Below are 144,179 nucleotides of genomic sequence, written 5' to 3' on the forward strand. Positions count from 1 at the left end.
AATTTAATTTACAAAAATCTTCATTCAAATGGACACTGGTAGGAAAGAACGGAGCAAGAAAACCTCTAGTCTTGTCCAGGATTGAAGTCCTATAATATATAGTTTAAAAGGGGCATACCCAATTTTTAATTACTACAAAATATGATGAAGTAAGAAATAAGATATATACATCCTTTGAGAAGGGAACATAAAACTTGATTCTACCATTGAGATTACTCTCCTTTCATTATTTGTCTTGTCTAATGGCAACTTCTTATACCTTTTACAATAATGCTTCTATTAGCTTGCAAAACAAAGATGTCTTTCTTTCTACAAATATTAGTAGCATTAGACCATGTTGAGTAAATGAAGCAATTCAACAAGATTTGTAATAGCCTTTTCTAATACATAATTATCTCTTTTTCCTCCTTAACTATATGAAAATTATTATGCATTGGTAGCCTTAGTTTTTGATTTATCAATTTTTACTATTCTAATCCTTTAAATGATTATACATTTTTATAATATCCAAAATAGTGATATAGACTTATCCAAGCATGTTAAGCTATATTAGAGGTGGAATACCATTATTGATAAGTTCTTTTATTGCCTTTTTCTATTTCTAACCATAATTGATAGATTTGAATCTTTATTTGTTTCTTTCACATTTTGGTCTTAATGAATTGCAATGAATGTATTAAAGCTTGCAGTATAATTACTAAGGATAATATCACAATTATGATATAATTGATACATGTAACTTGGAATAAAAGCTTAAAATCATCTTACATGTTTTGCAAATACGCACTAACCCATATTGAAACTAATTATAATTCTATTTCAAAAATAGATAAACTTAGGTTACTATGATAATAATAGCCCATGGCTAACTAAACCTAATAGACTAACATATTGCCAAAAAGGCAAATATAGAGGAACCCATCCCAAAACCAAAACCTCCAAGGCTAGAAGGAGGAGACAACAAACCCTAAACTGTAACTATCCATATTACATTTATGCCGCATACATGAAAGGAGAAACATGCAGAGAAAATCTCGATCTAACATTTGATATTAACATAATTTGTCATTGGAAACAAAACCAACAAGCAGGGGGCACCAATAAACATCGGACCCTATTTCCAGTAAACCATGATGATTTCATAAATGTCCTTCAAGTTCTCAATTTGATAGTTTGGCAGGAATTCAACGGCGTGTTTTTCCCTACTAGATTTTTCCATATTCAGAATACATAAATCTAGATTCTTAAGCTCTACTCCTGGTTGTATATAGGAGTTAAAGATGCATAGATAATTCTTGAGCCATACCTTATTATGGTCTTCTAAAATCCCTCTCCACCTAAGAATAAAATGTATACTCACTTCTATTTTCGACCAAACTTGAAAAAATAGAGCATTCTCTCGAATAACTAGAGAGGGGCACCTAGGTGCAATGGCCAACTCAAAGCTACTAGGGGGATGAGCCATGTGCATCTCTAGGAGAGGGATCCTACATTTCTCATGAATACTCATAACTGCTTCTTTAAGACCTACACACCAAATTGGGTTGAAAACATTGAAGCAAATCTTGATCATAGCCCACTTCTCTGTTTTGGCTCTGGCAAGACAGCCTATGAAAGACCCTATAATGTCACTATTGGTTCTCAATGAGAAATCATAATTGAACATACCTTCCCCTAAGAAATGACTCACAACAATCCTCATCATGTCATCCATAGGGTTTATTAGTCGATTCCATATTTTAAGTTTCACATTTCCTCTAAATGTCATGGTTCGCACCTCTGAGGCATGAAAGAAACTAATATTGGTATCTATCCTAAACTTATAACTAAAATAGGCTAAAATAGAGTAGGGAATAAGAAGCATCCAATAACAATTAAACTATAAATAGAGAACTTTCTATTTGAAACGAATGATCTAGAAGAGCCTCGAGATCTATACGTCATCTACCAATGCCACCTACATGCAACTGAAACATATTTTAATATGATGATGCCTACTGTCATGGAATGATGGAGGGAATGGGAAAATTAATGAGGAAACATAGTTTTAAAATTAAATTATAAAACTCCACCCAAAGAGCTATTAGACATAGGGATAAAGAATTTTTAAAAAAGTATCCAAAATAATGTTCCTATATATATTGACTGAATTCCTTTCAAATTTGAAAGTATTATTATCTTAACTTTTATTTTTTGAATTCAAATTTATTATTTTAATTTAATTTTTTAGATCTATCAGTATCTTGAAGAAACTTTTTTCAATTTTCTATCTTTCCCTTTAATTACTACATGGAGTCAATGCTTTCACTTTTGTCCATGACAATATACATGTTTATCTATATAATTTTTATATCTTTATTTGCTCTGATAAGTATGCATTTATATTGATAGTTAGTTTGATGTACTATATAAGTTAATACGACTAAAATTTACATTATCCTAAATTTTTAATATTGTTTTTTACTTTTCAATTAGTTTATTTACAATTAAATATTAAGAAAGTTTCACCATCAGCTCCCTTATTTACTAACTGATCTGCTACTTTATTTCCTTCTCAAAAAATATGCATAATTTAAATATCTTTGATACAATCCTAGAGATTTAGAACTTCTTCCAATTCAGAGTTGAGAGCCTAGTTAGTTGCCTCCCTTTTCTTGATAGCATTTAGGATGATCTGCGAATGTCCTTCAATAATAAGTTTTGAAATGCTTAGCTCTAGGTAGATTTGGAGACCTTCTTGAAGGGCTTCTAATTCAGCAAGGTTATTTATGGTTGATCCTATAAATTTATCCCTTTTAGCAATCCAAATGCCTAATTTTTTGTTAATGATGCATCCAATTCTAGTAGTACTAGGATTTCCTCTCGAGGCTCCATCAAAATTTAGTTTGGTCCATCCTATCGGGGGTGGATTCTAGTTACATTTGTTCCTAGCCTCTTTATTCTTTTTTTTAATATTTCAATGGGGGATAAACTAAGTTTTTTCAGGTTTTTTTCATAAGACCATCACATTCAAAGAATGATCCTTTGTCTTTTGGAGTATTTCTAAGGTGAGAGTTTAATGTTTCAACTATACATGCTTCGATTTTATTAGTTATCTCAGCAGCCATTATCTCTTGATTGAGGAATATTCTTCTATTCATTTCTTTCCATATTTCCCAAACAAGGATAGAAGGGAAAATATTCTAGAGGTTACCATAGATACCACTACTATTGTCTATGGGCCAACCCTTAAGAAGATTGTTTAGAGTTTCAGGCAATGGCATGGTCCAACTCAACATATATGTCAGAGCCATTTCCAACACTTTTGAGTATATGGACACTTACATAAAAGATGGTTAGTTTCTTCATTGTCATTGTTACATAGCACACATCTAGAAGGCCCCTCAATGCCCAACTTTCTAAGTTTGTCAACAGTTAGAATCCTATCTTGCGAGGTGGTCCACAAAAGAAACCTGCCTTTGTTAGACATGAAGAATCCCAACAAATTTTAAGGGGAGTATATGCTTCTTCCCATCTTTGTGATTGAATGATTTCTTTATAACCATTTTTCACGTTATACCTTCTATCTATTGATGCTACCCATATGAGTTTGTCATTTCTCACTAATTGTTTTATTTTCCTCTTATTAATGATGTCTTCATACACCTTTTTTACTTTTGGTTCTAAGTCAATATTATCTAAATTTTTCCATTGCCAACTTATGTTGCCATTAATATCTTTTTTGATTTTATAATTGCTAACTTTACACCCCTAGACTTTGACTAATTATTCTTTAAGGTCAGCCAGAATATTCATTTTTCCTAATGGGGGATGCCCATTCGAAGAGTCCTCCCAAAAGAGAGCTTCCTCCCCAGTACCAACATCCCAAGTAAGATATTTACTAATTAGATCTCTGCTTTTAACTATAAAATTCTAGCTTTCAGATCCTTTAGGAAGGTTCCTCATTCTAAACAAGGAGTAAGGGTTAGTTGCATTTAAGTATTTTTTATACATAATTTTTGCCCATTTTTTATTTCTTTCTATGAATAATCTCCATGTCAGTTTGGTCCCTAATGCTTCATTTTGCCAGCTTAAATTTTTGATACCAAGGCCTCCTAATTCCTTTGGTTTACATAATTTTTTCCATTTAATAAGAGCCAATTTTCTTTGATCTTCAGTGTCATTCTAGAAGAAGCTTCTGAGTTTTGCCTCCATCTTCTTATTTAGACTTTTAGAAAGAGGTAAGCAAGAAAGTGGGTAAGTTGGGAGGGCAGATAAGACTGCTTTGATCTTTATAACTCTACTTATTTTTGTTAGCCATTTATCTTTTGAGCCTCCTATCTTCTTATCCATTTTGTCTACTATATTATGCCATCCCTTATTAACCTTACTACATTTTTCTAGCTCCATTCCCAAGTATTTACATGGAAATGTTCATTTTTTATACCCCAACATATTACAAATCTGGATTTCTCTTTCACGCTTAGTATTAATGAAAAAAATTCTAATTTCTTTGCATTCACTCTTTGCCCTATACTATTGAATGATTGATTTGAAGTTTCATGCCTCTGTTAATGTACTTTCTCTTAGTAGAATGGTATCATCTGCATATTGTTGATGGGTTATATTAGGAACATTCTTAGTTATTGAAATACCATTAAATTTACCATTCGAGTGGGCTTTGGAAATTGCTCTACCAAATGTTTCTGCCATTATGATGTATAGGAACGAAGATAAGGGATCTCCTTGTCTAATACCTCTTGATGACTCAAAGAAACCTTTAGGTGTTCCATTAATAAGAACTAAAATTTTACTTGTTGAGATGCATTGATATATAAGATTAATCCATTGGTGTGAGAATCTGAAGGCTTCTAGTGTTTTGTATAAGAACCTCCAATCAACCATGTCATATGCTTTCTGAGTATCCAATTTCATGAACATGCTTGCCATTTTATTCTTATTGGTTGTGTGTAAAGTTTCTTGAATAATGAGTATCCCCTCTAGAATTGATCTTCTTGGTACAAAACCTATTTGTTCTTATGAAATTATCTTATGTAAGATTGGTTTCGTTCTATTTGATTCAAACTTGATGAATGCATTTAAAAATATGTTAACACACTTTTTATTAGTATTAGGGCAAAATAATGAAAGATTAAAAAGTACTTTGTACTTTGAGATGATTAAAGATAGATACTTATCTTGTCTGATGCCATAATGTGAGAATATCATGAATATCCCTATGATAGAAGTTAGTTTTCCCATCTGATTATATTAATGATATTCTTCATGAAGAAGGGAAAAATATTTAAATGCTATCATAGAAATTTGAAAATTCAAAATCGTCATTTTGCAAAGAAATTACATACCTGGGGATGTTTTAGTATTGGTACATACCTAAATTATTTTTAATCTTGAATACTTGATCATAGTTGTAAAGAGAAATCCTTCCTTTTATCATGAATTTGGAACTCTAAATTTGCAAACATTTAGGGTTCCAATAGGCCCAAATTTTGGATCTACCATAACTTTTTAATTATAGCTTTGATTGACTATGAGAACCACTTTTCAAAAATAACACCTCCTAAATTATAAAGCCTTGATCGCAAAGCACTGTTAGTTGGGGTTTGACCTTGCTTTGGAGCCTCTAAGGCCTTCAAAATTGAGTTCAAATATTAAATATACCAAAAATTCTCAATAACCTCACCAATAGAGATGATCTTGTAATAAAACTCAACTGGCAAGTTGATATATGTTAGATAAACCCCCACTTGCAAAATTAAAACATTTTGAGCTCAAATGACTAACTTAGTAAAAATAGTAAGTTTCCATAAATAACAACTATGCACTTAAACACCCTTATTGAAAAAAGAAAAAATTAGAAATATTTTTGAATGATGAAAAATTGCCCTTACATATAGGATGCTCCTATATCTTAAATATTTGATTAATACATGATTTATCAAGCCATATGCCAAAGTTCTTTGATAAGATATATAAGAAATATCCTTTAGTCATTGTCAAAAATTTTACTTCTTCCAAATCAAAGTATACAAATTTGAATTATATAGGAAAAAGTAGAAGACAAAAAAATAAATGAGAAACCCTTAGCACAACTAATTATACTAGAAAATCGATTTCCATATTAGCTCTACTCTGCTACAATGACGAAAAAGACAAAATTTCAAACTAAACTCAGTCACCCTATTTTGAGATTCGCCTCTTTCAAGTAGAAGCCCTATCCGTAGCATCCCTTGGAGACCAAAAACAAATTCGCAGCCCTTTCACAACGAAATTTGGATCAAAGAGTAACTCACTATTCCAATCAAAATAAATTCGATTCGACTATCAAGCAAAACATTTGGCAAAATTGGGAAACTCGCAATATCCAAACCCTAAAAAAAGAAGATGGATGGGATTCGGTGCGTAGGAGATGAAAGAGATCCCAAATCAGGCAAGATCAAAACGAACTGGGAGAAAGAATTCAAAAGCAAAAATCCTTTTATTCTCAAACCAAATATGCATTAGAACCAGCAAATAATCATAAAGCCAAGTTAGAAAAAAATCAAATCCAAAAGAGCAACCAGAAAGGCCACAATGGATCTCAGAAGTCAATGCCATCCCTCTAGGGCAAGGCATGGAAAAGTTTTCTAAAAAAATGAAGGCACCACCTAGGCATGCATTGGATAGAAAACCACGAATTAACAATCCTTCTTAAGAGAAATTACTGTATATCCCGCCGCACCGAAAATCAAGTCATATAGAACTCCAAGAAAGAACATTAGAAAGGTCTCAGCAAAGTTTTCCAGAAAAAAACACAAAATGGGATGAAGTAATCATTAGCAATTCACACAGTGAAAAAAGATGGACAGATTGCAAGGATAAGGGCATCTACATGTATTGGAATGGACCGTCAAGGAAAAGTTCCAGGCTGGTAGGTATGCTATCTAAGATCTGGGGCAATAAGGTAAGTACTCTTAACCCATTTGTAGATAAATTTTGATTTATTTTATTTCAAAATGCATAGGACAAAAAGGATATTCTGGAAAATAATCTTCTATTTTATAGAGGGCACCATATTAAATTTCTAGAGTGGAAACCAAACTTTAACAAAAACCACATTAAAAATATTCAAACTATCAAATGGATGGAGAGCAAAGAAATCCCCTCAGAATTAATGGAGGAAAACACTATTAAAAGAATCTGTAATTCATTAGGTACTGTAATTGGATTTGAAGAAAATCAAAATAAAACCAATAAAATTAGGGTGTTGGTAAAACTTATCAAAATAACTCGGTTAGCAAGAAGATCATCACAAACAGATCCATATACAATTTAATCTTCAATGAATACTCAGGAGAAATACTAAAAATTGTAGATGCAGACTTCACAAAATATGGTATCAAAAATAATATCAAAAACCTAATTACCATCAAAAGGAGACAAGGCAAAAGTGAAGAAAGAAAGGATGAGGATATTAAAAATTCCCCAAAACTAAAAGAAGCTCAGAAAGAAGAAACAAAAGCAAAATCTCTTGAGAAAAGGGATGCAAATTTCAGAGCAGAACCAATAAATAATGAAAAGGAATTGGAAGAAATAAAGGAAATAGGAGGGAAGGAGAATATAAGCTACTAGCATTCACTTAACAAATTTAAGAGATGTAAGGATTGCCAGTTGGAAAAAGAAGTCATTAAAGAAATGGACTTGAATATCTTCAAATTAAATAAGCTCCTACATGAAACACTCTTGATTCAAAACGATTTAATTGATCAAAGTATATTAGTAGAAGAAATGCATAAGGAACATAAAGGGAAAAGAATACTAAACATAGAAACAGGGGAGACATCAGGAACTTGTGTAAATCAAAATAAGGAACAGAATCAGGTGGCTGACATAAATCACATTTGGAATAACAAAACAATACAAACAGAGCAAAGATCAAATAGAAGCAACGAACAAGAATTAGAAAATCTGCACGAAAAGGCTGCCTATGAAGAAGTAACAAAGCAGGCAGTCATGATCCCACCAGCAGACTCTGCCCATTAGGGAAACATCACCATCAGGAAGAAAGGGAAAAAGAAGAGTTATAAGTTTTGGCAAACACCTAATGATGGGAAAGACATGTTTGCTATAGAAACAGAGAACAAAGGAACAACACTAAAAGAATCTGTATTTTCAGCAGAACTAGATCAAAATTTGGAGAGCGGGTTAATAGAGAGTCCAAACAAACAAGATTTCTATAAAAGGATTGAGTCATTAGAGGACAAGGAACATCAAGTCAACAAAAAGTTAATCAAAGAGATTATTATGGAAGAGAGTCAGGAGTATGAGGTTTCTAATATTGCAGAAAAGGTATTATAAGAGAAAAATCTTGAAAAAATTGGTATAGCTATGAATCAGGAAGGAATGAAGACTCCAATTTGTGGGAAACTAAAACAAAAATAGGGCAGGAAATCATTAAAAGAACTCAGAGAGGCTGCAGGGCAAGTAAAGGATCAAACTAAGATTATTGATGTTCTTCACATTAGGAAGGGGAGGTTCCTTCCCAAGGAGCAATGAAGATCACAACCTGGAATGCTAGGGGCCCTAATGCCCCTAGCAAAAAATGCTTATTAAAGCATAATCTTACCTTATTTGATTCAGATATTACATTATTACAAGAGACTAAATTAAATAAACAAGAAGGAAGAAAGTTGAACCAGAAACTATGAAAATGGAAATCAGAATTTTAGCAGGCACAGGGGGCCTCAGGAGGTATGGGTATAATATGGAATCCCAAATCAATCAATATCAAAATATTCCCACCACAAACAAATTGGATGGGAGCTAGAGTAGTCAGTACAAAATCTAACTTACAAATAGTTATAATCAATTTTTATGGACCGACACCTACAGAAGAGAAACTTGCAGTTTGGAATGTGATCGACTCCTTCATCAATTCTTTACCCCTTGAAATAGTCATAATAGGAGGAGACTTCAATGCAGTATCAAGTAAGGAGGAAAAATAGGGAGGTAGTAACCAAAAAAACAAAGCAATGGAAGATTTTAAAGATTGGATCTAGAAAGACTCTCTTATGGACATAAATACAAAGAATGGCATATATACAGTTTGGAATAACAGAAGAAAAGGATACTATTATATAGTAGAAAGATTGGACAGATTTCTTCTAAGAGGAGATCTTAGCACAAATAATTTGATTAATGCAAAAATTCTACCTATGGCTAGTTCAGACCATTTCCCAGTGCAAATGGAAATCAAAGAGCAGTTTAAACCTAGCAGAAACCCCTTTAAATGTGAAAAGATGTGGTTCATGGATAAAACCTTTGTGGATCATATTAGAGATTGGTGGCAAGAGGAACAGTTTGAAGGTTCTAAAATGTTTTGCCTGGTCTCCAAACTTAAAAATATAAAACAAATTTTTTTAAAATGGAATAATCTACATTTCAAAAACATATTTAAAGAGAAACTTGAATTAGAGGAAAAAATGAGTAAATTAAATGAAGAGATTCTAACAAAAGGTATGAATAATGAATCATATCAACTGGAAAAAGAATACTTCATTAAACATGAAGAAATTCTAGCTAAAGAAGAAATATTTTGGAGGCAGAAATCCAGAGAAAAATGGCTCCTGGAAGGAGATCGGAACACAAAATTCTTCCATAATAGCACTATAAATAATAGAAACTATAAAACCATTTCTAAAATCAGGAATCCAGAGGGGAAGAAAACCGAAAACCTAGAAGAAATTGTTGAAATATTCACCAAGTATTTCTATGATACTCTCAACAATTTTGAATCATCAAATAAAGCTGCTCAAGAAGAGTTGTTAAGATATATCCCTAAGATAATATCAGAAGAAGATAACAAATTTCTTAACAAGCCCTTTACCCTTCAAGAGGTGAAATCGACACTTTTCAGTATGAAACCGGATAAATCTTCGGGTCCAGATGGCTTCCAAGCCTTCTTTTTCCAACAGTGCTGGGATATTCTAGGAGAAGAGTTGTGGAAAGCTTTAGAAGCTACATGCAAGGGGGGAGCAATTTTAACATAAATTAATCATACATTTTTAACTCTCATTCCCAAAAAAAAATGGAAGTGTAGTGCCAGGGGATTTCAAACCTATCGCGTTATGCAACACTATATATAAAGTATTTTCAAAAATCCTAGCTATTTGTCTCAAAAGCTTCCTTCCTAAACTCATTTTAGAAGAACAAACTGGATTTGTCCCTGGCAGATCCATTTTAGATGGCATATCAATTATACACAAAACTATCCATTCAATAATTAAAAATAAGGAACCTTGCATGTTGCTTAAACTAGATATCCAAAAAGCATATGATAAGGTAGATTGGAGATTTCTCTGTAAAACCTTAGAGGCTTTCGGCTTTTCCAAACAATGGATTAACATGATTTTTCAATGTATATCAACTCCTAAAATTTTGATTCTCATTAATGGAACTCCGGAAGGATTTTTTAATATCTCTAGGGGTATCAGACAAGGAGACCCAATATCTCCATTCATGTTTATCATAATGGCAGAAGCATTTAGAAGGGCAATCAAGGCAGCACAAGATGAAAATAAAATCAAAGGAGTGAAAGTCACAAAGGATGTCGATAATACTACACATCAAAAATTTGCTGACGACACTGTACTTACTGGAACTAGCACTTTACAAGAGATAGAGCAAATAAAAAAATCTCTGAAACATACACCAAAGCATCAGGGCAAATGGTTAATGCTAAGAAATCAGAATTTTTTTTCCTAAATACAAAGATAGAAGTGGAAAATCAAATTTGTAAGAAATTAGGATTCAAAAAAGGAAGTTTACCTTTCAAATATCTAGGGATCTACCTTGATAAGAGTATGTTTTCAAATTAGGGATGGGAACACATTCTTAAGAAAATTGACAACCGTACTGAATCCTGGAAAGGAAGATGGTTAACTAAGGCAGGAAGGATTACAAAGATTAAAGTAGTCTTAGCAGCTACCTCATCATACCAACTCTCGTGTTCACATCTGCTGAAAAATATCAACGCTAAACTAGAAAGTAAACTATGAAATTTCTTTTGGAAAGGATTAGAGGACAAGCAAAAAGCAGCTTTAGTTAGCCGAAATAAAATATGCAAACCAAAAGAATTTAGTGGATTAGGAATAAAAATTTTGGAGTGGCAGAACAAAGCACTAGGAGCCAAACAAGTTTGGAGACTCTACCAAGAAAGGGAAAGGAAATGGGCTAGAATAATTTATAACAAATATCTTGATCCCCTAGATAAAACATCATTATTTAGAATCAAAGCCCCCCTCAAGGGTTCAATAAGATAGAATTTTATTACACACAATCGTAGTTTGATCTCCAAATATCTCACCTGGGATATAGGGAATGGGGACGAAGCTTTGTTTTGGAAAGATTCATGGGATGGTAACCCCCCTCTGATAGGGGCAAAAATATCTCAAGAAGCAATATCTACCCTTAAAACTCTATGGGGAACAAAAGTGAAAGACTATTCAGAGGAAATTGACTTAGATATGGGTAATAGATGGAAATGGAAACAGTTATCAAATTGTGATATTAACCAAGCAGACAAAGAGAAACTAGAAAACATAATAAAAAATAGAACCATTATACCTAAGAATAGGGATGACAAGCTAATATGGGCAGCCTCAAAAGATGGGACATATAAAGTAAAAGAAGGATACAAAATGATCACAAATTCACAGAAATGGGAAATAAGCACCCTCCCCCTAAACCTATGTTGGGACACAGCCGGTCTTCCTAAAGCAAGCACGTTTCTATGGGAAGCCATGCAAAAGAGGATACTAACAACTGATAGAATTCAAAAAATGGGATTTGAAGGGCCATCTAGATGTATTCTTTGTAAAGAGGATGAAGAAACTGCAGAACACCTCTTATATACATGCAAATTTTCTCAAGAATGCTGGCGGTGGCTTCAAAGTAAATTTAACTAGTCCTCCCCATTAGCAAGAACATGGATAGATCACTTACTGGTGTGGCCTAAAGACAACCCAATGAAAATTTATGGCAAACTTTGGAATATCTCTCCGGCCATTATTCTCTGGGAAATTTGGAAAGAATGTAACTGTCAAATTTTCCAAGATCAATGTCTATCAAAACAAGCCCTATTTACAAAAATAGAAGTAGCTATTTCGGAAGTAATGAACAGTGACCTCAGAAAGAGACCAAGAGAAGAAGGGTCTTTTTCTGAATGGGACACAGAAATCAAAAAAAGATGGCCTTTACTAATCAATCCTCCCCTCTATTACAAAAAAAAGAATGATTTAGCTAGACGCGAATGTAAATGGGAACCTCCCCCACCAGGGTGGATAAAGCTGAATTTTGATGGGGCTTCTAGAGGAAACCCTGGGAAAGCAGGAATTGGATGTATTATTAGGGATGAATCAAATAATTGGATTGTCAAAAGATCCAAGTCTCTAAACATGGTATCAAATAATATTGCTAAACTTGAAGCAGTAGAAGAAGGAATTAACCTATGAATTAAACTTAAAATTAAAAAACTAATCATAGAAGGAGACTCCCAAATCATTATAAATGCTCTCAGGAAAGGAAGTACCCCAAACTAGGTATTAAACTCCAAACTAGAAGCTATTAACAAAGCCCTTTTAACATTTGAAGAAATAAGATATGTACACATTTATAGAGAAGGCAACAAGGAGGCAGATACATTAGCCAACTTAGGCACAGATGGCTTTAATCCACTAAAATTTAATCATAACTTTAAACCGCTTTCGATTAGGATATGATCATTTCCCTTCAAGTTATTGTGAAGGTAGTAATTTCACACGTTTTGGGGCAAAGTACCAAGATCGCAAAATCTCTCACTTAAGTATTTACATCCTTTCTAAATGATAATTAGCAAGGAAATGCTTTATTCATTCGGATGCTATCACCATTATGATATTTCTAGAAATTTTGACCTCACCTATTTATTTAAGGAACAGGGGTTACTTTGTCGTTCCCCTTAGTTTGTATTTAGTCCTTTTCAATTGACAGATAGCAGTTTGGTCTAGGTATCCTGGATACTAATATAAGTCTTTTTCATGCTTTTGAAAAACGCACAATGGCCTTCTATGGGCCGGTCACACAAGAGTGCTGGAATCGTTTGTTAAGGCCCATAGATGATATGAGTCGTGTAGCAGTCAGTCGTGTCTTAGGAGAGGGGGTTTTTAGTTACCAATACTCATGGAGGACTAATAGCAACATCATTGGGCTTTGGGTAAGATGTTTGGCTAGAGCTGGGGTAGAAAAATGGGATATCATCAGGATTACCCATAATATTTTCGAACCCTATTGGTTAGTTGGGTTGGAAATTTTTGTTGCAAATATTGATGCCCGGCTTCGTATCCCTCTTCCTGAAGTTTACATGGAATTTGATGTGAACAGTCCTGAAATTGGAAGAAGCCCTAGACGCCCTTGCTTGGTAGTCAAAGACAATGTCTAATTTTTTAGAGAATGGTCGTGAATGGAGGCAAGTATCAACTTTCTGTTAAGATGGAGGGGAATTGTTGAAGATTATGAAAGAAATTGGTTAACGAATTACCTACGGATGTATGATGCCTATATCAATCCAGATGTTAACTTTAATAATCTGGAAACTATGGAATTCTGATTGCCAAACTATGATAGGACTAGTAGAGGCAGATCAACATTCAAGTTTCTGCCAGGATCCAAAGCCACCAACCTGCATGAAGCTACAGAAATCATTATGGTTTTTATGATAGAATAATATTAAGATGATATTGGGTCTTTTGTATAATACTCTGACCCAAATTTTGGAGTCATGCGATATTTAGTTATGGGTGTTCAGTAGATAGTAGATCTAGCGGTTATTTGGTCTACATTGGTTGCAGGGCATATTTTCAAAAATGTCCATATCAAACTTTTCGGATACGCTTATGTTACTATATATATTAATCTATAGTAATGAAACGACTGTTAGATATAATTTGGCTTTGATATCTGGATTGATTTGATTGCGATATTTTGTTATCCTTTTGGATCTGTTGATTGAGCTTTCAATCTAATTTTGTTTAAATTCAGTCTTCTATTTCCTGGTCTCTCATACATGCATAAATTTTGAGGCACACATTTCAAAGATTGGGTGTCCTTCAACAATCTTTAGATCATTATGGCTTGCCCCTCTAGATTCGGTTGGAACTATCTGACCTAGCATTAACAAATTATCCTTGGTTAAAACCTCCATAAACTTAAATCATGTTAAGTTTAGAGAATTTATTAAAATCTAAACTTTAATCATTAATCATTACAATTCTATATTAATTAACTAAAGTTAGAAGTAAAACATTACAAAAACATAACATGAAATTTATTATCTAAATTTAATTAGTTTCCTGTTAAAGCTTAATTTTCAAGTTATATTTATAATGGGCCCTTCTGGTTGCAAAATGAGATAATAATTATGTTGGTTTTATTAACCCTTAATGTTTGATGATTATGATGTCTGAAGATAGATATTGTTAACATCTTCACCAATGTGGAGCTTCGACGGAAAGGCAGATTTAATATATGGATATTATAATGAAGCTTACACTGGGGTATGCCCCTTTTATTAATGTATAATAAAGGATTAAAGTCCCGGGCAAGACTGGAGGTTTTCTTTACCCGTTCTTTCCTACCAATGCCCGTCAAAACGGGGGATCTATTTGTAAATTATAATTTTAAATTAATAAAGATAATCATGGCTATGGCCGTTTACCAATAAAATAAAATAAACTAATTATACTAGAAAATTGAGAGACAATCATGTCATAAAAAGAAAATAAAAGAATAAAATGCACTACTTACTCTCTTTTTTTTTGAAGATTTTAGCAAGCCACAAATGTGTAATGAGTTAAAAAATAAAGTGAAGTACCCATAAATTCCATTGTCAAGAGAATCATGTAAATTACTTGAATGCCTTTGCAAAATACAATAATTTTACAATGCAAAATATCACCCATCCAAAAAAATCTTCCAAACTTAATGCATTTGCATTAGCACTATGCTTATACATCCTACATGTACCAATGTAATTTTGGAAACCACAAGCCTCTATTCTCAAGTTTGAGCTAGGTACCTAGTAATATTGTGTATTTCCAACACCAAGACAAAACTTATCAAAATTGTAGAGCAAGAGATACATAACCTCTCTTATAATTCCTACACATTTGATGTGTGCGCACTAGATTTTTACACTTCCAAGTACTTGGATTACGTGAAATTATGCTACTTCCTATTAGTCCTTTGATTTTATTATTTTTGGCTAGTTAAAGTATATATGTGGCAATTTGCATTGAACACATGGAAGAGTATAGTTGCCTACATAAATTACAAAGGCTCTCCAAGCTTTTCATTTGAAACTTTTATTTTCATTCAAACATCACATCATTGGATTTGTGTATATTCAATGAAAAATGAGAAAAATGAGGCCTTTAGTTGATTACATAAACAATAAAATGTTAGAACTTACCTTCAAAAGGTAAATGAGTACTAAAGTCAAATCTGCAAACTATCTACTATTTAAACCAAGATTCTCAAGTGCATGGAAAAAAATTAGAAGAAGCTACAACAAATTATACATTCATTTGAATACAAAATTTTTTATTTCATACTTTTTTTTTGGTAGAAATAACTTATATGGAGAATACCTGTAATCACTCAAAAATGGTCATCTAGACTATGAGCCCACTTTCTAGCATGTTTTCTTAATTTACATATTGCTTATTCTTGATCAAATCCTCACTTTGCTATTTGTTCGATTATAACCTATGGTTTGACCACTTTATCTTAAGTCTCTTATTTAATTGAAAGAACTTGCTCCCTTTTAATTAAATAAAATTCCCTAAGTCCCACTTATCCTAAGTGTGCACATGAAAATACATATTCCTATTTTAAAATAAAAGAAAACACATTTTTGTCTCACATGAGGGGCACACTTTTCTATGTGAAACGAATCTTTATTTTTAAAATAAATTTAATTCTCCTCCACACATATTTTGCCTCTTAAACATCATTGTTGATCTTTCTTAGGTGAGATTCTTGTGCACAAAAGTCAACATGGGATTCACTCTCCATCGTGGGATTTTGCCTCTTAAACACAACCATCAATTTTTCTTTAAAAGGGGGCTCTCTCCTCATTCTCTCATTTGATGCTTGTTTACTAATGATTGTTGTAGGTTTTCATATAGCTTTCAAAGCACTTGGAGCAATCACCACTCACTTGGCATTCTTGCATTGTTGGAGCATCTTGCATCTCCTCATAGCATAGCGCTTACATTATTAGCTTAGATATTTACTTTCTTGCAAGTAGATTAGGCTTTACTTTTCTTGCATTGCATCTCTCATTATAGACTAGTCTGCATCTCATTTAGCTTGCATCTTCATTTGAATCTTCCATTCTATGGTGCACCTTGCAAGTGTTTATTTAGCTAGCTTCATCTGAGAGCCACCATATCATAGCTCTTTCATGCCATAGATAGAAAGCTATAAGTTGCCTCTTGAGGTACTCTTCATCATGGGTATTCTCAAGTATAATGGTTTATAGAAGCATGTCCATATTTTTGACATACAATATCGACTTCTAAAATCTCTACAAACATAAATATATATTAGTCAATTCCAATATAGATATATAATTAATGCAATATCATTATGCATAAAGTAGATTTAAAAGGACACTAATCTATAGATAACAAAATAATCATAAGAAATGAGAAAAAAATACTCTAATATGGAACTACCCATCTAAGTAATAATTGTAGACATAGGCATCCTTGTTATGTCTAGATTTACGAAACTTTTACCCACTTGTAGTGATGATAATGTTCAAACATTGTATTACATTACATTAAACACACAAGGATTTTGAGCAACATTTTGCTTACTTTCTAGTATGATTGCTCCTCAAAACAAACACAGAGTTTTCAAAGATCCACACTTAAAGAATACTGAGGAAATTGGAAACTTAGAATAATAGACAACTATGGTTGATGAGGTTATATGCCTTAGGCTATTGGATATTCAACATGAATTTACCAACTCCTTCATTGATACTACCCTTCAAGCCATAACTGCTTATTACCATCTAGACATTTCAACAATGAAAATACATAACAAATGGACAAACCATCATTAAATGTAAGTTAACAAATAAAATAAAGTGCCAAGATCATTGTTGAAAGTACCTAAATACCTTTACACAAGATAATAATTTAATAGTGCAAATTTATAAGCCATTTTTAATGTAAAAATGCAAACAATGCACAATGAAAATAAAACTAATCAAAGGAAACTACAAAATGCATAAAGATAGATAAGGATATATACAATACAATAAGATTGCAAAATAATATGCATTCATCATAGTTACTTCTCATTGTGATGGGTTGAAGATAATTGCAAGCAACCAAGTTTTTATACACATTTTACATGTAATTATGAAACCCTAGCCAAACTAGATATACAAAATAAATGGATAAACTATAGGTGAACTAGACAATAACAAAATAAAAAAATGTTGGACCCTAGGCCAAATGCAGTAATCTTGGGTAAACTAATTGGAAGAAAAATACAATACAAATGCACAAATTGTCATATAATACAAGTCCAAATGACAAAACAATAAATCCACTAATTTTACATAATTTTTTAGGCTAATATCACAAAAGTGTAAATATTAACAACTAAAATGAAGCACCTAAAAATCTCAATGCCTTGATACCATCATGTAAATTACCTACAAATGCCTTTAGACTAAAAGAAATGTCAAACCCTACACCAAATGTAGAAACCTTGGGTAAACTATTCAAAAGGAAAATGCACAACAAACGAAGAAATGGTCATTTAATACAAGTTCACAAGAAACAAAAAAATAAAACTAACTAATTCTATGCCATTATTTGAGAATGACAAAAGGTCACAAATATGTAAGTAACCAACAAATTGCAATGCCAATATCATTGTATAAATTACTTGAATTTCATTAGACAAGACAATAGTTTAACAATTCAACTATAGACCTACATTGCAATAATAAAAAAATTAGAGCAAATGGACAAACCATCATATAATGCAACCTTGTACACAAAATGAGGTACTCAAAATATACAATTCTAAGAACATCATGTAAATAACCTAAATGACTTACACAACATAATAATTTAATAAATCAAACCAAAGCCTGCCTTAGTTTTCAAGGCTACTTTGGAACCACACCCAATCAATTATGTGTTAAAATGAGACATCACAACCTAACACTTCTCTTTGGTATTAGATTTTCAATGACATTTTGTTATAAATCTTAAACAAAAAATATTATACCTTTCCCATCTAAAAAAATCCTTTAACCTACACACTTATATTAGTCGAATGCTCCCGCATCCTTACAAAAATTTGATTTTGGGAGTCACAAGCCTTTATCCTCAAATTTGAGCCAAGTAGATGACGTTATTGTGTATTTTCACCACAAAGACATTTAATTCATCCATACAAGATTTTTGATAAATGATAATAAGCTAAATTTTATTGTCGTTCTAAACGTTTTTTTAATTTTTTGTCAATTAAATTATATTCAATTTTTCTACTTACTCTTTGCACTCAGAGCCAATAATTACCTAGTTAACTAGTTTTTTTAAAAGAAATTTATAATATGCACAAATTTATAATTATAGCACATACATATATATTTGAAAAATTCTTCAACACTATTGGTCAAAATAAATGCCACATTACATGGAAAGGATGCAACAATATACTTAAAGAGAACTAATTTTTCTCCACAATAAGATATGCTAGTCTAGAATAAGCCTTGTTACACTTCATTGATTTAATCCAAAAAGATAATATTCATTAACAAGATCGGTACTCTAGTAGATTATTTTAGTTCACTGAACAATATTTTATCAGAGAACTAATGTTCCTAGTGGTGGTTACAATTAAATTTTTCAATTGTTCTTAGTGAATTTCTAAAGTTTAGAAATCATTTTATTTTTAAATTAATTTCTAAAAAATAATTTCTAATTTTTGTTTGGTTAGTTACAATTTAGCTAGTGGTAAAAAAAAAAATTGAAACAAAAATTAGGAAAAAATCAGTTTATGGAATGTTCTAAAATTGTCCAAAATAAAGAGCTAAAAATCCCAACTTTTTTGTCACATCTACAACCATCTACAACCTTCCAATACTTTAGTAGAAGCATTTTGAAGCGCACACAATGCACCAGAATAGATTCTGATCCCACCGCTTCATTCTCCCAGCCATCTTTACAATGGATGCCTTACGCCTTTACACTCAAAATCCCCAGTTCTCCAGCTTTGCGGGTCAAGCCTGCATACATGAGAAAATGATGAAAATAAATCTTTTCGGTAATGGCTAATATAGGAAGAATATTCCTTCCGCCCTCCTTCTGAGCGACATTTCTTTTTAAAGCATTTGTAAGATGTAAAAATCATGTTTGACGGATGGATGCATAAAATAACAATACTAAAGGCACTTTCCACATCCACGTCGTAAATCAACAAACACCCCGTTAGATTTGAACACTTGACCTCGTACAAGCGAGGCTTGTGATGATACCATCACATGGCAGGGTCATCTCTAACTTTAACTCTATGTTATTCAAATACAAAGTAAATAATTCTAAAGATTTACTTTCAAGAGTTTACATAACGTTGATTTTTCATATATATATTATTCTTTTAACAATTTATTAAAATATTATTACACACTTCAGCTCATGATACTATTTCTATATTATCTTTTAAATAAATATAATGTGCAATAAACACATTTTATAGATTGAATATTTTTAATAAAAAATTTAAAATTATAACTTTTCTATATATGTATATAATTTTTATAATTTTTACAACAATAACCTTTTCTTTTTAAACGTGTAGATTTTTTCAATTCCATTTCATCATGAGTAAATTTGAGACGACCAAAGTGAAATCTAGGATGCTACCAAATGGTTTCTTTTAGTATTGAATTGGTAGACATGATGATCATCTTTTTCTTCTAGGCAGGTCTATTTTTACTTATATTTGTATCTTATTTATGTCACAAAATGAATGTAAAATATATCATATTGCTAATAATTTTGACTTCTTATTTAGAATTAGTATTTATGAAACATTTTTTAGAAGACATTAACAATCATTTTAATATTCATATAATGATAATAATATAATTAAGTATATTCAAATTAAAAATATTTTCCCATTATATTGTTAACATAATAATTAAATCAATGAAACAAATTTATATCCAATAACTTAACATTATGAAATTTATTCAATACTATAAATTAAATCTAAAAGATAGGTTCATATCAATCACTTAAATTTCTACATACAATCTTTTTACAAGCATACTTACTACCTATGATAAAAATACATTTTTCTAATATAAAAATACATTTTTCTAATATAAAAATACATTATCCTAATTTAATCTTTCTTAAAAAATTTGCATTATCTACTTCCTAGAACACTTGTGTTTTTTTAAAACAGAAAAGGGCAAACTTAAATCAAAATTCATTATTCTAGCATCCTATTCTATAAAATGCATAATATTTTAAGAAGTCCCGTTCAAATCTTTCTTTCATTCAAGCATTCAGTAACACGGATCCATCCATCTACTGCGCGCACATGTGCGTGGGCTCTTTGCCAGCGAATCTTAAATTGAACAGCAACAACATATAATTTCATTCAGGCCACCGTCATGTAAGAAATATTTTATAATTATTTTCTGCAATCGCACGCAGAGCTCTGTCGAGTTCTACAAATACCTAGACAGAAACAGAAGGCTTTTTCAAGGTTGAAGCCATTAACAACCGCAGCCACCTTTCCTGAGGTGAAATAATCATATGTAACCCTGTTGTTACAAATTCAATCTCTCGGGAAGCTGGTCAATACTTTTGGCGGTAAGCTGTCCGTCATGGTCGAATGATATTCAAAGTATAGATAATTGACATCCCAGTTTTGAATTTTCGTAAAACTGTAATCTTTTTACTTGAAGTGTTTGTGTTAATAGTGAAGTACTGTCTTTCTTACATTTTATACCTTAAACGTAAGGTTAAAGAAAACTTAAGCCCTCTATTAGGCTAGGGCCTGCATTATGCTTTCTGGGTCACTGAGATGGAGGCTTTCGCATGGTTTGGAAGACGGTCTTCGTTTCAGGAGGATGAACCAAATATGGCTTCCAAGTCAAATTCTGGGTTGGTGGGAGATACTGCAGAACTGTGGATATGTTTATGCAAATTAATAATGACGAACCTGGTTTTTTATGAGTATACATAACATGCAGCTGGACAAGATCGACTTCAGGTGAACATTCCTTACGCTACAGGTCATTTGATGGTTCAAGATTCTCCATCTCTATGACAGTAGTCCTTAGAGGTTGTTGCTCTCAGAGATGTTGATTACACATTTCCCATGTTCTGGTTTAATGTTAATAGAAAATAATCTACTATTCTTTATGGTTGTTTGGTTTTTCCGCTTTTAATAAGTTACAATTGCTCCAAGAATATTTCTTCCTCAAATTTTTGTAGCCTATGTAATATATGGATTGTGGAAATCTGATTGCATTAATATGTAATATATGTTTGGCATTTTTTTATTAAATTTCAAAAAATTCATTTTGTATTTCCCGAGCCCTTTGGAACATATATATGGAACCCTAACATCCTACTATGAAGAAAATTGACCCAGAAAATCACCTGGATCCCATATCAACCCCGGGAACACTGCTTCACCAATCTGCTGCACTACTCTGATTAAACATCACCATGTTCGTGAGTTGTGGAGCAGCTTATTATGGTCCACAAAAAGCAGGGCACCAATTATGTGAGTTCTCAGATCCCAAATCATCCCACATGCATACTTAGTTAGGTCAACCTGTGATGTGCGGTTATCAGAATCGAAAACATCCTCTATCCAACTGAGAACCTCACTCCAGCTGAAGCCACAAGTTCCTCTAATGTCAAATGATGATGGGAGGTCATCATTATACCAACCTCTGTCAGAAAATGGATAAAACGAATTTCTCCAACTCCTCAAACCAACTCCTTGAAACATAATTACCAACGGGAATGCTCCACCTGGATCCCACAAGAAGAAATGCTATCCACCTTTCACACTATCTGTAATATGTTGTTGTTCTAAACTGATTACAAATGGAACACCCAATTGCCACAATAAGACCTCTATAACCTGTATCCCAAAATGGTGACCATACTGGAGAAGCAAATGCCACAAAAAAGACACCTCATACTAATCATCCACCCCAGTTTCATGTGACATTCGGAGCATCAAGTCATCAGTAGGTGGGCTGAATATCTCACAATGTAATTACAGTGAAATGCAATATCATGCACAATCTACCTACTAAGTGCAGATGAACTGTTCTCATCCTACTCTACCCTTGTGTCATCATCATGCTTATCCTTAGTGATAATGGAACCATTACCACCCTTAGTTATTTCATTATTTCCAACATCATATACTCCATCATTAATTTGTTCAATCTTTTCTGCCCTTGAAGTAATCTTTTGTACCTTTCTCCTTGCAAATGCTCTATATAGCTAAAAGCAATTGCAGCTAATCTGTTTTTATCACTCCAAATGCTTGTCTAACTGGTTTCAGGTTTGATGCCGAAACTCCATCCCTAGGCCCATTTTGCCCCTCATCAAAATGAACAATCCAGATTAGGAATTCAATGTATTTATCTATGACATCAAAACAAGCTAATCTTGTGCAACTTCCTCGTTGAGAGCACTCCCTCAACAGCTACTCCAAGAGGTTTAATTTGCTGAAAATTAAATGCATTCCCTGTCAATGTTTCCTCATGGCTGCAGGCTGCATGCCCTTGTGAATCCTTCTCCCCCTCTTTCAAGAATACAAACTCTTGATATGTTTTCCCATCATTACTACTTATGAGATATGAAGTTTCCTCCCTAGCTGAGTTACAATTAGCATCACTCACTTATCACACTAGCTAAGGCAACAATCTCATGGCTGCAATCAGAACATTCCTAAAGTTCATGAGATACTCATGTTGCCTGTTGGTCCCCCACATTTGTTATATCTGAATGTTGCATCTTAGTTGATGATTCCATAGAAGGTGGGTTCTCTGATTGAGCTTAAGGAGAATGTGACAAAATCAAATTTTGACAAACATAGAAGGTGGGTTTTCTGATTGAGCTCAAGGAGAATGTGACAAAATCAAATTTTGACAAAGCTCATCTACATGGTTGTTCAATAGCTCAGAGGTAAGGGTGTCTACTTATTTCTTCTTTCTGAATGCCTCTGAATAAATCTTTGCAAGATCAAGGAGATGATCTCGATTTGAAAGAAGATGGAGATAATCTGATTTTATTGTTATCATCTCGTAATCACTTATAAGTGTTAAGGAGGTAACTGATTGTTCTTCGTTATGTTAAGTTTTTGCCCAGAAATAAAGATAAAACAACAGTAAAGAGATAAACAATACAAAAGACTTAATACATTTATCTTGGGAAAACCCTTCTACTTGAAGGGAAAAACCCAGCCACATCAGCAAAATATCTCTTTTTTTGATAAAGAAAAATGTTCCAGTTCAAGGCATTCACCTGATTGCTCACAATACACTGAGCAATCACATAAATAGATTGAAATTGGACTCTTCATATTACACACGAAGGTCTCTTCAAATTTCAAATACAAGACCTTTCATATTTCCAAATATTCAACACTTCATATTTCCATATGCAGGCCTCTTCACATGACATATGGCACATGTCCTTTTCTATAATATTAACTTAAATATTCTCACAAATGTCTTTCAGTTGAAGGTGATGATAACAGTCATAAAAACATATTTTTATTTTATAAGAGCAAAGATAAAGATCTCTATCACAGCTACAATCTTCAACACTCCCTCTTAGCAAGAGAGAGATCTTTAGTATGACAAGCACATATAGCTACAACCAAAGATGTCAATGAAATTCGCATGAAACATATTATCTCAGCATAACATAATTCATCTTAGTTACTTCATAAGCGCACAAATGGAGTCACACACGACTTTCAGAGAAGAATTCACTTCCACCATGCCTACTCGCAGAGGGTGGAACAAAGGTTTTCACCTCAGACTTCTCCTAGTGAAGAATACTTTTCCACCATGCCTACTTGCGGAGGGTGGTCCACTATACCTACTCGCAAAGGGTGGAATGAAGGCTTCCACTTTAGACTTCTCCGAGACAAGAATGCGTTTCCATCATATAAGAATGGCTGAGATTTTCTCTCTACAGAGACTCCCTTTTAATAGGGACAACTTATTACGATAATAGATAGTTTCTATTATTGTCTATTATTATTTAATGGTTATCTATATGCAATCTATTGTAAATATTAGAATGTTTCTAATATTTAGTTAGTTGTTAGTTAGCTGTTAGCTATAATAGAAAATTCCTATTCTTTACGATTGTTTCCTAAGGAAACATCGTTTATTCATTTGTATTTATTGATCTATTGATTGCTGTTAATAGCAAGGAAGTATTTTACCAATTACTTTGCAATATGGTATTAGAGAAAATACTCAAAAAATCTTTCATGTTTTTTGAAAAAAAATCGAATGAAAATTTTCCTATTTTTTTGAAAAACAAATTATTTTCTGTGCATCCTTTTTGGGGCTGTGATTTGAAAAACCTGAATAGGTTTTTTTTGGGCATCATTCTCTGCATTGCTGGCCCATGATCTCTAATCTTTTGGGTGAGTGTTTGCTAAACCTGTTTTTTAAAAACGTAGCTGTTTATTTTCTGATTTTCGACCCTCTACATGGCCGTGTTTTGCTATTTTGCAGGCGTCTAGGGTTTTTTTACCAATCTCTGTTGTTAATCCGTGCCCAACAATTGCAATATTTTCTTGCAAAATCTGTGCCATTTTTGAAGCTTTTTTCAGCCCATGCCTTTTTTTTACAACCCTATTTTTTGTACAAGATCAATTTTTTTTAATAGATTCTTGGTGGGTTTTTTGAGAGCTCAATTGGGTTGCCATTCACTTTTTCTAGGTGCCTTGATTTTCATACTTCAATTTTCGAGCCAGTGCTTCCAAAATCAAACAATAAAGTTTTTTTCGAGCTCTCGTTTGAGTACCTCTTCATTTTTTTGGGTCTTTTGAAATTTTGTCTCAAAGTGCATGCCTTCATATATTTTCGTGCTTTTTCACTAAAACATGTGCTATGGCATCTGTAACTAATATTCTACTTGAGGGAAATCATAAGTTCAATGGTTGGAAGTATGGTCACATGAAGGTTGAATGTCGGAAACGCTTAGCTGCCCGAGATAACCAATCTGGTTTACAGCCCAAAGCGAAAACGTAGAGTACAGTGAGCATACTTAATCTACCATTTACGCCTTCATAAAAGACCTACAGATCACGTGAAGTTGTGCCTGGTACATTGATTCAGGTGCCTCTTGTCATTTCCCCACTGCAGAGACTGGTTTACTGACTACCAGCCTTTCTCATATTCAATTAGTTTTGGTGGAGGGAAAGAGTACATTGTTGTTGACAAAGGCAACATTTAGATTCGATTTGCTGGGAGGAATCTTATTTTCGTTGATGTGAACTATGTTATAGGGATGGAACTTAATTTGCTGTTAGTTAGTCAGATGTTGAGACACTCTCCACTGTTGGATATCACCTTCAGTTCACATCTGTGCACCATTACTAATAGGGATACTCAGTCTGTTGTTGTAGTTGGCCTTGAGTATCACGGTCTTTTCAAACTTGTTTATTTTGGTGATTCTCAAGACTTAGCTATGGCTTCTCGACGGTCTTTTGTCAACTCACTTTAGCATCAACGGTATTGACGCTTAAATGTATATTATCTCTCTCAGCTTGCTTGGGAAGAGCTTGTCCTCGGTTTACCAAAGATTCAAACTCAACTTGGAGTTTGTGATGCATGTCACGCTGGGAAACGACATCACCCTCTCTCATTGGCAATTCATGGCGCGCTTCTCAGGTACTTCAACTTGTTCATGCCAATATGTGTGGTTGTATGACTACTATTCTTGGGTCTAGGTATTTTCTGTTGTTTGTTGATGATTTCACTAGAAAGATGTGGGTATATTTTCTTAAAAAGAAATTAGACGTGTTTACAATTTTTCAGATTTTCAAACCTCTAGTCGAAAAAGAGTTTGGAAAATCTATAATTGCTCTTAGGACAAATAATGGGGGAGAATTTTGTTCTACTGAATTCTCTAGCTTCTGTGATATTTATGACATCAAGTGCTAGTTAACCACACCCGCACACCACAACATAACAGTGTAGCTGAGTGTCTAAACAGAACAATCACTGAGAAGTTCAGATCCATGCTTGAACATCGACATGTTTTGAAGAAGTTTTGGCAGAAGCAGTTAACACTACAATCTATCTTTTGAGCTACTCATCGACTGTGGTGGTCAAAGGTAAGACTTCGGAAAAGGCCTAGTTAGGTCACAAACCCAAAATCAGTCACTTGATGGTGGACACTCTTGCCTACGTTTGGATCCTTGATACGTCATACACCAAGTTGGATGTCTAGAGTTAGAAACTAATGCTTGTTGGATAAAGTAGTCTTTACAAGGCCTACCACTTGATCGACATTGAGACATCTCGTCTCCTGTACAGTCATGATTCAGTCTTTAATGAACAACGAGGACCATTCATGCCTATTTCTCCTGTGTTTGATCCCATAGATCAGCCTATGGAGGCTTATGATTTGGGAGTTTGACCTCCATCAGGTCCACCTGATGGGAGGGCTCCAACAGCTCCTGTAGCTCCAATTCTACTAGTGATTCCTATACAAACACTATCAACTTCTCTTGTAGGATCACCTAGATTTGTAGATGCTTCACTTGAGTTTGATCCAGATTCTTCCGATGAGGAACCTGATCATAGAGCATCTCCTAATGCTAATATTGGTCCTTCTCCTCTCCGGCCTAAGTGGTGGCCTAAGACACTTGCTAATCTTCGAGATGATGAGCTCATCGATGGGAGAATTGCTCGGAAAAAGAGAAAACCTACATAGTCAGTTAATTTTGCTCTTATGGCCAACATTCATAGTGTGTTTGAATCTCATACATACTCTGAGGCTAATGAAATTCCAGAGTGGGAACATGCGATGCAATTAGAACACCAAAGCCTGCTAAAGAATCACACTTGGGTCCTTTTTGATCTTCCATCAAGGAAGAAACCCATTGACTGCAAATGAGTTTACAAAATAAAATACAAGTTTTATGGTACTTTGGATAAGTACAAAGCTTGTTTAGTTGCAAAGGGCTTTTCTTAGTGGTAGGACATTGATTATGAGGAGACCTTTGCTCTTACAACAAAGATGAGCACTATCAAAATAGCCCTAGCCATGGAAGCTTAGTTTTGCTGGAAGGTCCATTAGATAGATGTCAAGAGTGCTTTCTTGTATGGTGACCAACAAGAAGAGGTCTACTTGATACAACCTCTTGGTTTCAAGGTTGCTGGTAAAGAACATTAGGTTCTTAGGTTAGCGAAAGCTCTCTATGGCTTGAAGCAAGCCCCTATGGCATTTTACATGAAAAGTGAGAAGTACCTTAGTGATAAGGCTTCTAGAGGAGTTCTTCAGACTCAAATTTGAACATCAAGAGTATTGACAATGACATTATCCTTTTGGTCATTTATGTGGATGATTTAATCATCACTGACAGTTTGACATCTTTGATTCAAGGAATCAAACAAAGTTTATGCTGGTCTTTTGATATGATTGATCTTGGGCTCATGCATTATTGCCTAGGTGTTGAGGTTTGGAGACACTTCATTCTGATATGACTGATCATCACTCTGACCTTTGCTAAACGTCCTTGCTCAAACCCTTGCCAGACTCTTAACACAACAATTTCATAAAAAGTGAATGCATAGGATGAATTCATTTTGGCTTGAAGATACATTTATAAAATTGACCATTTAGCTTCTCAATTACACCGACTACTAGTAGCTTGTAGATGTCACTTTTCATTTAAAACACAACTTCTGCCTTTTGGTTGGACAGTTGAATTTGAAATAATTGAAAGTAATGCTCATGAGTGCCATATTGTACTTTATTATTAACGTCTTCCAATTTAGGCTTATAATGTTATTTAATCAAGTATAACTTAATTAAATAACGTCAATTATAATCATAGCTGACAACAACCCATAATTCATCAAGTGACCCACTCAAATGCAGAAGCAACATTGATCAAGTTTCATGCCCAAGTGCCATGTCAAAAATGGAAACTAGCCAACACTAACTTACTATAAATAGTAAGTCGACTACTAGAGACCCTCAAATCAAGATTGTTAGCTCACGAGAGTCACAATGATGAGCTAACACACCCATGCCCCTGGCACTTGCTAAAAGGGGACATTACATGAGCATGTTCTGATACAATTGTAATGTCCCCTATGGGATCCCTCCTTTATATAATGATTTAGTGAACCTTCTAGAATTGGAAGATCCCCTAAATGAATCTTGCCTAAATTAGGACTCTTTGACTGAAAGTTCATTGATACAATATCCAGACATTTGGTCAAATAGTTTACCTACTTATGAAGTTGGAAATGTTTAATTGTTTGCGGGGCTTCGATTTAGTTTATAATGATTTAAATCTAACAATTTCATAGAAAAAAGATAAGAAAACTATGCAAAATATGAACTACCTCTGTCAACCAGGCTTGGTGATAATAGAAGTTGAGTTGTAGTGGGCCTCCCACATTCATCTGGATTGGATTAGCTTTCAATGGATAGTATTATTGTTGTCCATTGCTGACTAGGAAGCCCCTCACCTGTTATTGCATAGACATTTGTTAATTGAATTACCAAGAGTATTCTTTTCACCGACACAAACAGAACCCAATGACCAGGCTCCTGTACCAAGTACAAAATAGGAACAACATAGATTTTTCCAAACTCTTGAGAAGACCAAAACAAATGCCACTTATTGGATAGTGTTTGTGATAGTTACCTGCCTCTATATTGTGCCGATTGTTGGCCCAGATTGAAAACAAAATAGAAATATGTAGAAATTGGAAACTATTTGTTATTTCCTGTGAACTGTCTCTTCAAGAACAATAAAGCAAATTAATAAAGGAGACGGCAATAACAATAACAGTTATAAACTGGTATACAAAACTGTCAGAACTAATATCAAACTATAAATAAATAAACTAATACTAAAGAAAAACTAATCTAATATTGAGTATTTAGGAATCCTGAAGATTAATTATTAACATTCCCCCCTTAATCTGAAGGGGTTAAACCAAGCATTCCTCTAAACTCCTCAAACTTTTCTCTATCCAATGCCTTAGTAAATATATCTGCTGGCTGATTTGCAGTGGGACAATATTTGAGGTATATACTGCCATCTTTTACATGATGCCGAATCAAATGATACTTTGTGTTGATGTGTTTGGTGCGATCATGAAATACTGGATTTTTAGCCATTTTGATACCAGATTGATTGTCAATGAGGAGTGGGGTTGAGGAAATCTGTGGTGTTTGCCAGTCTTCAAGAATCCTTCTAAGCCATAAGATTTCCTGAGTTGCTTCAGAGGCTGCCATATATTCAGCTTCAGAAGAAGAGACAGCTGGGACTGATTGTTTTTTAGATTTCCAAGAGATTGCAGCAGACCCAAGATGTCAATGGAGACCCATTGTTGTCATGGCATGACTATTCAGTGTTTTTAATGTTGTACAGGTTTTAACTTTTAACACAATTTACTGTTGTGTGTAGGCATCCAAGAGGTAGAATCCTTAACATGTTTTATCAAAAACTACTGATGAGCTCAAAGACATTTTGCATGTTGATCATTTGCATAAACATATGGGTACTCAAACTCTTAGACTAATGCAATAAATTTGACAAGGCAATATGTATCACCAAGAGCCATGCAGGAGCGAATTTGCTTGGAGTTTACTTTCTAGTTTGGATATAGATAGATTGTGATGTTAATTTCATCAGTTTGCCATAGAATTTGAATGTCTTTTATACCATCCTGCTGTGTTGTGTCTCTTTTAAAAGTATCCTAATTTTTTAATTAACATATATGATGTCTATGATTCTTTCTGAACTGTATCCCTTTATCTTTTCTATTAATTTGCAATCTGACTGCATTCAATATTGTTATATCTAAATGCACAAGGTAACTTAATGATTCAGGTCAGTGCAGTTGTTTTACAGATGGAAGTTGACAGTCCAGTGCTTACTGTGGATGATGCTCTACAGATTGTGGGATTTGGAAAATACCAAGGGCTTCTTCTTGCTTATGCTGGAATGGGCTGGGTGGCAGAAGCAATGGAGATGATGCTTCTTTCATTTATAGGACCAGCAGTTTCTTCTGAGTGGGAATTGTCTCCTCGTCAAGAGAGCCTGATCACAAGCACTGTATTTGTAGGAATGATGGTCGGAGCATACTTGTGGGGTGTACTTTCAGACACAAAAGGAAGAAGGCATGTTTCCTCCAAAGTTGTCAATCTATTTCTCTTCTTATTTTTGATGAAAATTAAACAGAGGGATATTGAACTAATCCTTTGGCTACTTGGAATGTAATTTCTGAATTTTTAAAATAATTTACCAAAGCATAAATTGCAATAATTTAGACACTGAAGTGAATTCCGTACCTACCTGACAGCTTTGCATGCTTATGGTGTTCTGAATCAGATTGATATCTTTGATTACACATATTTTTCTTTTCTAACAACAGACAGACTATACCTTGCTTAAGTCATATTGGATGGCTTTGATGGAAGTATAGTTCTAGGAGAATATAGGATGTATATGGATTATCATATAATGTGAATTAACAGAAATAATGTGAAGGTGTACAAAATTAAAATATAATGAGAAAGGACCAGGCAAAACTGGATGATATCAGTTGAACTCTTGTTTGATGGATTTAGTTGTCTGCTTCTGATGACTAACCTATTGGCTAGTGAGATTTTGTTACATTGCATCAGCTGGAAAGTTTCTTGACAAGATGAGCCATGCCAGAAATGTTTGAAAGCAAATTATCCACCTTAAGAGAAGTGATAATTTTTTCATTTTCTTGAATCTCTACCAACTCTTTCAATAATAAAATTAGAATAGGAAATAGACATAATTTGCATCAACAAGCATGAAAATGTTTGAATCTCCCTAGAATTTTAAGTTTCCGTAGGCTCCTATTCTTCCTGTACAGATTCTTTGTTTAGAATGAGATTCCCCATCACGAAAAGATCCTTGTGATTCTTGGTGAAAGTGAATTTAGACATAAAATCTTCCATAGGTTGGATTGCAGTTTTGATCTTAGAGGTGATAAGGAAGATTCAAATTGTAAATCATGGAAGGTAACAATATTTATGAAGATAATAGAGCAATATCAAGTGAGTGACTAGAGGACCATCCAAAATGTTTGTAGATACCTTTTAGATGCCGGACGGATAATGGATGTTCATTATCTATAATAATCCTTGGTTTATTTGGGTGTATGTGGATTGACAAGCTCTCTATGCCTGATTTTGGTCATGAGGTGGAAACCTAGGGGCACATACATTAAATAATATAAGAATGTATGAAATAAAGCTTAAAGTAATTTTCTTGCCAGCTTATCAGAGGGGGTTCTCATATGCCAAACTGGTGTTTGTCTTGTTGTGACCTAAAAACCAAGAATTCTAGAACACGGGAAAATGTTGCAAAGATAAAAATAAATAAATTCCTACAGACTTGAGTGGGAGGTTAGTCCTCTTGTTTGAATTTTCAAATGTTTTACAGTTTTACAATTTACTTATTTTTGTTTAATGTAAGCTTTATTTAATCACAATTGTGCACATAATTTTATTTTGTGCTTGTGATTTTCTCGAAGGTGTAGTTTCTAGGGCCAAATATGTGGTACAAGACCAAAGATCACAATGGAAATTGTAAAGTTTCTGCAAATTCTATGACTGAATCAGAGATTAGATTTGAAGTTCTTCATTACCTTGAGTCTTGCTGTGAATAACTTCAAAGTATTGTCTTGAATTGAATTAGAAATATAATTTTGAAAACTGCCTTTTCTTCTGCAAATTGTATATGGGCAGTTTTGACTAAGGAGCCGACTATTTTGTATTTTGTGTGCTCTTAGACTTCAACCTTACCCTTTATAAATATAGAAATCAAGGAACATGTCCTTAGAAAGGACGTCTCTTCCAAAGTCTATTTTGCCTAACCTCTAGAAGTCGGCGACTTTCCATGAATTAAGTAAGTTTAAACACAAACCAAAACAAAGGAATTTAAGTTAGTTTGAAACTAATACACAAGGATTGGCGCTGATATCTTTAAGAGAACAATGCAAAGACTTAGATCAATATTTATCATGCCATATTAGATCAGATCGATCTGTTATCAGATCAGTATGTTTACAAGTTACAAAATTAACACTCCCTCTTAACTTGATAATCATACTGAGAGATATCATATCTAGCAACATCAATAAAGATGAAGCAAGAATTGATACTCTATATCCATATGAATCTTCTTAGCATGTGGTATCAGAGAACACATGATACAATGTCATATTACTAAACTTGTGATATGACAAATCACTGCTAGTAATAACAATATTGCAAAGAATGCAATGTATAGGATAAATCTGAAGAATAATTCATTTATCCAATTTGTGACTCATAGATACTGGTATTCCTATATCACAACATGATCCTGAGTTTAAGATCTACCAAAATACAAGATAAACCCCGGAGAATAATAAAATTCTTCCTATCCAAATTGTGAGTTATAGACATAGCAATGTCTACATCACAATCTAAATCTTATAGTAGAACTCTACCATTTTGTACATTATCTAAGAGATCGTCATCTCTCATAATGTCTTTTATACAAATGTTCATTATCCAAGAGATTGTCACCTCTTAAATAATGAATACAAATGGTAGAGCCCATAACAATCAATAGCCTGACAAATAAAATTATTTTATTAATAATTTAAATAATGCAAATTGATTACAATTCAACCATACCAAGTCTTCTCCTGAAGTGGTCTATCTTCACTCTAGATAGAGGTTTGGTGAGTATGTCTGCTGTCTGATCTGCAGTGCAAATGTATTCTAATTTTATAAAATTCCTGTCTACCATATCTCTTACATAATGGTAAGGAATTTCAATATGATTGGATTTGTCATGAAAAACTGGATTCACCGAAAGCTTGATGGAACTTTGATTATCACAATGAATAATCGTAGGATTCATGGCTTGCCCAAATAATCCCACAAGTAACTTCCTTAGTTGAATTGCTTCTCGAGAGGCCATTGCTGCTGCAATGTATTTGGCTTCTGTGGAGCTTTGAGCTATTGAAGACTACTTTTTGCATATCCAAGATATCATTGCCGATCCTAAACTAAAACAACATCCTGAAGTACTTTTCCTGTCATTAACACTTCCACCCCAATCCGAGTCAATGAATCCATGTAAATTTAAGCCAACCTTCTCATATTTGAGTCAAGTTTGTGAGTGCCTTGTAAGTATCTCATAATGTGTTTAACTGCAACTAGGTGAATCTCCTTTGGCTCACACACAAACTGGCTTAAGGCATTAAGTACATAAGGGACCCAATCATCTGTCTGTAGAGAGTAGAATCTATGAAAGATGATTCTGCTGCTACTTCTTTAAGTTTATGTAGATTAGTCTCCATTGGAGAAGACATAGACTTGCAATTCCACATTCTAAATCTCTTCAAAATATTTGATGTATACTTCCCTTGATTACTTCCAGTCTTAGGAAGTAATGAAGGAATCCCAAGTCTTTCATCTTGAATTCTCTAATTAGGTCTTTCTTGCATCGATCTATAAGATGATCATCATCTGTTATTAGTAAATCATCAACATACGGTATCATAATTACCATATCATCTTTATCTCTTTTATAATATAAATTTGGATTAGCTTCATTCTTGGAAAATCCTAAGCTGGTGAGATACTTATCAATTCTTTCATACCAAGCCCTTGGAGCCTGTTTAAGCCCATAGAGAGCTTTGTTGAGCCTATAAACAAAAATGTTAGGATCATGAGTTTCAAATCCTTAAGGTTGCTCCAAATATACTTCTTCTGTAATCTTTCCATTTAAGAATGTTGTTTTTACATCCATTTGATGTACTTTCCATCCCTTCGATGCTGCAATTGCTAGGACTGCTCTTATAGAGGTATATCTGGCAACAGGAGCAAAGGTTTCTTTATAATCAATCCCTTCTTTTTGAGAGAATCCTCTAGCTACAAATCTAGCTTTATACTTCTCAATGCTACCGTCAGTAGCATGCTTTATTTTAAATATCCACTTGGAAGAAACAACAGATTTTCCTTTAGGTCTTGGAACAATTTCTTAAACATCATTCTTCATGATAGATTGGTATTCTTTTGTCAGAGCTTCTTTCCAAGCTGTATGTTTAATAGCATTTGAAGGATTGGTTGGTTTTGTTTTGGACAAATCATTCATGTTTGCTGTATAACTAGAGAATCTTTTAGGTCTTTTGCTTTCTCTGACTATTCCAGAAGGTGCAACAAAGTCTTGTGCTTCCTCAACTGTTTTAATGGCCCAAAGTGGTCTTTTATTTGATTATTGAGTTTCTCCAAGATTTAGATTTTGAATTTCATCTTCAATTTCTTCTATGTTCTCCCTCTAAGACTCAGACTCAGGATTTCTTTTAGAACTAGGTAAAGGAGAAGGTTCTTCAGAACTTAGGGCTCTTTTGAATGCTAGAGCTTCTTCAAAAACTACATCCCAACTAAGTTCAATATTTTTCTATCCAGGTATGAAAATCCTATATCCTTTGGAAGTTTCACTATACCCTACAAAAATACCTTTCCTCTCGGAGGGTTCTAACTTAGTTCTCTTTTCTTTTGGAACATGGATATATACAAGGCACCCAAAAATCCTAAGATGACTTATATTGGGTCTAACTTTAGTAAAGACTTTTTCTGGAGTTTTATCTCTAAGGTAATAGTGAGGGCTTCTGTTTTGAATATAGACAACAGTACAAGAGGCTTTTGCATAAAGATAATATTTTAGATTTTGATCAAATATTATAGCTCTAGCAGCTTCTATAATTGTTCTATTATTTCTTTCTGCTACCTTGCTTTGTTCTGGATTATAAGGAATAGTGTACTCCCTCTTAATTCCTGTTTCTTTACAAAATCTTTTAAACAAATCTGAGGTGTATTCTCCTCCATTATCAGTTTTAAGAGTTTTAATTTTATGTCCTAGTAAGTTTTCAGTTAATGTTTTGAATTCTTTAAATCTCTTTAGGATCTCTTTTGATTCTTTGCACTTTAAGAAGTAAATCCATGTTTTCCTAGAGAAGTCATCTATGAACAAAATATAGTACCAGAATCCTCCAAGAGAAGGAATAGACATAGGTCCACATAAATCTGAATGAATTAATGCGAAAACATTATTTGTTTTTCTAATGCTATCATGAAATGGGCTTTTGTAGTTCTTACCCAGTGCACACCCTTTGCATATGCTTGAGTGGTCTTTATTTAGTTTAGGTAGACCAGTAACCATCTTCTTCATAGTTGATAAAGTTTTGAAATTTAGATGCCCTAATCTTCTGTGTCATATTTCATTTATGTCTGCAGCTTCATGAATTAAGGCTTGAATAGGTCGACTAGAATTTGAATTTAGTTCATACAAATATCCTTTTCTCTGACCAATCGACTTCACTTTTTTAATTGAGGAGTTCTTTGCCTAGGTTATTACTTTACTGTCCACAAATACAACATTATGCCCATCATCTTCAAGTGTTGTAATTGAGATTAGATTTCTTTTTATTCTTGGTAGTAGAGTACACCTTTGAAAAGAAGAGAATTTCCTAACTTTAGTTTCAAGGTGCAATTTCCAATTCGTTCGACAGAATGTGCTGAGTTATCACCAATGGTGACTTCGCCATTAACCTTTTTAGATATAGAGTCTAGTGCTTTTTTGTATCCTGTTATATGTCTAGAAGATCCACTATCAATTACCCATACTTTACTTGAGATTTCATTTGATAGTGACGAATATAATACATGATTCTCGAGATCATAGTGATCTTCTTCCTGAGTAGCATTTGTATAGTTCGCTTGTTGTTTATAATTCTCAAGACAATTTGATTTGTAGTGTCCAAACTTTTCACATCTGAAACACTATATTTTGGATAGATCTTTCTTGGGTTTGCCATTCTTTTGATCTCCTTTCTTCTTCTTGAAATGCTTCTTCTTGCCCATATAGGAGTTTGTATTAAGAATATGAAGTTCTTCATCTTTTTTTTTTAGTTTCCCTCATTTCTTCAATTTTTTGGATTCTTCTTGAAGGCAATCCCCCTTAAGTCTGTTGAATTTAGGAAGTTTATCTTTGGCACTTATTCCTTGTGCAAAAGTTTCCCACAAATTTGGTAATCCATCTATAGCAATCATTGTTAGTTCCGTGTCACTAATAATGGTTCCTATATTTGACAGTTTATCTCTAATGTCGACAACCCTTAGGAAATAAGAATTCATTGATTCTCCTTTCTTTATTTGTATGTGATTTAGTTGCCTTTTCAGTTTGAGAACTCTAGTTGCATTGTTGACCTCATATGCATTTAGTAATGCCTTCATCATATGAAATGGTGTCTGATGTTTTGTTAGCATAGGTACAATATCATTCCTTACTCTATCTAATATGATCTGAATGACTTTTCTATTTCCTTTACTCCATATAGTTTTATGAGGTTCAATACTAGGTTGTTTGGATGCTCTATCAACAAATTGTTTTACATCATTTTTTTCAAGAATCATCATGATTCTGAATTTCCAGGCCTCAAAGTGTTCTTTCCCATCAAACTTGTCCTCGGGTCTGACCATTGAAGATAGGAGATAGATGCTAGATATAAAGTTTGATTACTGAAGTTTGCAGAGCCTAGGTTCGACTACCAGAGCTCTGATACCATGTAAAGCTTCTGCAAATTCTATGACTGAATCAGAGACTAGATTCAACCTTCTTCCTTACCTTGAGTTTTGTTGTAAATAACTTCAAAGTATTGTCTTGAATTGAATTAGAAATATAATTCTGAAAACTGTCTTTTCTTCTGCAAATCATATATGGGTAGTTTTGACTAAGGAGCAGATTATTTTGTATTTTGTGTGCTCTTAGACTTCAACCTTACCTTTTATAAATATAGAAATCAAGGGACATCAAAGGACATGTCTCTTCCAAAGTCTATTTTGCCTAACCTCTAGAAGTCGGCGACTTTCCATGAATTAAGTAAGTTTAAACACAAACCAAAACAAAGGAATTTAAGTTAGTTTTAAACTAATACACAAGGATTGGTGCCAATATCTTTAAGAGAACAATGCAAAGACTTAGATCAATATTTATCATGCCATATCAGATCAGATCGATTTGTTATCAGATCAGTATGTCTCCAAGTTACAGAATTAACAGAAATAATTTGGCTGCACCATACTTTCAGATGGATTGACGGATGGAAGAAATCGTACAATCATAGGAAAAATTGGTTTCTTGCAAGGATCAAGTGGTCTTTTTGAAATCCTTGGATGCCTCAGATAAGATAAAGACAACATAAACTTTGGCTCTAATGTTAGAGCAAGTTGCAATGGAGATGGGAATTAATAATGTGGTGCAAATCATAACCAACAATGCAATGACATATTTGGCAACATGTAGGATCCTTCAAGGCAAGTATAACACACATTTTTAGTTTCCTTGTGTGGCACATATCCTTGACCTTCTTTTGGAGGACATAGGAAAATTGGATTTGGTGAGACCAATTGTAAAGGATTCAAGAAAGATAACAAAACTATCTTTACAAACACTTTCAGGTTCTCCACTTGATGAGAAAACACACCAAAGGGAAGGAGTTGGTTAGACCTGCAATCACAAGGTTGACAATGATATTCCTAGCGTTGCAAAGTGTTATTGCTTCTTTGACCTCTTTGAAACAAATGTTTGTGAGTAAACCATAATTAGACTCAACTTATTCAAAGAAGCTTGATGGAGAGAGTGTTGCATACATCATCTTTGAGAACCGCTTTTTAGAAGGTGCTACAAAGATTGTGAAGGTAACATGGAAACTTCAAAAAATGAATATTTAATTTTTTTTGTATTCAAGTATCAAGTCTTTCATCATTAATTTGTAACTCTAGTCTCTAATGATTAATGCTAATCCTTTTTTACTTTACAATTCTAGGTGACAAAGCCCTTGGTTAGAGTTCTCTTAGTAGATGGGGATCAAAACTTAATGAGTTATGTTTATGAGGCCATGGATAGGGCCAAAAAGGCATTCACAAATTACTATAAGACAACCTCAAATTTGACCCCATATGGGACATTATTGATAGGAGTTGGAACAATCAGCTCCACCAATCCATTCATGTGGTGGAGTACTTCCTCAACCCTCATCCATCCTATGCAAGTCCCAATGGAGAGGTCATGAAGGGCTTCATTGAGGTGAGAGATCTTATTGTGGAAGAGATGTAAGTGTTCAAGAATGCAACGAGCAAGCTGTTGTCCTCAAACATGGCAAGGAGAGGAAGAAGCACACAAACCCCGAGTACAATTTTTGGATTTTTAGGCTTTGACATGCATGATAGGTAGATAAAAACTAAGTTACTAAAATATGTTTTCTCCTTGCTTTCCAACTCTTTAATATTTATCTTGCGGATATGTGGTGGCAAAATTGGAGTCAAAATGTCCCAAATCTGCAAATGCTTACCCTTCGCATCCTATGTCAGCCTTGTAGCTCATCTAGTTGTGAGCACAATTGGAGCTTTTTCAAGGCCATTCATACAATTTTTCAAGGCCATTCATACAAAGAATAGGAACAAGCTAGCACATAAATGCCTCAATGACCTCATCTTTGTGCATTATAAACTTAAGTTGCGTATAAGAAAGGTTTAATTACAACCAGCTGATTGACTTGACATGGATGACACAGATCCTTATTGTGATTCAACATTACAAAAGAAGGCTCCATTGTTCATTGAGGATGAGATCTACGATCTAGAAAGGCAAGTAATGGAGGATGGTGAATTGCAACAAGATTGGATGACATTCATAAGGAGAGTGAGGGGACTGAGAGTGAGGAGGATACAAATGATGAGGAGTCATTGCTAGTGTCAACACCATCTACATCCAAAATGGAGGTCAAGCCACAACCATAGCCACAACAATAACAAACTTCTAGGGCCAAACCACCCATTTCAGTAGTTTTTAGTAGAGCTGCTGAGAAGGGGAAGAGGGAGATGTAGACTATTTTGATATTGTACTTGACACTTGTATTTTCTTATAGTTTTAGAAAAACAATTTGCTAGTTTTAGTTGCTTTATTGTTTAGGCTAACAGACTGTGGCTACGAGGCATCAACATTCCACATTAGGATGCAATTTTGTATCCTATTTGCATTTATATATATCTTGATCAACTTGTTTTGTTTGTTTACTCATTTACTGTCCCATTAGGTGCATCTCCTTATTTAATTTTGCAAAAGAAATGCATTTCTAATAAAATTTAAGCAAATTTTCAAATTCTTGATAATTTCCCGAGAAGTTCCCAACTTATCTCCGATATTTTGCCCTTAGCAATGATGTAATGTCCCCTTCGAATTGTATCTTACAATTAAGGGACAATTGACTTAACGACTTTATATTTGTGACACTTGATGACATCACTAGCTTATTTATCAATATGGTATGATAATGACAATATGGATTGTATCAAAATATAATATTTGTTCATATCAGTACCACTGCTATCTTTGACTAGACAATTATCTCAGTGTCGAATGAATGGCCCTTGCATATATTTGCACTAAATATAACATTTAATTTTGTAATCACTTTCAATAGCTGAACTGCTATTTCTGATATAGACCTTAAGCATATCTAGTGTGTTTATAGCCACATGCAGATTTATAACCTTGCACAAGTATGAATGTTATCTTTGATCTGAAATGTTTATCATTGCAATTACAATACCTTTCTGATTTATGCAATATGAAAGAATGGTATGTTGGTATGGTTACAACTATGGTAAAGAGAGATGGTTGTCATTGATCCTAAAGTAATCTCAAATGTAGAAGGTGGTGTGTAATATCAGACGTTGATTTATCCAGCGTTGAATGTGCTCTCTCTTATATCAATGTTCACTATCAGGTATCATATCAAATGTTGAATTTGCTCTCCCCGTCTTCTTTTTTTCTGCTTGCAAAGGCCTGACTTGGCCGCTGTATATATCCTCTCTTTAAAACCCTTCTATCTTACTTACCACTACTAATTTTCAAGTAGATTCCCCTTGTAGTTTCCCTGCCATTTTAATGATGTGCATTGAATATATCCCCTTCTTTTTACTCCCAATCTCCTTATGCATGCTGATCTAACAAACAATTGCACCTGTTTGGTGTCAAAAGACACATCTCTCCTCCCTAGACCGCACGTATTCATCTAGTTATCAGAGATAATTGTATCTCTGTGCTGACCTTAATCCTGTAATTACTAACTAGTGTTTTCAACCATTTTATGATTATCGTTGACTATGAAAAATTATTATAATAATAAGTCTTATTCAACTAGGTTGAACTATCGTTCCAAGGTTCCGTAGATACTGCACAATGATTTGATGCTAGTTGTTATCGTTTGCCAAGTATTATTGTGAATTATTTTCACAAGAGTGTATATTGAGTCAACATCCATAAATTCTCAGCCTCCCATTTCTTAGTAGGATTACCGCTAGATAAATAATTAATAGTGTTTGATAATATCTGTCCTTCATGTAGTCTTCACTTGATAAATTATGACTTATTTTAATTATTGTTATTATTATGGTTTTATATTTTACTTAATCATTATTTGATTTATAGTTATAATAATGTAGTTATATTACCATCATATCTAATAATAATTATATTTGATTAATCAATTGATAATTACATGTTTGATATTATTATATTATTATTTTTATTTATTTCTAATAATTATTATTAAATTATGTCTTAGGGATGGGGACACTACAGTCCACCTGTCCCAAAATTGCTTGTCCTCAAGCAATTCAAATCTCCAATGTGAGTGGTGGCTTGCTATGTCAATGTTTAATCTAATGATCCTGAAACAACAATTTCTGTTTAGGGGAAAAAGGGAGACACTTTAATAAGATGTAGGTCTCCACTCTTTCGATCTGCTAAGCCATTCAAATATGTATGTGAGGGAAAGAGGAAATCTCCTAATAAGATTCCTCTCTATAACCCAAATTAGATTAGCTAGGACCCAAAGGGAAATAGGTGCCAATTCCAAATATGAATTAAAATGGAGAATGTAATATAAGGAAATACACTCTTTGGCTCTTATAGGATAGTGTGTATGCAAAATTGAACCAATTGCATAAATAATGTAGATCTAGATGCTAAGTGTATACAATTAGCCCAATTAAGATACAGATCTAGGGTAAAAATATGAAAGGAAATAAAATATAAAAGACTCACCTTGAAATATGTAGAACAAGATGTGTTTTAGCTCCGAAAATCTTGGATCCGAGCTTGTTTCTGAATGGCCGACTGTGAATTAGCGAATGAAACGACGAAAGAAACAAAACCTCAAAATTGTTTTTCCAAGAAAAGCTTCAGGGTCTAGGTCAACTTGGAGGGTTGAATTCCCGCAAGGTTGATGTGTACCGGGGGTACTACAACAAAGTTGAACCAACTTCTTTGAGAAGCTCCTAGGGAGTGATTTCTAGATCCGTGTGCATAATCTTGCTATCCTATTCCTAAAAAGAAAATGAAGGGTTTTTGTTGTTTGTTGGGTGAGGGCTTGCCTTGTCTAGCCCCAGATTGAGGAATCAACCTTGTAAGTGATACATGTAAATATAGATGATTGAAACAAGATAAATGTTCAAATTCACCTTGTTTAAAACCCTTGTCAATAAGGATTTTGTTTTGTTGTAGATCTTGACTTAGGTATATGATTGTAGGGTATCTCCACATTTTTCAATGGATCTATCATATTCCCATCATGGTGCCATGGATCTAAGTGTGCGTCAATGTAGAAGATGATGAATGCTTAAATGTAGATCTCCTCCCTTGATGTCCAACAATAAGCTAGATCTTGAAGAGGAAATGCTCACAAAGGATCTTTCAATGCTTGATAGAAATCTCCCTTACTTGAATGCTTGAACTCCTTGAGTGCAATGAATAGCTCGGTGGACTTCAAAAGGATATGAATGCTTGAGCTTGAGAGATGAATTGGATTACGTGTTATAAAAATGAAGCCTCCAAGCCTCCTTGTATATGAGTTTTTGGGTGGGAAAACAATACAAGCCGATTGGAGAGTAGAATTAGATTAATAAAACCTCCAAGGATTTTTGGGCTCTGGGGCCCGCAAATCTTAGGGTCAAGGTTCGACTTGACTTCGGTCAACCTTGACCACTCCAGGTCGGCTTGGTCCCAGAAGAGAGGACAAGAGAGCCATAGAAAGCTCAAGTGAAAGCTAGAAGGAATAAGGAAGAAAGTGGAGGGAAACATGGAAAAGGGAGCACTCAGCACAAGTCCATCCATGGTCCAGGAAGGCATTATGGAAAAGGTCCTAAAAGGTCTTGAAAGGCAAGTACACCCATTTTAAGACGGTACAATTTCAACTTGAGTTTAGACTGACACTATATAAATCTATCAATTTAGAAAATCACAATGTTACAAAAATACTAAGAATATGTCAAAAAGCAAAACTTATCTTTGATATTGTAGTTCTTTTTTTCTTCCAATTGTGTATTGACTTGGACCATGATGAACCCTGGCTAGTAATCCTTTTAAGCTCTAGAAAAGTCTTTAGCTTCCCAAATATTATAGATACCCATTTTAATATGCATTCATAAACCTTAGGGGAGATTTTATCTCGTCCTAAGCTTCTATGGATGTCCCTTTGGGACTATCCCTCTTTATGTTCCTTAGAAGAGATTTTATCTTGTCCTCTGCTTTTATGGATGTCCCTTTAGGACTATCCCTTTTTATATTCCTTAGGAGAGACTTTATCCCGTCCTAGGCTTTTATGTATATCCCTTTAGGATTATCCATCTCTATAATCCTTAGGAGAGACTTTATCTCACCCTAAGCCCTTTATGGATATGTCTTTCGGATTATCCATCTCTCTTTAACCCTTAGGGGAGACTTTATCTCATCCTAGGCCTCTATGGATATCCCTTTAGGATTACCAATCTCTATAATCCTTGGGAGAGACTTTATCCCTTCCCAAGTCTCTAGAAGTGTATGATCCATCTTTGGTTTCATACAAGGATTTTGAGCGAGTAAATACAACTGAACATTTCCATTAATATGGTTATAGTTGCTTGTTTCATTACACATTCTCATTCTGATTTGATGATCAATTACTTATTGATCCTGATAAAGTAGGCATGGATAGTTTCCACTAAATTGAAGTGAATAAATTGCTAATTCTAATTTCACTATGCTCCTTTTCTTCTCTAGTATTTGTTGCTAATTTCATTCTCAAATTTGTGCATCAAAAAGAATTTCATCATAACTCTTTTTTTTTTCATTTTGAGAAGCCATGGCTTTGATTTCTTTTTCTTTGAATGGGGTGCACAATAGTTCATTGCCCTCATTCCTCACAAGTAGTTCATTATTGCTGAAGAAGTCATCATAGTTTGTCATGTCGCAAGTCTCTACTAGTGCTAAATGTGACCACTTCCCTCTCAATCTCTTTCCTGTCTTGTAATGTATGCTCCTCTGCACTCGTAATCTTGCTGATTCTATAACAACTTTTATTCTAAAAAGAAGTTTAAGGAAATTTCATGCAATTTACAATAAATTGACGATAGCTTAAAGTTATATAAACTAAATCTTTAAGATATATTCTTTTAGCTTTTCTCTATCTGACAAGTAAAAATTTAGGGGAAAACAAACATACGACTTAAAGGTAAGAGATTCTATTGTAGTTATTGTTCCATCACATTTCTTCATGCATTCCATAAAATAAAGTTTAAAGTAGGGTTTGAAGTCTATAGGGCTTTGCTTAGTCATTTTGAAATTCAATCAAGTCTTGGCTTATCCTTCTTTGAGGAAGACCATCGCTAGTGCACTTTTCCTCCAAACATAGACCTACATCTAGTTTCTGTCTAAATCTTGGTGTATAGCTGTCTACGCAACTCTAGTCGGTCACACAAATAAATGGAGTAAGGGACTTTCTAATGAATGATTCATAAGGCACAACACTTGGTGAAGGTTTTGCAAATGGGGTTGCAAGCAGAGCGGGTTTAACCATGGAGGCAACTCTGTTGTTAAGCGCGCTTAAGTTTTGAGTAGTAACACGATGGGTGACCTCTTGGGAAGTCCTAGTGCTTCACCTTTGTGAGCATCCCCTTGATCTAATGTGTTTTAAGTGTTCCATTCATTCTCATGAGAGATAGGTTCTATGAAATACTACTCATGAAGCATGGGGTCAACGAGTTTGACTCAAAAAATTACGCAATTGAATTTTGGTAGCAATATCACAATTTGGCTTGTTGTGGAAAATACCTCTTACTTATTAGTTGATGAGCTTAAGGGGTTTTCTAATGAATGTTTCATAAGGCATAACACTTGGTGAAGGTTTTGCAAATGGGTTTGGAACCAGAGTGGGTTTGACCATGGAGGAAACTCCATAGTTAAGGACGCTCAAGCTGGAGTAGTACTGGGATGGGTGACCTCCCAAGAAGTCCCAATGCTTCACCTCTACGAGCATCACCTAGATCCAATGCATGTTAAGTGTTCCATTCATTCTCATGAGAGATAGGTTCTATGAACCACTACTCATAAAGCACGGGGTTAATGATTTTGACTCAACAATCTGCACAATTGAGCCTTGATAGCAATATCACAATTTGACTTGCTGTGGAAAATACCTCTTACTTATCACACAAATAAACTTTGCTAGCTATGTATGATCCTCTAACTAGGTTATGTATTTGTTATTGGTGATTCGACTAGAGTAAAAACAACTTTGAGCCAGCTTGGCCAAAGGTTTTAATTATTCTTGTTAAGCATGCCATATGTGTAGTTAACTATCCAACCATCCTTGTTTGACTTGTTTTCCACATCCATATGAGCAGTAAACTATCCACCCATCTATTTTTTGCTGGTAGATAGAGAGATTGTTGTTATCCAAATACCCTGAAGTCCAACATTGTAACATTGTTTGATTTAAAACCTAAACTTTTCTTTGATAGCTTTGTAATGGCATCAAAAGTGCCTTTAAGAAAGATTTAAAACTATTTAGCATTTCTAGTCTACTTGAAAGCTCCCTCCAAACCATATCCTTTTCCTTTGTCTTTGTGGACTTGTAAACATTTAAACTATCAAAAATCATATCAAAGAATAAAGTTTCTACCTTGCTGGCAGTCGAATTTAGATGAAATATCAATGTTGGTATTCTTCACTCTAGAACAATCCCATAGTAGCCCTGCGTCACTTGCAATCTCGATGGAAATGTTGAATACCCTTGCAATACCTTACAATGTTGTGGAAACTTTCTTTAGTCAGCGTTGCTCAATCTTGTCTCCTGTAATAGATCTATGTCAACCAATAGCTTGTTCAATGGTGCTTGGTCATGCATTTCTTGTTAGGGGCATTCAAGCGCCTACCGTTCCATGTAGTGATCTTCATTCCCCTCCAAGGGAGGGATTAACTCCCTTGGATCTCAACATATACTCGTTGACACTAATTAGGCCATTCTCAATAGTAATTTTCTTTGCCTTTTGCTTCTCTGATTTCCTCTTGCATCTTTTACCCATCTTTTTTTTTCCTTGGGTACAGTTTGGTTGATGTACTATGAATCAATGATTTCCAACTTATCGCATTCATCTTGTTCTTCTGACTATTCATAGGGATATTCATCTTTATCCTCGATAGAAGAAACACCCTTCTTGAGCTAATGATCCTCTAAGTTCATTATTGTTATTGAATTTTCATCACTATCTTTTCTTCTATGTTATGTTCTTGCTTGGCTTGCACAAGTTTGCAATCCTTTGGCACTTCCACCGCACTATCGATCTCGTGTTTTTCAGTAACTTTCTCTTCTTTGTTTTGGATAATAGGATCTCCTTCCCTAGAGCCCCCCAACACTTGGGAGGAATATTCTTTCTAATATTCTTTTTCCCTACCATTTTTTCATTGGAGGTCTAGGGCAACTATCCTCGAGATGATTTCTGCTCCCATATAGCATACAATAGAATCACTCTTCCTCAGTCTTTATTGATTGTTCTCATGTCTTGTCCAAAGGTTTCAGATTCACCACCCTTGGTAATGGTCAAATTCAAATGAACTTGACCCTAAAAGATAACACCAAATCATCCTTTCTCATGTTGTGTCCAAGAGCCTAAACTAGGCTTGAACTGATCTATTTGATGCAATTCCTGTTCCAATAGTCAAATGACAAATTGTAAAATCTAATCCAACATGCTAGCACACATGGGGCCATCAACTGTAGATAATTTGTTTTGTCCATTTCTGAGCATAGACCAAGGAACCACCATTCCATCAAAGCGCCTCATATAAGAATGGAATTCGCTCCATTTCATCCCCAAAAGCTAACAAAAAATAGGTTAAAAATGAACCATAACTCTTAATTTGTTTGCATTTAACCATCCAAAAACTTCTCTTCTGTTTGCTGATTTCCCAATGATTTCTGTTCTTCTGAATGTATTTGCAAGTTTATCTACCATTGCTAAAACTTAAATTACACAAGATGGCACCTAAATCTCAAAATTTTCGAATATATCCTTCTAGGATTATGGCCCCACAATGTTTACCTTACAGGGTAAATAGATACTTATCGCATGTAGTATAGCAAGATATAACACAGAACAGATACTTTATTCATATACGCAATATGCACTTCACTGCTTACAATATTATTCAGATGATTACAATGATGATCCAAAGTTCCTTCTGGATAGTGTACATATACTTTCTCGAAGGGGTGACTCGACTGTCACGCCCGTTCGGATACTATTCTACCCGTCGGCTACATTATAGATTTTACTGACAACATCATCCCCCCCAAAAAGTAAAGTCGTCTTCGGACGACAATACAACAAAACTCAAAAATAAACAACTAATTACATCAATGTATAGATACTAAGTAGAGGGATGTGTCCTTGGCATAGTGGTCATCTACACCCTTAGTTTGTTCAGCTCTGCCTGTAACTTGTAGACTTGCTCCTTTCGAACTTTCAATTCTGCTTCTGCCTCCATCAGGAGCTCTAAAGCTGATTGCATCATCCCAACAATTTCTCCCAGCTCTTTCTCCTTCTCTACTGCTATCTGTTCCTTCTCCACTACCAATTTTTGTAGTTGACTCTGTCTGGCTAATAAGGCTGCCCTCTCGGATTCCCAGGCTGCCCTCTCTGTGGCTAGCGTGGCAACTGACTCCTCCCAAACCCTCTTAGTTGCTACTTGATCTGCCTGGTTCCTCCGAAGGGTGTAATATGCCTCCCTATATATCTCCACTATCTCCCGAGTCAAAGCCTCTACTCGGCTCCATACCAGGACCTCTTGTCGTGGCCCAATCCTATCGCACCTTTGCAGTCTCCACACTCAGCCATCCCTGTTCCTCAAAATAGACTGCAAAGGCAGCGAGGCATCCTAATTTCATGAAGGATACTACTCTCTTTAGCTCCTTTACTACTGAGTCTAAAGCCTGTATGTCTGCAGAGGCTACTACCTGGCAAGCCCGAGTCACTAGAGTTGCTACATCAATGAAGAATGCCTCTCTCATCCCAGATTCTGGCACTACTGGATGTTGTTGTACACCCATAGCCCTTTCTATTGCTTCCTCCATATGCTCAACAATTCTATGCAGTAGTCCCTCATCTTGTGTCGGCTCCTCTATCTATGCTTGTAGAGGGTTTTCCTTTGAAACTACTTCTTGCCTAGGTGTATGCAGGTATGCCACTCAAGGCGTTGGGGTATGGTGGAACCGCGTACTCAGGCACGTGCTCAACTTTTGGGTTGTGCTTTTTTTGTCGCTAAGGTGATGCTAACAATGTCGTATCCACTGTAACCACTACATCTGAACCCACTACATCCAATTGGAAAACCAACGCCCTCAAACCCTCACTTGTCGGTATCTCCATTGCTCCTACCTCAGTGTCCATCTCTACATCAGGTACAAGTACCTTAGCCTCAGCCTCCGGTAGAGTCTCATGAGCAAGCTCCATCATTACCTCCGGAACGGCTGTCTCCGTTGGTGGCAGATGTGCCTTTGCTAGTGTCTTAGGAATAGCTCGTGTCTCCGCAGTGGGCTGAATCACAATTGAAGTCGGTGTCATCACTACTAGCTGCCTAATCTAACCAAAACTTGGAATGCCATGGATACCAACAAGAGCCAAGTGTGCCATCATTGAAAGTGCAAGCCGTGGGAATCTCAACGGTGTAACTGTAATTACTTCTACTTCCTCGTCCTCTTCCTCCTCTTCGTCGGTCCCACTTTCCTCATAAGAAGTGTTCTCCCAACCACTATCAGTATTTCCACTGTCTGGTCTCAGTCGTTTCTGTCCGATGGTCTTGGTGCCAAGTGTATCAAGATGTCTCCATTGCATAATCGGGGTTCACCTAGCGCGAGTGGTCCCGGTTTGGCCTCTAGTGCATCGTTGGGGATCATTCGCGTTGTTGCCTCCAAGAATAGGCCACTGGCATAATATGGCATGTAGAATGTCTTGTGTCGTAATGTTATGAATTCATACATTCATTCGGCCAATAATGCAACTCAGTCATACACCCTACCATACAAAATCCCGTTGATAATTGCCACATGTGGAAATGGAATATCTTAGGCGCGACTAGAGTCTGTGAGGTGACTCTTCACAACGTCCATTAGACAGTGCCAGTGACCTTCTTGCATGTTGGATTTCTTCAATCCTCTACCCCTTGATGTATCCGTGAGAGCTGCTTGCTCTGCCTGTGTTAGATCCCATATATGATCTGAATCAATTGTCTTTACTTCCCGATTGAACTTTTTTGGTGTGCTATCTAGTTTCCTTCCCCCTTGCGCATGACTAGGTATCTCGAATACTCGTGTGAAGTCGGTCGGTTTGAATGATATCACCAAGTTGCAACCAAGGTAATCAAATGTATTGGTTCGAGAGAACCTATCATACGTTTCTACCATGATGCGTAAAAACCCTTCATAATCTCTGATATAGAACACCAACATTTGTATCACCATTCGACCTATGCTTTTCGAATGTTGGCCTTCATTGGATGGTTATCAGGTGTTTCTTGCCACCACTTCCGGCATTTTGCACCATTCAATCCTTCAAATGCAACATTCTGTGCTGTGGGAATATCTGTCGCAGTCGACTATGTTGGTTGCTTCACTTTCTTTTTGCTTGGTCCTATACTGGTTCCTCCTGCTACACGGACTTCGGATGGTAAAGTTTTTACATTCCTGTTCATGGCTGCAGTTGTTGCTGAATCCTCTTCTAATTTCTTTTTCCAGGCTCTCTTTGTGACTAAATGCATAACTGTCACCTTTTTGTCGTTTTGCTCGAATAAAACAAAATCCATTAGGTCAGTTATTTCCTTTTGTACAATTTTATTTCGAAGTTCTCCTGTCTTTGGCGTTCATACGACCCTCACTCTATGCTTTGTGTACGGCTTCTTCTTTGCCAACTCTATCTGCTGTACGGCTACAATCTTCTATCTGTGGCCGTACGGATGAATTAATGTTCTCCCAAGTTGGGTACGACTGCTCCCAAATTTGCCTTTATTGAGTTTGTAACCCCTTATTATAGGGCCGTGCGGCTTTATTTCTTCCTATGATGTTGTCCGCATGGCTTTATATTCCCTTTCTCCTTAGCCATACAAGTTTTAGAATGTCATACGGTTTCCACTTCCTTCTTTATGAATGTTGAACGGTGACCAATCACCCATTCACTTGTAATGCTCTGTAATAGCCATACGACAATTGTCTTTATACACTTTCCTTCTGTGCTGCCATACAATCTGTACAACTAGTCGCCAGGCAATGCTTCCTCCTAGTTACTTTCGTATGGGCCGTACGATATGGATTTCTTGTATGTCTGTATGGCCATACAATGTCTTCTCCAATTAAAAAACATACGGTGCCTTCCAAATGTTCACTGCTTTCTGGGATACTCTCTGTTCTCCACACGAGTGTTTATTGTTCAAATGAATGTTATCTTTCTTAGTGACATCTATTATAGTCTCCTTTTTTCCTGATGGCTGTATGGAATCTATCTCATTTCTTGGTTATGGTTTTTACATAAGTTGTACAGTATGTATTTGTTTGACCATTGCTATAGGGCTCTCTTTCTATCCGTACGGTCATACAATCAATACTTTAGTATTAGTACCTCCTTTTACGAGTCGTACAATTGTTTATGTAGTACTCTTTTAACATTTTATCTCCTAAAAGGCCGTACAACTCTGTTGTATGGTGACCATGTGTCCTTCACCGTATGGCTGTATGACTAAATCCGTCTTTCACGTTTGCCTGTACAGTCGGAATTACTTGTCCGTACGGTGATTTTATTTATATCCGTGTGGTCACTTTCCTACTCCTGGGATCGTACGGTGGTTGCTGTAGATAGCTCCCTTTGCACTTCCATGAGCTGTACGGTAGGCCACCAATCGCTGTATAGTTCAATTCTCTTATGATTATGTTACTGTATGGGTCTTCAAAGGCCGTACAACACTTTAATATGATTACTTCCAGATCTATACTCAGAAAATCTGTTCAACTTTATATTTACTTATCTTACATATATACATTATTTACTGTTACTATTCTCACTCACTTGTTTGTGGGAAGGAACATTTCTTTCATGATAGACTTTTAACTTTGACCCATTCAGCGTGTCAGGTACTTCCTTCTCGTCTAGCTTCCATAACTTGATTGCCCATTATCGCCAACTTCTCGTATCTTGTGTGGTCCAACCCATTTAACTTTGAACTTTCCTGGCCTGATCTCATTCTGCCCATTATACTTCAAAAATAACTGGCCCAATTGAAATTTATTTAATTTTAAATGTTTATCATGCCATGCCTTCTGCTTGTTTTGCGTAACTTTTGTAGCCCATTGTGCCTGCAGTCGTCGCTCATCTAGTTTATTAAAGTTATACAATCTCTCTCTCAGGCTTTCCATGTCGCCCAGTTTGTTCTCGATGGCAATCCTTAAACTTGGTACCATGAATTCCGTCAGTACCATGGCCTCCTGTCCGTACATTAGCTGAAACGAAGTGTGTTCAGTTGTTACCTTATATGAAGTGCGGTACGCCCATAATGCTGATGGTAGCTTTTCTTCCCAATCTTCTCCCTCAACTACACAAGATTTATAAATCACTCCTACTAGGATCTTATTCATGGCTTCGACTTGTCTGTTGGCTCTCGAGTAGTACGGGCTCGACAGTGAATGATAAATTTTGAACTCGGTAGTGAGCAGTCAAATTACATGATTGATAAAGTGTCCCCCCCGGTCGCTTGTCAACTACAATGGAATCTCATACTTGGTGATGATTTTCTTGTAGATAAATCTCGCTGTGCTCATCGCAGATTTGTCCGGTAGTGCGCGTGCCTCCTCACACTTGGTCAAGTACTCCATCGCCACCACGATGTACCTGCACCTTCTAGTTTTGCTTACCTTAAGGGGTCCGACAAAATCCAATCCCCATCTTTGAAAAAGCTCTTGTGCCTGCAAAGGGTTCAGAGGCATGAAGTCCGTCTTCAATGGTTTTCTAGCTCATTGACATGTGTCGCAAGCAACAACCCACTCCTTGGCGTTGTTGTGCACGGTTGGCCACCATAACCTTGCCAAAAGTATCTTCCGCGTAGTTGTGTTTGGCCCCACGTATCCTTTTGCTAGTCCCTCAAGTGCTTCGTTCAATACCTTCAAGATTTCCTCTTCTAGAACGTATCGCCTTTGAATTTGATCAGGTCCCATTTTGTGCAGTAGCTTGTTGATCAACTGAAATGTCCAGCTCCTTAGCGCCAGTTTCTTTCTCTCATTCGGCGGCATCTCGCTAGGAAATTGTCCCGTCAATTGATACTCTCCGATATGCACGTACCAGGATGGCATACTACATCCTAAAATAGCTGCCCGTTAGGAAAATCATCATTGACTCCCTCCGGTGGCTCTCTAGATTTTATCATCAACAAGTGGTCTGCGCTTACATTACTTTCCCTTGGCTGCACCACTATCTTGAATGTCAACTACTGCAATAATAATAGCCATCGACTTATTCTTTCTTGAATAATCGACCTATTTACCAGATATAGCAGTGCCTGATGATCTACATAGAATACAAATGGTGTCGCCAACAAATAATGTTTGAATTTTTGTACTACATACACCATCCCTAGTGCCTCTCACTCAGTCGTACTGTAGTTTTTCTCCGCCTTAGATAATAATCTACTTGCAAAATACACCAGATGGTCTAATCCGTGGTCACTTGTTTATGCCTGCGTTGCTCGAATCGCATAATTCGATGCGTCCACGTGAACATGAAATTCCTTATCCCAATTCGGATAGGCTAGAATCGGTCGTGTGGCCAACCTCGTCTTCAATCCATCAAAAGCTTCATTATGCTCCGCTTCCCATTTATAAGGTTCGCCCTGGCAGGTGAGTTTGTCTAGCGGGTAGGAAATCTTTGCAAAGTTCTTGATAAGCCTCTGGTAATATCCAATGTGTTTGAGAAATGATTTTACTTCAGATACATCCGTTGACAGTGGCATATCCAAAATTACTCAAACCTTGTCCAGATTCGTCTTTAGCCCTGCTTTGTAGACTGTGTCCTAGCAACTTCCCTTGTGGTACCATGAACCAACACTTCTTCGGATTCAGTGCCAATTGCGCCCATCTGCACCTCTCCATGCATTCTCTGAGTACTGTTATATGTTTATCCTCTACGCTAAAAATTGACCAATCATCTAGAAATGCTTTAAAGTTCCTGACAGACATTTTATCAAATATGTGTAGGATAATTCTCTGGAATGTTGCCGGAGCATTGCATAGTCCGAACGACATCTTGTTGTAGGCGTATACTTCATCTTCCACGATGAACGTTGTTTTTAATTTGTCCTCTTCGGCGACGGGTATCTGGTTGTACCTTGAGAACCCATCCATGAATGAATAAATCTCATGCCCCGCAACTTCCTCCAAAATGCTGTCCATGAATGGTATTGGAAATGGATCTTTGATTGTTACGCATATTCTTATTTGTGTGGTGTCCTTTTTCAGAGATATCACAATCAGTGATACCCACTCACTTGTCTGTACTCTAAAATAATTCCTACTTCCAACATCCAATCGATCTCCTTTGTGACTCGTGCGGCATAATTTTTGTTCATCTGGTACGGTCGGTTCCGTACGGGTACTGCACCTTCTATCAACGGTATCTGGTGGACACATAACTCTGGTGGCACTCCTTTTAAATCTTTATACGTCCAGGTGAAGATGTCCCTGTACTCCATAAATATTTTGAATGCTGCTACCTTTAGAATTGGATTCCAGTCATCTCCTACAAGAATGTTTTCCAGATTAGCCTCATCTCCCAAGTTCATTGTTTTCACAGTAGGCTTTTTATACTTTATAGGTTTGTCCTCACTAAACGTATGGGTCAATATCTCATCCACATGTGCTTCTCCCTCTTTTATTTCGCTATACTCCTTCAGAAACTTGTTCCCTTCTTTTTTCTTGACACCCAACATGTTACAGCTCGGGAAGAGCTCGTAATCCTCTATCTGCCAGTGGAGTAGGCCGTTCACCGAGTCTAGGTTGTCATTATTCGACCCTCCTAATCTCAATACTCCTTCGTCCGATTCCATGCTCTTCTTTCCTTCATCATCACTTTCACCTTCACCTTCGGAATCTGACGACGCTGTCTCCTCACCTACCATCTGTGTGTGTAGGTCAATTATGGATCTTCTGCCTCCGTGTTCCATGGATAGGGTATTTCGTTTCCAGTCATGTTTTACTTTTTCTTGTACCAACCAACCCTGTCCAAGGATAGCATCATACCCTTTTCTTTTTAGTGGAATGACCACAAAATCTAATAAAAATGGTTGTTTTCCAATAGTTACCGGCTGCACTATCAAGGTTCCCAACGGTTTGATTCTGTGCCGATCTACGCTGAATAACTGGAATGTAGGTGGCCACAATGTAGATTGTCCCAACTTTTTCCATATATCCTTTGGCAACACGTTCATTTCTGACTCTCTGTCCACAATTGTGTCTGTAAGTACTATTCCTAGGATACCCATCTCAACTACTGCCATATGCCTTCCTATTGTGAGTGCCAGTAGCATTGGGTTTGTTGCAGTCATTCCACTGTCGTACTTTCCTGTTTCCTCTGTTGCTTTCAGAAGTGGTGTCATATTCAGAATCGTCGTCCGTAATTGAGGCATTGTAAGAAGAAGGTCGTTTAATTTTATAGGAACTTCTGTTTGCATTACTTGCCTTATCATGTTTTGTTCATCTAGGTTCCTCTTTTTGGTATCAGCAGTGTCTTGTACTTGCAACTTTCCTGTTTTCATCTGTCATTCCAACTCTGTGCATGCTTGCTGCAACCTCTCCTTTTCTTCCTTTGCATCAGGGTACTTTTCCTTCTTAGCTTGGTCATGTGTAATGGCCAGTATCTTCTCATCACATGCTTCGATGCTTAACAAATTTACCCCCTGCTTTGGGCATTTTGAATCTTCGTGGTCTCCCAGATCACACCATCTGCATAACAGCTGGGGCGTCTCCTTTGTGGTACAATATCTGGCAAAGTGCCCCTAGAGGTTGCATGCATGACACTGTATCATTGGCCGTCCATTAACGTTGTATTGTATCCGACTCTGGCCTCCATTGTTATTATTATTATCACCCCTTTTGCGCTGGTTATTGTTGCGATATCCTCCCGAGGTTGCATCGTTGTTCGTGTTTGTTCCGACAGACACTTCCTGTGTCAGTAACACTTGTTGGTGTCCTTTTGACTTCATATTAAACGAGCATTCCTTTATGGAATGTCCAGCAACCTGGTAGATATCACAGAATTGTTTTTTCAAGCAAGAGCCTTTTATGTGGCCTTCCTCCTTACAGTTTGTACACCACAATTCCCCCCTCACCGAGTCAGGATTCTTTTTTAGATTTTTAAATTCTTTCATCACACTTAGCATATCCTTCTGCAATGCTCGAACTTTCTTGCTTGATTTTTCATTGCTGCTGCTACTTTCGAACGGTGAATCGTCTGAATCTGACGATTTGTGCTTCTTCTTCTTGCTTGTTTTCTGTTCACTCTCCAGATCCATTGCCCGATTATACGCATCTGGGTACAATGTTGGAGGTACAATCTTCATTTTCTTCTTCAGAGCCGACCGTAGCCCCTCAATAAACCATCGTTTCTTCAATTCGTTAGCCGGTTGGCTCTCCATCTTCCCCACCAACTCTTTCAGCCTTCTTGCATAGACACGGATCATTTTGTTCTTTCCTTGCTTTGTGTTGTATATTTCTGCTACAATTTCTTTATCGTCCCTTAGCAATCGGAACTCTGTTATGAACTCCTTCCTAACATCTGCCCATGTAGTTAATTTTTGAGGATTTGCATCTGCAAACCGATCAATTGCTACACCTCGTAGGGTTGCTGGAAATTGCCCGACCCAATGATCCTCGTCCGTTACACCATTTGTTGTCCGTATTGTTTCACATGTCTTGCAGTGTCTAATCGGATCTGCCGTCCTGTCACCATTAAACTTTGGCAATTGTTCGGATTCTCTACTCTCGGCATATACAAGTTGAGGAACTCCTCCCTTGTCTCTTCCACGAAATTTAATCACTGTCGAGTCTCTTTTAGCAATTCCATGGCACTCCTTGATCTGCTAGGTGAATGCACTCCCTCTGTCTGTGCTCCTTCACCCCCTCGGTGTTCATTGGTAATTTGCTGAAGCTTCTGTCTGCACTTCTCCTGTTGTGCTAAAATTAAAACTTCCTATGTTGTTCGTATTTCATCCTTATCTTTTATCTTATTCCAATCCTTATTGAGCAAATTAGGCATTAACTTCATAAGACTTCCTTCGTTCCAGGTTCGATTGGCAACAGTGCCAAATGTTTACTGTACAGGGTAAACGGATACTTATCACATGTAGTATAGCAAGATATAACACAACATATACTTTATTCATATACGCAATATGCACTTCACTGCTTACAATATTATTCAGAGGATTACAATGATGATCAAAAGTCCCTTCCGAACGGTGTACATATACTTTCCCAAAGGGGCGACTCAACCGTCATGTGCCTGTTCGGATACTATTCTACCCATCGGCTACGCTACAGATTTTACCAACAACACACAAGACACCTATGCTTGCTATGTGGAAGGGTACACCCATTGGTTTGCATGGTGTTGAGTTTGCCATTTGAAGTTCTCTCCTCTGCTCCTCTAGAGGTTTCAGGTGGTAAAGTTGGCCATGTTTCTTACTGTTGTGGCCCGTGCCCTTTGCAGCTCCGGGGACCACAACAATATGTTTATGCATTAATGCTAATGTTTACAATTTTATATTTCTTTGTGAATTTGGCACTTAGTAACACAGCCCTACAGGTTGAGATTCGCAGCAACATACATGCCGCTATTACAATTCGGAAAATTGGAAATCCACAAAGTTGGTGTCACAGACTGAACTTTCCTGAAAATTGAAAAGGCCCTGTTATAAGCTTGGGTATGGCCCAAAAAAACTTGAAATGGTATGAAGTGGTCTGTCTAGATATGGTTAGAGAGGCAAAAGTTTTCTCAAACAATAACTGCAATTAATGACCAAACAATAGAGTGTTTGATTACACTGTGATTCAACTCATTTATGCCATAAGAAATGAGAGCACTAAACTTGAAATGGTATGAAGTGGTCTCTCTAGATATGGTCAGAGAGGCAAAAATTTTCTCAAACAATAACTGCAATTAAGGACCAAACAATAAAATGTTTGATTACACTGTGATTCAACTCATTTATGCCATAAGAAATGAGAACACAGGCCCTAGGTTGCATATTTTGTACCAGAATATGGCTAATATCCCTTTTTAGTCAATCTTTTTTTTTCCCTATTATTGCCAGCAAGAAGGCCAGTACGAAAGAAGAATTGCAGGTGAGAATTCTTTTTGTCATTGCTGATAAAGTAACAACATGACACTGATTTGAATTTATCAAGCCCACAATTGTATTTCATGACATCAGTAAGATTAGTTCTTACTAAATTGGATTTTATTCGATGTTGTGAGCACCGTATACCTTAGCATGCAGATAAATGGAAGGTGAAAATGCATAACATTGAAGAGTTTCAAGGAAAATTGACTCATCCTGTCATGAAATTTATTTGCTTTATTAATGAACTGACTATTCAATTGCAATGTGCAATACAAATACATTTAAGTAGCTTTTATATTCTTCCATTGGTCATATGCTCTACCAACGTAGGCTCTTTCAAGTGCATCTATAAAATAAAATAAGTCTAGAGCAAAAAACAAATATTTTCAGTATCCATTTATTAATTTTGTTCTGGTGTTTATCCTAAAATAATCTTAGAGCCTTGGTTCATATAATTCTTTATTTCAGAACTATTTTTTATGTGTGTCTACTTGTCGTTATTTGTTTTATATAATATGTGAATGCATATATTGGAGGATAACTTCTGAATCTGTACAAGGTTTAGAATGCCAGGAAATTGATTTAAGGCTTCCTGTCAAATAACGTCATCCAACCTGCTGAATTTCTACATTTGGTTTCTAGTTTAGCATTGGCAAATAAAGATTGACTATCATGGTGGAATTATCATCAATTTTTAGCAATTATTATGCCAAATTATTGAAGAAGACAGAAGGGAAAGACAGAAGGGACATCTACTTATGCATGTGCCTTTTTGGTGTTGTTTCTCAAGGGACTGATATCACATTTGGTGGATATGTTCTTTGGTGTCATCAGATATGGATTTTTTGTCACAGCGGTGGTGACTTTTGGTGCTGGATTTTTGGGCACCTTTTCACCAAACTATCTTGTGTTGGTTGCTTCTCGTTGCTTGGTTGGTCTTGGAATTGGAGGTGGCCCTGTCCTCTCTTCATGGTTTCTAGAATTTATTCCAATTGCTAATAGAGGGTTTTGGATGGTAATATTTTCAGCATTTTGGACGTTTGGCACAATTTTGGAGGCCTTATTTGCATGGGTATGTGAGAGCTTGTTTTAATGTTTAATCTTTTTATCATTATATTATTGATTCACTACAATTCTGTAAACATAAATCCAATTTGTCATGTGAAGAACTAATGCTTCATATTTAATTGAATGATAAGAAAACTTTTTATAAACCTTTGAATTGACAGTCCTTAATTACATTCATTCTGATAGTTGCTAAAGTTATCACTAGGGAAACAGATGGGAAGTCTTTTAAGCTACATTGCAAGAATTTCAGGAAGCGCTTTTGAAATTCGAGAAACTGATCCATTCCTAGAGACACTGCTTGCAAATTTTGAACCATTTCTGGGAATAACTTGACATTTTGAGGATTTTCTTTGAACAAATCTGAACAGATGACATTCCCAAACCCAAATAACTATAGAAACACAAAACAGATAAAAACAATATGACCAAGCCAAATCTATGGTAAACCTACTCCACCTCTGATCTCCTAATGCCAAGTTAAACTCAACCCAAGTAAAAAAGATAGGGGAATTTATGTACGTGCGTTCCAATTTGTGTCTTGAACAAAATAATAATGACCATTTGCAAGAGTCAACTATGCTTTGGGATATTTATCTAGACTAGCCATATGCTCCCGTGGATACCCTTTCCAAGCTTTCATGCTTTGATTATGAGGGACACAGATCTCTACGTGAGTTGGCATTGGTGGGTGCGGCATGTCCAATCATGTACCTTGTGTAAAGTTTCTGCAAATTCCGTGTGATCAAACTTTAGATTATACCTTCTATTGTACTTGCTGAAGATGATCTTCCTTAAGTCTGACTTGTATAAAGAGATATAATAATTTTTTAAATCATTCTGAAATGTTCTATTTCTGAAAGTATTCGAATAGGGCAGACTTGCTTAAACGAGCAGACTTTATGATCTTTGTGTGTCCTTTAACTACAACCACACCCTACATAAATACCTTACCCAAAGGGCATGTCCCTTCAAGGGACATGACCCTATCTAGGTCGGCCCATAAACTCCCTCTCATAATTGGCACCTAAAGAATGTAATGACATGTAAACAATATTAACTAGGATTAGTTAAGGTTTAACACTAAAACAAATAAAACCCAAGGGAGACACCAATCATGCCTATCAAAGGAGCAATATAAATCTAGGCCGAATTCTAAGGTCTGTGCGATCTGCACAGTAAGATCAGTATGTTGATCAGATTTACGGATTTAACACTCCCGTTTAACTTGATAATCATACTGAGAGATAACATATCTAGCACCATCAATTAAGATGAATAAGCATAGATTGATACCCTATATCTATCTAAATCTTCTTAGCATGTGGTATCTTCGAACACATGATACTTATTTCACATTACTGTATCTGTGATATGACTTATCACTGATACTAGTGATAACAGTATTGCAAATAATACAATATACAAGATAAATCCAGAGAATAATTAAATTCTTCATTTATCCAAGTTGTGACTCATAGGTACTAGCAGTCCTATATCACAAAATGATCCTGAGTTAAGATCTACCTGAACACAGGATAAACTCCGGAGAATAATAAAATTCTTCCTTTATCCAAATTGTGACTCATAGGCATAGCGATGTCTACATCTCAATGTGATCTTGAACTCATCTAGATTTGACAGTAGATCTCTATTGTTCAACACATTATCTAAGAGATCGTCATCTCTCATAATTCTTTTATAGAAGTGTTCATTATCTCAGAGATCGTCACCTCTTAAATAACGAATACAAACTGTGAAGCCCATAACAGTCAATAGCCTGACAATAAAAATTATTAATAATAATATGAAGAAAACAAAATGTTCTCAACCATACCAAGTCTTTCCTTGAAGTGATCTATCTTCACTCAAGATTGAGGTTTGGTAAGAATATCTGTTGTCTGTTCTGCAGTACAAATGTATTCTAATTTTACAGTATTCTTGTCAACAATATTTCTAACATAATGGTAAGGAATTTCAATATGCATGGGCATGTATTTAAAAACTAGACATTAACCACATTCACAAGAAAGTTTTGGATAAGAATATTTTCTAGAAGACAAAAATATTGAGTTGAGCTCGAAAATTGACAAGTAATAATGAAAGGACAATTGCCAAAAAAGGCGAAGCTGTCTCAAAGGTTAAAGTTAGCAAAATTTCCCCTTATCTCTTGTGTCAATAATCTTCTAAGGATAAAGCATCACCTAATTGAGGAGTTGACCAAGACTGGTCATGAAAGTAAGTTGAATTTAATTCAGCTTGACCACTAATCTCACTTGCATCACTCGATAATTTTAATACGAGGATTCTACTGTGATTCAAACACCTCGGGGCCATTACTGAATGAAAATAACTTGTATTTGATGTGCTAGGCTTAATATGAATATGTACAAAAGGTTTAACAAAAGACGAACCCATAGAATATTACAAGCAGATTCATACCTTGCCAAAATCTTATCCACAAGAAAGAAAATACTATCGGATCCAAAGAAGCTAATGTTCTAATGAAGTTCAGACTCCAAACACTTGAAAGTTCATTATTTAGAAGTCTAATGTCATTTGGGATCACTCTTCAGCGCTTTGTTGTTTTAATGTACATGACAATTTATGCACCCCTTGCGGAGAGCATAATTCTTGATTGTATTCATTTTGAAACATAGTATGTAATTGTAATGTGTCAGTGTATGTTGAAGCAAAATACCAAGAAAACAAAGATAAAAAATAAAAGTTAAAAGATGTTAATTTTGAAAGAAAACTGATTTATCATATTGCAAGGAGAGAGCGGCAAGTAAACACAAAACTTTACCATTCTAGAAGTTTTCCCACATTGAGTTTGAAAATGGTGACCTCCATTTTTTATCTCTACTCTTTTTCTTGTTTCATTTCGAGTATGCAACATCTAAAATCAATTCTAGCACTTAGTAAAATGCATATCTACACCAATTTACAATTTTGTAAGGAGAAGTAGTGTGAGAAGAGAAAACATTATTAACTAAGATGAATATGTCTTGGTGAATAAGATATGGAATGTTTACGATAGTTATAGATCCCTATAGAAGGAAAGAAACAACCCTAGGCAAAAATAGAACAAGATCAAGGTTAAGAAATTTCTCTACCAACCTTTGGGGCATACATGTACGTAATTGTATTAGTTCTGGTGACACATAGACGGACTCCAAATAGGAGTATAGTTGTCATAGTTTAATGTTGAGGAAACATTAGTGGAAGAAAAAACATACAACAATAGAAAAACATTATTGCCATCAAAGTTTTGCGACCAAAAAACTCCACAATAATTTCTGCCAATAGAAGCTCAGGAATTTCTGCCACCAATAAATCTAATGGTAAGAAGTTGATACATGATAAGAAAATAGTCTCTTGAAAATCGTATTAACATTCACTCACTTTTCTCTAGTCCAATTTGAATGTGGTTTTTAAAAGCTTTACATTTGACTTAGAAACAAAATTATTGTATATTGATAGTCATTTCAAAACTTGGATTGGTGCAATAGTTTTGATTTGTATCAACTAAAATGCAATTACTACCTCCACAGCTTGCCATAAGAATGTCTCTATAGAGATTGCCGTTGTCTTTGGTAGAAGAAGTCAGGGTGTTTGATGCACAATTTTGATTTCCACCACCTAATTGGGAGATAAGCAAAAATTTGGACACTATAGATCTAATTGCCTTGAGAATTCTAAGCAGCAAGTAAACTATATGAACACTACTGGGAAAGAAGATAACTATGCTCCTGAGAATCGTGTATTGTATTCAGCACTATCAAATGAAGTCTCAAGGCATGGGTGATTGATAGTGGATCATCTCGGCATATTACAGGATACAAAGAAGCACTAGACTCTATATCAGAAGAAATTGATGGCGAAATTACCATTGGTGATAATTCAGCACTAGACTCTATATTAGAAGAAGTTGATGGCGAAATTACCATTGGTGATAATTCAGCACATTCCGTTGAAGGAATTGGAAATTGCACCCTAAAATTGAAGATGGGTAGTGCTCTACAACTCAAAGGAGTACTCTATGTACCAGGAATAAAAAGGAATCTAATCTCAGTTACAGCCCTTGAAGATGATGGACATAATGTTGCATTCATGGACAATAAAGTAATGACCTGGTCTAATGTGGTGTAATGTCCACAATGTGGTGTAATGACCCTATCTAGGTCAGCCCATAAACTTTTCATAATCGGTGCCTAAAAGATGTAATGACATGTAAACAATATTAACTAGGATTAGTTAAAGTTTAACACTAAAACAAATAAAACCCAAGGGAGACGCTGATCATGCCTATCAAAGGAGCAATATAAATCTAGCCTTCATAAGGCATTGCGAAAATGCTAAGGTCTATGCGATCTACACAGTCAGATCAATATGTTGATCAGAGTTATGGATTTAAAACCTTGTTCTAAAGTTTTGGGGAATGAATACGAGAGTAATGTACTTATTTTCCTAGCTATCGAGTATATTTATTCTGAGTATATAATTGTTTAATTATAGCTTAAGGATGTTATGTTTATTTGTTGTTTTGTGATGTTTGATCTTTGATGGTAATTGTGCTTTTTGTTTACAATTTATATAACATTTTTTTATTTCATATTTCATTTTCATGTTCTTCAATCCTAGGGTTCCTCATGCTCAACTGGTGAAACCTCCAAAGTGGTATTGATCTTCTTGCAGAAACTATGAGATGGACGTCTCTAATAACTATGTAGAGGGGTTTCTTTCTCACTACCAAATACCTCTAAGTGGTGATTGCATTCCTTTAATGCAAGGAACTAATCTAAATTTAGTGATCCCTAAGATCCAATAGAAACTTATAAATATACTGTTACCTTTTAATGTCAGCAACAAGTTTTAATTGTCACTGAGTTGGCTATAAAGTGTTGAATTTTATAAGATCTACAAATGTAATAACACTACCATTTATTTTTGTGTGTTGCAAATGCATATTTGAATGTCATACAAATATGAGAAGAGAAGACATGTATCATGAAGAGACATGTCTCTATATGGTAAATTATAAGTTAATCATCATTAGACAATATATTAACAATCATATATATATAAACACAATTTTTATATTATATATATTTATAAGTAGATATAGGAGAGTTTGTCTAATTGATGATTAACCGATGACCATAGAAGGATTATCTCTAGGTCCATCTAATCCGACTGAAGCTACAACATCAACACTCCCTCATAGCTAGGGAGGATTGTTATAGAACACATTATGCTCTCAAGTATATTGAGATATCATCTCAATAGGATACTCTTGGAATGTCATTTTTTTAAGGATATCAACATATATCCATCAACTTAGATGTTATCTTTCGATACCATCCGAAGTATGATTTAAAAAGAAATATCAATCACACTTATATTCTCTTGGTATGTGCATTGGCATCATGTTCATGATGCCTACCAAATGAATATGTTATATCGTAGAAGGATACGAGTTATCTGATTTCCGACACACTCCGTAACAACAACTAAATGTAGTCTATCAAATAACAAGTAATCAAAATGTCACATTCTCCATCATGACAAGTATCATGATCTCTCGCACTCCAGGAGGACAACTTAATGTAGTTTATCATGATACGTTTGTTATCATGATATCCGACACTCCAGGACAATAACTTAATGTAGTCAATCATGATAACAGGTCAAACCATTGTTAAGATCGTTACCTTACAATGGCAACCTCACAAACACATCAATGAAAGATTGTCACCTTTCATGACGTAATCCACACATGCAAAATAGTAACTCTCATGATATCCACCACGAACCATGTCATAGGGTGGAACAAGGATTTTCACCTGAAACTTCTCTCTTAAGGAATTTTACCTAGAACTCTTTGTAGAGAACTCATTAACAAGGAATTGTACCTCAAAATTCTCGTTTTGAACGAAGATCCTGGGAAGTCAGACCTCTTCGTTCAAGGATGCATGTTACAACCTATTAAACTCCCTTTGAATCCGATATCAATCTTCTGACTTTCTGGTGACAAGTTGTCACTTCTTCATGATGTACACAGGAGTAGGCCCATCAAAATCATGCAGTCATAGACGTATTTTTAGACTCCCTCTAAATATCAATCTTCTGAGCTCCTCGTATGAGGTCGTCTTTGATGAAGTATCAGACTCCCCCTTGATATGAAAGGATACTCATAATCTCAATCATCAAAGATATTCACTTCTGAGCCTCACTTTATCCAACCAGATCATCAGATGACTAATGAATTCTAGATCAAAGCTTCTTTTGAAACTACTGTCATAAGATTGAGTCTATACAATATTTGGTAGCATGTGTAAGGTACCAACCTTCTTTTCCTGCAAGAACAGCCCTACACATAAAGGAAACCTATTTGCCTACGCATCACATCCAGCCTCTTGGATATTATAACAATGATATCCTTTGAACAAATTTTGAGTCACTACCTTATACGCTTCTTATATCTGCCGCCAGATATTAACTTTCTGGATTATTAGCTTAGGAATATAATGTCTTTGTGGTCAAATATGAGAATGCTACATTTTGACTGCACTTGTATTTTCCTTGAATTTCATTCTTTTTATCGTTATCTTCATCTTTCAGCAATTTATGTCTTCTGCTTGAATGCTATCATAGATCCATTAACACATGTTGACTTGGATTATCACTTGTCAATTTCGAGTTTGTTCCTTCTTTTATGTCTTTGGCATGCTAGGACCACTGTTTTTAATCTGCAATGCCTATTTCTCTTCAATGCTATCCAATTATGACAATTATATACCACGGGTGTATTATTATCCTCTTCAACTTTACCATGTTGATATTGTTCCTTTCCACCAATCATGAGGAATTTCACGGAATAAAGCCTACTACCATCTTTAATTGTATATCCAAAGGTCATGCTATTTGTGTGCATATACAAGCTGAATGAATCAACTGAATGCTGCATTCAGCATGACTGTATTATATGTGACTGAGTGGGGGTGCCAGACTGATTGGGAAGCCATCTGGAGGCTACTGTACATGTTTGGACAGGGTTGTAACAGTCAGAAAAACATTTCCAGCGAGCCGCCTATGTCTGCAATCACCTAGGACAATGCCTTACAGGTCTGCATTGTGTTTACAAAATCTTAGATCAATATTGAAGGTGCCATACAGAGCTGCAAACAGCTAGACAGAGACGTTAAGGGCCTGTGCTTGCTGCTGTTGTGCTTAATGGACAATATCATTAAAGAATACAGACTCGGGTGTGTGCATGCCATTGGGCTGATGGTCTTCTATGTTATTTTATATCTGATTTGTAATTGTTGAAGTTCTGGATAAATCTGAAATGTTTTGGAATCTGATAAGTCTCAGTTATGCGTAAGCTTTGTTAACTGCATTTTTCTACATTGGAAATATAAATCTGAGATCCTTAACAAACAAATAAAGACGTTTATATCTGCAATTGAAAACAAATCTGAACTTAGCTTTCAGATTGTAAGACAACTGTTTGACAAAAATTCTTGTGATTAGATGAGGTCAAATGTATCAGAACAGTTGGGGGGGGGGGTGGGTGGTGGTTGGTTTCTTACAGAGTTGCAGTACTATGCACTCTTGTTTTTCTTCAAAACTCACTCTTCTCTTTTCTTGGCAATAGAATGAAATGGGCCTCTTTTAGGATTGCAAAGAACAAATAGAAGAAAAAGGCAACTTGAAACTCATAAATTTTGTGTTTTTTGCAATTAACATATGGTTCACCAGTTGAGTCCCATCATGAGGACTCATTGAGCCATTACTCAATCTTGCTGACTCACTTGGCATGGCAAGTCATCCCCAAGACTCGTCTAGGTCTCCAAGTCTTGGCTGGTGAGAGCCACCTGGCTTGGAACTCACTAAGTCCAGGCAAGTTTTGACACTACATAGGGGTTGTATCGATGCATAACAAGTGTTAACTTACCAATTGTAGATGATTGTTTTATTGTGATTTCTTTTTGTGAAGGCTTATTTACATAAGGGTATGTTGTATCTACAGGCTTTTAGTCATACAAAGGTGTTGACTGTTCCCAAATCCCACCTACCAATTTCTGGCTGTCCACCATTTGACACCATTTGAATAATTCCACTAGCCAAATTGTACGTGGATTATATTAATAAATGTCTTACTATAAAGGATTTTGATCATTTCTTCCCTGCTTTGAAGAAATTGCCCTCAAATTGTATTGAGATTTTATAATAGCTGTGAAGAATCACTAGACCTTGTCCCTTTGTGATTGACAAGGTGCCTATAGGCTATTGGTTTTCCTCTTGCAACTTGTATGCATCTTAACATGGAACAAAGTATCTTTTGTCAATAGTTGTTGAAAACCAGACATGGTATCCTTTGGACGAGTGAAGTAACCTCTTTCTCCATGTGAAATGCCCTGTAAAGCTTTAGTCTGCCCAGACTAACAACATCACAGATACTAAGCTGAGTTGGAAGATTAATTTGAAAGGCTTCAGGTTTGATTGCTATAAGAGTATTATGAGTTTCAATTTGACAAGTTTCAACTTAAGATTTTTTTTGCAAAATCTTTGTTTATCCAAGTGAAGCTAATCATGATTATCAACTTGGAATGAATCAGGTCCTTGATTTTTGCCATGAAACACCTTGAATTTAGCTTGACTTTGTTACCTAATGTCCTAAATTTTGTTGTAAAGTTAAGCCAAATTTGACATAAGTGGAAAACCTAGTTTAGTTTGTTCCCATTTTATGTGGATTGTATATGAAGTTGGGAAAACAATTGGAATCTAATTAGCTTCAAAATGTTAGAAGCTATAACAAGCTGTGTAAGGAGAATGCTTTGAAGGAACTCTAGTAACCTGGTTGTTGCTACAGTGAATGACATACAGATAGATGTCACATTGTCTCTTTTGACAAAATTTTGAGAGCGTTGACTAAACTGTGATTAACAGGCATAACCTGTAGATAAAATAAAGTGAAGTTGTGTAACTGATGAATGAGAAGCTTCCAGAACATTGACAAATATGAATCGAGAGGTAAAATATGAAAGTTGCTAAAAATATTCTTGAAGAACTAGTCTACAGCTTATGGAGACAATAAATGGATTTGGAGTATGACATAAATATAGCATTTTTTGATAACTGACAGACATTGAACAAGATGCAGTTATTTTGGCACTGAATGCTGGGCTGATCATTAATGAAATCTATGTAAACCATATTCTTGTACAAGAAACTTTAATGTTATGATTCATATAAACCAATTTTCAATTGTAAGAATCAGAATGTTTGCAAAGAGAACGCTAACAAATGTAATCCTCAATTTGTTACAAATGGAGGTTTTTTTTTAAAAGAGGGGTAAACGCTTTGACCTAGAGCTATGAACTAGTGAGGCCACAAACAAGGGACCTCATCCCCGTTAGATTTGAACTTTGATGGCAAGGATAACAACTCAAGAAGTTAACCATCACAACATGCCACTATTGGCTACAAATGGAGGTTTAATAGAACTAACATTTTTAGTTTAGAATAAGTGAGAATAGAAAGTTGTTGAGAAGGGCTCATCGAATGAAAATCAGAATGAATTGTAACAGCAACCCATCTTGTAAATTGTATAAAAAGAAAGGTTCATGTTTCATCCTTGTTAACTGCTGCAAAGGTTCAGCTTATAAGCCAAGTATTCTTCTTAATTGTGCTTTTTCTCATGTTGCATTGGTCTATTTCTGCAACTATAACTTCTTTGTTGTTGTTTTGCATTTTGTTTGTGTCAATCGTTATATGAAATAATATTTGAATGTGCTCTGTATTATATATTTGTGAATTCAATATCAAATAGTTCAATCAGATTCTCTTTCTTTCATATGCAGATTGTGATGCCAACTTTAGGTTGGAGGTGGCTAGTTGGATTATCCTCAACACCCTTGCTGATCTTGCTCATTTTCTATAGTGTCGTTCCAGAATCTCCAAGATATCTTATTATGAAAGGTAGAACAATAGATGCACTACAAATACTGAATAAAATTGCACAAACAAATCAAAAGCATCTTCCACCTGGGAGATATGTTGCTTCTGTCATTGCCAAAACAAAGGAAGCAGACGGTGTTGATGATTTGGAAGAAACCCATTTGTTGGATGTCAAGGGGCAATCAAGTGAAACTTCCTCAAAATTAACAAATCAAATGAGTGTGTTCTCATCAATATTTGTTCTCTTGTCACCATCCTTAATAACATCGACACTTCTTCTATGGTCAGTTTTCTTTTCAAATGCATTTTGTTACTATGGACTTGTCTTGCTTACCTCCCAATTAGGTGGTGGAAATCAAAATTGTGCATCAAACGCCATGACTTCTTCTGCCAAAGACAACGGCAATCTCTATAGAGACATTCTTATGGCAAGCTGTGGAGGTAGTTATCGCATTTTAGCTGATACGAATCAAAATTATTGCACCAATCCAAGTTTTGAAATGACTATCAATATATAGTAATTTTGTTTCTAAGTCAAATGTAAAGCTTTTAAAAACCACATTCAAATTGGACTAGAGGAAAGTGAGTGAATGTTAATACAGTTTTCAAGAGACTATTTTCGTATCATGTATCAACTTCTTACCATTGGATTTATTGATGGCAGAAATTCCCGGGCTTCTGTTGGCAGCAATTATTGTGGAGTTTTTTGGTCGCAGAACTTCGATGGCAATAATGTTTTTCTCTTGTTGTATGTTTTTTCTTCCACTAATGTTCCCTCAACATGAAACTATGACAACTATACTCCTATTTGGAGCCCGTTTGTGTGTCACTGGAACTAATACAATTGCGTACATTTATGCCCCAGAGGTTGGTAGAAAAATTTCTTAACCTTGATCTTGTTCTATTTTTCCCTAGGGCTGTTTCTTTCCTTCTACAGGGATCAATAATTATCGTAAACATTCCATATCTTATTCACTAGCACATATTCATCTTAGTTAATAATGTTTTCTCTTCTCACACTACTGCTCTGTAGAAAATTGTAAATTGGTGTAGATATGTATTTTATTAAGTGCTAGAATTTATTTTAGATGTTGCATACTTGAAATGAAACAAGAAGAAGAGTAGAGATCAACAATGGAGGTCACCATTTTCAAACTCAATGTGGGAAAACTTCTAGAAGGGTGAAGTTTTCTGTTTACTTGCCGCTTTCTCCTTGCAATATGATAAAGCAGTTTTTTTTCAAAATTAACATCTTTTAACTTTTATTTTCTATCTTTCTTTTCTTGGTATTTTGCTTCAACATACACCGACACATTGCAATTGCATACTATGTTTCAAAATGAATACAATCAAGAATTACGCTATCCGCAAGGGGTGCATAAATTGTCATGTACATTAAAACAACAAAGCACTGAAGAGTGATCCCAAGTGACATTAGCCTTCTAAATAATGAACTTTCAAGTGTTTGGATTCTCAACTTCATTAGAACATTAGCTTCTTTGGATCCAATAGTCTTTTCTTTCTTGTGGATAAGATTTTGGCAAGGTATGAATCTGCTTGTAATATTCGATGGGTTCGTCTTTTGCTGGACCTTTTGTACATATTCATATTAAGCCTAGCATGTCAAATATAAGTTATTTTCATTCACTTATGGCCCCAAGGTGTTTGAATCACAGTAGAATCCTCATGTTAAAATTAACAAGTGATGCAAGTGAGATTTGTGGTCAACCTGAATTAAGTTCAACTTACTTTCATGGTCAGTCTTGGTCAACTCCTCAATTAGGTGATGCTTTATCTTTAGAAAATTATAGACTCAAGAGACGACAGGAAATTTTGTTAACTTTAACCTTTGAGACAGCTTTGCCTTTTTTGGCAATTGTCCTTTCATTATTACTTGTCAATTTTCAAGCTCAACTCAATATTTTTGTCTTCTAGAAAATATTCTTATCCAAAACTTTCTTGTGAATGTGGTGTAATGTCCACAATGGAAGGGAAAGAGAAATCTTCAGCTACAATAGGAGGCTAAAAAAAATATCATTTCTATACTTTCAGTCTAATATAGCCTCATATATAGAGTATGTCTAATTTAAAAGAATCAGTGCTCACTTGTTCAAGAACCTCCAGTTTGTTGAATATTTTGTCATTGATGTCAAATGTTGACGATCAAAGTTGTATAAATTTTTGTAGGGTTAATGTAAGATAGGATTTGAATGAAATGCTTATGAAGTCGCTGATTAGTCATCAAATCTTCATCAGCTGATTGGTTGTTTGGTTGAGCTTCCTGGTTGTATGGCTGAACTACTTGGTTATCTGGTTGAGCTACTCGGTTGCACTTGAGCTACTTGGTTGTTGGCTTGTCCACTACACCTGCTTGCTTGTCTACTCCTTTGTGCCAAGTCAGACTATCTTCTATGTCACCATTTGATTTTGTTAAAACAACGTTGATTCTTCAGCCATGCCATTGAAATTCCTAGAGGCTTGTTTCCTTCATTTGGGGGCTAAGCTACATTTGAAAGTGGCAGCTAAGATTGATTTAACATTTTGGACGGCCTAAGTTTGACGGTACTTTACGAATGGGAGGCTTATCTAAGGGATGAGGATTAATCCATTTCTGGAGTAAAAATAAACATGACTATTTAGACGAGTTGTTTGAGAAGAACTTGGTTTTTAAAAATAGTCAAGCAATTATGAGCTGTTTTAAAATTAGCTGATGCATGGTTTCAAAATATGATAAAGGAAATCCATTCTTTTTAGTGAATGATGGGAGTCGTGCATATTAATTGGAGTTGTGAGTATCATTGTAGTGTAGCGAATTATTTGTGTGTGGGGACTAGGGTGGTGAAGTCTTGGTTGAAGAAAAACATTAGTGAAGGTAAAAGGAGGTGAGGTAGCAAAGTGAGTAAGGGGGTTGTGTGCATTTGTTCTTATCGTGCACGAATATACTCTTCTATAGAATTGAATGAAAAATGATTTGAAAAAGTGAAGGTAAAAGGATGTGAGGTAGCAAAGTGAGTAAGGGGGTTGTGTGCATTAGTTCTTATTGTGTATGAATTTTGAATCAATGGGGATGTAAGGAGTTGTGCAATACTCTCTTCACAGCTAAGAATGTCTTTGTATGGCATGATGGTGCATTATTTTCCCTAAGTTGAGTATATTATGTAGGAAAATGCATGAGGTGGTTGAATAAAAGAACATATATAAAGATACAACTATTGTGTAACACTCCGCTAGGGAACCTAAGAGAAATTAACCTAAACATGTTACTAAGTTTATTGAACAATTTTTTAATTAAAGTTTATACAACATCAATGATAACAATGCAGAGACTATACAATGAAAACACATTTCATATATGTAAATGCAATAGGAACACAGATTACATTTCTCAAGAATTCCATAATGTAGAATCACATGCGTTAATTATTAATTGGATTAACTATAGTACAATGTCTCACATCCATAAATGAATATCAATACATCACATATATATGAATACATAAATACAATTGATACCATAGGTTATACATAATGAGTATTCATCCACTACACAAGGGGTATGTAATAATAGCCTAAATACAAAATATATTACAAAATATCATAAGATCCACAAATGATACAATGACACATGATACAAGAACAACATTTGAAGGTAAGAGGAAGTCTCCAACAATGGTGAACAAACACTACAACCTTCCAAGACAAGTATGAGTCTGTTGGAGTCTTAATGGTAATAGAATCACTACCATCCAAACACATGCTAAGGAGATAACATCAGGTCCCACTCAAATATCGAACGACAAATCACAACATAGGAACTAGGTGAGGAATTCTAAAAACTAAAACTTCATATCACATGGGTACATGCACAACAAAGGTGATACAACTAAACCTAGAGGCAACCAACACATGTAGGAAACATAAGATGCATATGGGAAGTGTCATCACATGAGCCAACCACAGAGTTACCCTGGTAGTCTCTTTGAACCCCTGCCCCCTTGTGACTCTATGCACCATCAGTAACCTCTCATCCAAGAGAAGGCTATTAACACACTTATCTTGTTAATTCATTTATAAACTCCTTGTTAACTAACTTATAATGAGTTACCTTGGTGGCCACTTTAGAGCCCCAACCCTCATTGTAAGTCACTTTCTTCCATACGCAAATAACCTACTCTAAGCTCGTAAGTCAAATGAATCTCATAAAGGCACAATGATCACATTTGGTTCCATACAAACATCTAGAACTCATTTATACAACATGAGCTTAATGTTGAAGGTTGAATATAATGGTTAGAACACATATACATCACAATGCACACAAAAAACATACACTTACATTTATAGGCAAACACATCCCAAGCCTCTTGTTCATATGCCTAACAGGTCTACTAAATCTCCCAAGAACAATAATGACATAATAAGGTAAAGAAAAAGTCAATCGAATCATGATTTCCAATCATTTGAATTAAATATGATTTCTTTCAAAAATTATTCCATTTCAACTTAAAATATCATTGGTCTAATCTGTTGTTAAGAGATTAAAATGTTTACATAAATACGATATTTCGCTTAAGCATATAGGCATGTAAGCTAGATCCCCATTTATATTTATTAGCCGATAGGCTATCTATTAGGAGGATCCTCAGTTGGGAAGTGTCCAGTTCAGGTCTTGTCCAAGTCGAGAACTCCATTCAGCTACCGGATACTTTTTTCAGTTAGAAGATTTGTCTCAAAGTCTTGCCTCCGGTAATGATGGACAACGAGATGCTAAACAGAGAGATCGACAGCGAGCTATTTCTAATCAGAGAGATTGACAGTGAGTTACTTGCGTCTTGTTGCGCATGTTTGAAAGGGAGTTATCAGTTTGACACTCTGGCTTCTTCTGTGACAAGTACTTGTTCAAGAGCGACACACACAAAGGATTTTAAGTCTCCAGCATGAAGAATTGGGAGAATGATGTGGAGCTCTTGCCTAGTTATAAGTTAGGAATTGAAAGAGGACATAACAGTGTGAATACGCTGGTTGTCTGCAAAAGATATCATCGCTGTTATTTTCTGAGATTGTTGTTTCCTGACCTCAAAGGAAAGGCCTCCTAGCAGTCTTAAGAATTGGCAGAGCCTGTCTACAGAAGTTTCTATACTGCGCAAGACCCTTGAAAATTTGTCGACAGTAATCTAATCTTTGATTACTCCAGGCCGAGTAAAGCCGCTGACACAGTGCTTCTGAGTAGGTTTAGTTTTTTTCGGTGAATCCTTGCTTAGGCTATGAAGTTTGCTTAGGCTATGAAGTTCGACAGTATCTAAACAAATTCATCTCCTTAGACATTTGTTATTGACTAAGTTGCTGGTTCGTGGTTCGGTTTCGGGTTCGGGTTCGAGAACCGGTTCGCTGGTTCGACAAAATTTTGAAAAGGGGTTTGGGTTCGTTTGGGTTCGTTAGTACAAAAACATGTAAAAAAAAATATTTTTTTAAATATATATATATATACATCTTTACGAAGCATGAGTTAGAATTAGAATGTAGCATAGTAGCATAAACACATTTGAACAACAAAAAACTTTAAAACCGCATAAACAATATAGTAGCAAACCACAGCGATCATTGGAACCCCTAGCAACTAGATCTCTTCCCTTTCATTTAAAAAATTCATAACTGTATCTGATTAGTTTATGCAGATCAACAGTAGGTTTTAATAAAAAATTCTTCTTTTCATAAATTTATTTACCAAACTCTTATTATGATTAACATAAACGATTGAGCGTGGTTAAAAACTAATTAGATCTAGCTTGCAGAAGGTAAATCCCTTTGACCAGCTGAATATTCTTCAATCTCTTTGGGCACAATCTCCCAAGCACTGATCAACAACAGTAAACTGGAAAAAGACCATTCATGGAGGCCTCTGGATAACACAGTCTGACGTCCCAGATTCAATATTCTTTAATACAATTTTTAATATACCTAGAGGAGAAATAATCAGCCAAACAGTGATAGACAATGTGGTAAGTAGCTGCCCCACCTGACCATATTCCTGTGACCGTAACTTTCTTCTGCAGGGCAACATTTCCCAATAAAACGTTGTTTATTGTTTAGTGTTTGAAAAATTCATATTGCTACTCAAATAGGCCTTGAAATTCCTCGAAATTGGTCATGGTGGTCGCCACATGTTGAGCATCTTCTCTTGTGGGTGTCTCAAATTTAGTAGCATTTTGATTCAAATAGAAAGTGTTTTACAGCTAGGGATTACTCAACACTAAAAAACTGTGGCATTGTAATGCCTACCAACCCAGACCCAAGATCTATCAACATAAATTAAATTAAAACATGCTGTAATGTGGAAAATTTATATGTGGTTCTCCTGGGTTCGAACCCTGGTCCGAAATTTTATATGTGGTTCTCTTGGGTTCGAACCCTGGTTCGAACCAAATCGAACCAGGCCTCCAAAAATGAACCCAGGTCGAACCGGATCAGAATCACGAACCGGTATGTGGTCCGGAGGGGGGGTGGGGAGGTATCCGTGCAACTTAGGTTATTGACATCATGCATTTATTCTATTTATTTTCTCAATATCGATCATGATAGAATAATTTAAAATGGCGTAACAATGGAAATTTCTTTTATCCAGTAGACATTAATATCTGGAAGTCGTCAAATATAAATTTAAATTGTTAAATAGATTTAGGTAGTGAGGACTGTCGCTTTCCCTGGCGGCTTCCGGTTTCACAAGCTACTCCATTTTCATTTTACATATGTGAAGCATATCTTTATGGGCTATTTTTTAAGGTTAGCTTCATAATAGTGGAATATATATTTCACAATGTTTTGATATTATTATTACTCACAATGTTTTTAGTAATGTTTAATATGACTTACTGTTACTGCTATTATGTTGTTTAATACTATCTTTCATGACAAGAAACCGGAACCAGAACTGGCATCACTTTTTTTAACAGTAACTTACACCTTGTTATGTTTCTCACACTGGGGAAAACAACAATCAACAGTTGCAACAATCTTATCCTCATGTTTGAAGACAAATTTAACTTGACATCCAATATTTTCGTGAAGAGGCTGTAGAGATCATTTCTCAAGCTCAAGAACGTGGTACCCCTAAAATTTCAATAATTTTAAATCTGCTACCCATTTATTGTGAATAGATTTGAGCAGACATTATAAAGAGATTTGTTTTGGTTCATTTCATTTGTGAAAGAATTCTGCTTTGTCTAGTAGGGTTATGTTATACTCCAAATTCTGCCCATTATTTTCTCATATGCTTTGTTGATAGAGAGATGCTATTTGATCAATTAAATTAAAACATTAGAAAGTCAAATTATATTTCTACTATTAATATTGTGTGTTGTGATTAATTATTATTACTTATCTAGTTCGAACCCAAGACCTCTTTGATAAGAGGCTCACAATTTACTGTTGTGTCGTAAGCTCTTGCCTATAATTTAAATATTTTTAATTATATACAGAAAAATCAGTGTTACACGGGGACTCATACCCCCCTCCCAAACCACAGAGTACTCGTCCTCGAGACGTCCCTACATCGAGTACTTACATACCCAAGTACTCCCAGTTTTTCCATTCTTGCAACCATGCTGCCGCTAGTATCGAGACTTGGATATCTATTTGACTTTTGTTTTTTGAATGTTATTATTGGGTAAGTAATATGTTACCATGTTGAATGTTCAATGGCTCTAGTTCATGTTGCAATTTGGCTAGGTTCAAGTATTTTAATTTAGTATTGTCTATTGAAACATTATTATATAACAAGCATTTCAAGTTCTACATGTATACTATACAACACTCCTCCCTGCCTTGTCCTCCCTTCGCCACCATTCCCTGGCCGTTCCCTCGCTGTCCTGAAAATGAGACCCATTTTCCCCCATACCGGAAACTCATTTCGACATCATGTCGTCCTGACTTACCCCAGTACTGGGGTAACATTGATAAAAATACTTCATATAAAATATTATGTTTCAAACATGGTTACCGGGAGACCCGTCTCCCCCCTAAAAGTCGCGTCTCGGAGACTTTTCGCATCTCCGGAGACCTCAAAAAAGGTTGGAGACTTCATGACAAAGTCTCCTGAAGTCTCCTCGTCTCCTGATTGAAAAAGTGAAGTCTCCCCGAAGTCTCCTGATAATATATAAATTTAAAATATAATATTAAATAATTTTATATATTTTAGCCCTCTTTTTAATGTTTTTAATGCAAAAATTAAGACCACTGACAATTTAAATGATTAAATCATTTAAAATATTTTATTTAATAAATTAATGACTTTAAATGGTCTTAACGATTTGCCCCCGGTTGTACTACCATCAAAGGAGCCTGAGTTGGAGAGTGATGATTTTTTGGAGAGCATGATAGTTGAAGACCTTGAGATGGATGATCACAACCTTGTGGAGTAGAAGATAGTACCATCGACATACTAATACTAGATATATTTCTGTTTTTTGTTTATTGTACAAAGTGTTCATTTTTGTTTGCATATCGGCAATTTAGCATCAAACTATACTTTTTTGAATTTAAAATTTGAATATGTAATGATAATCTCAGCAATTATCAATCTGATATGATGGTGATCATATGCAATATTCAAAAAACAAATGTCTATGAGATACAATATTGTGATCATGTGAGTTTTGAAATCTTTGACTCTATGAGTATATTTTAATTTTTTATGTGACATTAGTATTATTATTTACTTTAGCCTTTTAGTCTTATAGTATACTATTTTCAAATTTTGTATTTACTTTTAGTATTAGACTCTTTAAACTATTAAAAGAATAAAAATAAAAAAATTGCCGTCTCCAAGTACCCCTGTCTCCTATTTGAAAAATTGCCATACCGGTACCAGTACCAGTACCGGAGACCTCGAAGTCTCCCCGTCTCCCGGTGACCTTGGTTTCAAATAATTATAAATAAGCTATAAACTTCTTTATAGAGTTATATAATTATTTTTATATACAAAACTACTCTTGAATCCAATGGATTATCTTTATAGAATTTTGTAATTAATTTCTTAGATATATTTAACAAATTATAAGGATTTTAGAACTCTATTTTTGTTTTTGTTGTTGGAGAAATATATTGAAAAGATTATAATATTCCTTTAAAATAGAAACAACATCAGCACTAGAAAATCAAATTTCTTCTAAAGATTTCTTTCAAAAAGGAATCCACAAGCAAATGGTTAAGGTGTGAGAAGGTTAGCTCATATTGTATATAATTAAGAATCGAATGTAGAAAAGGAGCAAAAGAAAATGACAACGATTGAGAAGAAAAGAAAGAGGAGAAAAGGAGAAGAAAGAGAATAAGGAGAGGAGGAGAAATAAAGGAAGGAGAGAGGAAGGCGGACAAAAGATAAAATGAGGAGAAGAAGAAAATAAGAGGTGGAATAGGAAGAGGAATATGGTTAAGGAGTGAGAGGGTCAGTTCAAAAGTGTATCGTATATGATTAAGAATGGAAAGTCAAAAAGGAGAAAAATAAAAATAAAAAGATAATCATTGAGAAGAAAAGAAAGAGTGGAAAAGGAGAAACAAGAAAATAAGGAGAGGATGAGAGATGAAATTTAAGACTAAGTAGAAATGGGAAGAGGGAAAAGAAGAAATGAAAGATGACAAATAATATGTAAGATTGGAAGGACAAGAAGAAAATGTAAGAGAAGAAGATGAACTAGATGTCAGAGAGAGAGAGAGAGAGAGATGATTCGAAATATATTTCAAATTATCTCAAGAAGAAAGAAGAGGGGAGACAGAGAATAGGAAGGAGATGTAAGGGGAAGGGGGAGAGAAAGAGGAGTGGAAGAGAGAAGTAAAGATTTAAAATATTCAAATGTATCACATGTGTGTGTGTGTATATATATATATAAAGAGAGAGAGAGAGAGAGAGAGAGAGAGAGAGAGAGAGAGACCACTCATTGTAATCTCTCCCTACAAGATAGTGTTCAATACGTAGGGGTACAAGGAGGATGACAACATAACAATATTCAACACCAGACATTGGATGGATGTAATTGTGTTTTGACTCAGTTTTGCACATGGAATTTCAAAACTTAATGACTTTGTTCAAATGACTCGCAACATCATTTGTCTCTTTAAATTAGCTACTAAAATATCATTGATTATGTATATTATAGCATGTGATTGATATAATGGATCAATAATTGGCGTAACCCTTGGGCCCATTGGGGCAAGTGCTAGTATATGAATATTATAGCTATCATGCATATCCATGTCTATTAAAAGTTAAAACTAATTAAAATTCATTTACATAATTAATTAACATCATTTACATATAATAATGCTAGTTGACAAACACTGTATACAAAATAAACATCAATTAGTAAATGATATTAATTAATAAATATGAATATTATTAAATATTAATATTTTTTGAGATTAAATTTTTTTTAAAGATTAATCAACTCAAATCCAAGGCCTCCCAAATGAGAGGTTCACAACTTACCATTGTGCTATAGGTTGTTGCCTTAAGGTATTAATATTTATTAATAATAATTATTAATTAGTATTTTATTAAAATTAGATTTAAAATTTTTAAAAATGTAAATAAATTGAAATTTAATAATTTAAAACCTTATAGTAAAATAAAATTTAATTATTTCTGATTTTTTTGTTTTATTTTATTTTATTGTTTAAAATTTAATAAAGCATGGGGAGAACCTGACCGTCCCCACATGCTCCCTTAAGGTAGCAGCTGCTCATGCAGCCCGCTGCATACAAAAACATGGTCTATCGTAGGTAGCCAGCTGCGTACTGTAGTGACGATGCTACTGCAGGTGGGAGTACAAACCTTTGCCCAAAAACATGTTTTTAATTAAGTTTTCTATCTATATTGTTTTAAATATAAGCACATTTTATATATAGTTTTAATTTTTTTTTGAAAAAAACCAGACTGTAATTTTCTATTTTCTAGTAACAGGGAAAGAACTAGAAAGAAAACCCTGCTTCCTCATTCCTTTACATGATAAAAATAAAAATAATACCTACAAGTATAGCCAGATATGGAAGTGGAACATCTAGGCTTCGTTGATGATTACTATCCATAACCAACCAACATTTCAAGATAAATTGTATTCTACCAATACCACCAGTTGGCACATTATCCTCTTGTCCCACTTCAAGACCAACACACAGGCTTGAGTTTGTATCATCTATGTGAATTCCATTAAAAGCCCCATCCCAACAGCTTGTTGAAAGCCTCATGTGCTGTTCACAGATTCTTTATCACATTTTCTTTATACCTCACAGTCTTGGTGAAAAATCTGAATACTTAATCGCTTCCCAAGTCTGGAGACAGCCATAATCTGAAATTGCTTTACTAATTTTCAAGCTCCTAATTTGTAGTAACAATATCTGTTTTCAACAACATACCCAACTGCTCATGTGAATCAATATAATCTTTGGGGCATAATGAATCTGTGTGCAGCCCGTCACATTCCCAATTTGCTAATAGGTCTGCAACTTGATTGCCTTTGTGCATTATGTGGGATATGTGGACCTCTTCAAAAGAGTCTATCAATTTCCATTCTTGATTCAAGATATAAGCTAGTTTCCAATTATGCATATCTCTTTTGATGCATGCATTAACTATTAACACGGAGTCACCTTCAATGTGCACCCTATTGAAACCCCCCAATTTAGCTAATAGTAATCCATGTAATAGGGCATGCGCTTCTGCATTATTATTAGTCCCTTGAGGAATGGGAGAAGATTTAATTGCACACACGCTGCCCTGCTAATCACGAATGCAAATACCAATACCTGAGGGACCCGGATTACCTCTTGAGACATCGTCAAAATTTATTCTAACAAACTCTTGAGCTGGAGGAAACCATTATACTTTTTTCCTATCTATAGCAGAAGCAACATTCCATTGTGGAATTGATCCAAAAGGAATCATGATCCCCTCACATTGTTTCACTACTTGTCCGTCCTAAGCAAAGAAGAAAAAAATGCATTTGACTGATAATAGATTTGCATTAACCACTTCTGATATTGACTTCTCAATGCCTATTACCACTTCACTGGTATTATTTCTCTCTTTATGAAAGATGCGCTTATTTGTCTCCCACCAGATCGCCTACAATGGTCGGAATGCATTTCCAAATACAGCTGAATAAAGATGACAAGTGTAAAATTGGCCATGATTGGAATAGATCCTACAATGTGCTATAGTTCAGTTTATTGAGAACAAAAGACCAACATTCATTTGCAAAAGAGCAATTTAATAATAAGTGATTAGTGTTATCTACCGCTTCATTACAAAGAACACAGTTGAAAGGTAAAGCAATAGATAATTTATGAAGTTTGTAACTTGTGAGGATTCTCTTCTTCAAGGCTAACCATGCAAAACACCCAGACTTAGGAAGAACATACTTATTCCAGCAGAGTGAGAAAGCTCGATGTGGGGGTTTCACATTTTTAATTTGCTGCAATACTTTATAGCCCTCTTTGATTGAGTATTTTCCATCTTTAGCGGGAACCCAAATTAATGAGTCCTCTCTATTTGATAAATATATTTCCCTATCCTTAAATATTGTCTGAAGAATTCCTATTTGATTCTCATATTTTGGTAGCTCGGTAGGATCTTTCCATGTAACTTTCCCTGAGAGTCTGTCAACCGAATCTACATAATCAGTAAGTTTGTTTCCCCACCAAATAGAGCAAGTATCAATTAATTCGGTGTCCGGATGTGAGCTAGCAAGAGCGGGAAGGCCATGCCACAAGTCATCCCAAAAGTTTATATTCTCTCCTTTGTGTACTTTCCATGAGATGTATTGCTGTACTATATCTCTAGAGTGCATCATGAAGTTCCAAACAGCCAAACCTTTGGGAGGGTCTAGAATGGTAAGTACTCTTTCTGGATCCTCATTGTCAAGGTATTTTTGCTGTATAATCCTACACCATTTTCTTTTCGGATTTGTATACATTTGCCAAATTAATTTCCCTCCAAAAACCTTGTTCCTAAAATGCAAATCATGAATACCTACCCCTCCAATTGCTTTAGTTTGTGCCATATCTTGTAATGAGACTAACGGAATTTTTTTCTCTTCCGACAAATTTCCTTTCCACAAGGAGTCCTTAATTAGATTCTCAATTTGTTTAACAATTGTAGCCGGGGCCTTGAGAATTGTAATGTAATAATTTGGAATAGAAGATAATACCATTTTAACTAATAGAATCCTGCCCGCAAGCGACAACCATTGAGCTTTCCATGCTAAAATTTTGCTTTTTATTCTTTCAATAATAGAAGACCAATAACACGCTTTATTAGATCCCATAAAGAGAGGGAGGCCTAGGTATGACGAAGGTAATTGCTCAATCAGAAAGTTTAGAATCTTGTCAATCTTACTAGCAACCTTATCTTCAACATTAAATAAGGTGGTCTTGGATTCTGTGGATTAACTTTCTGCCTTGAAATAGATGTGTATGAATCTTTAATTTGCCCTGCTTCTTGAATAGACGCTTTCCTAAAAAGTTATGTATCATCTGCAAAGAGAGAATGTGTGGTTGAGATGGATGTACCTATGATTTGAACGCCCTTCCAAAGACCAATATTATGTTTGGACTAAATATTTCTGCTTAAAGCCTCTGCCATTATAATAAAAAGAAATGGGGAAAGAGGGTCACCTTGCCTTACCCCCCGTGAGGATTGAAAAAAGCCCATTGATACCCCATTAATAATTATTGAAAACCAGGCTCCAGATATGCAAGCTCTGATCCATTTACACCATGCTTATGAGAATCCAAATTTACGCAGGACTCCGAAAAGGAACTGCCAACAAACTCGATCATAGGCTTTCATCATATCTAGCTTGATAACAAAACTAGATAAACAATTCTCATTGACAGAATGTAGGGTCTCATGGGCAACTAACACACCTTCCATTGTTTCTCTACCTGGAACAAATCCACCTTGATCTAGAGAGACAATGTGTGGGATGAATTGCTGTAATCTCATATAGATGGCTCTAGTAAAAATTTTGTAAAATGTATTACAAAGAGAAATAGGACGAAAATCAGCAAATAATTGTTGTATTAAAATATCTTAACAAAGCCTTTCTTTTCCTTGACTCTTCAAGAGCTGCGAGTAGGTCATCACATATAACATCCCAACATTTTTGGTAAAACAATACTGGAAATCCATCTAGACCTGGAGCTTTATCTGCAGGCAAAGAATAGACTGCTTTATGCAATTCAAAGATAGAGAAAGGGGCCATTAATACCTTGTTATCCTAGTGTAAAATAAGACATGGGACTGATTCCAAAATTTCTTCCACCCTATCCTGATCCAATTCCGTAGACAAAGAAGGGGCAGTTAATAGTTCTTTAAAAAATTTGACCCCTTCCTCTTGAATGCCCTTTTCGTCTGATATGGTATTACCATCTTTGCAATCTGCAATTGAGAAAATAGTATGTGCAGCCCATTTTTTCTTTGCAGAGGCATGGAAGTAGGCGGTATTTTAATCTCCTTCTCTAATTTAATTTTGTTAATTTGTTTTTATAACTTTATTAATGCATGCACATTTAAACTATTAATTAATGTAATAGTTAACATTTATAACATGCTAATAATATGCAAGCTAATAATTAATTACACGTTAAATTTGAATTTGACTTTAAATTTATTATTAAATTCTCTAATTCCATAATTAGACTTTTAATTAAGTCTCTTAATTAAATATAAGTATCTAATTAATTCTCGTTAATTAAATAACCTTATACTTAACATATATTTCTATATTTTAAAGGAAATATGATTGATTTAACATTTAATTAATCTTATTTGATTTCTCTAGCTATTTTAATATCACAACCCACAACAATCCACATGACATACAATGATAAAGAAAACTAATTAAATCCAAAAATGCAAAACTATGTTCAAAGGAAGGGTTCATAAATTCACGTCACTTTGACAAATTCGAATGGGTAGTTAATTAGATACTTTTCTACTATTTCAAGACAAATGGTAGCTTAGATTGAGATTTGGACTTGCACATTATCTCTCCCCTCTTACCATTGAGATATTGCAATAGGGCATACTCATCCTGGCAATTTAAGGAATTCAATGCCTGATAATTGCAATCCTCCATAAAAGATGAGGATGTACATACACATACACATACACATACATATGCATATGCATATACATATACATACAATAGTGGGGAGTGATACATTGTGTAGATCTTGCAAACAGATGATAATGACTCCATCCCTCAATCACATGAGGCGCATCAAGTAGAAATGTAAAACATTCACACGCAAGTATGGGATCAATAATCAATAAACTCATAAACATACATGACATCATAATATATAGATCCATCATCATGAAGGTAACCATAATCGTCAACTGAAAGCATAGAGTATATCATCATCATGAAAATACCATAATCATCAACTTAAAGCATTTGATGTCTCAAACTAACCAATGACTCATGATAGATAAATCAAATCATAAAGTAGTGTCACACAACCATATCCTCAAGTATCACTGAATAAACTAATGCACACATGAAAGTTGACTTAAAAGAGTTTAGCAATATGAACTGAAAAGTAAACTATGGGTGACCACTATATATTGGATGTGTGTTCTTTTGGCTATTGAATGTAATGTTGTGTGTTTCTAATTCTGTTGGCTTCATTATCTAATAAAGTGCAGATGTGTGGTCAACTACTCGTAGTCTTCTAGTTCAAGAATATTAGAGAGGGAGTGTTGTGTAATTTCGACATGGTGTATAATGTGATGTGTGTATTCTAAATGGTTTTATTGATTTTTGCATTTGAGTTGGTGCTTCATCAAATTGAAGGTGGTGATTGAAGGAGAGTTGGTGCTCGCTGTGAGTTGGTGCTTGCTTATGTAATTTGGGTGCCTATGCCATACAAAAAGCTATTGTATATTGTGGTTTTTTACAGGAAAGGGTTTTTCATGTAAAATTTGATGTTCTCCTTATCAATGTTTACTCTCTCTTTATTCTAATTCTCTATGTGGTTTCATGCATTAAAAGTTTAAATTACGGTTTCAAGCCCCCCAAAACATTTTAAATGTGCTCTTCTATTGATGCCAGAGTGGTGTGCCTTCGAAAAAGAGCTGAAATACTTGAAGGTTGTTTCTAATTTCACAAATGGGATTTTGTGGAGATCAAACTATGAATAAGCACCCTTATTTGATGCCCCCAACTATAAATTCTTGATATTTGAATGCAGACTTATCTAATGTCTTTTGGTTTTGATGCTTGGAATGGTGTGAGCATTTGCTACACAATTCCTCCAACTCTAGCGGATGTTGATGGGAAGAAGGATTTCGAAAATAATTTAAAAGCCATGAATGCAATCTTATGTGATTTATTAGAGACAAGATTTGTGAAAGGTATGCATTGTAATACAATTAATGAGATTTGGGAGAAGCTTCAAAAAACATATGAAGCTGATGATAAGTTTAAGAATACAAAGCTTCAAACTCTTTATAGAAATCTGTAGTTGTCCGCAGCTTGTGATTATGGTCCTATCCTCAGTGAGGCAACCAGCAATCCTATTTGCAGATATGATGTTGGAGATTCTACACAAGTCCATGTGGATGTGTGTAAGTTTCATTAGTGGACAACAACGCTGAGTTTTAACAATTTGAGGATTCCAGAGTTAGTGCTTTAAAGGATGCTGAGGACATGCTAACTACCTTTGATGGTAGTCTTACATCAGTTGCTAGTAGAGGGAATATGGGTGATACAGGGTCTAATTGCCAGGCCAATAGTCCCTTATGTGAGATGTTGATGATGTTGCGGATAGTGCGAGTGCTAATGACGCAGTTGTTACCACAGTTAGTTTAGGCTCTCTTGATGAGAGTGTTGTTTTTGAAGACTCCATGGATGATATGAGCACTGACAGTTTTGACTTTTATGGCAGTTGTCATAGTGTTGAGTCAGTGCAGGAGAAAGCAATCTTCTCAAGTGGCTTAGATGGGGGCATGGTAATGGCACTCGTGATCTGAGTGTTACGAAGGAGTCAGGTGATGTAGGTTTATGCCCTAGTGTTGTTGGTTCACAGGATGACCTTGAGTCATGTATGCAACGTTAGGCGACAACAATGGGGGCTCAGTTAGGCGATGAGATGCTAGTGTTATTAACACTTTTGATGATTTGTATGAGGATGTTACATGTTGCAGTTAGTCTAGTATTTCATATTAGATGCTTGGTGATGATTCAAGGGAGTTATTCGATGATGAAAAGTCCTAGTATCGTGATTTACAAGGACTTATTGATAAGGGAGAACCAGAGACATGCGAGGAGTTTGACACAACAGTGGCTTCTACTTTATTAGAGGAGATATTGGTAGAGTACTCAGTAGCTGTACCTTGATTGTTGATGTGTGTGAGGAGGATACCACATATGATGTTAGTGATCCTATGGTGAGAAGTGCAGATACAGTCTCCTATCATAGTGTAGTAAGTTAGAGAGCTTACGTAGGAGCCACGGTTTGCAAAGACATCAGGTGACCACACATTTGAAGGTGAGTGATAGTGACATCTTTTCAACTCTTGAGCATTATGATGCTATCTAACAAATGTTAGTTGTATCTAGTTGGGGTGCTCCTATGTCAGATGAGCATGGTGGTAGGTGCCTTTCCCTAGCAGAGATTCATTTGCTTCGAGAGCTTCTCAGGATCTTGAAGCATAATTATTCACAGTTGGTTGTTGACAAGGATTACCTTCTTGAGTGTGATAACACTTGTTATGAGACATTGGTAGGGAAAGAGGAGGAGGTGGTTGAGCTCACCCACGAGCTTGAGGTGACTGTGGACTCTTTGCAGTGTACACAGTTGGCTTTCTAGGAGTCACAATTGCATTTGGATGAGGTTACTATAGAGTTGGAGTGTATACAATCGACACCAATCCCAAATCTAGTTCAACTACATATAGTGGCGAGTTAACTTCCACGGATAAGGATGATGGATGTGATGAGGTTGCAGTTACATCCATCCTGGATATGAGTGCACTAGTTACAGAGAGGTGTGCATCAATGGAGGATTGCAGAGAGCTTCCTGTTTTACCAGGTCCCCCAGTAGTTAGCATGACAGTAGTGGATTCTTTGGAGGGATGTGTTCGGATTCTAACATTACTCCCTCTTCTTTACAAGACTTAGGTAGGGTATCATCTAATTTGGAGACCAGATCTCATGGGGATTTGTTTCCTTTTTCTGGAAGCAAATCTATTACTTCATCTCATACAGCCGGTAGCATTTTATAGTTGGCGGTGCCACTTCAGAGGGATCAACTATGGATTGCAGGGGAGCAAGTTGATGCTTCCTCATAATTTCTACCACATAGAGTCGTTTATGGAGTATACTCTCATCCGAGGTCTCGTAGAATTCAACGATTGGTGGGAAATATTGGAGAGACCTTGGCTACAATGCTTCCCCACAAGGATTTTGTGGTTGGGTTTGCTAAGAAAGTTACGTAGGATCCTGCCCGACCAGTTGTTCAGAGTCAGAGAAAGGAGACGTCACTTGATTCCTGTTTGATACTAATGAGCCTCTGATAGAGATTGGATCTTTTTACCACTATCACATAGTGAGGAGTGCTCATCATTTATCTTTTGACCCGTAGGTAGAGGTCTTGGTTTTGTGCAAGTGTGGGTTGGCACCAGTTTTGTTGGGTGGATATTTTGCAACCAACAATTTTGGGTAAAAATCCAGTCGCAAAGTCAGATGACCAGCCACAGCATGTGAGACAAAGTCTCTCCTACCTTAAAGGGAAGGCTCCCCCTTCTCACCGTTCCTTGGATCAACTCAAGGTAAGCAAGAAGTCGATAGATTTTATAAATGGGTGTTACCAATATCCTTTCTTCTTATCTTTCAAGAAAAAATCCACTTACTCATGGAGCAAGTAATGGGAAGGGTGAATCTCTAGCTACACTTCTATAAAGCGCTGGAAATAGTGATACCGATAAATCTTCACCAACTCAAAGGCTAGCTGAAAATGTACCGGTTTGGCTCTAAGTCTGGTCGTACTTCTATATGAAAAAGCTTTACAATTAGGGCACAAAGACTCCTAAAAGTAAGAATAACTTAACTATTCTGCAAATTAAGAAAGAAGTATAAGCTACAAACAAAGCTTCTAGCTATATATTTCCACAACTGCTCTCAATCAAAGCTTCGCCTCCAATTGCTTCTTAAATCACTATGCTCTTTTATTGAACACACAATAATAACATGAATCAAGAAAATAGGCACAAATTACAGTCAAAGCTTCTAATTTGCTCTATCACAATTGCTTCCAGTTAAAACTTTGAATTCAATTGCTTCTTTTATTCACTTTTCTCCCAAATTTGTACTACACAATCAAAGTTATGCTTGCACAAATGTGGCAGAGCTTTCTTGCATACAACAAAAGATGATTTTTACAATGAGGGGGCACTCCTTTATATAGGCACAGGAGTTGAGAAAAAGTGGAAGCAACTCAACCAACTTTGACCTAGTCTAACTAAAAGAGAAAATATAGGTTTACATGCAACTGCACGTGCAACTTGCATTACATTTTTTCATGTACATACAACTCACATTACATTTAATTACATTTTTTTATGCAATGCATCCTCTCTAACTACAAATATGAAAGAAGAAAGAAGACGAAAGAGAAGGAAACAATCCTAGGGATTGTTCTTAAAGGCCTTGTACTTGGTGATGCTATCCCAGATGATCACAGGATCATAAGTTCTTGTACTTTGTACTGCTGCATTCACCTTGATAACCATAGTGTTGCATCTTTTGATAACCTCCGACTTTGATGAATTGTCCGTTGTCATTTGAAAACTTGATGTGATCAAGCTTTTTTCATTGGAGTTGTCGTGAATTCTCCTTTGTAGATTGACATTCTGGATTCTTTGACACTTTGAAAACCTTCTAGATGATATCTAGATGTAAATTCAGAACAACTTTCCATTAGCACGTTTAACTCTTTATTTATTTTGAAGTAAAGTGCTTGGCGCATGAGAATGCGTGCAAATGTAGATTATTGATTTTCAAATGTGACTTAGGGTTTTCAAAACATTATTGTATGAAAAATGATTACATGTAAGTGCAACATGTAACAAGGGATGAAGGATGAGATGGAATGCGAAGGCGAATGGTGGACGAGCTTTTACATGTAAGTGTGAATGGAAGATGAGGTGCAAAGCATGGAAAGATGTGGAAAATGGAAAAGCATGTATTTGATCATGGAGGCGCGAATGCATATGGAGAGGCGAGAATGGAAAATAGAAGAGGGAAAATGAGCTTTATAGTTGTCTTAGTTGAAAAGGTGAAGTCAAAGTGCATGAAAGATGGAAATTGAATGTGATGATGCTTTCGCATGAAATGGGAAGTGGAGTGAAGTGAAACGTGCTCAACATCTTGGGAAAGAACTTGCAATTTCTTTCAAAATGGAGAAAAAACCAAAATGAAAACAAGCAAAACACAAAAACAAACACATTCCTTTGGCAAAAGACTCAAACATGTCAACAAGCAAGCCACTTCAACATGCAAATTCGAATTTGGAATTTGGGAGAATTCCACAAAAGTGTGAAAATGAGAGTTTTCATCATTTTAAAAGGTAAAATGCACTTTTCATGGCATATATATGGGCAAGTGTGCAATAACAAGCCATAATATGCATGGAAATAGCAAGATAATAATGAATTGATGAGCAAGTTTGAAAATGTCCACTTGGAGGTTAAAGAGCCAAAATAGCAAGTTCTATAAACTTGAAGACCAATTCTTCCTCAAATTCGGAATTCAAACAACTTTTTGACTTTTTCCGTACTTGCATTTAACAAAAATTAATGAGCAATGAAAGGTCGAATTTGACATGAAAGTGCCAAATACATGGTCTTCAAAGACAATATCATGCATTTAAAACTCAAAAAAAATCCCTCTTGATCAAAGGTATGGGCTGGAAATTCAATTTTTTGAGTTTTTTAAACAAAAACATGACTTTTTATGCAAAAATCTGGGCAATTTTTGCAAAAACGTGACCAAAAAATGCATGTTTTATAGTCATTTTTGACTTGTGAATGCAAAAGCGACTTCCCCAAATGCAAATACATGGATCCAAATGCACAAAAGTGACTCCAAAATGCAAAAAAGTGTATAAAAATTCCAATTTTCTGGGCATTTTTAGCAAAAACGTGATTCATAAAAGGCATAAAATGAATTCGTTTTTGGCTTCCAAGTGCAAAAATGTGAGTCAAGATGTACTGCAAATGAGTGAAGATGCCAAAATGCCTATTTCCCTTGCAAAAACGTGATTTAAATCACTTTAAATAGATTTATTTGAAGATTTGTCCAAAAATGTGCCCTTGGAAGGAGTTTGGAAAAACATTTTTTAGCAAGATAAATCCATTTTTTATGTTAGAAAATCCATTGCCAAGCAAAAATGACCCTATTGGAGAAAATCCCATGCAAATCCATCAAGAAAATCTCTATTTATGATCAAAATCGGGTGCTGGGAGGGAAAAGACATGTATTTCTTCAAAATCGGACTTTTTGGAGGCCAATCCACATATTACAACATGCTTTAGTTTAAAATCGAACCTTTTAAAGTCAATAGCATATTTTAAAATGTGCATACAAGGCAAATCGAACCTTTTTGGGTCAAAGACATGTTTTAAAATGTGTAAGCAATCAAAATTGCACATTTTAGATGCAAAGACATAAAAACTTAACTTTTGATGTTGCGACATCAAAAAAGTCCACTTTTGATAACTAAAGTCATTTAATTCACTTAAATTTATAAAAATGTTAGTAAATGGATCATAAACAATATTTATATATCATATTCAAAAATGTAACATATAAACATCATTTAAAAAGTAACATTTAAATAAGCATTTGATTTAAAAATAAAAAATTAAACTAGAACTAGATAGTTATATAGTCACTTTAAGTGAAAAATTAAAAGCTAAAGTAACTTAAAAACATAACAAAAAGTGAATTTAAGTTATATTTATCAAAAAGTGAAAGTCAAATTTAAAATATAACATCATATTTTTAATTCGTGCTATGTGCTATCGCATAAAAAAATGTCCACTTTTTGGGCACTAAAATGGTCATATATCTTGACTGACAACTTCAATTAAGCTCTAAGTTAGGCCGAATCGACGGAAACACTGAAAGGCATGACATGAGTAAAACCAAAGAACTAAAAACCAACAAACGCAAACTCAAAAGCAAAGATAAGGACGATGAAGGCTTCAAAAATCAAGCAAAGGCTCGACAGAAAGCAAAATGAAAAAGATTTGACGAAAGCATTCAATAAAATGATTTGATATATGAATTGAAATGGATTGATCGATCAACATTAAGCAATTGAATATCAAATTCAAACTTAGAGATACGCAAAACTATTTTGAAAAAGTTTTGTGTTGTTACCAACATTTTGTGGTGACAAAATGCGGGACAACGTATCTTACAGACTATAACTGATCCAACAGTTTCATCAGGTGACATTCTCTCTATAACATCATAGAGGCCACTCAATACCTCTTCATCAACCTTAAAATCCGGGCTGAATTGGTATGCTGGATTAAGAAAGTGGACAGCTCCATGTATACGCCTATGAAGTAGCTTTCTCTAAGAGAGGTTGCAAATGACACATAATATCTTGAGGGACTGCCTTGCATGTTTTGAGATCACACCTTACTATATGTGCAAGGTGATATTTCAATCTATTAATGGCTCCCCCATTATATGTTATCATACAATGCCGACGTGTAACTCTTTTTTTATGGCAAAAAATGACATGTTTCCAAACCCTATCCCTTGCTACTGCACTAGGGTAAGCATCAAGGATAGTTTTAAGCCTACTTCCACTACCCTCAAGTTGAGACATGATATCGCTGCTGCTGCAATATACCATAAATGAAAAAAAAAGCGTTTAGAATATTGAAAATCCAATTTTCAAACACTAGGGCTTTTTACTTTTCAAGTTTTTCATCAACATAAAATGGAACAAATCTAAAGATTCCAAACAAATGCAAATAAAACAAGATTCATGAATGTAAAAAAAATTGCAAAATAACACAAAAAAATGTATCTTACTTCTTTTAAATTTTCTCTAGAAATGGAAATGTAACCCAATTTTGAAGAAGCCTCCTCCAAATGCTTCTTTTAACTCTTTTCAATGCTTAGATGCAAGCTACAAAGTGGCACAAACAGTCAGCAACTGATAGATGAGAGCCAACCGATTTGCTAATCTATCTCTCAAAACCCCAATACTCTTCCCTCAATTTTTTTTTCTCCATGCTTTGTGTTTACAAGTGATAGAATGACCTTCTAAGGTCTTACTCATGATTTACAAACCAAAAAAACACATTAAAAATGTGTTTTAATTAACTTTTTGGACGCTGCCTACCAGCCAAGGCATCCTGATGAGACTCGGTGAGTCAAGCGAGGCAGCTGCCTTGGCAAGTCAACCAAGACTTGGTTAGGACTCGGTCAAGTCCGAGACTAGAGGCAATTTGCCTTGTTTTGGCAACCTCGCCTCAGGATTCACCAAGTCTTGTAACGCTTGTATCATATAATCCAAAAAAGGGGTATGACAAAAGAGTATTGACTACAAACTAATCTACATCGTGTCGTATTTACTTTAACAACTAGGTAGTAGACATTTTCAATAAGAATATTATTTCCACACAAATTCAATTGCGACAAACTAAACGAATGAATAAAAGTTATAAATAGAAAGAACTCTCTTGCAATTGAAGTTTTGAGAACATTGTTTCGATGTTCCAAGCTAGCTGCACAGGGGACATTGCATATCCATTGATATATATTCAGATGTAGCAGCATTACTTTAGCAATTAATATGATTGCATTTTTCATTTGTAAATCAAATAGAGCATCTTTAATATATCACAATTTGCGAAAAAGTCCATTGTGTGTCTTTTATAGGTGTATTCCATATTGGACATCACCATCAGTAATTATTAGAGTTCATTTCCTTATAATGAGATTGAGAGATGTAGCTAACAATTAAAAACATGGCAATTATCCACAATATTGACACTAATAATAGTATTAGTGACACTAACACGCCACTAAGTTAATACATTGACTTGATTACAAGGGTTTTATATAAATATATATATAAGAAGTCAAATTCAAAGTCATTATCTTCCATTACTTGCTCCATTACATCCAATAAATACGGAGTAATTGTCCCAAAATCCTTTCATAACCAAAAAAGGGTCATTACAATTTATGCAATAACTTACATATTTTTTCTATATTTGCAATTATACACGGGTCCTCTACTTCATGACAACTTTTACAAGAAAGAATAAATTTTTTCATCTTTTTGTTGTTCACTTTCTGCATACACTTATCTTAGAGTTAAGTTCTTTGGGCCCCGTTTCAACATGAGACCCGCCCTTCAGCCACATCAATAAGGGGTTTGGTTCTTTGATTGTCCTTGAATGACAGTGGTCTCGACACGACTTTCAGGACACTTTGTCCAAGTTAACACTTATAGATAATCTTTTTAGACCCACAGTTCTCTATTGTTCAGTGGTACGGGGTCCCTCTGTTGGATTTCTACTGGATTTCATCTGAGCAGGTTCAGATTCTCCTCTGGTGCATAATCAGGTGCAAGCAATTCATCCTCCACTACATAATCCTCTCAGAGTTTGGGACTCGCCCCTTCAAGCTTGAGGGTATTTGATTTAGTTTGGTTCCTTAATCACCTTTGAGGCTTTTTTGATCTGGTTGAGGGTCATCACAGATACCCTTTCGTAGCTTATTGCTCATTGGAATCAATTGTCACTTTGGTGGCATTTGGGCAGGCATATGGTTGGCTCGCTGAGACTGCAATCCTCCTTGGGTCTATTGAGATTGAGATGGATATTCTCTTGATGCACCCCCCTTCTAGTACTCTCTTGATGCCCCTCCTTATCTTCTCCCTCCCAAGCAAGAGATTAATAGGTGTGTCAGAGAAGATAGCTACAGGCAGTTCATCTACATCATCTGTGTCAACCCCCTTTGGGGCATTCATCCTAAGATGGCTTTCTATGTGAAGAACTTTCTGGAGTTAAATGAAAGACTTGTTGTTGTCCCTTCCTACTATCCCAACACTATTCTCATTCCCTTTGGGTCCCCCAGGGTTCCTTCAGAGCGGATTCTTATTGGCTCCATCTTGAGACGGATCATCTGATTGACTGAGAGTACATGATTTGTTACACTTGTAGTATCAGGGATGTTGAGTCTTGAGGTGCACTGTATCTTCTGCTGCCCTTTATATTATGAGATCAAAGGGAAGTTCCAATATCTCTTATGGGAGGCACAACTGCTCTCCACTTTCTTTAGATACGCAGATCAGAGGTGCCTTGCTCTTTATCTTTAGGAAGACACTCCAGCACTCACATTCTGAAATGTATTGGTCTTCTTAGCTCATCACCTCCTTCACGAAGCTTCATTTAGTGCTTGGCACCAAGCACAACTTGCCCGTCCCATGTCCAGGTCCGTGAAGCCCAAGACGGGTTCTTATCAGCAGCAGTCTTTATCGTCAAGGAATATTTTGAGGCAGCCTAGAGCTCCTTCTATCCTTGTGGTTTATCCTTCAGTGTTGAAGTTCTTCGTGGTTTCTTAGGATTCTTTGTGGGACTTAGGGGGTTCCCCCCACCTCCCCTCGTTTTGTAACTGTTTTTTTTGCTTCCTTCAGATATTGTTTGGTATCCTTCTTGTGGGCTGCTTCCCTTTGTTGTACTCGGAATTCCCTTCGACCTTTTGTGGCTTTTTATTGGACATTAATAAATGTATCTTATCTACTCATTTCATCCCTTGGAAGACACTAATAAAAAATGGTACATGAAGAGAATATTTTAGTCAAAATTGGACACAATCAAGCTATGGAATAAAATTATAAAAGCGAATGACAATGAAGTTGGGGATGTCTTTTGTCTTGGATGATTTATCAGGTGGAAGAACCTCCAAATTATCAGTATAGATAATTTCTATCATACAGGATGATAAACCCCAATGGGTTATATTAATGCAGATTTGGATAAGATTAAGGAGCGCGATATAGCCATATGGGGAAAAGGTACACAAACCTTCATGGGACACATCAATACCATGTAGAGGCATTGGCTTCATAATCCTATGGGTGTAGCTTTGTCAACGTACTAAGACTTTTGGATATAGAGGTCAATATAGTTATATACAGGAGCTTCAGCTTGTGTTTTGAAGTAACCATCAGAGAAAAATTTCCTCTAGAGTGCCTAAGGTATAATAATAACCTCTTTTCACTGAATACTTTTATCAAGGAAGACTATTTTGTCAGATATCTTTTGATTTTCAAATTGTTTTTAACTCTTAAATATGATTTTCATAACTTAAATATTTTTGATAGCATCAGGATTTTTTTTCATTTTGAAATTTTGCATTATGCATTTATCCTATCTGTATGGTGGGACGAATTTGGCGTCCAAACTCTAGGGCTCCATAGGCTAAGTACTAGAGTTTTGAGGATAACATGCAAGTCTCGTGGATGAGAAAATAAGAGTGTCAGCATGCTAACCAAGAATACGTGTTGACATAAAACTTAAAAGTGAATGAATGCTTTCATATTTGTATACCGTAATCTGGCTCCATAATGAAGAATTGGAGGAAGAAAAACCTTAAAAGTCATTGTGATAACTAAAACAATAAACGCAGCACTACAGATGACTACTTATGTTGACATGATGTAGAGCCAGATATTTTGGACATAAGATATCGGCAAGATTGTTAGAACACACTTCAGTTCTTTAGGATGTTTTACTTGTTGATTATGATTTTAGGTTAGACTCCACGTGAGTGTTACATGGTCCTTTGATTTTGTGATATATATTACGCTTTTCACAATCCATGAAATATGTACTCTACAAATAAATTTTAAACCATTTTACCATGATTTTGAAGTTATGTCTAACTTGGTTTTGATGATTTGCATATATAATTATAATTAATCATGGATTTATATAATATTAATTTTTCTGTTAATGGGATTAATTTGATAAGGAGAAAGTCCCATTTGGTTTCGAGAAATTTCTTTGTTCTATCTCATTTGTTTTTGTTGAATCTGTATCCTGGTTTTTCTAGTGTGGTATCAACTTTTAGTCTTCTACTCACCAGTTATTTGTGTTATGAGCCAAGTAACTATGCCTTGTGCTAGATTCAATATACTGTTCTGCATTAATAGATAAGAGTATTTTTCTTCGCTTTCTGTATTGTGTATAATTTCACATACGTTTTGTTTTTAACAGCTGTATGATTAGCAATTTAGTAGATTTGCATTGCTATTTGTGCAGGTATACCCAACATCCATAAGATCAACAGGCTTGGGGACTGCAAGTTCATTTGCAAGATTCGGTGGAGTAGTAAGCCCTCTAATTGCCATTTGGCTAGTTAAAGTTTGTCAGCAAAAGCTGGCCATTCTTTTGTTTGAATTCGTACTTCTCTTGGGAGCAATCTCTGCTCTGTTTTTGCCTAGAGAGACTAAAGGGCGAACTCTGACTGACTTCGTTTAGTGTATTTGTAATTCCAAGACTTTACTTGATTATGGTCAGATTCTCTATGTTGTAGCACGCTTTTAATAGGCATATTTTACTATGTTCATTTGTGGAGGCTACTATTTGGATGCCCCGTGCAACTTTGGTTTGTCTCATCATTTGATTCCTTAGCACCTGCTACTTTTCTCCCCAAAGTGTTCTATCATTTTAATTACCAAGAGAGATTCATTTCAACTACACCCATTCAACTGTTTGCTTAATAAAATGTAAAATTATATGATTGGCATTTGACAATCTTCTTAGATCCATCTTAGTAGATGACACAATCTCATTAGTATAGTCCAAATGGTATGCCTTTTCTTGGTTATCTACTTTCGTGTTGATCCTACTGACTTTGGATACTTGCAAGGCTTTACCAGAACAATAAATGGACAGTAGAATATTAAATTTAAGTACCATGAGTATCATGCGTATGTTTATCTTTCGAATTCATTTCAAATGATTCAACTTAGAATAAGACACAAGACCATCGCAAGTTTAGGTTCAAACACAAAATATAATGATGGATTCCAAGCTGTACAAAAGAAGAAAACTACAAAGAAAAGAATGTGAAGAATGCAAAGATTGCAACTAAGGTATAAATATTTAATTCGTCTTCAGCAGCCAAGATGCCTCTAAACCTTGCCGTTTAACACCATTAACATTGGAGGGGATATATCCAATCTGGGTTAATCAACCACAGATTGAGAATGGATGGAGGTAACATAAGCTATTCTTTTACAGACATAAATGACTTTGGGTAAGAAAAATTCAAAACCCAGATAAGGTAGTGTAATATCCCCTCTAACAATAGAATCTAATAGTATCTAATATTCATATTTATAATTAACTAAAAGAAAATATATTAAAATAATTATTCAATATACCAAGGTAATCAAGCAATAATTATAATCAAAACAAATAAATAATACTATATGATCAATACAAGTGATTACTAAGTAATAAAGAATTAATAATATTATAGTAATAGATATTTAAGTGATAACCATATAATAAAAATAATGGTCCCAACTTTCAATTAGGCAACTACATATGTCATGGCCTACTAAGCGTCGCACCCTTCCATACAAAGGGGTATAAATAGTGAATAAGTCGGATGACTTGGGCATCGAAAAATGACAACAATGAAATCTATTAAAGAGGGGCAGCTTCCTACTGGCTCAACCCATCTCTATGAGCATGTACACATGGCACGAACCAATCAATGAAAGGATCATAAGAAAACAAATTTTAAAATGGAGAAAAGTGAATCAGATTGACTTGACCCATTACTATCCTCAAACACATAACAAAATAATGCCAAGCATCTCCTTTATAAATCATAATGTAAAAGACACAATGAGCAAGGTGTTGTAGACTATGTCATATGCTTGCAAGGCTATGTCTCAAAGAAAACTAACTTTGAGATAGAGGAATACTCAATGGAGCTAAAGTTCGACCATAACCCCATCTCGATAAGGGTGGCCACCCATATGAAGGATCAACATAATATCTCAAAACCTTTGCAAAAGAGGGAGATGCTCTCGACCGACAAAGTTTTAATGACACAAGAAAACCATAATATTTTCCGAGACTCTTTTACGGTTGTCTAGTGTTCAAGGAAAATATCTCAAGCCTTCTAAACAACATCCCATGGACAAGGATAATCTTGTTCTTAATATCAATAAAGCTCTATAGGAGTGTAAAAGATCTAAGGCCAAAAGAGAAGCCAATAACACTTTTCCGGCCAATTCGTGGTTTGATGAGGAGTGCAAAATAACAAAAAGGAGTTGGAAAAAGAATTTGAACGGAGAAAGCAGAAAGGAATATGATCAGTTGATTAAAAAGAAGAAAGAGGAATATGTGAACATGAGAAGGATTGAGATGATTAATCTTGGAAAAAATAGTGCCAAAAGTTTTACAAAGAGCTTCAACAAAGAAAAACACAAATAGAGAACATCACAAGAACCAAGTGGCTAGAAAACGCCAAGTCCCTCTACGAGTGTGATTTGAGAGAGCATATATCCATGGTAACCAAGACTACAGATGATTTATTTAGCCAAAAGGATATTATTCAAGGCATAAAGAGGTTAGATGCTGATAAAGCCCAAGATATAGATGGGCTACATGCTAGATACTTAAAGTGGGGTGTTGAAACCCTGGCACCACACATCATTAGGATTTTCAATAGTGTCAATAGAGAAGGCTTCCCTATAAATTGGACAACTAGTGTGGTGATTCCACTTCACAAAAGCGGAGACATAAACAACCCTTCTTATTATTGAACTATCATGATCAATCCACTCTTCGGAAAGTTATTTGGCAGCATGGTAGAATAGAAAATCAATAAATAGGTTGAAACATAAGGCAACAAAGGAAAAGGGCAAGCGGGCTTTAGACCAAAACATTCTACTATAGATTACGACATCACTCTCAGAGATTTGGTAGAGAAAATTTGGGACACTCAGAGGAGCGAGGCTTTCTGTTGTTTTGTGGACTTAAAAAAAGCATGACACAGTGTCACGTAACAAACTTTGGGATAGAATAGAAGAGTTGGAAGTTCCTAAAGAACTTAGGTCTGATGTTCACAAATTGTATGTGCAGGTCAAAGCTAAAATCAGAACAACAAAAGGGCTATCAAAAGATTTTGGTAGTAACATTGGGGTTAAACAGGGTTGTCCGCTATCTCCAACCTTATTCGGGCTCTATATTGACAAGTTAGAAGAATGGATAAATAAGATCGGTACAACTGGCACACTTTGTGATAAGATTGCTTCTATATGCAGACGATCTCATCATACTTGCTAAACAACTAAAGGTTTGAAAGAACACTTGAAAGTGCTAGAAAGTTTTTTCCATGAGGTGGGAATGCAAGTGAACACTAGCAAAACCAAAGTTATGGTCTTCTCGCTAAAAAAGAATAGGAATATACAAGAGAAGTTGTTGTTTGAGGGTAACCCTCCTGAGATAGTGGAGGAGTACAAATACTTGGGTATAGATTATCACAACAACCTCAGTTGGGATACACTTAGATCAAAAAGGACTCAAGGGGGCTGGAAGGCGTTATATTCTCTACAAAACAGGTGTAGGAACACAAAATTATGGGATTGGACAACCAGGAAATTTTTTTTTGGTCTATTGGTCACTCTGGGTATTCTATACTGATGTGAAGTTTGGGGCGACAGTATGTCCGAACAAAAATGGAGACAGGTAGAAAGATTTCAAAAACACTTCATCACATGAAATCTCAAAGTCAAGTCCACGATGCCCTATGAGATCTTATCGGCTAAGGTGGGTTCCTTTCTGTTAGAAGCTGCCGCATTGGTCCGGATGGTAAGCTATTTAAAGAAAACCCAAGGTCTGGAAAAACATTGTTGGCCCAAGCTAGTCATAGATAAAAACTTGTTAGGCAAAAAAGCACATGGATGAAGCAAAATGACAAGTGGATGCAAAAATGGGATATCAACATCCATACTTGCCCAGATATTATTAAAGAAATAATGAAATTTGTCATGGAAAATTTTCACAATATCATATGAACAAGGAACATGGGCCGGAAAAAATCTTATTACACTAAAGAATTTAACCCCACTTCTAGTCACGATGAAAAGGCCTATATAAGAGCACTTATTAATTGGAGAGCAAAAATTTTGATAGTGCAACTCAAAACTAGTTCACACCGGCTACAATGTGAAACTAGTAGATGGCAAGTTCCAAAAGAAGAGTGGGAAGACAAAACTTGTTTATTCTGTAATATGGGAGCGGTAGAGACGGAGCAACACTTTTTCAAAGACAACCTGACATATAGTAACATTAGATCTAGTTATACAGAGATATTATAGAACAAGGACTTGAACTACTTATTCAAGGAGAGGATCAAGTGAAGAGAGCAACAGCTCTGATTATCAAACTTTAGCGACAGAGAGACAAGTTAACTAAAAGTCTATAGTTAGATTAGTTCCTCTCCTACCTTAGGGGGGTGATCGTGTGGGTCCCATAGGCCACTTTAGTCTTGTGGACGTCATTAAAATCTATTATATCATATCATATCAATCAACACTCCCACGTGGATTCATGGGAAGAAAATACAACAACGAAAGAAATAAAAGGAAAGTGCTTTATGAGGAATTCAAAGTGGGAGTTAAAAATGTTTTCAAGGGAGAGTTAAATCTTATTTCATACCCACTGAATTACAAGGAGATAAAGACCCGAAATTATAGGGTTGACCAAACAAAAAGGTATGTTACATAAAATGTATGTTTATGTTATTAATTATAAAAGTACTTTAGTAAAGAACTTTATTTAATAGTTTACTTTTATATATATATATATATATATATATATATATATATATATATATATATATATATATATATATATATATATATATATATATATATGATGCATTTTATAAATTATAGGGTTGACCAAACAAAAAGGCATGTCACATAAAATATAAGTTATACAAGTTTATATTATTAATTATAAAAGTACTTTAGTAAAGAACTTTATTTAATAGTATATATATATATTAAATATAATTAGTGTTTTATAGAAGATAAATAAGAATCTTTTGCAAAGGGAAGATCTCTAATTATTAGTGTCACTGTCAGTACTAGAGATGGGTATAACTACTCATTTGGTTGACACAATAGAAATTGACATATAGTTTTGGTATCAAAGATGGGTGAAATACCCATTTGACCAAATGCTACCTAAATAGATATGACCTCGATAAATTGAAAACTCTTGGTGTCAATATCAGAGATGGGTGTAACTCTTTGTTTGGCTGACACAAATGGATATATAGTGTTGGTATCAAAGATGGGTGTAATGCTCATTTGGCCAAACACTAATTAAAGGAATACAACCTTTATAATGTTGGTATGCGAGAGTTATCTCCCTTTGACCAACATGCTTGAGGAAGTACAATGGAAATAATATTCTAATGGTGTCAACATATGCATATATGAGCCTTAAGGTGTGCACCCTAGAAAAGATGGTTGAATAACTAAGGGTTGGGAAACCCCATCTAGAGACATCTCTAAGGTTAAATTAGGATAGAGGGTAGAATAGTGAAATATATTTTATTATTGTATAAATTCTAACATTGATTTTGTAGGTATTATTGTTCTTGCTAGTGAGGACATTACAGGTAGGTGTTATTGTATTGTTTTTCAAGAAGAGCCTAAGTGAAATAAAAGAAAAATTACATAGCCAAGAAATTAGATGTCAATCACTCAGTCTTTGGTAGCAATTACCTTGAAGTGGGGCAAAAAACTAAATGAATCATGTGGGTGTTGAATTCAAATTATCAAGTGGGCTTAAAATGAAGTACAACATCTCTTAAAGTTTTGGGGTGTCAGCAAAATCAATAAACCATATGATACTAGATCTTTTGAGAATAATCTTTAATTTTATGGTTACAAGAAAATAAAACAAAACACGTATTGTTAGAGATTCCAAAATCAACAAATAATAGAAATTTTGTCTTTTGGCCTCTTAAAGATTAACTGGGGCAATTAGTAGCTTTATTGAATTCTCAACTATTAAACAAGTTGGTGAATTTGTTTATTGACACTATTTAGTTTATTGGTCAGAAGATTGTATGACCCAAGGAAAGAAAGAAAAATACTCTACACGTTTCCTAATAGAGGACATGGTAGTGTCTAGGAATGTGTGGGAAATATTAGAAAATAATGGGACAATAATGCAAGAATTTTTGCAAAGGTTGTTGATTGGATGCAAAGTGATACGTGATTCAAGGTTACTAAAATGATTCCAAAATGAATAAATATGATTGGTAAATATAAGAACAAATAGAAGCAACTAAATAAGACATGATAGGTTTCATATGTGAATTGGAGATGCTTATGATATTAAAAAGCAACAAAGCAAAGGTGTTGTTCCTTTGCAGTCAAGACCAAGGCATGATAAACAACAAAGATACATCATGAACACATTGACAACACAAAGAAAAACATCAAACTAGAGTCCCTAACTCTTCTGTATAAAAAACATCAACTATGAGTAGTAGGACCCATTATATCAACATTTGCTTGAAAACTAACAAAACTATCTTTAGTTTTGAACATAGCCATAAAATTTATGACAAAAACTAATATCAGAATAACTAGATTAGTAGTATTGTTCATCATAATAAACATAATAGTCATAGAAGTCTTAAACATAGACCATTGAGGATCATGTTAGACTAATATATAAACCTAAACCAAATTAAAATAAAATCAGGGAGCACCTCCCTACACTACTACATTTGGACCCATTTTGCGATGTCTACTTGTCGCCTAAGTGACAAAACCATGAATTGGCTCTTGTCGGACGATCGTCATACTTTTGTTGTTGCAAATTGTGATGAGGGGATCCATCGTAATCGCGATGGTTGGCACTATCGTAACTTGGAAGAAGGGACAAGAGTTAATGTTCATGACATCGTAATTACGACAGTACGTTGCCGTAATTACAATAGTTTAAGCTTCCAGTCAATCGTTGCAATTGTGACATGGATGCAACAACTACATTATAAAAGCGACGTTCATCCGTCGGGACTAGCTAGCGTAATTGCGACACTTTTGCAAGATCTGTAATGTGCAAGTCACAACTAGCCGTCGAAACGGGTTGTTGCAATTGCAACGACTAGTCGAATTATTTATTTAAAAATTTGCTTTTAACACCTTGGTTGTTTCTGCTATCAGAGAGGCTTCAAGCTCTAGCTATCATATGCAAATAGAAGTAAAGTAGGTGAAGAGCTCTAAGAATGACATGGAGCTATGTCTCAGAGTTCTCTTTCTAGAAGGGGCTAGGTGACATTGAAAGGACACTTCAATGAAAAGAAATGTGGTTATAGAACTAGGCCAGTGTGGTTTAAGTGAGTTAGTTGAAGTTGATAAGAAGCCTTCCAATCAATTTGGACTACAGTCTAGTTTGGGATCAGATTGTCCGTGTGAAGTTGCAAACGATAGACTTGCAAAAAGTTTGGGAGACATTCTAGGGATGCAAGGAATGATGGAATCTTAGCACAGATTTTTCTTAGCAAGAAATGTTGTTGATTCAACTAGTCATGACAATCCTTTTCCAAGCACAAGATTAGGGTCCCTACATGAAATAGAAATATCATAGGGATCCCAAATGGGGAAGACTTATACAATAGCAGGAAAGCATATAGAGTGTCAAGAAATGGATAACCTTGTGAATAGGGATAAGGAAGCTACATATTTTTACAATGCTCTTTGCTCATTCACTTCAGTAAATCAAATGCCGAAGTCTAGAAATTGCACACCATCAAATGTGTGATGGGCTTATATTTTCTCAGACTCTAGTGATCACTTAGAAAACTCCATCAAATGCTTGGGGAAGGGATATCCATCAAAGATTGATTATTCAGATTCATCGACCCCTACAGGTGCAGTATTGTTTGACATAATTGTCACAAATTCCCTAGACACGGACTCCAACTTGTTTGCAATGCAAAGTTCAAGAGCATACATGATGCTTTCCTATTGAGGAGGACAATATGGATTATCATACTGCAATGAATACAACTCAAAAATGATTTAGCTCATTGACTAAGAAAAACATTCTCAGTACCAAGAATATTTTGATAGACTCATCAAAACATAATTCACCCATAGCTACTCCTCCAACTAGAAGTTTTTAAAAAAGGATTGTCACCAGCTCCATAGAAAAAAGACAAGATCTATTAAAAAAGAATACATTGGTGAGCCCCAAATTCAATTCTACAAATCTTGGAGGGCAAGCTTCTGTAAAGGAAAATCTAAGTGAGTTGCAAAACAAATATGGTTCATTAGTTAGAAAGAAGGATTCAAAAACACCCAATGTAAGAATTAGTAGTAGCTTTACAAGCCAAATTTCACTAAGGATAAGTCAAAAACCAAGCAACATATTATACAATGTGAAATCATTTATTCTATTAGTTCAGCAGAAACAAGAAAAATCTCCAATCTTTTACCTTTTCTTTTCAATTTCTTGTATTTGAAGTTGATTCCAAGAAAAATATTGCAAACTAATCACAAACTTCTCCTATATAGGTGATGTGATGTTCTTGTTTTGTTTTGAGTGAATACAAGATGTTGGAAAGTGGGGGACCTTGTGGCTAGCCTACAAAACACTTGGAGTTATCTATGGAGATGTTGGGACTTCGCCCCTTTATACCTTCAATGCTCTTCATATTGTAAGTCTAGAGGAAGTCAATATTTTGGGATATCTAAGCATCATATACTGGTCATTAACACTCATTCTCATGAAGTATGTCTTCATTGTTATCAAAGAAGATGACCATGGAGAAGGTAAGCAATATATTGTTGAACATATTGATATCTTCTATATGTTGGTATCCACTGAAAGTATAATTTATCTCTTTTTATAATGATTGTTGTCATAATTTACTTTATTTTGTTTAGGAGGATCATTTGCTCTATATTCATTGTTATGTCAGCATGTCAATATGGGACAAAATGGTGGCATGCAATTCCAACAGTTTTCTTTGGATCCTAATTTGACATATTTTGTAAAACAAAATAATCCATGAAATGTTAACAAAGTAAAGGAAGTGCTTGAGAAGAGTGCAGTAGCACAAATAATTTTGCTTAGTTTTGTGATGATTGGCACCTGCATGGTGATTGGTGATGGAGCACTTACTCCTAGAATTTTAGGTCTGGTTGTAAATTAAGTATTTTTTGTTTTTGTAAGAGTCCTCTTAATTTTGGGGATGATGTTATAGAGGGTTCGAGTAGGACTCTCATTGTTGGCCAATTTTGTTTATTCTTGCAAACATTGAGCAGTGAAGTTTGCTATCAAAGGAATTCAATCATAGAACTCTAACCTAACCAATGGTGAGACATAATAAATTGACTTGTTTCATGGGTCTTAGCATATATATATATATATATATATATATATATATATATATATAGGCTTGTATGGAGTGAACTAAGACAACTTACTAAAAACTATATTTTATGTAGGTGTTGTTGTGGGTGTTTCTATTGTAATCCTTGTTCAAAGATTTGGTACGGGTAAAGTGAGTTTTTTGTTCTCTCTTGTAGTAGTTGTATGGTTTGTTACCAATGCCATTATTGGAGTATATGACATTATTAGATACTACCCAGGACTATTTAAGGCATTCAACCCTTACTACATTGTCTGCTTCTTTCAAAATAATGGGAAACATGGATGGATGTTGCTTGGAGGAACAATCTTAGCTCTAACAGGTTTGTAAAAGATATCCATTTATTGAGTATATATTGTAGAAATTTGGCTCAGGCAATCTTAGAAGTTTCTTATCAAGGTTTATAGAAATAATGAGTATGTTCATACTAAGTACATTCATATTGGGAAATTTAAATTAGGTTAAAAAAGGAATACATATAAGGATAGTTTTTTTCTTAAGTATAGGTTTATAAAAGAAAATTAGGTGTGAGGTATATGAAATGAGTTCCAAAGAAAGATTTTAAAAAAAACTTACTGGAATTTTTTCGAAAGTTCAAAAGAATTCTTTACTACCCCATATGTCATATATTTCATAGAATCACAAAAGGAGACTAAAAGAAGCTTCTTGTATCTATATTTAAACCAGGTTCTCAGGCTATATTTGCAGACTTGGGCCACTTCTACAAGGTTTCCATCTAGGTACTATTTTTAAAGACTAAACTATTAGAGTTTCATTTTCTTATTCGATTTGCATTTTGATGACAGAATTGGGATTTTACATTGCGCATTGCTTTCTCTTTTCGGGTCTACCCTTTCTTGATCCTGACATACTCGGGGCAAGCAACTTAGTTAATCAAGCATAAAGAGAACATAGGAGATACATTCTACAACTCATTACCAAAAAATAATGGAGTGTATTGGGCAATGTTTGTTGTTGCCACATTAGCGGCCATTTTCGCTAGTCAATCACTGATTTCGAAAACCTTCTCAATCATAAACCAGTCATTGAAAATACCAGTACTATACAAGCAAAATAATTCTTAAAATGAAAAAATTGTTCTTCTATTGGAAGTTACAATATGTTTCATTGATTATGTTACAAACTTTTAAAATATCCTTGATAGATCTTGGACGCATTGACTGTTGCATCATGTCAAGAGTCATTCTGCTATGAGAGGGAAAAACTCTTAGGGGATGCATATCTTAAATGGGTTGTCAATAGATATTTATTGCTCAAATACCCTCAGAAACATGAGGGGCAACTTACATGCTTGAGACAACAAACTACAAGCAATATTGTACTATATTGATATGCACTAAATAATGGACTATAGTCCTATATTCAGGCTGATCACTTTGCTCTATCTAGATGAGTTGCTCCTAGTGTGCTCCTAGTCTTCGATGAGGATACCAATGAAGCTGATAATTCAAATTTGCTTAGTGATGTGGAGCTCAACTCACCAAAAGAACTTGTGACACAAAAATGCATGCATCTTGAAGACAATGATGATGATTCAATGGAGGGTGAAATTGAAGGAGGTTCAAGTTGTTATCGTGTTCTTTCAAGCAATACGTTAGTAGATGTTGTGGAAGCTTTGATTGGAGTCTAATATATGGAAGGAGGAAAGAAAGTAGTTGCTCATCTGATGAATTGGATAGGTATTCCTACATAATTTGATGTTGAAGAAGGTGAACTTGCTAGGAAAAGATGCAAGGTACCAAAATCTGTGGCAAGGAGTATTGATTTTGATAAGTTAGAAGGTGCATTGAATTGTAAGTTTAATGAGAGAAGTTTGTTGGTTGAAGCAATTACACATGCCTCAAGACCCTCATCAAGAGTCTCTTCCTATCATTAACTAGAGTTTATCAGTGATGTCATTTTAGATCACCTGATAACAAAATGGTGACATAATCAACACCCTTTGACTAACAACAAGTAAAGTGTCTTTGAAAATAACCCCCCAACTTACCCTTTGGACACCCAAATCTATATGGTGACATCTTCTATATCCTTAAGGATTCATACTTGCTCCAACTAACAACTCAACACAATCTTCTAAATTAGTGAATTTGAACTATGACTGGCCCACTTATTACTGACCCTTGTCTATACTAAATCTTGTATCTTAAAGCCCTACCTTCCCACAACCATAAAGTAATCTTATTGTACCTTATTTAATAGCTAACACACCCAACCAATTTCCACATACCTTTAGCAATGCACCAAATCAACCTACTATCCATTCTAGCAATCATACCTTTGTTTGCTGAGATAGTCACAACTTAAACTCAACCACATTGCCCCTTTGACTAAAAAATGCATGGACACTATTAGAATCCCTTAACACTTAAACACTTCCATTATAAACTATAGACTACTTCCTCCAATTAATCATACAATCAGATTCATGCCTATGATCCAGATGTCTTAGTTTGAGATGGTTTAGAAGACCTTTCTTTTATCAAGAACATGTTATTTCCTTTACATGGTTTCATACACATAATGCAAAGGCATAATATAGACATTTTTCCATCTTTTGCCAAATCATGTGGATTTTACACACAAAAAAAGGATTCTACTTTTTATGAGATTACTAATTACCTTAAGGAGGGCTTAACAATTTAAACAAAAACTTGAATGCCTTCCTTAAAAACTATATGAAGTTCAATGAAACAAAAACCAAAATAAGCACATGTAGACCTTTGTTAAATCCTAAAGACAAAAGATGTACCCAAATGATTCCTTACATTCAAATCTGGCCTACAACAATTAGTTATACTAGACAAAAAAAGAATTTATGCAAAGAACTAAAACCTTATTGATCATAAGCTTGATATATTGAATCTTGCCCTTATTCTGATTTCTCTTATTTAACTTCTTTTGTATTCTCTACCATTTTTGTGGGCTGTTGTCGTGCACCATTCTTCAAAGGTTGGTTGATTCGAGATTGGCTTTTCACTTGGAGCTATTAATCCACTATCTTTTTAATCTTTTTAATTTTGATCTCTTATGACAATTGATATTTGTTATTCATTTGGAAAAGTATTTTGAATAGAGTGAAGTTCATTGAAAATGCAACTTATTTGTAGGTAGTAGATTTAGAGGACAAGCTACAAAAATAATGGGCTTCATTATAGTGCCCTATAAATAATGGGGACAAGTTTTGTATTGACGAATAGCAAAGCCATGGAAATTGTGTCTTTGATCTTAATGATCATGATTACTTCAACTTTATACTTATATCAAATTTTAAATGTAAATTGGAAATCTTCTCTGGGTTATTTCATTTTACAAGAGGAATAAAGAGGTTTGTTTGAAAGTTGAAGCCTAGCTAGATATAGGCATGACTCAAATCAAGTCTAGATTTGGAATCCTATAATCCATCATTAAAAAAAAATTCTAATTTTTTTTTTAAAATTACGAAAATAAATGTTGTGTATCACATATCACATCAAATGATGAAATTCTACATGATTTTTTTTTTCAAATAATACAAGATTGATAAGTTGGTTCTTTTAGAGCATAAATCTCTAAGAATTCCTATATCATCCATGAAAAAAATATACTCTAGAACAAGTACCTTGTAACACATGTCCTTTGGTGAAGTGGGATATCTCGGTTACCTAGGGACTGCAAGATTATCAATGGAAAAAATACAGCTATTTCAACCTGAAATATGAAGTAAACAATGTTCTCAAATGACACGTGTGACAAAATATTCACATTCATGTGGATACGTGTAACAAAATATAACAAAAAAGGTTCCAAACCTGCAAAAGTGGCATCATTTTCCCATCTTCTGGTGCATGTCATTTTTCTGTCACATCCAAAATAAGATTTTGTCACTCTGAATTGAGAATGCATGTGCAACTATGTTCTATATGCATATACAATAGGTGGAGGTGAAAAAATGCACTAGGTTTACATTTATTTAATAGGTCTATTAAGTTTTTAAAATTATAGACTATCATGAACATTAGAACTCTAGTTGTTATGGCTGAGAGAATGTCGTTAGCAAGCCAACACATAGAAAGTCTTGATTTTCTTCCATGCTGAGGACATTACCCTTGCCTATAAGAGTCAAAGTTACAATGTTTGTGATGGTCTATAACTTAAATTACCTAATTAAAGACCTCTAACAAAAATGCAAACTTGTTGCATTTTTCAACTCCACCTGATGTTGTATGCATATGAATTGAGATTGCATATTGAACTATGGCCTCCTTCTGCATTGCCTGAAACCAAGAGATTCACACAATTAGTTGTCATGCAATCATAGGTTAATGTTGAGCTTCACTTGGTTTCGATAATAGTTTAATATTCTCTACTAATCAAAGCCAACCACATGAAGATGGAAGCTCATTTGGCCACACCACTCCTCGCCCGCCCGCCCCCAGCCCCCCACAACATCTAAAGTCCTTGTTAACATCTAAAATTCATTCATTCTATTAATAAAATGTAACATTCATGAATTATCACATCATAACATTCATTAACACATAACTTCCATTAGAACATTCACATTAACATTAAAACATAAGATTCATTAGAACATTCACATGAACATCCAATAGAACATAATTAAAACATCTAGACATAAACATTAGCCATTATCAAATAAGTTACTTAAATGATTCATGCACCCCCACTGTAGTGTTGGGTTAGCTATAGTAGCGGTGGGGCCCCCGACTCTATCCCTGGGGCTACAACCCCCTTCATGCCCATCTTTTTTGTCTTTTTTCTTTTTTTGTCCTTACCTTATTGTTGTAGAGGCATATCCATGTCGTCATCAACATTTCTTCTCACCCATGGACGTGATCTCAATGTCCTTTACAAAGTTGAGTCCTCTACAATAAAAAATAAAAGGGTTAAATTAAAAAAAATTGAGACTTTAAAGACTTTTAAGGAACATTGTAGTGCTCTTTACCTTGTCCAACCACATCATCTTGCCCGATGGCTTGAACCTCAACACACTCATCAGGAACAACCTCTGCATCCCATGTAACTGCAATACAAGATGTCTTCTTAATCCCAACACATATAATTATAGTTAAATTTATATTACTACACCAAATTCAATTAAATTTTTTTACTTGTATTTAAATTCATAAATAAAAAATTGAATAGAAAATATATACCTTCAGTACTATGATGCACATTCAAATCGACACCTTCATGGTGCTCGACTGGTGTATCAAGATTGGTAGGTTGCAATCCAATGTAAATAATTAGTACATTTATCAATAATATATACATATAAATACAAGACAAATACTGAGAAATGTTAATCATTCATTTTAATACATATAAATATATTCACTTTAAAGTTTTAAACAAATATATAATCATTGTTTCCTTACTTAAAACAAATATAATTACTTATATTTTTGGAACTTAATATCAAATATAGTAATTGCTAAAGTATTCAATTTGAAATAAAAATCAATTGACTTATTTACCTCATCGATAGATCCAACAGAAGAACCTTGCGCACTCATTGCTCGAAGTCATTCAGCCACTACTGTATAGCCTTGTGTGTAGGCTAATTTCTTGTCCTCATCAGAAGTTTTTTTTTTTTAACTCCAAGGCCTACATCTTTTCTTGGTATCATGAATTTTTTTTTAAATCAATTTCATCATGCCCAAATTGTTCACAATTTCTAAATATTTGCGTATTAGTTTTCATTTATTTATACTTACAATTTGTGCAGCAAGTTTGAATATCCACTTAAGTCGAGCTTGTGCTGCCTATGCTTCTGTTTTCTTGCTTCAGTTGTCTTTCATGTGTCAGACAACCTATGTGAAGTCTGAAATATATGAGATCACATAAGTATTAAGAGTAATTAGTACATAATTTCATTCTTAATATTATGGCATACCTTATTTCCTCAGGTGGTACTATTTCTCCACCATGTCTTGCACTTTTCTCAGTGGCATCCTTTCTAAGATTCTCCCACTCAATAATAGGAATATAGGGGGGCCACTCATAATTGATGTACCTAATATACTTCAAAGCTTGGCCCACTTTCTCAAGAAGCCTAAGTCTTTGAAAGATGTTGGGTCCAAAAATTGTTGTCATGACATCAATGATTTTATCCTTACTCTTTAGTTTGCAAATTCCACCTTTTAAGAAAAGAAAACAATTGTTAGATTCATAAATGAATTGAAGCTACCTTTTAATTTACTTGAAGAAATTGATCAAAGGAAACTTGATCTAGCAATGAAATCAAAGTATGATACCCTGTGCATATGGTTGACCCAAATATGCACAAAGATTTATCATTAAGTTTTTCATAAAATAGATTATTCCCTATAAAATAATAATGGGATTAGTAGTTATTATAATGGATTGCATGGGAGGTTAGTGCATTTGATTATGAGAATAAGATTGTATATAAAAGAAAGGATCAATCTTTAAAGTACCTAGAAGTTGGGCTACTCTTAGGAGAAGTCCATCTTCATTTCTCATCAGCAATTTATCACAATTCTTTATTGTTCTCGTACATCTAACACAGGTACACCCAGGAATTTCCTCATTGGCTACTGCATAAAATGAACCAAATATTACAAAATGCCCCCTAAGAAATAATAGTTCAAGTGAAATAAACACATGAAAAATGACAGAGAGAAAGAAGAATATACTTACCAATAGGCATTGCCATCTCATCTGTGGCCATGCTACGTGTTGCCGACATTACAGTTTGCATTACCTCTTCAGTTCTTCTCCTTGTAGCAAGTGACGTAGTGAACATAAGATCAATGCTAGGGGTTGAAAAATAAGATTGTTAGAGCACAAAAAAACAAGATTGTTAGAGCTATTAAAAAAAGCATTGTTCGAGAAAAGTTAGAGCACAAAAACACAAAATTGTTAGAGTTATTAAAAAATGTATTGTTCAAGCAAAACATGAGTGTAGGATAGAACATGCGATGTACTTGAACCACCTAAAGTATCATGATTTGGGGCATGGCCCTTTAACCTATTTAACATCCTCTGTAAAAATAACACATGCATTTAATTTAATGACATAAATAAAAGAGTATACTATAAAAACCTTTATTGAACTTTTGTTATAATAAAAAACTACATTAAGACTTATTGTATAAGTCTAAACTAGGTGCATCAACTCATCCTCTCTCTGTTGTATTTGAGGAGTTTGTGGTTGAATTGGTGCCAATTGCGTTAACATTCTTGATAGTGCATGAAGCACCTTTTGCAATGCAACCATAGGATTAGCGGTTGATGCAAAATCAATAATGAATTGATCCTTCTCATCATGTGACAACTCATGGACTACTTCTTTCTCTTTTTCTGATCAACACTCATTTGTGAGAACAATATTAATAGCATTATATATAAAATCAATAAAAAATAGTAGTGAAGAATAAAACATAATAAAAAATACGCATTAACATATTTCTTGTATCTAATTTGTACAACAACAATGAGTTTCACCTATCAAAAAGAAGTCCCATGAGAACTGTCATCATTGTGTGTATCCTATGGTTGTTGATCCATACTTTAGTCCTGTATTTAAAAAAAATCATTGAGACATGTTTAAACATGTGTTATTATTCTAAATTAGCAAAAATAAATTTAAATAATAAATGGTGTGTTGGATTCATTGATTGGAGTTGATTTTAAATGTGTTTAGTATGTACCACCTTGCCCATGATAGTGGCTTTATTTGTATCTATGTGATTCAAATTGTAATCAATAAGAAGCTCTTCGCCTCCACGTATTGATTGTATTGCACATACAAATACACGATTTCCCTCGCGCACCTTAAATATGTAATTGGTCGCTTCTTAGTTGATGCAGGTCGTATACTATTTATAAAACTTGCAATATTCCCTGATGATTTTGGCCTTCCATCAATTTATGTAGCTACTATTTTACTTTTTTTACTAACTTTTTGTTTATATAAATTGTTGTGAGTGCATACCTACATATACTTTTTTTCAATATCTAAGAATTTGCATCCAACCACTGTAATCATAGCAAGGTCTGACATGCTCTATCAATTCAACAACCTTGTTTTAAGAGACCTTTATGCCATCCATGGAAAATAGGCCCAAACTATGTAAGGATGGTGCTATGTGATATATCCTCTCTCCAACACAAAAATTCATGTTTATTGGAGGAAGTTCAGCGAGGACCAATTATTTTTGTAGATGTTTGTACCTAAATGGCACATTAGAGTTGCCTTCACTCTCATCATCATAAGAACATGACCCCCCTTGAGAAAGAAAAAAATTTCATGCGCTTATTGAATATCTTTATGATATTTTGACCTTAAGTCAATCTCCCTGATTTAGACATACTAAATGTCTCATTTTCTTCTTCCATTCTTACATTTTCCTCGCTTGAGGAAGACAAATCTAACAAATACCTATTCATTGGTACCTACACTTCACGAAATAAGAGATATAGGTGGCAATGAGAGAGATATTTTACAAATGGTAAAAGACATTAATCTTTATGGGGTGTACTAACTTATACCTAATGATCCATGAGACTATGTGGGATGCTCATGGAAGGGCTTCAGGTATCTGCATATGTAAATCAATTATCTTATGTTAGCTAAAAAATTCATGATACATATACTCCAAATTACATCGAATATTAGCATCACATGAATTACAAGCATTAAAAGGTACATGGCAAGTTGATCAAATTAATCATTGATCTATCAAAAACTCAATATTGAATAGCATAGGCATTGATCACATTTAACTGTGCATTTCATTCTTGTCATTGATCATCAAACCCACCTTCAATGTTAGCTAATCAAACCCCCCCCCCTGTCATTGATATTATTCTTCATCCATCTCATCATTTGGATCATCGTCATCATCGACATCATCACCACCACTATCATGCTCATTTTGTCATCGTCATCATCACCATCCTCATCATCATCATTGTGATCAATAGCAACATCATTTTCATTGGAAGCATCATCAACTAACTCTCGGTCGTGATCTACTTCTTCCTCTTCCTCAATATCTTCTTCTTCCATCGCACTTTACCCGTCTTTGCCTTGGATCATGTCTAACAACAAATGACCAACCCGGTTTATGTGGAACCTCTGAGTAAAACACTTTCTCACATTGGCTTGGAAGAACATAGGGCTTATTCCCAAATTGATCAAACAACCTTGTATTAATCATTAGAAATCCATTCTCATGTTCAATAATAGTTCTATCAGGATCATTTTGATTGAGTCGTAGTCTGTACCATTTGATGACGAAGAGAACTAATTTAAAGGAATTAATGTCACAGTCAAGTATATCAACCAAGATGCCATTGTATTGATTTTGAGATTCTAGAGGATGTAAGTCATTTCTAGATGAAATATTGGTCACTTGGAAGAGTGCACTTATCCTAGAATCAAAAGTTCTCTTCGTGTCATCTAAATTTTTGATGTAAAATTTATAACCATTGCATAACATAGACTTGTGGTGTTTCACCAACAATAATTTTAAACATGTATAAATTATTGCATCACAAGTTCAAAAACATACGGTTGATTAACAAACATGTATAACCAAGGAAGGACACTTGCATTAATCCGGTCTCCATTACTATTTGATTCAATGATATTTTTCATTGCATAATTGGAATGATGAATGTCACTAAAATTTTTGGCAAGTTTGTCTTTGTCATGTCTTCCATCCAATATTTTCCACAATGTCTCTATTACATTTTTTCCAATATGCATAGTATCAAACAAATGCACAATTTGTAGCTACTTGTAGTAGGGAAGCCTACTAAGTTCTTTGGGATAACATTTTTGTCCCTTTGGAAGGCATTCAATGATGCTTTGACGACCTTCACGATCATCAATTACATAATTAGCCAACAAAACAAAATCAAAATATATAATTTCCAAACATAAACCATTAGGTGGAACGATACTACCTCAAATTCTATTATATTCCAACTGTCATAGGTGAGGTGTCATTCTTCATGGCTTTGATGTAGTCCCTTCTTTCCTATTGAAAAAGATATTTTTTGGCAATTTGATAATTATGATTTATGTGGAGGAAGTGCCTATACTCATCAAATATCTGCTTTCTTAAGCTTTTGGAATGATGAGATTTCATCTTTGGACAACACACTAGACATACAAATTTTCCTTTTTTTTGAAGACCTACAAGATAAAAATACAATTGGATGTTAATTTTTGGAATTAGTATTATAGCATACAACTAGATTTCAACATAACATACCACATAAATGTGTCAACCTTAGGGCATCATGAATTGTCCACACAAGCATTGCATGGAATGGCTTTTCCCAATTGGTCTAGAGATATCATACATAGTGAAACTATTCCATAACACCAACAACTCGTCAATAAGAGACCCAATATATACATTCATATCTTTCACTTGGTACTTACCTAGTTGAATGAACAACATTAGATAATTATTGTGGTAATTTCACTCCAAGACTTATAATTACATGTAGATAACAATAAAATAATCAAATACCTAGAACAATCAATGCCAACATAATGTCCTCCCTCTTTATTGACATCCATTGAGGAAGGTTATCGTTGATAACAAAAATAGGCCACATTGAGTAAACAGATCTCATCTCTCCAAATGGATTGATATCGTCAGTTGCCAGAGAAAGCCTTAGATTTAAAGGTTCTTCTTTAAACTGTGGTCACTTTTTCTCTATGTCCATAAATGTTGAACCATTTTTTGTTGAAGTATAACATTAGTCAAAGTGATATACTCATTACATTGAGTATTTGTATTCATGATTTATATGAACATTGTTTTATGTCTTATATATATATATATATATATATGGTTAATATATTAATATTACATATATGCTTAAAGGTGAGTTATACATATAGTTAACTAAAGAGGATTAACTATAGGAACATGTCTCTTGAAGAGACATGTCTCCTCTTCTCATATTTAGATGAGATCCAAATATGCATTTGGAAATCATCAATCACGTCAGCAATGTTACTACACTTGTAGAAACAATCCTAGAAAAACAACATGATATCAAAGCACTAGGCTGCAAATGTAGAAAATAGAAAGAGGAAATATAGACTATATATTATCAAATGTTGATGAATATACAAAGCATTGATCAAATGATCATGCTAGCTATAAAGACCAACAAAGATCAAATCGAAGGAACATGTAGACATTGATGACAGATATTTGACTATCGAAAGGCACTAAGGAACAAGACAGAGAACCTAAATACAACATCACTAAACCAAAGAAATAGATGCATTGAGACATGTCTATCATATCAGCAATGATACCACAGATCTATAGATGTATGGAAGGAAACAAACCATAGATATGGAAGATTTTGATACACATTAGAATGTCTCTTGTCTCAGATGCTCATTGTTACAAAAATAGGTATATCGACTTTGAAAGATGTGCCAAGTGGAAAGGAAAGTAGTATGATAGGAGACCCATCATCATGCACCATGATCAATATATTGGTCAAGTAAATAAGAAAAGTAATATGCAGATCAGATGGATGAAGTTAAGAATTGATACACCAACTATACAATACAATCAATAAATAACGCATTGTATTGAGTGTATAGACCACTCGCATAGGCTTCCATTAAATTTGTCAGCATTTATCTTATACTCCAGTAGCAACCTATGATCACTAGCATGAATTAAAACAAATGAGCAACAAAGGTTTAGGTAAGGAAATAATCCCGAATAGAGGTTTTGTTTTGTCCAAAAATAAAGGGGTGTCATCCTTTTAGAGGTACTTTGGTGTTACCTAATTGAAATTCCTTCATTCATGAATGTCCCCGTTCTTATGCTCGATCGATATTTGTAGGGCACCAAAAGAGATTTAAATTGAATCACCATTCATTTCATTGCACGCAGATGTGAATAAATAAATATACAACGAGATAAAGGTGTCAAGAATTAGGGTATGTTTACTTGTAATATTTAAAGGTATGTTTACTAAGCATATTTATTTATTTCATAATGATCATTTTTCATGTTAGAGATTATAGGATATTATACATGAAATATACAAGTTTGTGATAAATGAATAATTTTTATTTAAGAGTGTTACATTTAATAATTAAAAGATGAATGCATGGAGACCCCTTTAAATGTCATTGAATGTATAAATGATACATATTTCTTATTTGAATAATGATGACTTCATCTATCATAACATACCAAGAAAAATTTATGGTGTGAGAGGTCAAACCAGGTATAGCATGGGGAGGAGGAGATGAAATATATTAAAAAGGAAACCATCAAACATTTATGTGGACTTGATATTGGATCACGATACACTAATGAAGCAATTAGAAGGTAGAGAGGTAATGTTTGCAAGGGCTAGTAACTATTGGCTCAAACTTATTTTCATGGAATGAAAAGTAATCAGAATTACAACCAAAATATCATGGGATCCATAAGATAAAAGGAAAGGCACATAAGTGCTTGGCACTTGTTGCCAAGAGATCTCAAGGTGATACTAAGGTGGTACTTGCATGATTGTATTGAGGTAGGTTATGTGATGGAGTAATTCTTTCACATTACAATGAGATATTATCTAAATCATATCGACATGTGGAAGATTATGACTCTATATATATATATATATATATATGGTGATTATACATGAAGTCAAATATATTTCTAAATAATTTGTAAAGAATATAAGTGAAATTGGGCACCATAGATTATTATATGTGTCATTAATAAGAAAACAATATGTTGAAAATATAGATTTGAGTTAAATCTATATTATATTGAAATGATCTTATTATGAGAATTTATTATCCTTGAGTGTTTTATTTATCTAATCTTTGTAATATCTCGCTTACTTGTTTTTCTATACGAGCATCTGCCTTGATCTTTTTCTCTGAGAATGTTCTTGCAGGAAAAGGAGGATTAATATCAGATTTAGAGAGAGTCTAACTGATGCATGGAGCTCCCCTTAATACCATAAACTCATAACAAAAGCATAGAAACAACAGAAAATGCAAGAACAAAATATGGACTTCTTATTTGCACCGAAAATGCGAAATTACAGAATTCATAAGGTCAATTTGCTAACCCACATGGATGCCTTCTGTACAATAATTTGCAAGACAAGCTATGAACTATGACCTAGAGCTATCCTAGACAATGTTGTGGCCTTTCTTAAATAGGCAGTTTTATGTCGCTCGGGAAGGTTCTAGATGCTCAAACTTAATATCTAGGACTAATAGACCTTAACAATACACATAGAGTCGACCAAATACATTTTTGACAAATTATTTTAGAAATTTCAGTAGCCCAACTTCCGAAGGCCATAACTTAGGAACTGTTGCTCTGATTGGCTATTATAACCACTTTTCTAAAACACCAACTCTTGATCTACAGGCTTAAAACCACACTAGCACCCTTTCATCGAGTTTTCAGAGATCATATGGGCACTCTAAGGCCTCCAACAGTGAGCCTGAAGAATTTTCTGCAAAATTTTACACCAAAAATCTGCAATAACTTCTCTGATACTAATGCTTAAGCATTGAGATTTTTATGGTAGGCTTACAACTCTAAAATGAACCTTCCTATAGAAAATGAGAACATTTTGAGCTCATATGAAAAACTTACTAAAAATAGTAAGTTCCCATAAATAGTAACCACCCTGTCTACTAGTCCTTATTAAAATGGAAAAGACTAAAAATAAAATATTTTTGGGTGATGCAAGAGTGCCCTTGCACCCAGGATGCTCCTACATCACTAACACTTTGTTAAAGGGAAGTTTATTTTAGAAGCTGAGAAGGTTTATGTTTTGAAGGATTTTGACACATCTGTCAAAGGGAGCAACTAGAGGATATGGTTTTATCAACCATCAGTGATATCGATCATATTGATTTAGAGGGAGTAAACCAATATTGTGATAGAATCTTCAGTGATTGATAAATTGTAGCAGTCAAGAGGATTTAATTCATGCAACTATGTGAATATGCCTACCCCTTGTGTACATCATAAGAAAGTTGTAACTTTAAATTAACTTTTTTTTACGAATCTCTCTTTGATAAATGAAACTTGATGTATGAGTTGTAGAGTCATTCAAGTGGCACAATTATACTCTATTGGTGTATTGTAGACGAGCTTGTGTCAGCTTCTACTATTAAAATTAATGAAGGTTTTGAGATTCAATAGATGAAAATGAGAAAGTTGGAACTTAGAAAGAAGTCATCAAATTTGATGTGATGTAAAAGTGTTCAATGATATAAGAGTGGGAATTTTACATTGTGGGGGGGATAATAGGAAATGTTTCATTCCCACTTGAACCATCCTTAGAAAAGGAGATATTTCATGAGCCTCATGGAAAGATATATACTTGTATCTTTTACATTTATCTATTCATTTATTTGTAATTCTATACATACTATAAGAGTTATTTTATTTGATCTTTTCCTTTATGTTTGAGGATATTCTTACAGGAAAAGAAGGTTGGTACTTTACATATGCTACAAAATATTGTGCAGACTAAATCTAATGATAGTAGTTCCAAAGACCCTAATGATTAAGATGGATAAAGTGAGGCTCTTGAAGAAAACATCTTTGATGATTAAGATTATGAGATTCTTCTACTTTAAGAGGAAACCTTGACATTAGAGAGAAAACCTAGAAAAAAATTTGGACATGATGTTCTTAATGTTTATATCCACACATATGGTTTTGAAAGAAAAAATTTGGTGTACTTAATATTGTACACATATCTACAAAAATATTGGACATGTTGTACTTAATGTTTATACCTACACATATGGTTTTGAAAGAAAAATTTGTAAGGTCCTCTAAGCACGATGATATTGTCATCATGAGGTCAATAGAGTTTGGGATGGATTGGGATGTTGTTTTTAACTTTAGTTGAGGTTCTTGGTTGAGTTTGGGAAGCAATGGAGGTCATTTGGCTAAAGTTGGGAAAAGTTGCTAAAAAGATGTAAAAGTTGCATTGCGCAACTTTGCAACTTTGAAATGTTGCTTGAGCAACATTGACAAGAAAGTTGCAATTAGATGGAGAAGAGCATCATGCCCCTTTTCCCAGACCAATAGGATAGTCAAAGAACACAACTAACAGGTCAAGAACATAACTAATAACAATTGATCCTATATGGAATTAGATAGCCCCCACTCACAACAAAAGACGAAATAAAACTACTATGCTAGATTTTGGAGACTAACTTATCTTGCACAAGGGAGAATGATGCTATGAACTATAATGAACCTTGTGGCATACCAAATTGGAAAAGCATCACACAGACAAGGGGTAAAATTGGCATTTCCTCCCAGATAAATAGATAGGACTTTATAGATCTTATAAATTCCTTGAAGAAGGATCTAAAAGGGCATTCAAAGTGTTGGATTAATAATGACTATAATGATATCTAAAAATATAAAATATGTAGTAGGTAGATAAGGTCTTGTGACATGCATGTGTCCTAACACAGGCACTCTAACACAAATCAAATGGCACAAATGGACCAAGAGTAAAGTCTTTTGTGCCCACTTAATATCATAAATTGCTACCATATGCATTTGCATACATCAAAAGTTTATCAGGTCCACCCCTATAATTTCACAAATGGGTATATCTAAAGAATCATCATATGTGCTTAGTATATACCATTACCAGCGGATCAACATACCTATGGACTGCTTGTAGACATTTTCTCTATAGATCTTCCTAAGATAAACAAGCCCAATGCAATCAAAATAAAATGGGATCGAATTCATTATGAGAAAGTAACATAAGAAAATCATCTATAAAACCTACAAAACAAGCGCAAAGACAATTTCAATAGCAGGCCAAAATCTTGGAGCTCTAAAAGAAGCCAACGGACAAAAAATTCCATTCAAACAAACACATCCATCCCCAAAAACCAAAAAGGAAAAGGGATATCAATGAATAGGTGATCGAGATTATATAGAAGATCTAATATTTTTGAAAGTATTTTTCATTTTTTTTACAATTTTTCTATATCTTTTTGTTTGGGCTTTTTGGAGGTCTTATGCTCAAAATTTAAAGCCAAAACTATCATCAGTCTCTAAAATTGGGCAACCGAAGGCTCGTTGTTTTAGAAATTGAACTAGAATTTTAGTTCTTCTTTCGAAGGGCATAAGTGATTTCAAATTCTGAGCTACGGTTCAAAAATTATGACCTTGACAAGTTGGGGTAATTAAACACCTAGTTTTGAATATATTTAGCTTAATTTGTTGTTTTTATTTTTAGCCACACAAAAATTTCAAATTCATGTTATGATGGCTATTGATATTCCATAATTGTATATATTATTTCAATCTCAATGAATAAGATGGCTTTTGGTTTGCATACAACTCTTTCAATTTTTTGCAAGATTTTTCCATAAATGAACATTGGTATCGTAGGTAATCACTTCATCGGATAGCGTGTTTGCATCTCACTTTAGCAATTCAAATAAGTGGCATCAGAGTGGTAATGCTCCTATATGCCAACCAATACAAGAACTTCCTATCAAAGACTAGGACTGGCTACAAGAAATCCATTGGATTACCTTCCTCTATGGTGCAAAAAACCAAAGATGTCAGATACTTTAGCGGACTTTGTGAAAAAGATGATGGAGGAGGCTTTGGCTAGGCAGTGAGAAAATATGATGAGTAAGTTTTTAGAAAATTTGAAGACCCAACAAGTGTCGAATTCAGTAGCACTGTTCCATGGGAAGACTCCTTTTAAAGTACAGGTGAACTTTGATATCGCAAAATTTGAAGGAAAAGTCAATGTTGATGTTGTTGATAATCGGTTATCCAAGTTAGAATGATATTTCTCTGTAAATAGTTTTTCTAATGTAGAAAAAATAAAATTTTCCCTCTTGAAAGCTAAATATATTCAAAACTAGGTGTTTAACTACCCCAACTTTTTGGGGTCATAACTTTTGACCTATAGCTCAGAATTTGAAACCGCTTATGCCATTGTAAAGAAGAACTAAAATTATAGTTTAGTCCCTTAATAGCAAGCCTTTAGCTACCCAATTTTAGGGACCGATTATAGTTTTGGATTCAAATTTTGAGCAAAAGACCTCTGAAAGGCCCAAACAAAAAGATATAGAAAAACTATAAAAAAAATGAAAAATACTTTAAAAAACATACCAAAACCATCTTCAACTAGGTAGCTGAAAGTATGTTGCAGTTGTAGGTGAATTTATTGTTGTTGGAAGAAAGCTTTTGCAGGCATTGTGCAACAATATTGGTAAAATTCCCCGTGAACTTCATGAAGTATTCGAGGTAGGCAGTCATAGGTAAGGCAGTTGTCATCTTCAAATTTTGTTTGTCTTAAAAGGAGGGAGAGTAGTCGGTAAAAGGTTACTAGTTGAGGGAATACAAAGGTTTGAAGAGGGAGATGTGTCATTATGTTTGCTAACACGTTGCTTGTTGATGAAGATAGGAAAGGGAAATATCTCGTGTGGGCCCATGTGTGATGAAGTGGATTGGGTATAGTGAGTGTCATGAGATTTTGATGTTTTTATATTTTTTGCGATTACATTTTATGATGTTTTATAACTTATACATTTAGATAAATCAATTATATATTGGAACAATATAGTTAAGATAATTTCATTATGATTTCCTTTTGTTCTATAACATTATTTCTCCAGCTTCTGTCACATTTACAAAAATTTATAGAACCCCCTTACTAAGAATATCAAATTAAATGATAGAGGGTTTTTATTTAAAGTTGACCTATCTCTTTAACAATCTCTCACATGCAATAGATTCTTGTTTTTACTTTGGTCTTTTACACTATTAATAAGATTTCTCCACTACAAAGGAGTTTTTTTACTTTGAGCTTTTTTAATGAGAATTCATTACGTTGTATTCTATTTATTACAAATGATTTTGAAATTGGTAGGATTCTTCTTTAAAGCTTTTTCTACATCTACATTTGCTAGATTTTTTGGGAGATGTCTTCTTGAGCAATGACAACTTCTCACATATTATGTGATATTCTCTTTTCATTAGATAGTTTAATAATGAGTTGATATTATTATTCATTTTAAGCTTCATTACTACTTGTTCTTTGTGTATTTTGCATGTAATATTAGTGATTGTGACATATTCTCTTTATATTTTCAAACTTTAGTCTCTTCTATTGAGTTATGAATATTTGAATCTCTATGAGGTTTCACATTTAGCTTTCCACCTTCTTGGATAATCAATGTTGATGGAATCCTCTATTGATCAAATTCATATTAAATTATTGGGCAGCCATTAAATTCATATTAGTCTAGTCTTCATTCATTGTTCTCCTATGCCCCTTTATTAATCAAAGCTTTTTTTGTCTAGTTCTCTATAAAATTAGATTATTTAATACTAATAGGTCACTTCTAACAGCGTTAAGATTTGTCTAAATAAAGCAGGTCATAACCTTGAATAGGAAAATGTAGATGTTGGTTGAATTCAAGTCTAGTAATAAGTAATGCAGATGCAGATTACTTGTAAGTAGGCTTTTTATTCGGTGGTCATTAGTGCCCATCAAGCAATTTTTGACACATCTAAAAGAGTTTAGTATTGCAATCTACACTACTGTGACTTTTGATATTCTATAGGATAAAAGGGATGACTACTACTCATTTAAACCATTTTGGATATATGCACTTAGGTACCTATGTTATCTTCGATTCTTCACATCATATTTTACATGCAATGGGTATGTTACTAAAGTTTCTAAATGTCTTTGGAGCTATGGATAGCTCTATTATAGCGGAGTTCGGTAAGAATTCTATAGATTGTTATAAACTTGCATTTTGTTGGTAGAATTTATGGACATGCCTATTAGTTGAAGAATTTCAACCCAAATCATGTGCTAGAAACTTTCTTTTTAGTCATTTTACCATAAGGCATACAAGCCTCTACTTTTGGGTTTAACCAAAATCTGTGACTTCCATTCAAAATTATTATATGGTGTAAGAAGAGAAGAGGCTTAAAAATCCATTCTCTTAGTTCCAATTCTCTAAGAACATGCAAAATTTTGTAGCTAATGCTAAAATATGAATAATAGCTCTATCTAGGAAAAGGAGAAAACTATCTTTGCAGGAATACAAGAAATAAATAAAATTAGGAATAGAATTAGATCTCTCATTATTCAGTGATTACAATATGCATAGAAGCAAAAATTGGGTAGAGTGTTTATTAAGAAATTAGGTTGTCATACGTTCTCTGGGTTTCTGTCCAAGATTGATTCACAAGGTTAATATCTTATCAAATGATGAAATAGATTTATGGGAAGGAATCTAGGCTTAAATGTTCATGTTCAAATGGTTGTTAAAATGTGTCTAGATGAATAAGCCTACCTTCCATACTTTGTTGAGAATCAAACATAAACGCAATGTCGCTTGCAAAATGAGCTAAACCCCTAAATAAACCAAAAACTATTATGTGTCATCAAGATGGATTGTGGGCTAAGAGTCATCTTAAATCTTCACTTAATGCTTACCCTAGGTTCCAAAGAAGAATGTCAAATGCGCATGAGACTTCATTCTTTGAGATTCCCAACAAGGCGAGGAGACTAGACACCTTCAAGCTACCATTACAAATGATACCCCATAGATTATCAATGTACAATAGAAGATAGTGATCATTTAGCGTCAAATCATCATGTTTCTTTCTCTAGGGATAAATAAAGGCTTACTACAACCAACTCTTCATTGTGATAAAATTGGACTTACTCTTCCTTTATAACCCTCATTGCAGGGATGTAGCCAAGATACCTTTAGATGTAGCATCTAGGTCACAAACCCTGAGCTTGTTGACCAAAGTCTTATGCAATGGATGCCTAAATCCTTAACATATTGATATCCCTGAATTGTTGAGAGAATCATTGCCAAATATTCTTTGATGAAACTAAAAGTTTCTACATACAAGATGTAGAAAGGGCACCTAATTTTCAATCTTGAAATAACATCATTGTAGCGAAATATGGATGGAAAAACTTCGCTTCATTGAAACTCAGCGTACTAGTAAACTAAGTTCCTTTTCTCTACAACACCCACTTATGTATGAAAAGATACTATAGAGATAAAATACCTAATAAACACAAAAAAATACCTAATACAATAGGCAAGGGCATGGGCATAGAAAAATTAATGGCAGAGCAAGGGCACAACAAGACGTTCAAGGACATGAGCATGGAAAATGTGGCATCAATCCAACTTATCTCCACTAGCATCTTCGCAGCTCTCCACTGGCATCTTTGCAACTCTCCAATATAGCAATCGATCAAATAAGGAATAATTTATGTCATGTTTTTCTTTCATTTATAATTGCTTGGGCATCACAATTACTATACCAACATTGATATTGTGATGACATTGGGGATAATTGCAAAAAAAAAAAAATGAAATCACCCACAAATTCCACTATCGTCGCAATTTGACCCCAAATATTGTAGTGCTAGAATTTCTTCTTCCTGCATTCCTTCAATAACATCATCATGGCCTAGTCTTCTTTAAGGAACTAAAATAATTCCTTGTGGTCAATATCTTCAACATCATCCTTAGTGGAAGCATCCATCTATAATAGGTACAATGTAGTGGCAAAAATGTGTATCACCTTGATAAAAAAGTGGGAAAGATCACATAGTCACTTCTCCAAATCAACCATTTTCTTTTTTAGCCAACCAATCTCCTCCCAAATAGAATCATATTTATTGCATTCCCATCCAAAGGAGCCTTACCTTTGTTGCAAACTACAAGAATGACCTTGACCTCCTTGCCCAAGCCACAAGTGGAATCACTAGAGTCAGATTCAATATATTCAAATACTATAAACTAATTCGAAATGAAGCTTGTGAGGAATTGAATTACAAGTTATCTCCTGAGGTTTCAACACAAACAGACAAGGTGGGTGCCCCATTGTTGATTCCACATAGGATTTTACTGATTAACAATATACACACATTTTATCATTGTAGGATTGTTGAAGTTGGAGATAGTGAGCTACATGAGTTGTATGGTGAATTGTGCATTGATGGCAAGATAAAAGATGAACACAAATATCTGGAGACAAAAGGTCTCACACATGCCCTATATTTTTCAAAAGTATTCAAAATAGAGTGGATTTGAATTGTGTTGAGTTGAGTTCACAATATACAAATGTGGTTGGATGAACCTGTAGACATCACAAGGGATCTAATACGCATGGTTACTGGATACCCAATTATGAAGAAAGCTAAGGCAATCTATACAACACCAAGAAAGGAAATTGAAGAAAACACTAAAGCTTAATGGGACATCAAAGGTCTAAAAGTGAGTACAATTATTGATTTGGAAACAAAATTTGTTGTGTATGTAGTTGCATACAAAATATTTCAATTGAGTAGACCAAGTAGTGTTCCATGCATTTCTATTGATTTGGCTTTCCAAATTGTGAATAAGGGAACCAAACTTGACCTAGCTAAGTTGCAATTGAAGTTGTTAGCTGAGAATGTGAAGACTATCTAAGTGGCTTGGTCTAACACATGTAATTTTGGATCATTATTAGTTTGCATATTCTTTTATATGAAATTGGTTTTTCCTACCATTGGTCAAGTGAATTGTAGAACTGGCACACCTATCGTCTATCAGATAAATGAGTTTATTACATAATTAGGAGATAACCTTAATGATGTTATGTGTACCTATTTTACTGAGTTCAAAAAAAGGATGAAAGTATACGATCCCACCTCAATTAGTTGACAAATATCATGATGGCATCTATTTTCTTGTGGACATCGACACCATTCATGTGAAAGTTTTGATTCCAAGGGTTGCATGGCTTGAACCCATGGAATATGAAATAAATATTGACTAGACAACTACTGCAATAGGAGCTTTATTGAATGAACCTATGGATAAGGATGAAAAACCCTTTGGTACTTATGAAGTTTCCAAGAAAAAGATTAAACTGGACATTGTAGTAACTGAAGTTGGCAAGAAATCAAAGAGGACGATGAGTACACTAGAGAGTGCATTTGGTGAAAGAGAAGTGAATCAGCCCTTAATGATCATAGATGGAAAGGGTAAAGATGTTGCTGAAGGAAAAGACAAAGGGAAAAAAATTGTTGCTAAACCACAAGCAAAGAAAGGTAAGAAAAGACCCTTGGCCACACCAATAAGCCCAAAGAGTACAAGAGCAAACCTGAGTTGCACAAGAAACAACAACACCATTGAAAAAGGGTACAGTGAAGATTACCAAGCCCTCTCAATCACATGTTGAAACATATCAAAATAGGAAAGAGGTACCTAATTCATCAAGTAAATATGTCAAGAAGTCCACACAAAGGAGAAGAAAATTGATTCTAAAAGATGATGATGAAGGAGAGGACAGTGAGAGAATAGAGTCAGATGAAAGAGGACATTCTAGAGTTTTTGTGTCGAGAAGACCCAAGACTATATAGGAAATAACCAAGAATATTAAAAATAGTACAGGTTTTTCTACATTTAAATACTAAAAATATGATTCATTTGGTGAAAAGGGCAAGAAAAAGGTTGAAGATGATGTGATAGTCATGATGACTAGGTTTAAATGCATGGTCTTGAAAATTGGAAGTCAAATTCCTAATGATCTATAACAATGAATTGAGAGTTGATGGAAACGTGCTCTAAGAATAAAGAAGGAAAGGAGAGGAAGGACATTGGCTACTCTTATGCCATATTTTGGTCTTGAAGATATAAGTGATGCATTAGAACAACACAAAGATAGATTTGTTCAGAAAAAGGAGAGATATTTATGTTTTCACAGGTAATTTGCAATCAATCGATGAGGACTCAAAGATGATTTGGAAATGATTATATAATATCATAGATCTATGAAAAATAATTCAGGTTGACAATACTGAGCCCAAACAAAATGTGGATCTTGACAATTCAGAAAAAGAGTTTCATAATATCTCACCACAAGAATAGGAAAATTTTGTACATAGCATGGTAGAAGACATAATTGGAAGAGCTATAACCATTGAAGATGCCCTAGATTAAGACCTCATTGAAAACCTAAAGAAAGATAAAGATGTATTGACTAGAACCGAGCAGAAAGATGAAGGTCATATTTCTACTAAGCCAATGTTTGCACACATACTGAGATATGCACCTGTTATTAAGAAAATGAAACCACACTGACATCTAAGACACATGAAAATACAAAAATAAAGATGATATACCCATTGGGTCATTGCATACACTTGCAGATACAATTCCAATGATTATCGGTGAAGAATAGAAGGATGTAGATACTGAGAAATGTTCTCAAGAAATGAATGAGGGACACGGGGAATGACTGAAACTACTAACACCAAACAAGGAATCACAAATATTGATACCAAACATGCTCAAAGTGGAGGAGACTCCATAGAGCACAAAGTAAATAATTTTTCTACACGCAAAGAAGCACCAACAAAAGGATATCTAAGTGAGGTAATTATTGGGCAAGGCCAATCAGATTCTACAATTGTAAAGATACCAAAGGATCTATCATTATCCCAATTCAACAAATAGGTCGTATATTATCTCATCATTATTGCACCACCCAATACCAAGCATTAGGTAGAGAAGAAGAAAGATGAGAAATAAAATGCTACTAGACTAAGATAATCTAAGGAGATGCCTCAAGTTTCACTACTATAAATTTCTATTTTTACACAAAGTGAACATGTAGAGTATAAAAATGAAGAAGAAACAAAAAAAATTGAGGAACCTAAAGAGACAAATTAGGAGTGAATTGCTCTAGTGCCTTAACAAGTTTCACTGAGCACAAGCCATATTGATTCAGAAGGAAGACGATAAAGAAAAAGAAGGATGCACAAGCACTCAAGAATAATTATGTTACATTAGACAAAGTGATTTTCACACCTAACTAGGATCCAAACACACTGGATAAAGAAAGAATGACAATATATGTCAATCTCTATGAAAGGAAAAAGAAGCAAGCTAGATTGAGGAAGGAGTAAAAGCAAAAACAAGTATTACATGATGTCAAGGACATATTTCTAGATGTTGTTCCAAATATTGTATTGAATGAGAAGGAACTAATTTTAGATCAACTAAGATAAATTGTGGACAAGCTCAATGAACTTGAAATTGATACACAATCAAAGCTTATGGAGTGAGAAGAGAATAAATTTGAGCAACAAGTTTTGTAGAAAAATGTAAGTGAAATTGCTACACAACAAGTCACTTTGTCCACCTATGTTACTGAATTGGAGAACATTGCGTAGAATGTTTTACTATTATTTCACAAATTGTCTGATATTCCCTTGCTAACTAATGATGTTAAAAACAAATTAAAAAAGGTTAATGATGATATGAAGGAAATTGTAGATGAACTAAAATTAGATCCGAGTACATCGTCCCTATAGTATAACCAAGTGAGATTACTCGTAGGCTTTCAATGTGACTTGTTACAAGAAGAAAGTAATCTAATAGCATAAAGCAATGGAATTCAGGAATTGCCACCACCTCATCTTGAGGTTATGCAACATCATATTAAATTTGTAAAGCATCTCATAGGTGCCCCAAGCTTATCAAGTGTTGATCACATAACATATCTCACAACAAAGCTAAGGATAAAATAGTAGATCATTGAATTGATCATGTCCAATTGGGACAATACATTGGAAATTATACTGAAGAATCACAAGGATTTTCTAGACCACTTGAATTACATCGAAAGTAAGTATTTTCTATGTTTAAGAGTTCTTTTGACATCAGTGTCAAAAAAGGGGGAAATATGTTTCAGATAAAGAAAATGGGTTTTGAAGGGCTCCTGAAACCCTTTATAGTGCAAGAGAAAAAATAAACATTAAAAGACCAAGCTAATAGAGAATAGAGCATAAAAAGGACAGTGAGCAAAAAGTCCAGCAAGAAAGATCATCAACAAAAGGACAACCTAAAACAACACAAAAGAGACAAGCAAGACTAGGAAAACATCAATCCATATTCATAAGGAGGTTCACAGCCTCCTTCTCCAGAGTGTCCATCTTCCTAGTAGTATCTTCCATGTTAGTGAGCTTATTGTTGTACTCAAAGACTTTCATCTTCTTGTTAGCTCTATTCATTCTCCTTGGACCATCCATCTCAACTCCAATACCCCTTTCATCTACAATGATCATCTCCTTTTCCATTCTTGTGCCTTCTAGTCTGTTAATTAGAGCTTTGCAGTTTTCATTGGAGGCTTCAAGTATATGGTACCTCTGGTTAGCTATGCCCTATAGAGTAGGTTGAGTGGCATCCACTTTGTTGGTAAGATCCAACACTTTAGCTTCCAAGCCATGAAAGGTAACAAGGTCAACATACTGGTTGGAGTCAACTCTCTCCCCTTCTATAGTGATCTTCTTTCCTTCCAACAGACTCATTCTTTCCTTAATCTCAACAATCTAGTAGAATAGCCATTTAATGGACCTAAGTTTGTCCATCATGTTGTTCTTAGCATTGTTGAGATTATTGATGTTATCTTCCTTGCTAAAGTCACTCATGATCAACATCGTGGGGTCGATGAGCATTTGGAGTTCCACCTCCCCTTTCAAGCCCTCATGAATTTGTAGATTGATAGTTTCTCTAGCTATCCCCAGGTGAATGTTATCCATGTTCATATTTTTCCAAGTTTTCACCCTCCTTTAGCAGAGGCAGTAATCGTCATTGATTTATCTTTCATTTGTTCTTCCACAAGGTTGGTGGGAGTCTCAAACCCCTATTGATCTCCTAGGTATAGATTGTTGATAGGGTTGTGCTCCCTGTCCTCTGCATATTTTGTAGTCTCCTCTTGATTTGGTTGCTTCTTTTCTTTGGGGGTCTTTCTCATAGCCTTTTCCTCCCCTTTTCTTTTCATCTCCTCACCTTCCTCTTCTTCATTCTCAGACGATGACTCCTTTCTTTTCTTCTTGTGAGGTTTCTTGGTATTTTCATCCTTCCTCTCTCTCTTAGTCAAGCTTGTCATCCTAGCAGTACCTCTGTATCCATGTCCATATCATCCTCACTAGAACTAAGATCACCTTTATACTTAGCAAGGTTTCTTAGAGGAACTTTGGTAACCCTTTTTTGTAGCTAATCTCTAGATGCTTTCCTTTTGTCTTTTTTTTCTTACTCTCACTTGATTTAGAGTCCTCATTCATGTTAAGGCCATCACTGTCCTCCTCATTTGAGGAATCTTCATACTCATCAAAATGATCTACTTCACCCTTTGCAATCTTGGTCTTAATGAACTTCCCTACATTGTTAGCTTTAATATCCTCATTGTAAGAATTTTCCTAAGGGAAAAATTCACCCAAGAACCAAGAACTCAAACACAAGCACAACTGTAGACAAAAAATGGAGAGAGTATGATTAGAATAACAATGTATTCAATAATTGATGCTTTAGAGCACACTAGGAGTGCCTGAATATAAAGGCTACAGGAGAGCTTCTAGAATGCATAGAAGTTAGCATCATGATGTGTCATACAACCAAGCACATGTCCACCAGATATGGATTATCCTTCATTAAGCACAGAAGTAAGTACGATGATGAGAGGATAATCCTAGAAGGGTGGGACATGCAAAACAATGTTGTAGACACCATGTGCTCAAATAGAGGTGCATACTCCTGTGTTGTCAACATGACAAATCACAAGGTGTCCAAACTCCTAAGTGTCTCAATAATAAAATAATGCAATATAATTAAATAATGCATTAACCTAAGTAAACTTGAGTAAGTGTAAATAGTAAAGTACGTATTTACACCAATACCCCCCCTTAAGTGTAACTTAGGGGAATGCGCTTAAGCTTACGATCTAAGATGAAGATGCATAATGGGTCCCGGCTACTAGGCCATATTAGGTACCCATGTACATAATGAAATGCAATCTCCCATAAAGCGAGGAAAGAGGGAAAAGCTCATGGGAAAAACCCTCCCCCAAAAAGAGAGATAGAGGAGGATGCATTGATGGATGGAGTAATCAAGACCCCCCCATTACGACATACATCCAGTATATACAAAAGAGAATGAAAGAAGGAAGAGAGACAGAATAGGCTCCCTCCCCAAAAGAAGAATACCAAAAGGTGAAAGTTGCTCCGATGAAGAAGCTGGTCCAAGAATGCAGAATGGTGTTCCTCCCCTTAGGAAGAAACAATGCCCAAGGTACTGTCCTAAAGATGTATGGTGGCCCTGAAACCTACTCAAGTATCCCTGTGCTGATGCTAAAGTTCACCCCTTCCAACTGTGCTGAAAAGAACGAATGCAGATCTGTCAAGGATGTCTGTTGAACCTATTCCACTGAACCATCTATCTCCTCTACTGACAAAGAGCCCTCCACTAATTGTTGTTCATAAGGATCCACAATCACGCCAACCTCAAAAGATTGATCATGTAGAGAATGGACTTGAGGGTCAGAGTGAGCCCTCGCAACAACTGTAGAAGTATCATCATCAATGAGAAGATGTATGTCCTCAAGTTTGTCTCCCAAATCAAATGAAGCTGGAGCTGGAAGACTAGATGTACCATGCTAAGATGGACCTTTCACTATGGCAATATAAGCACGTGGACTGGACTGATGTGACCTCTCACTGCAACTGTCAACAGAACCCCACATATCTGAACCTGTTGAAGCACTATCGCTGGTGTCACTATTAGTTTCCACTGCGTATGAAGTGCGGAGAGGAGTAGAGGATAAGCTCGGAGAAATTTCCTCAAAGTGAACATCCTTCTCCACAAAAATCTCATGGGTCTCTGGATCCATAAGTCTGTAAGCCTTCACACTGTCTTCATAACCAATAAAGGTACAAAGCCTAGGTGACGGTGCCTTGCAACTCCTGGAAGATCTGTTTGCCCATGCTGGACAACCAAAGACTCTAAGGTGACTCACAACTGGTTTTCTGCCGCACCATGCCTCAAAAGGAGTTTTGCCATCTAAGGCTGGATAAGGAGACCTATTAAGTATGTGAGTAGCATTGCTAATGGCTTCAACCTTTAATGTAGGATCGAGAGACTTGGCCTTTATCATGCAACTTGCCATGGTCTTGAGATTCCTAATCCTTATTGCTGCAACATCTGTCTTGTGCGGACTAAATGTTGGTGAGTTCTGAAGATTAATCCCCTCAATTCTGCAAAAGTTCTTAAGTCTTCTGTCAACATAACTATTCTCATTGTCCACTCTAAGTACTTTGATGGCTTTCCTTGACTTGTGTTCAACATGAGTCTTGAAGTCTTGAAGCTTATGAACTACTTCATTCTTGTGATGAAGGAAGAAGACCCAAGTGAATCTGGAAAAGTCATCAACAAATGCAAGTATGTAACAGCCTTGGCTGACTGAAGTCACCGCAAATGGTCCTGCTTATACCATGTGAACTAGTTGAAGAACAACTGGAGCTTGAGAAGACTTCCCTTTATCATACTTCTCCTTGAGATGCATATCCACTGAACAAGATGAACACTCCCCCTTAGAAAAGCTGATGTTGGGTAGACCTTTGACCATGTGTTTTGAGCAAAGTTTCTGAAGAGAGCGGAAGTCAAGGTGACCAAACTGCTCATGCCATAAGTTGTTGTTTGAATGTGAGTGAGTTAACAAGGCTTGAGAAGAACTCTTAGGCACAAAATGGGAGAAGGAATAAAGCCTCTTGTCATCATTGACTTTCCCAACTGCTACCAATGAATCATCTTTGAGACTACGCACCATCACTGAATCGGGAAGGAACTCAACTTTATGACCATCTCCAAGGTGAGTGATTTGGTAAATTGATAGGAGATTAGAGCTTAGATTTGGAACATAAAGTACATCTTTGAATTCCCCATCTTCCATTTCAACATGTCCTTTTCCTTCAACTTCCATCTTTCTATCATCTCCCACGAAGATGTGTGGTACCTTTGACTGCTTCACTAAAGAAAAATCTTGCTTTGAAGAACCCATATGGTAAGAGGCACCTGAGTCAAGTATCCATTCTGAAGAAGAATTTGTGTTTGCCATAAGTGCTTGACCTTTACCCTTCGAAGAGTTAGGAGTAGAATCCTTGGAAGTACCTAGCACTTGAATCTTGTTCTTCTTGAGTAGATTTTCTAACGCATCGATTCTTTTGGTTTTGCAATGATGCTCGTCATGATTTGGCTTTTTGCAATATGCACAAAAGAGTTTGTCCTTCTTTTCATTACTTCCTTTCTTGTTTGAAGAAGAACCGCCTTGTTGAGAGGAGTCATGTTGTGTCTCAGATTGTGTTTTCTGCTTCCACTACTTCTTCTTGTTGTTGCTTTTTCCCCCTTGATTTGATTTGGAATCATCACTAGCCATCAAGGCTTTGGTCTTAGATGACTTGAGAAGTCCAAAATCCACCAAGTGAGATTGTTCAACAATCAACATTTCTGCAAATCCATCAAAGGAAGGTTTCTGGTAAGCAGATCCCATGGTCAACTTATGAGTATTAAAACTCGAAACAAAGTTAGCATACTCAGAAGGTAGCCGCTTCAGGATGTGATGTATCAACCTATCATCCTTAATGGGATTTCCACAATCATTTAGAAGTGCCCTATACTCATTGACTTTGATGATATAATCCTAAATTGTGTCATAATTCTTAGGATCTAAGAGAAGTAGATCATCCTCAATCTAAAACCCCTTTTCTTCATCCACTTTACCATACAATTGTTCAAGTTTATCCCAAGCTTCCATAGATTTTGAACAATTTTTAATGTGGAAGAGAAGATCGCTATGTACACAACTCCTGATAACACCTAAAGCTTGTCGGTCATGACTTGTCTAATCAATGAGTTCTTTAGCATCAGTAGGTTTAGTGATTGTACCATCAACATACAAACTATATCCTTTTTCCATTAATCTACTCCATGCAATATCTTTCCAAATAGAATAGTTGCGTGAAGTTAAAGGAGGACATTTAAAACCCATGATGCAGAAATGAAAGAGCACAATAGAGACACAAAAAACACTGTACACACCCCCCCTTTTCACTCAATCAAAAGACCCCCCCAAATAAGATGCTTTGGCACTTTATAAGTAGTGTGTTTACAATGAGCCAATTGTCAAAATGAACAAAGTGGACTTTCTGATTTGGTTTTACAACTGTCTTATAAGGATAAAATCTGTCACTTAAGCACTGTAGCTCAAATCTACAACAATTCTGAAAAAGAATCAAGCTTTACAATGCCAAAGAAGGCCTAATTCTAAAATTGAGAAATTTGTCCACACAACCCTAGAATCTGACTTCAGATCTAGAAAGTAGATGAAAAAATACACACTTTCAAAAAACACAAAACCTGAAAAGGTGACCAGATGTGCCCATACGGAGCTTTTGAAGTTGCAAAAGGCAAGATTATGCAGGTATAGTCGCCAAAAAATGCAAATTTTGCAAAATCTGTGCACCAAAACCAGAAAACAACACCACCACTGGAAAATTCAAAAAATTCTACCTGATTTCAAAAAAAATTGCACCTAAATCGAAGTCCGGATGTCCAAGTTATGGGCTCGCAAAGTCAGGCTGCCAAACTGAAAAGCAATCTGAAGAGGGGTCTGGAGGAGAAACTGCGAAGTTAAATTTGATGATCAAATGACCATCAAAGCAATTTAAAAATGGCCTGGACTAACACCCAAACAGGTGTCAAATTTAGGCTCTTGAAATGATGACGTCAAAAAAAAATTGTCGCACTGTGCTGACGTGGCTGCTGACTATATAGTCCGTACTGGACGGACTGGCACGTGGAAAATTTTTGTATGTTGACCGACTGTCCACGTGGAATGATGTGGCAATATTGTTGATGTGGTATCTCCTACATGGCACGCTGACTACATAGGGTAGTGATGCAGAATGCGTCGAGTGGACGAACAAGAACTACTCTGCATGTCAGATCTGGACCTGCGTGGCGAGACTGTTGGAAGCGAGATGTCAGAAGCAGACTGGGTGCAGATTTCGCAGCGTGGTCATCGAATTTCACTGCAGTAGTCGGTATTCATTTTCCGTCGTCGATGATGAGTTTGCCGAGCCGAAGGTGCAGACCTTTAATCCCACATTCATGGGGATTTAACCTATGCAGTGTTTAAAACACTTGGCGCAAACCGGTTACACCAAAGGCAGCTCCCACCGGTGGTGGTTTGTGCGCTTGCTGGATTGTGGACGGTGGGTACCGAAAACTAGATTGTACACTGTCGCTGGATTCCTAGTCCCCTTTGATGGATTTCGTGGAAGAGTACAGTACGACCCGATTTAATAAAGGGTTCACAGATTAATTTAAATAAGCCCTGCAAAAAATTAAATATTCCACCACAAAGATATATCGCCAAGCCGGGGTGTGACTGCCCGATTTGGAAAAAATATTTTCTCTGCTAGCTAATTGAATAAATTTGAAAATATGCAGATTCGGAAAAGCTAATTGAATAAATCCAAAAATATGCAAATTCAAAAAACACAGAAATAGATCTGAAAATAAAATTAAATAATCAAATCGATTAGATCATACCAAATTTGCAAATCGGTGCCTTCAGGTGCCAGTTTGCAAAAAAAAATTTGCCTCACAATCGACTATGAGCCAAGGTAGGCGTGCTTATAGTCGATTTTCACCGGTTTAGCGTTCTGGACGCAATGGAGAGGTCAGATCTGGTGCTGGACACTCCCAATTTTTGCAGCACTCTGAATTCAAGCTGAGGTGATGAAGCAAGCAAGAGGTCTCGAACAACTTGTGAAGAGAAAGTCTCCAAGCTCTGATACCATGTAAGAATTTTCCTAAGGGCAAAATTCACCCAAGAACCAAGAACTCAAACACAAGCACAATTGTAGACCAAAAATGGAGAGAGTGTGATCAGAATAACAATGTATTCAATAATTGATGCTTTAGAGTACACTAGGAGTGCCTGAATATAAAGGCTACAGGAGAGCTTCTAGAATGCATAGAAGTTAGCATAATGATGTGTCATACAACCAAGCACATGTCCACCAGATATGGATTATCCTCCATTAAGCACAGAAGTAAGTGCGATGATGAGAGGATAAGCCTAGAAGAGTGGGACACGCAAAACAATATTGTAGACACCATGTGCTCAAATAGAGGTGCATACTCCTGTGTTGTCAACATGACAAATCACAAGGTGTGAAAACTCCTAAGTGTCTCAATAATAAAATAATGCAATATAATTAAATAATGCATTAACCTAAGTAAACTTGAGTAAGTGTAAATAGTAAAGTACGTATTTACACCAACACTCATAAATGAGAAGCATGAGGCCATCCTAGAGAGGGGGATTGGTAATACTTTGATCTCTAACCCCATTCTTATTATTCAGTAAGGAGTATAGATAAAAAGGAATTAAAATCTTTACATTGTGCCTAAAGTGATTTAACATAACAAAATGATACGTATAGACCAAAGAGAACCTGCCATCAAGGGTAATGTAGGAAACTATATCCCTAAGAATAAACCTCCTGAATTTCTTTAGAGACTTGGGTTGAAAGTATGTAATACCTTTTTTTCTTCGTCTGTTTCTTTTTCTTCTTGGGTTTCTTTGGGAAGGTGTCCAATACAGAGTCAGAGATCTTCCTATCTCTGTAAAACTTCTTGCAACAATCAGGATGCCCGTGACCATGGAGATATACTCCTTAGTGATAAAATTCTTCCTACCATTCACTATCAAATAGCCCTCATTCTAATTATACAAAAATAAATGGGTAACTTGGGAATCGCCCACATGCAATTTCTCTAGTAAGGCAAGAATACCCCCTTTGCTCAACACTTCCCAAATTTGCGCTCTCTTGTTCCATTTGTCACAATTAGCTAGCTCCCAACATCTTCTTTGGCCTCCCATTCTCTTTACAGTGTTTGCAGAGATAATGTAAGAGGTGAAGGGAAATGCAATAGATAACAACAAAAAGACCCAGAATTCATGCGATATAATAGCAAAGTAATGGCAAGTGATGAGCCTCTAATAGGCCATTATTTTGAGAACTTTTTATCTTGTTTTTAACAGTTGTCTGGCAAGAAACTGTTTATGACTCTATGGTTTAAGCAAAAAAACTTATGTTTTATGAATATGCAATCTATATGTTAAAATATGAAGATTGAAGTATAGATTGATCAGTTATGTTGTGTTGACTTAAATCTATGGTTTTTTATGGTTTAATGAAGGATATTACATGCTGATAAATATTTCCTCATCTATGCTATGTTTGGGTAGGTCCCTTTCCTGTAGTTGTAGGATTTGCAACAGTGATAATCTTAACATTATACCTTTTCTAACATTGATGATGAAATGAATGTATGTATGTAGAAGTTGTTGCATTTAATTCTCTACAAGTGTTGTCATGTGTATTAAAGACAACATTTCAGCATTGAAGTCAAAGCTAACCAGATGATTGATGAATCACCATATAAGCAAGTCATGGTGTGAATTTTGTTATGGCGGCGCACAAAGATAGCTTCCTCAACCTCCTATATTTTAGGGGAGTTAAAATGCAGTTATAAATATTTCTACTATAGACTTTATGATCTGTAATTGATCCTCGTTGATGGAGTGATCATAGGAGTAGGAAGTTGTTGAGTTTTCCTTTAAATAATTTCTAATATAACCTTGAAAGGAGATTTTAGATTTTGGTCTTTTGCTAGTTTGAGTGGAAGGAAATAGAGTAGATTGTTTTAGCAGAGTAGAATGTTGTTTTCAAATGCAATTTCTTATTATGAATGAATAGAATATAGAGTTCAAGTTTCCACCTTCAGACTTGATTATTTCTATTCACTCATCTAAGGAGGCCCACTTCATGAGTGAACTACTTTGTTAGAATAGATTTCCTTTCTTAGTTTATTTCCTTGCAAAATAGACTTCTATTATTCCTACAACCATTGATAACATAATCATTGAATTGTTCCTACAACATAGGTGTTTAAGTAGATTTATTGTTTCCAGCATACTCTAAGCTTTAAGGAAAATGTCATTTAAGTTCTTAGCTTAATTTCCTTCAACATTCTTTGTCTATTGTAGTTGTAATTACTCAAAGAGGAATCAAAGCATATACTTTGTAGCCACACTCTCAAGCTTACACTCTCGGGTTGACAAATAAAATGAAGTTAGTATGTTATTCTTAGGAAAATACATGATTATGTCTAGTCATGGAGTCAATGTAGAAGGATGTCCAATCCTTTATTACTAAGGTATTTAGCTGACCGGACATTTTTGGTGTCATTTTCGAAAACCCAATTAGGGCTTACCTTTTCACATTCATACAGATGCCTCAGACTATGCTATCAGTGTTTTATTGGGACAGAAAGTAGACTCTATTGAACATGCTATTTATTTCATTAGTAAGAATTTGTAAGGTGCATAATTTAATTACATAGTCATTGAAAAGGAATTACTTATGGTCATTTATGCTCTTAATAAATTTAGGCAATACATCACTAGATATGAGATATTTGTTCGCATTGACCATTCTGCTATAAAATACTTGGTGAATAAACCTGCAATTTTAGGAATATTAACTCGATGGTTATTTCTCATGCGAGAATTTGATATCACCATAGTTGATAAACCTAGTAGGGCCAATGTGGTAGTGACTTTCTCTCTCGGTTGCATCTTCCTAATGATCTTGCAGCCATTGATGATAGTTTCTAGATGACCACCTTTTTTTGTTCGCCACACAAAATCCTTGATATGCAGATATTGCTAATTACCTCACCACTGGAAAAATGCTAGTATATTTCTCTACCCAAGCCAGAAAACTACTTGTAGAGAAGAGCTTTAATTATTCATGAATTATTGGGTTTGTATTCTATACCAATCTCGATCAAGTCGTGCATAGGTGTCTAAGAGAAGATGAAACATGTGATATCCTAAAGGCCTATCATGATGAACCCTCTGGAGGTCACTTTGTAGCCAAAAGAATAGCCTTCAAAATCTTAACAAGTGGGTATTATTGGCCAATCCTACACAAGGATGCAACTAGATATACAAAGAGATATGACAAGTGTCAAAAAATGGGAAGACCCACTAAGTCAGATGAAATGCCCTTGCAACCTCAAGTAGTTGTCACACCCTTTAACAAATGGGGGATTGACTTTGTAGGACCTATTGAGCCAACTTCACAAGGCAAATCCTACATTCTGGTGTGCACTAATTATCTTACCAAATGGGTGAAAGCTAAACCAATGAAATACCCAAGGGCTATCAACATGGCAAAAAAATTATATGAATCCATTTTTATATGGTTTGGTGTTCCTAGGCAATTGACATCATATCAAGGGACTCAATTTACATCAAATTTGATAATTGCTCTTATGAAGGAGTATACCATTAGGTATGGTAAATCATCACCTTATCATCCTCAAGCTAATGGTCAAGTTGAAGTTACTAATAGGGATCCAGAATCCATTCTCACTAAGATTGTAGCACTTCATAGGAAGGACTTGGCAACACACCTTCCTGAAGCTCTTTGGGCTTACAGAACTACCTAGAAAAGCACAACTGGTTTTACTCTGTTTGAGCTTTTTTATAGTAAGACAACTGTAATGTCTATTGATTTTGAATATAAAACATTGAAGATTGCCTTGGAGCTCAGGATAGAACTCAATATTTCCGAACAAGACTGAATCCTAAGTTTAAACAATCTTGATGAATGGAAGAAATCTACATTAAACAATACTAAGCTCATTCAACACCAAAGGAAATAGTGGCATGATAAGTTTATCAAACTGAAAATGTTTGTTGTAGGTGATTGGGCACTCCTATATGACTCAAGATACCAACATAATCCAGGAATGTTCTAAACATGGTTGTTAGGACCATATGAGGTTGTTTCCATATTTCCAAATGGTGTAGTTCAGTTATCTACCATTGATCATGTTCGCTTCAAACTGCTTGTCAATGGGCATCATCTCAAGCTTTACTATAAACCTGCTAGTTGTGAAGAGTTCCTACAACAATTCTAGCATAATGAGGATATTGTCATTCATGTAGCCACTAAGTGTGGGTCTTCTACCCTAACTCCTACTTGTTCTTGACTTCGATTAAGATATTCATAATAAACACTTCTTTTTGAAGTACTTTCTTCGCATCCATTCCACTTTTACTTTTCTCTCTTCCATCTTACCATTCCATCCTATCACTCTACCAATTCTAATGATCATTTCATAACATCTTTCCTACAACAGTTACCAAGTACCTTCCACATAACTCTGCATGCATTTTATTTTATTCACACTTTGTTATGATTTGGTATTGTTTATGTTTATTCACTCTTGCTTATCCTAGCCTAGTAGGACCCATGCCTTCATTTAGCTGGGGTAAGGGAATATTTAGATGGATGTTTGATTGTTTTAAAAAAAAAAAACAATTTTCAAATTGCATGTACCTTCAAAGTGCATTGAGATGACTAGAAATAAGTACATATTTAATATCACATGTTGGTGACTTGTCCTTCTATGATTGCATCATTATGCAATTAAGGACATTAAAAGTGGTTATTTAACTTTTAATGATGTTTTTCAATGTGTTTGGGTGATGAACCTATACATGTGCAAAAATCATGAAATTTGATGCAAAAGGATATTTTGAGATATGGTGCATTTAACTTCTCAAGTACACATCATTTTTCTAAAAAACTAGAGCCATCGTTGTAAGTATTGATTTGTTAAGTTTTGAACATTACAATTTTTCTAGAACTTATTTGTAATCAAACTGTGGTGAGGGTATATAGAGGAATGAGTTTGTTGATAATTAAGTTCTTTTGGAAGATGTAGCTAGCTATGAAATGTTTATGAGAATGGGATGGCTAGATTATTGCCTTAGTTTGAGCGGATTTAATGAAGAAGTAGCCCTTCAATTTATGACCACCTTAAGGGATGGAGTTGCAGTGGTTAAAGGTTTGAGAATTGAGTTCTCAAAGGAAGTAATAGAAAAATTCACTGGGTTGCCCCAGGAGGGTAAAAACTGGGAGAAAGATTTCGATTTGAAGATGGCTAGGGCACAGTTTAGCATACACCAAGACCCACTATTGGACATTGATAAGAAATAAGGAACTTTGAGGCTATCCTTGATGGATTTTATTCAACCTATTGCATTTATCATTTGATATTTCATGTGTGGGGGTTGTTACAAATATCTGCATGCTCTGCATTTCAAGTTGTCGACTCACCTACAACATGATTACAAATAGGTAAACCTTCCCAACTTATTGTTCAATATTATTTAGAAACAAGCCTCTCTGGTACAGCCAAGTATTGATCATTCAATCTCTCATCATGGTCTAATAAAGTTAATTGTAGAAAGAGAGTTAAATAAACAAGCAATTGGGTCATGGGAGGAATTCTTGCAGATGAAAGAGGTAGAACTTAGGTTAGTAGGCCCTAGAGGCTAGGGTGTAGGAAAAAGGGAAAAAATGTCCACAAGATCCCATAAAGTTGTCCCTAAAGCTAAGAATACTCCTAAAGCCTCTCCCTCTAGTATTAAGCCAACTAAGAAATATATTTATAAGGTTGAACCGTCCATTGTTAGAAAGAAGAAAAGAAAAGAGGTAGAAACTACTAGTGCTCCTAAAGCCCCATCATTTGTTAAAAATAGGTCCTCTACTAAGAAAGAAAAAGGAAAAATTTTGTAACCTAACGCAAAAAAGCTAATGCAATCAGATGAGGAGAGTAACCCTAATGAACCCTTGCATTCTCAAGAGGAGGAAGACCTACAAAAACCTCTTGAAGCACCCATAAGCAAGTGGAAATGAAAGAGTTCCCAACACCTGTCAACACCACCCACGAGGTGAAGTACAAGACTCTTTGAGAGTAGGGTTCCAAAGGCCTCTATTCCTATAATCACTCTTGAAGTGTCTAAACATGATAAAGATCCCTCTCTAGGGGAAAAACTGCCACAAACTGAAGCTAGTGAAAATGAGAGAAAAATACAGAATCTGCCACCTGAAGCAGAGTGTAGTATTAATTATGTCCTTATCGATAGTGATAAGGAATATGATAAGACTAAAATTTATGAGGAATTTGAAGAAAACCTTGCTATGCAAGACATTAGTGAAAATTCTATAGAACTCCCTTCAGAGAACTATCCAGAATTTAGACCTAAAATTGTTTAGGAAGTATTGGAAAAACTGGATCAATAAGGGTTGGATACATTAGCTACAACAACCACAGAATCTAGTAAGGAGGAAAAGGAGGAAACAATTGTTGCCACAAGAAAAATTGGGTGCTCCAAACTGCAGAATGTCAACAAAACTTGTCAATTGGAGCCTGAATGGATAGACCTCTTTTATCATGAGCCATTGCCACCACCAGATTTATGCACACATTTGTCTATAGGAGTTAATTTGTTTCAACAAATATTATAGGAAAGATCTCAATGGAATTTGGAGAAAAAGAAAAAAATTCCTGTTATTGATGAGTAGAGCTACTAGTTTAAATAGAGTATAGATCAGAATGAAGTTTTGAAGAGAAGAATTGAGCAAATTACAGGATTGATTCCCGAGTTAATGGAATGTAGGTCACCATCACCAGTATATGCCCTATTTCTTAAAGAGAAATTTGCAAATTATAAGTTAACTAGAAATGTAGAAGGTCTTAACCCCTCTATCTCTATCCCACATGAATTTTATGATGCATTTTGATTTGTTCTTATGACCTTAAAAAATTTACTGTGTGAATTGTATCTTCACAATCTAGCGGTGTCTAATGACACTGAACGAAACCTAGTCCTGTATGTAGGGGATGTGTAGTTAAGGGCGGCAATGTCATGGATGGAAAATGAAATAAGTAGAGAACATCAAGCTGCACCCTATATGGAAAGTGAGATGACAACACCTTTTTTCATGAGGCCAGAAGTCCAATATTCTAGATGAACATATCTAGATTAGGTTTCTATTTTGGGCAACCCTGTAGGACTTGGTAAGGTGAATGTAGTCAAAGAACATGATTATACAGACTAGGAACAACATTTATCTTAGAATGTAGAAATAACAATCATTGCCTCAAGGTAGTGATGGGTTAGAATGCCACATGATTTAAAAATTAGAGAACCCCACTCCACAAAATCTAACTCTTGCTACAATAAGAATTCCTTAGTATATTGACTTGGGGAGAAATCAGTACAAACATTGGTTGCCACTAAGGTATCAGCCTCCAATCCTCCTATAGCCACTACTAGCAGTAAATGATAATGTAGAAGATCATGATATGAGTGTTGAAGTTTGGTGCTGGAAGAGGCTCAAGTCAAATTATGGTTACTTCGACTATGTGAGGAATGAGCGAGGTGAAAGGACACCCAGTGACTGCAAAGTGTGGGCTAGGATTTTGAACTTCATGATTGGTGGAGACCAGCAATAGTTCAGTTGGGGGGAATGATAAGCCTCTAAGGGGCCATTATTTTGAGAACTTTTTTTCTTGTTTTTAACAGTTGTCTTGTAAGAAATAGTTTATGACTATATGGTTTAAGTAAAAGAACC

At 35.1% G+C, this 144,179-nt stretch overlaps 1 protein-coding gene across 9 annotated transcripts; it reads left to right on the forward strand.

Moving 5' to 3' along the window:
* The first annotated feature begins 20,562 nt into the window (after positions 1-20,562).
* Positions 20,563-95,983, forward strand: LOC149572884 (organic cation/carnitine transporter 7-like). Of its 9 annotated transcripts, none has more exons than XM_089813985.1 (7): positions 20,597-20,933; positions 21,113-21,336; positions 30,268-30,491; positions 57,994-58,231; positions 68,094-68,631; positions 68,855-69,057; positions 95,546-95,983. In XM_089813985.1, the coding sequence occupies exons 3-7, from the start codon at positions 30,316-30,318 to the stop codon at positions 95,762-95,764; spliced, it is 1,374 nt and encodes a 457-aa protein (XP_089670111.1). In that variant the 5' UTR covers positions 20,597-20,933; positions 21,113-21,336; positions 30,268-30,315; the 3' UTR covers positions 95,765-95,983. The 9 variants fall into 9 exon arrangements, with proteins under 9 accessions (XP_089670105.1, XP_089670106.1, XP_089670111.1 ...); XM_089813978.1 differs by having other exon boundaries at positions 20,598-20,933; positions 30,212-30,491; XM_089813982.1 differs by having other exon boundaries at positions 20,614-20,933; positions 30,202-30,491.
* Positions 95,984-144,179: the final 48,196 nt, after the last annotated feature.

The sequence above is a fragment of the Cupressus sempervirens genome, chromosome 2 (genome assembly GCF_028749045.1).
Source record: "Cupressus sempervirens isolate cs-2001-9-10 chromosome 2, ASM2874904v1, whole genome shotgun sequence".
In the NCBI taxonomy this organism is placed as follows: domain Eukaryota; kingdom Viridiplantae; phylum Streptophyta; class Pinopsida; order Cupressales; family Cupressaceae; genus Cupressus; species Cupressus sempervirens.

Coding starts and splice junctions, on each gene's coding strand:
- LOC149572884 (XM_089813979.1), top strand. CDS start 30,223: ATGGAAGTTGACAGTCCAGTGCTTACTGTGGATGATGCTCTACAGATT. Junction 58,232..68,093: donor TGGAGGCCTTATTTGCATGG/GTATGTGAGAGC, acceptor TTTCATATGCAG/ATTGTGATGCCAACTTTAGG. Junction 69,058..95,545: donor CGTACATTTATGCCCCAGAG/GTTGGTAGAAAA, acceptor CTATTTGTGCAG/GTATACCCAACATCCATAAG.